Here is a 144,179-nt window from a genome sequence, read left to right on the forward strand (position 1 = left end):
AATTTGAGAATTTAATGTGAAATCCGAATGAAATTATGTGTTCGTGGAAAAAAAAATTTTTTTCGTTTTTTTTTTTTTTTGAAAAATATAAATGCATAATGGTTAAAAAAGCTCCAATGCTTAATAAAACATATAAATTGAAACGAAAAATTCATGGATGATTAGGAAAAAAGACGATTGTTTATTCATATGCGTTGATTTGAAATTTAAAAACAATCTTCTTTTTTCCTGATTTTCAATTTATATTTTATATTTACTCAAAAACAAATAGAAAAACAAAAATATTGTTTATGCCAAAGCGCTTGAATAAAGAATAAAGAAATAAATAATATGAAAACCATATATTTTCTGTTCTAAACCATATTTATTCTATTTTAGTGTGCCCAGCGAAGGGGGCCGGGTTTGCTAGTGATAAAATAATACAAAAGGCATGCATAACTGTATACCTGTCGTATGCAAAGAGAGCTCATTGTAAAAATTATTAACAGTACAAATTCCTCAGACCAAAGCATGTAAATATGTGTTAGAAAGTATAGGAGAAATAATTTCCTTTAAGAAAATAAATGTTAAAATGATTTCAATATGAACCAATTGTTAAAGAAGGAGCATTGAAACTAATCCAGTAAACCAAATTGGCTGTGGCTATGGCCCAAGGTAATACAGCGCAAGCAAGCCAAGCTTAATTAATAATGAAATATGTTATTGAAAAGAAATTTGATACACAAAGATCTAATTTCACTCGATAATTACACATTTTTTTGACTTTCTAGTTTGCCCATTAATATCATAATTTCTAGTCAAAGTAGTGCATTGGCACACGAAAGCTTAATGCAATTACACACCCTCGTGTAACACCACCACCAAGTCTCTTTCTGAAAGCAAGGCGCCACACCAGTCCGCCTAATAATGAGACCAAAATTGTGCATAGTCAACGCACATAAATGAATTCGAGAAAATCCTTGACCTTTGACCGAAGCAATGCATGTAAACGCCAAGCAAAGCAATGGTGCGAATGGAAACGAAATGCCGAACGTAACGAGCGAGTACTCGAAAGAACATTCACAAGCAAATTGGCGTTTATCAAGTACAATATGGCAACAACAACTAATATACGAGCAATGAACTACAAACTAATAGAAAGCACAAAAGCAACAATAAATAAAAACCACAGTAACAACAGAAGCAATCAAAGATCCAAGTTAATAACTTGAAATTTGCAAAGTAAATAAAACGTGATACTTCGACGGCAAGGGGACGGTAGTAAAAAGAGAAGGGGCAGGAAGTACAGATTGAAATGGTAGTGAATGAAGGCAATAACCTTGAGGCAGGTTTACAACTTCACATGCCACGCGAATTGAGCTAACGTACGTAGACTAAATGAGGTTGTAAAAGGCGCACCAGAGGCAGCCGCAGTGGCACAATGACATTGCCACATGTTGCAAACTATAGCAGAGCTATGGGGGCGCAAAGAGCAAAATGTGGGAATTTGATGAAAAGAAATAGCGTGCGTCCATTTGTGTGTGTGTGCATTTGGCACAGGCGCGTGTGTGTAAACAATTGGGTGAAGTAAAAACAAGTAAAATAAAAAATGGCAACTATAAAATCACGAAAAAATACCTACACACATACGTACATATGTACGTAGAGAGCTTGCCAAGTGAAATGCCAAGAAAAGGAAAACAAAAAACTCATTCAAGGTGCGCTTAAAACATGGCCAGGCAGGTGATACAGCTGTACATGTGCTCGCTTATATGTAAACGCGTATATGGGAGAAGGTGGTTCGTAGGCAGTGCAATGAAATTAATTTCACCGCAGAGACAAAAGTAAAATGTAGTGATAGATACTGACTGTGTTGCTGCTGGACCACGAGGAAAATACAAATAAATTTACTTTTCAAGCCTCCTGCTAAACCACCCACCTAACAACATTTTAACGACGAACACATCTGCTTCACCGTCTAAATGTAGCTGCTATAGCTCAATTTTGTGCAGAGAATTCCAATTTTGTGCAGGCCTCTCCATATAAGGAGGAAGTGATGCAAGCCAATGAACAATAAAACGCACCTACGATATTTCTGACAAAATGCCAAAACTGTATTTCGACGTTTCTGTTTGACTTTGTTGATTTTCATTTTCTCTATTGTCGTGATGGCTGTAACAGCCGTTGGCTTCTCGATTTGTTATTGGCGATAGCCTATTTTCCTCAGGCTTTATTTTATTTTTTATTTTGCGCGCTAAAAAATCATTGAAAAACTATGCTTACGAGCTCTAGCTACGCAGAGTTGCCATCACTATATTTTAAATTGAAGTACTGAAATCATCCTTACTAAGGCCTATGGCCACGCGCAAACTAATAAGCGAAAACAACATTATCCAAGAGGCCAATGGGTCATGGAGAGATGAAGGCACATACGTACAGCTAGACAACTGTGGCCGCAAATAAATAAGAAAAATACAAAGGAAAGGCTAGGCAATTCAAGAGAGGATAACTCAAAGGTCGTGGCTTGTATAACCGATCATTGGCTATTTTACAGGCATTCCTTGAGATTAGGGGTTTTCTGCCAGGAATATTGTATAAGTTGTATAGATGAGGAAGAGGAAGAAACAGTTGAGCGGTTCTCTGCAATTGTCCTGCCTTAGCTAAAATCAGAGCAGGTTTTCTACGTAGATATTTTTCTATTATCTTAAGGAATTGTCCGGCGTAGGGATTGGATCAATCCTGCGCTTCATTAGAGCCACAAATGGTTTTATGAAGATAAATATTGTTCACTGATAACCTTCAGCTGTGCCTCTGATGTCACCTCACCTTTCTCTATTACGCTTCTTGTAAACTTATAGGCCTACAATCTCTTAAAAACAGAAGATCAGTCCTTTCTATTTCCCAGATATTTGCGTTCGCATTTACCTTACGAGCGGAGAAGCGGTCATGGTTAAATCGACACCTACCTAAATTTTGAATATTTTGGTACATACTTAAATGTATCTATACATTATATATATAGACGACTTCTAGACGGCAAAATGTTTTTACGAGAAAAGAAGTCGCTCTGCCTATGATTGGAATGTGTGTGTGTTTGTAAGCTCATCAAAAGAATTAATAATCGTAAAACGGCTATCAACAGCATATCACAGCGACCGTACATGCAATTGTCAATATTTGTAAGATGATTGGATTGTAATAACTTGAATAAGGTGCAGCGGGGGTACTCAAATGGACACGAGACGTTTAATGGATGCCTGACAGCAGTTCGAATGTGCGAAATTACTTGTATTTGATGATTCATAAAATCGATGAATGGACTTACGTAATGCACATTAAGCCTATATTGATGCACGAGACTTAATAGAGACGAGAGCAGATCTGCGAATATTTATGATTAAATATATTTGCCAAAAAAGTTGCGGAATTTGTAAACTTTGAAAAAGGTTTGGAAATACTCCATATTCTCACGTCTTTTAGACATTTTTCATTCCCACTTCCCAGTCAATGGGCCTACTTTTGTACTTTAGCTCACACTTAATTTTCTGAGTAAAATGTGCGTTCTTCGTATTTAAAATTAAAGTAAGACTGCCACTCAAAACTGTTCAAATATGTTTACAGTATTAACATGAATGCCTTTTTTCGATTTCAATTAAAAATGGTTTGGTTAATATTATAATAGAAAACCAGGAAATAACTTTCGGCACGTTTAACCACTGAAAAAATGCAGATCTGCCGACCGAAACTTAGTGGTATTTCTTTAAGATATTGCATACTTATGTACAAATAACTGGGATCTAATCTAAACATTCAATTCGTTGAAAGCAAAAGTATTTAGTTCGGGAGAAAATAGGTCGCGATCGCACCTATCAGCAGGAAATTTCCCCTACTATTCTTCAAGTAAATTTGTATTTTCTAAGGTTTTATTTCTAAACAATAAGGCGTAATAAGATTATAGATACATTTAAATAATATAAATTAAAATATTTTCTAATTATAATGTACCTACTTTTTTTTCTTCTACGCATAAGGGATCACTCACCTGAAATAAAAAGAACAAATAAGCATTTTATTTTTTGTCGAAAGTGATATTTTGTATTTTTTTTAATAGAGTAAGAAAATAAGAAAAAAGTAAGAATAATAAAGTAAGAAAAAAAACGGAAGAAATAAAAACATTTGCACGTAAATAAAAAAACCAAGCACTATCTAAGTGAGATCAAAAAAGGTACAAAGTGCAAAGAAATCAAGCAATTTCCCCTTTGGAGTTTAGTATGGTACGGTACATTTGTCATTCTCTTCATCAGTTTTGAATACTTCTCTGTAAGAAATTCGATCATCATCATTCATCTGAAGTCGTCATCAACTAAATTCCATTGTTTAACTCGAGAAGCGAGCGTTTCAGATTGTCTTCCCGATAGAAGTAAATCACGAGGAAGATCCTGAAAATCTGAATTTGATACAATGTTTCGTTCTGAAGACTTAGAACCAGACGGAAAGTACTCTTCATCATCAGGTTTATTGTTATCAGTTTGATCATCATCAGCAATGAGTTGACAATAACGCATCAAAACACGGCCTTATTCCCATTTAGCGTAAGTTATACCTACTTATCAAATTAGTAAAAAAAAAAAAAAAAAATCTTTAAACTCACACAACTCTATTAATTTTAATTCAGTTACAGTCAAATATAGCTCATTCGACGCAAAATTAAATTTACTATAACAGTAGTGTACTAAAAAAAATCCTCAATATCGGATAATATCGTAAAAATTATGTCAAAGTTGAAAAATTAGAGAAACAATAAAAAAAATTCCAAATACTTCCGCCTACAGTCTCGTCAGTTGTCATTTCAGAAAAATTGTCAACACACTATCAATAAGGCTTGTTTTTGTTCTTTCGAACTAAAAAAAACAAATTCGAAATCGGATGGAAATTGGCGAAGTTTAGGAGTGATTCTTCACATCAACCTACTGAAAAACGGTTTTATGGCCATAAAACGAGATTTTGGGGGTGCATTGGAAATTTCTCCTATACCATTTTTCTTAGTTTTACTATACCTACAAGTTGTACTAGGTCTCCATAAAAGTATAAAATCACTGTCGCACAGTGTCATTTGAAGTTTCCAATCTCTTAAAATGCACCCAGTATATTTGGAAAATAATATTTGTATGATAATCACATGTCCTCGTGTTTTTCAATAAATAAAAACATTGACAAGTATTGTTAAAGTAGAAGTCGGTATAGAAATTCTATGTAAAGCATGAGCAAAGAAAAATGTATAATCTTTTTGTACGTCCCGAGTGTCGTTGGTATTCACAGCACCAAACAACAACTACAGACACATCAACAAATCGGTCGATTCACTTGATGCGCGTGTAGTCTCGCTAAGTGTTGATGAGCAGGTATTGAATTGCGACGGAGGTCACTGGAGTTCTTAGAAACTGACTCCCAGCCCTTCATCCCGTATCCTGACTGATTTCATGCTGTTGGCTGATAAAAAATATATTATATAATGACCTTGCGCTGAAATTTGCAATATAAATATTACTCACTTGCTTCGTTGCATAAACTCGGCTTCTCTTTTATTCGTTTTGTTTATTTATGGTGTTGACGCGTTTTGATGTTTTTCGATTTTTGCACAGCGAAACATTTCTTCGATTGTTTACATTGCATGCGCGTCAATGTTTTATAAACGCGAGTGAAAAATAACAACAGCCTGCACTCGGCTGGGTCTGTGCATATGTAAATGTATGTATGCATGCAGACAAGTGAAAAGGTAAGTGAAAAGCGAATGGCAAAGTAAGCAGGCAGCGAAGTTTTGTTTTACAAAATTTGCCATTGTTCAATTCTTGTTCATTTATGACTTTCTGATTAATTGCTTAACCCTTAAAGGAAAACGTTATTTAAAATACATTAAAGGTTATCTTCTTTGCATCGACGTAGTTCGGAGCGAAAGTACTTTTTCCCCAATGGTAAGTCGGGGTAAACAGAAAATGGTAAACAGAAAATTCATTTTCGACAATCGTTCGCAGTTTTGCGGTGAATTCGCTGGAGATTCGCATCTGACAATTCGACTGCTAAATTCAACTATATTTTATTTCGCTTCGCAAGTGGCAATGCCAGCCTATATGAATTAAACAAAAACAATCAAAACTTCGCTTGATAACACTCGGCGCAAAATGACCGAGATAGAGCTCTAATAAACGACATCTGTAAGCAACGGGGAACATTAGGAAATTATATTTTATCAATCACATTTTGTAAACCCTCCACTACATAGTACGCCAACAAACAGATAATGAATTCCGCAGCAAAAATGTTCTCTATATTTTTGTTTTCTTTTTCTTCTCTTCACTATTTTACTTTAAACTTACAGAAAGCCAAATAAGGTCCATGTGTGAGTGCGGTGCTACAATGAAATGAAAATGAAAAATAAAAAACTCTGTCTAGATAAGCTAGTCAACAAACAGAGAGTGCAAATTTGCTATTTTAATAAACGCGCAATTACACCTCATCGATGCGTGGAACGTACATATTTGCGATGACACCGTGGACTGGCTATGTAACAATAGGTGGCAAAAATGATTATGTGCCTAGCGCACGCGTGCTTAGGTATGCATATTTTTACATACTTTAAACGAGCAATTCTAGTTGTACAGTCCCAACGATTTCGATGCAATTTTATGTGAATTAATGTTTTACTTCAAGTTTATCGTGACGGGTGTAATGCCCGAGATTTTTCATATAAAGCACCTCAAAAGGTGCCTTTTAAATTATTTCTGAAGTAACTTAAATATCATAATTGGGGTGTAATGCTAACAAAGTAGGCAGTGGGCGAAAAAAGTTGGGCGGAGCAGTCAACCGTAGCGAGAACACCCAAGTCGCGATTGAAATGACTGGTTTTATTATTAACCCCTTGGGTACGGATTTACGGACAAAATATTTGCCTGTAGAACATATTTAATTTTCGGCTGCTTGGAGAGTATGTAAAAGCAGTACACGTAAGAATTCATTTATTTTAAAATATTAGTGACATGTAGTGTTAAGATGGCTTCAGGTAATTCTAATTGCAAAACACAAACACGTCATCCGCTTCTAAGACAAACAAGTGCATGACGTGTCTCAGATGTCAAAGGGACCCAAGGGGTTAATTTATGTATTATTATATTCTTATTAAACATTAATTAGTCCGGGTATTACTGACGAATTCTTAGAACTCAATTGCTACAACTCGCTTACTTCCAAGCCGCAGTTGTTTAATACATTGCCCAAACCAAAAATTAAAACCCCATGCCTCACATTCTAAGCATGTCGGTTTTCTGCGCTTTATTCAGCTATGTACATAGTTTGTACGACTGCAAAAGCAGAATCTATGCTTTGTCTCTGGTTAGGCGGCAAAAATTGAGCAATCAAATAGATTGATTTAACTTTCTTCACAAACAAATTTTAGATGCGATAAGGTTTGGTTGTGAAATTCATAGTAATAAAATGTAGAAATACTAAACATAATTTTGTCCTTTTTCAGAAATTTCCCATACCTATTTATCTCTAATACTGATTTCATACTGGTTCGCAGACTATCTAGAACCGCATTTTATTGCCCACTTGAATGCACAAATACATAGATATGTATAAGTGAATAAATATTCGTAGTACACCCTTCAACGCTATGGTTTTCACGACTGTAACTATCGTAGATGTTTTTTGATGTTTGTATTCCTTGTTTTCTTGCCAGTTAGTAGATTTGTGTACCTAGCGGGTTTATTTAGATATTTGATTAGGTTTATTGTTGTATTTATTTAGCGATTTACTAAATTTATTTATGCTTTTAGTAGAGTTTTTATATATTAGGCTTCTTCTATTCGCCATTTCCCCGCTCACTCTCTCTATACTCGATTAACTTGCATGCGAACGCAACAACAAAGTTATCGAGTAAGATTCGCTGCTAGCGAGTATGGCTATAGCTCATTACCAGCACATGTATCTAATTTAAGGCAGCTCTCTTCCCGCGTTGCCGACATATGTTCATTTGCTTCATCTATTCGCCAATAGCTAAATCTTGGCGAAAACAAGAGGCCAATATTGTGATTAGTAGAGCAAAGTTACACTAATGCTCGCAGCTCGGTCAATTTTAGATTTTCCGATATCCTTTCCACTATTCCATAATAAAAACACTTTTTGCTTGTGATCAGCACATTGAATTCGTATGCTTTTGGACGTTCACCATTCTAGGAGGGAAAGTTCGGTCGAAATATCTGTAAGTCGTGTATATTATATTTTACTTTGTATAAAACAAAATCAAATGGGTGAAAATAGTGACAATAAAATTTCATAGTTTTTTACTAAATCTCGATTGCCACAGCCCAAATCCAAGGTCGAAAAATTGGAATAGACTTAAGTTGAAAAACTCTCGAAAAGACAGAAATTGTAAGATAAGCAAATAAAAGCTCATAAAAACATTAAATACGCTTATAAAAAATAACAACTAAATATAAAAACACTCATATGTGCACACCGCGCTTCTCCTCTACTTATCCAACCGCAAGAGAAATTCCAACTACACATTCCAAAGCGGCTTTCGGCAAACGCAAACGAGGCCATTAACGAGACAAAAACGACAACAACGACGACGCGGCCGCCGATACACAAATGAGAAATGAACGAAGAAATGAGTGCCGAATTAAGAGTGCATGAGAGGGCGGGGCGTAAAGAAGCGTGTGACTTTCGATTTGCGTGTGGAGATAGACAGCAAACCTATGTTAAGACTTACAAGCATAGTCAAGAAGCGATAACGAGCAATGAAAATACGCTTTTGAAAAGAACAGCTAAGAAATCTAAATAAGTATAAATCTATTCTAAGGCAAATTTTATTAAATTCCATTTTATGTGTAAAAGAAAAAAAGAAATTTCAAATAGCCGGCCAGTGAAGAGGAAAAAGCGAATGGACGGTGGAAACGGACTGAGGAAACCTTGACAATAATTAACCAAACAGTAAGCAACGGCGAGCATGCACAAAACTGCTACGTTAATCAATCATTATAGACAAAAGCACAACAACAAATAGAGTAGATCTAGAAAACAAGCCAACTTCAGTGAAGGCAGACATTAATTTAACGGCACTATTTTAGTAATCATGCCATTCATAGATTCCAAAACACGCAACCACAAAAACACAAGGGAAACTAAATTGGATACAAATCTATGTATGTCACACCACCGCAAAACACCAGATTAAAAAGTAAATTTGTGGTATAAATGATAATAAGGGTAAAAAAATTGAAAACAGAGAATGACAACTGGTGTCAACTGGAATACTATATGGCTACGCCACGATGCAGAGAACCATCCTTGCAACTATGCGCTATATAGGAACTGATAAAACGAATGAAAGAGAGGTTACAATTGTAGACGGTGGTAGGCTGTATATACCAGAATGCTGCTTCTATCTACATACAGGCGAAGTTTAAAAAAAAACGAAAAAAAGTTGACAGCTACTACAAACAAAGAAAATAAGTAATTCATCATTTTAACAAATGACATACCCGAAGAAGGCGAATGTTAATGAAAGTATTAGTGATGAGAAAATGAAAAAAATTTAAGCCAAAGAACCAAAGCAAAGTGTGCCGACTTAGCACGTGTGAGTGTAATCTGGCAGTTCAAGGAAATAAATGACGTCTCACTACTTTTTGCCCCAATATAGGTAACAGAATATGACCATAAGAAACCACAGAATGTGCGGTAATATTATATTTTCATCCGCAAAAAAGGTTCTTGACTATCATTCCTTGCTTGGGATAAGGAGAGTATTACCCATGTACTCATATATCCTGGACTATAGTTTTTGAAAGCAGATAATGCGACAAAAATAACTTTTTTTTAGTAAAGTGAACCTTAAAACAAATTCAGTTACATATATTGAAATTAGCCTTCTCCCCTTCCCAAAGAAATGAAGACCTTAATGCCCTTCGTGGTAAATCAAAGAAAATGTACGTTTTGCCAAAATAGTTTTCCGCATATTTGGCAATCGCTAAAGGAGACAAACAAGAAAATGTCTGCCATTTTACAAGTAATTATTTGACCAGAAAAAACCAAAAATCAAAATACGGGCATGAATCACCAAAAGCTCACTCAGCCAAAACAAAAACCAAAAGCATCTCATACTTTTTTACTAATCAACAATGAAAACTGAATCAATCGAATTTCACACACTTTTCCTCACACAGAACCCACATTTGCGCTTCTGAAAAGCATGCGCATATTTTTCAGCTCAATGTTTTGTTTATTTTTAATAATGACAGAAGAAATTTGCATATTTTTAAGAATCTTTATTGCGTTCAGTTGAATCGCCCACGCTCCCATAACATTATACGGTAGTTTTACCGCTCCCAAAAATTCTGACTTTGAAGCGAGCGTACGTACTCGCACACATACATACAAACATATGTACATACATGCACACACACACACTTCCATTTGATAATTATTGCATTCAGCTGGAACAGGACGGCGTAGCACTGAATATGAATGAAAATTAATTGCAAATTGCATTGAAATGCAAATTAAAAATTGAACAAATACACTTGCAAGTAAATACATAAGCATGTATGTGTGCACATGTCTATTCACGTAGATTACGTGAAATGAAAATGTTTGATAATCGTATAAATACATAGTACATATGTATGTGCGTGTGCATGTAAGACTCTGAGGAGATGACACTTCATACGTTCTGCGAGTTACAATTGAGTTTAGAATAGAAAAAATTAAATAACATGCGTTGCGAAACGTGACTAAAATGAATTCATTTAAGGCAAAGCATGAACAATAATTATAAAGCGAAAATTACAATTATAAATTATTGATTCCTACAACCCAAACTAGACGAATGGCAAGATCATTGCCAAAGTGTGCACGCAATGCGCAATACCAAAATTATGCCTCTCTGTGCTTATGGTCCACAGTAAAGCTGCATTTAGTGATGCCGTACCTTAGCCATAACCGTAACCATTGCAATCAGCTGTTCTGATCAAACAGGGGGGCATCACTGCAAACGATTATCACCCGCACCATAACGCCATAACCATAACCGTAAGCAGCTGTGAAATATTTCAATATAGAAATGACCGACGAAAAATTAATTGAATTAGTAGAAAATTATCCGAGTTTTTAGGACAAAATGCAAATGTTGTCATTAATTCTACTTCAATATCCGCCGTTTATGGTTACGGCGTGACTAATCAACAAATGCTGTAATGCTGCGGCTGTGATTATGGGTACGACTATTGCGTTATGGCTACGTCACCAATAATTACAGCTTAATATTACAATAGCTTATGACTAATTTTTATTCCACGCCGTTCGTTTGCTGAAAGAATAAGTCCATACGAGTATATGTGAGTGTGCGGAAATTATCACCGGCTCTTATGATGTATAACAATTCAGGACGATATCTATTTAGATGAAAGGTTTTCTTCACTTTTACTCAGAGAGGCATAGTATAATAAATTTAAAGTTTTAAAATTTTCCATTAATCAACGAAACTTGATGATTTGAATACCAAAAGTAGCAATTCCTCTAAAACAGCGGGAAGTAATCGGTGCTATAGAGTCCGCGATCTACTTTATGTAGCTTTCTTGAAGGCAGAAATGCTTACTGGATGCAAATGTTAAAAAAAACCTCTTCTGTGATATTCGCATTATTCACTGCTCAAACATTTATAAATCCTCCCGAGAATCTTGCATTCGAGCACTTTGAGGCGCCATCTTCAGATTAAGTAAAAATTCATACTTCTGTGTACGCTCAACAGAGAAGTTATAAACAAATGTCTTTACTACTTCAGTATTATAGCAGTCACCAGTAACGTGAATGTTGGCTACTACGTATTTGCCTCTTTCGTCTTTAGACTCGCTCGCTTTGGTTCCTTGACTGGTTTAAAATTAAAAAGCTGGTTTAATTCTCCGGCCCGAATATTATTTTCTATCATCAGATCGAAAGCGATAGGGTGTCGTTCTGTCTGAAACCTCGTTTGAAGGCGTTGAAGTCCTTGCTAATTCTGACGGAGCTGCTGGTATTGCTTAAAATTTCTAACAGACTTTGTTCGTTTTGCGGAAAATAGATAGCTTCTTCTTTACTCTCAAGGCATCATTCATGAATCAAGAAAACTTGTCCTTAATCAGGAGAAATTAAAAAAAGAGGGCACGTACGAAAGAGTGGAATGGAAGTCACACTGGAAGTGATGAAAATGACACTTGCCAAGTCGGTTATAAAAGTAGACAACACATGGCATGTGTGCCAGCAGGACATCAGCATTAGAGCATCATGTAAATACCTACAAAGTAATCGCTTTTATACCTATACATGTACATCTCATTTCCAAACCTCGTATCTGTGTTATTGCTGAACGGCAATACGTCTAGAAGCAGCGAAGTGAAATCGTAAGAAAAATTGAAGCGAAGCAATATGGCAAATTTCTACGTGATGATAGCAGCAAGACCAGCGGGTATAGAGCAGAGCATAGAGTAAGGGTCATAACAAAGCAGGAATGAAACTATTGTAAGAATTTTAAAATATATGTACGTATGTATATGAAAGAGCTGAGAAGCAAACATAGAAATAACCGCAGCAAGAATGTGCTTGCTGGAAGTGAGATGTAGGATAAGGCTAGAGAATGCCATGCTTTAAATACGAACACACATATGTGTATGTACATATATGCGAAGAGGAGTAGACGGCCGTAAGGACCTCAAGCTGTATGTTATATAAGATACTATACAAGACGAGCTGTAAGGAAAAGGGATGCGTTCCACTGCATTGACTTGACTAGAGTTGAGTTGAGCTAAGCGAAATGCTCGAAAGGCAGCAGTGAAACGCGTGATGGCAAAAGAAACAAACAGGCGGGTGCAACAAGCATGCAGCAACTCAATGGCATGCAAACAATGCAATTGCTCTATGTACACTGCAGCATGAGAAATTGTGCGTCCGCTGGATAGCTGAGGTAGAGTTACCATGTTATTTGCCCTCCTTTGCCACTATTAATGTATCCATATGGGCAGTCAAAGCCAGTGTTGAGTAAGCCAACGAGTGTGCGAAACATTGGCGGTCGAATATTTATGCTGTATATTCAAATACATACAAACGTGCGCTATAAATTTACGAGCGTCATACAGTAAAAAGTTTAATGGATAACTCAGAAATTGCATGAATACCCAAGTGTGTGCAGATAAGGGATTTGTAACCGACCACTTTGACTGTCGGACAAATCAACACAATACTATAAAGTACCTAAAGATGTAAAAAAGGCGGATTAGAAGCTTGCACAAGAGGAAAAGAGAGCAAATGCGCTTGATGGAGGTGTGTTGCAATGTTTAGGTAGGTTATAAGAGGGAAAAAAGTGGCAATACAAACATATCGATGTAGTTTCGCATGTGAATTATATGCGGAGTGACTTATACACGAATGTGCATTGTTTAAGGGTGAAAGGAAAAAGTACTGACGAAATGCAAGTAATGCTAATTTTATATTTTTCTGAATTGCAGGCTGAAACAAATTCTAAGAATATTTTATGAATTCTAAGATGAATTTAGTTTGCTCTAATGAAAATATTTTATGATGTTTTCGTTTCTACGAACAAATGTTGCCCTTCAGCGGTGTACCAGTTGCTCGATTGGTGCATTCTTTTGCCTTCGACATGCAAAAAGAACACCCGAAATCAGACACATTTTACATTTACTTACAGTTGCTCACTTTGTTTCGTTTTACGTGTGTATCCAGGAGTTGGGTTCCTCGCTTTGTTCAAGGCGAACCTATACAAGGTGAAAGCAGTAGCACAAACAAATTCGCATGCTTTCTTTTTTGCACGTACATATTTTACTTTTGCAATTCGGTGGTTTGGACATCAAAAATTCAATCAAAATGGGAACAAACAAGTGAAACAATAACAAAAAAAGTTGATGGCTTTGTCATTGAAACCTCGAAATCGCAAGAAAAAAAAACAAATCAGCTATTTTACTTCGGTCACCTTGTACAGATGCGCCTCGGTTTTATGTGTGTGTCCTGCAGTTGTACGTTTAGCTGCAATTTCCTAAGCACTTTCCCAATGGTAAGCACATTCACAATAATATCTACTAATCAGGTCGCATATAGTTGCGCTTCCAACTCAACCCGGTCAACTCAAGTATCATATTTTGTGTTGCTTTGCACGTAATTCCCGAAATTTCCTAGTTTTCTCTTACAGATAGGATGCAAAAAGAATACAGCTAATGTTGCACTCAACTCTGTAAGACCTGCTTTTTGCTTACCCAGTAAAGAGAAAGAGCACGAAACACTGCGAGTATGTGTCTATCTTTGTCTGGACACGCATTTTCTAATATTAACGTTTTAAGTTGTCAGCGAATTTTAAGGGAAACAAATTCCCCTGGCAAAGCTTCACTTGGGAGAAAACTTGCCTCCTTAGCTTTTGTTCCATTTTAGAATCGAACACAAAACATTTAGAGGGCAATAAAAAGGCCAAACTTTTGGGCGAAATAAAACCTCCATAAGTTATAAATATGTTTCATTCCAGACAGATTTAATATCACGAGAAGGCTTATTCAATGATAATACAGAAAAGTTATCATCAGTCAAAAAGAGAAACCCAAACTCAAAAGAGTTCTACGCAGAAATACCGTAGGTAATGAATTCGGAGTTATCTTGTAGACGATGCTTATTTCTTATTTATTCAATTGAGGCTTTTTCGTTCAAGCTCTACCCCTCTTACTAACCTTTTTTCGAAGAAAATTCATTTAATTAACTTTTCCATAATTCAATGCAGAAGTATTTGTAATCTGCAATAATACTTTGTGGCAACTCTGCTACCCTACGAACCATACAAATAGCAAACTTGTAAAGTGATAACGTAACCGTGAGGAAAAAGTAGGAAAAGTTTTGCATTTAATATATGTATGTAAGTACAATTTATTTATAACAGCGGCTCGCATATACCGTTAAAAATTCAGAGAAACACATAAGCAGCGGCATCAGTTTAAAGGTGAATAAGGCAAGAGTTCCGGCACAGCTATACAATGAAGCAGCGGAAGGCACAAGGGGAGCAAAATGGGGGAAACGCATAGAGGTATGAAGAATCCTGTGGGAAAGGCAGCCGAACGCTGAAGAGGAGATCGGAGCGAGCGGGTATTAATAACAGAGTAGAGTAAAGGACACAGTGAACAAGGCGTGTGCAGTTGTCACGCAGCTCTTATGCGCGAGTATGTATGTGTGCTTCAACAGTTGCATCCAAAGAGTAGAGGTAAAGGAGCGAAGGATGGCATACAAAATGTCAAAGTGGCAGACACCGCAGTGAAACTTCGCCGCGCCTTAGTTGCTCGTACTACTATTACGGGCAGCTGCATTTGTGCAAGTCGATGCAGTTTTTGTTGTACTTGTGTATGTATGTATGTATGTATATAAAGTTACAGGGAAGTAATTTTTTCTCCTATAGATGTGTATATTTGTCATTTGTAAGTGCATTAGTGTGCACGTATTTGTTTTCTATTAAATTACGTGTTTCGTCTAACTTTGTTACACTTGAAGGCAAAACAGACTGACAGCCAGGCAAGGGCGCTCCAGCCGGGCAACGTAAAGAGCACGTGTAGTGCAGAATATAGAGGACTACACACATCCAAGCAAACGTGCACACAATACACCTGCATCGCAGTGAAGGATTACACGGTACGTGACTGCCACTCTCGCTAGAAAAGTATACAATCTGAGAGTCAGTCAGTTAGTCGGGCAAATGATATTGAGTAAATTTACGGCGAATCCTTGGCATATACCTAAGGCTGTATTTGTGAAGTATTTTGAAATGTGTGGAAAAGTTCAGGTGTCACACACACTACTACAAACATTTAGGCACACTAACTTGCCTCAGCGCAAAACTTCCGAGCGAACATTTGGAATGAAAGTTCACTAAATGAGAAAGAAAAGGCGATTGGAGCAGCTCATCCTCAAATTGCTTGCCAAAAAATTGCTTTAGTTTGACAAAATAGTTGTAGCATAGTTTTAGGCGAATAGCAATATAAAATAAACATAAAAGGTAGCGAGTTTTGATATACTCGCACAGTAATTGAATTGAAGCATCAATAAATAATTTACTTAACGTGATCGAAAGGCTATCAAGGATATTTGAAAACTTTACAAGTTTTATTAGGGAAACTGCGAAAATGTGATGAATTGATCTAAATTTAAATGTTAGGAATCACGGCACAATATACATACAAATAAATCGAGTTAGTGAATTGATCCCAATTAGTTACCTTAGCAGAAAGCTTTTTAGTTTTAAATTACGTCAGGTGCTTACCTGTAAAGAAAAGAGAAAACAAAGAAATTTTTAAGGATGCTAATTTTTGGAAGTGTATTTCGAGGTCTTATAAATTAAAAGATACACAACAAGTTTTCCCAGCAGAAAACTTCCAAGCCCGAATACTCGAAAATTTCTTATGGGCGGGTAAGTCACATAAATCGAAAAATTTGTTTTTGAATGGGTTTTCTTGTAATTTGTCATTGCAATCCAGGCACACCAGTAAGAACTTAGGATGTTTCAGCAGCCCTTTAAAATCTATGAGGTTCAGTATTTGCTCGACTTAAAGCTGCGATTAGCGGTGCCGTACTTTAGCCATAACTGTAACCATAGCAATGAGCTGTTCTGATCAAACATGGGGGCATCACTGTACACGATTGCAGGTGCCGCACGATAGCGCCATAACCGTAACCGTAACCGTATGTATCGTAAGTAGCTGTGAAATATTATTTGAATATTAGAAACGAACGACGAAAAATTAATTAACTTAGTGGAAAATTGTACGTGGTTTTATGACACAATGCAAATGTTGTCATTAATTCTACTTCAATATCCGCTGTATATGGTTACGGCATGACTAATCAACAAATGCTGTAATGTTGCGGCTGCGGTTATGGTTACGGCTAGGGCGTTGTGGCTACGTCACCACTAATTGCAGCTTTAACTACATCTGTGGGAATCTTGTGAAAAGCAAGACAATAGCAGGTACTGCACCAGCTATGGCAGCAGAGGCAACCAGGGTTACCACGTTAGAGAACTGTTGAATTTTTGCGTATGTATCATTTTATTTGGTTTAAAATAACAAAAAGTTTACATTCCACTCTAAAGAAATTTATATTTTCTAGGTATTAATAAACAAATTAAGGCATCTGTTTATGTACAATATTATAATTTTAAATTAATATACAGATACACTTTTCCGCAAATAAAACGTTGCATGCACGATAATTTTTTTTTCCTTCATTTTCTTTAAATGGCCATTGGTGTATGAATTTATCAGGCGAATAGAGAATAGCAATTCAGTAGGTAACGATGCACTTTGGGATTTTTTTTAATCGATGACCGTAATTAGACTACTTGTACGCTATGTATTTGCTACATTTAACATTGCAAGTTGTAAGTAAGGTATTGTTTATGAAATAAAATAGCATTTTATGGAAAACGGCACCCGAGTACCCTCGATGAAAAAATTACCACTTTTGGTACTAAAGTAATAAGTGCGACAACCGTGGCTACGACTGGTGGGTTGTACATGTTCAAAATTTGTTTTTGGCTTTCATATATAGAGACCTACAAATTGAAATAGTTATTAATGCCTGCAAAACACATGCAACTAAAAATACTCAACGGCATCAGATCGACACAAGCTACGCATACATATGCATATGTACACACAAGATCGCAGGATCTCGTATACTTCAGTAGGCAAGCGAGCAAGTAATTGACCTTTGTTACGACGCTGCGACACATCGAAGAGTGGCTGGATCCCTATCGCAGTCGAGCCCACAAGCACGAGCGTGAAAAACTGTACATATGACCGAGTCAAAGAGAAGAAATGTGTGCGGAAATACTCATACGAAAGCAATATTGCGCTGCACCACTTATTAGCTCGTCTACGGCAAGTCTACGGTAGTGGTATTAATAACAAAACGGCGCGCGCATGAAAGCAAGCCGTAGTGGAAAACAGCCTAACAAAATTGAGGTAGTAAAAATAAAAACAAATATTTGACAGTGGCGAAAGTAGGGAACGCTATACTCGTATATGAATGTATATGACTAGACGTGGCTTTGAGAGTACGAAAGTGCGCATACACAAGTATAGGCCTGTGACTACTAGTCATCAAAGCGGTTTGCATAAAAGATGCACTGGTGCACAGGTACATACATAGAAAAGAGGGGCGTGGCAAAAGTACTAAACTGAATAGCCGTAATTTCAGTTGAAAGACGGGCTATTGTAGCAAAACATGAAAAACGCCAACTAGTCGGTAACGCAAAACGTCAGGTGGGACTTTGGAACTACTTGTGGTAGTACATAATTTTCGAGTGTAGAAAGCGCAAAGTGGCAGTTAGGAGTTCATAATATGGAGCGAGGTGTGGCTGGCGGTAGCAGCCACATTCTACGGGCTGCAATAAATTGAAATATTAATGAACAGCTGGTTGGATACTATGAGCCTTGTGCCTGATTATATTTGCGTATGTGTGGAGTGCAGTTTGTGTATGCATAAATGTGTGTGTATCCCTCAGATTAAAAGAGTTTCTACTAACTTTTTGCCAGTCAAACTTAGATGAATTTGTGCAAGGAATAACTATTTCAGCCTCCAGCATTATAAAGTTTTACAGGCAGAAAGAATGTGTTACTAGGTAGGGTAAACATTTTGATAAAATAGGGCGAAAAATAGAATGTAAAAGCAGGCTGAATGCATAAATACATATGGATGTATATGTTTCATGGTCGTCAAAAGCCATTTATAATTCACTTGTAAAATCTTCTTGACAACAATACGACTTTAGGTTAACACTTTATCGACCGGTTGTGGTTGAGGCTGCCACTCAGTAAGTACCGGCTAAATTTTCACTATGCATTATGTTGTGCTTATTCCTTTTGTTTTAAAGTAATGGAATTTTATTGATATTTACACTTTATTTTGTATTTGTTTTATACAAGGAGAGGTCAGTACAAAGCTGCAAATAATTAACGACGTTGGCGCTGCGTAGTTATAAAAAGAGCAACCCACTGACAAAAACCGTCGATAACCAAAAACCGATTAATAGGCTACCGGTCAATAAGCGCTGGCAATCGAAAAGCCTATAAATAGGCTACCGGTCGATAAAGTGTTAAGTTAAATTAAACGAGCTGTCGATCGCAGGCCAAAAATGAGAAGAATGCACAGCAGTCACGTAAGCCGAGGTCCTTACGTAAAATTTTCCACGAGTGTTTTTTTTTTTTTTTAAGTAAATTTCCACGATTTGGAAGCGTTGTTCTGGAGTTAAACGATTCATGATAGCTTGATATATTGTATATTCGTATATATATAATTGGCGCTTGCACTCTTTATTGGCTATTTGGCCCAGCTCCTCCTCTTTATGCTTGGGTTGGCTAGTTCTTCTAAATATCTTCGCAGCTGATGCTTGCTAGTAAATTTTATTCATCAAAACTGCATTCAAATTGGCGGTAAACACAAATAAACGGCCAAATCCTTTTTTGGAGAAACAGCCCCAAACATGAACCTTAACAGTCCGTTGAAGTTGTCGGCTATCAGCAGTACACCAGGACCGACTTATGCAACTATTCGCCCAAACCGAAGATTCATCCGTAAAAATTACCTTTGTTCAATTCCCTTCTGAAGTTGCCTTAACCCATCGAAGTATTTTTCAATGTGCTCCAGAATTCGAGGTCTTCTGCACGTAAACGTCCTCAAATCGTGTGTTTCGAAATATTAACTCCACTCTTTCATAAAACTGCTTCAGCTTCACCCAACGAAAGGTCGGCTTTGTCACAAACAAATCAATGATCTTCTTGGGTATCATCGGTGAAAGTCGTCGTATTAAAAAAAAGATACGCCTACTCAGCAGCATTTAATTTTTTTTTATAACGAAACTCTAAGCTTGAATTTGCCGGTCACGCATCTAAAGGGTTTTCCAATAACAGGTGTTATTTTGATTTTCAAAGAAAAATGCTATTTTTTAATATAAATGATGTTATTTCATTATAAAGAGCAAGGTATGCCGTTAACACGACCACGCTTATAGGACAATATCCTTTTCATGAAATTTTCCATAACCGAATTGCAAAGTGGCTGCCCTATGTCCTCGATAGCCACACAAATACCATCTTTGAGGTCTTGAATCGACCCTGGGCTGTTGGCGTAGACGTTCACTTTCACGTGGCCCCAAAGAAAAAAGTCACAAGGTGTTAGATCACAAGATCTCGGTGGCCAATTGTGATCACCTCTTCGAGAGATAACACGGCCCGGAAACTTTTCCCGTAAAAGATCATGGTTTCGTTGCTTGTGTGGCATGTAGCGCCGTCCTGTTGAAAATAAACGTTGTCCAGATCAATACCATCCAATTCAGGCCATAAAAAATTGTTAATCATCTCTCGATAGCCTTTTATATATTTAATAACACCTGTTATTGGAAAGCCCTTTATTAGACATAGTCACGTAATGTCGTATGCAAGAATGATCGGTGAGGGATTTAAACGAAGAGCTTGTTCGTATTCAAATAGCGCTTAAGTAAAGAGATAGGAGATTGCTCTGTGGTGAAGATTAGGAAAATATGATTAGTCAGAAACGAAATCAACACATCCGAATATTCAGGAGTGGAGAATTCTGTGTGCGCAAATGTTTAATACCAAGGCACAAGAGTAATAACCCAATTGAAGTGCTTTTCTAATGATCTAATGCTCACCTCTAAATAACCATAGAATTACCTACCACCTAAATGTCAAGCTACAAAGCAAGCAATGTTCTTCCTGCCAGCCCCTTACCCTTAGTGAAAAACTGTTCAACGAACCAATGAAATGCACACATTTGAGCGTCAACAGCGGAAATCATTAGAAATAAACTTAAACTGCAAATAATAGCTGAATGAGCAGAGTATCATTTATAGCGCTTAAATGAAACGGAGATAACTTGCAATTGCTGATTGCTGATGCCGATGCCGATGCCAACGCTGATACTGGTGCTCTTGCATATAAAACCACTAAAACAGAAAGGGAAACACAATAGTAACAACACAAAAGCAAAGTAGGAAAAATAACAAATTAGCACAATAATGAAAGCAGTCAAGTAGTTGTAGCAATAATCAAGAGTGAAAATACAGTTATAGCATATGCGATTATGTGGCATTGACTATATCAGCGAGATTACCATGCGACGAACGTGTCGATGTCAGCTACATGCCAGTGTGTGCATGTGTGTGTGTGCGCCAATTTAAATTATACTGCAATGTGAAGCGAGTGCTTAGGGAAAAATGGTAAAATCAAATTAAAAACAAGGCAAAAGCGGATGAAAACTAATAATAAAAATTGTGTTTATGCGAGTAATAAAAATGCATGGCTGTAAGTGATTCAATCTCGGTGGCGCAGTGCTAGTGCGGTGAACAATGAGTACTCAGCAATAACATTCCGTGGTAATGAACTACAACAAAACTCGTAAAACAATATTAACTCGGTAAATGTCTAAGTTCGGACCAAACCGAGTTTTACAACCTGCGTGGTACAAGAAGCATTGGGTTGATAGTCCGGCTTGTAATGCTACCAAAATAATTGGGCCAAAACGGGACGGTAGGCGCTCCAAGACGCTACTTAATCGGTCAAGGAAAAACGGCCTATGTTAGTTGCTTTGAGCACAGGCCACTGTCTCCTCGGTCGACATGCTCAAAGATTGAACGTACCTCAATTCGGCTATTGCAGAAGCTGTAGGAATGAGGAAGAGGAATACTCCTTCAGACTATTCTCCGTTACTGCCAAGCATTTAGATACTTTGACTCTACGTGCTTGAATGTTACTGAAGGATATAAGTGTCAGCCAGACTAATGAGTTTGCACCTAAAACAAAATAGTTCATCGGCGAGTAGCAGAGAATCACAAGGATCGGAAACGGTCTAAGTGAGTATATTTAGAGATCGACTGCCACTTCTAAAGGGGACCCAGTTCAAATATTTTTCAACGAGTTCATGCAAGTGACTGTCTTGGCTGGCTCTGCAGTAGCCCATCCCTCTTAACTTAATTCGGCAACCCATTTTCAGTGGTCCCGGAGGTCTTTTCAATAAAAACACTTGCCAATTTTTGACTTTTCTTGACAAATTTACACACAAAAGTAGTGGTACATATCTTCACACTTTTCTACAAAACTGCATCCACTGTTTAAGCGTAAAGCGATCCATTTTATGCCGCAGAGCTGATGATCTGGGTCAGTGTCAAAGTAACATGTGATTAAAATCGAACCAGCTCTAGGCCCCCCACCCTGTTTATTAAAATCTATAAAAAGTTTAAAATATAAATAAATGTATATATGAAAAATATACAAAAAATGATTAAGAGCAATCTTTATATTACAATACGAGTACATATTACAGCCTTTCAATCGAAGCTGCAAGCGGCGAGTAGCCGCAGAAACATAGCTGCCAGCTGCACGAGCAAAATACTGACAACTATTGTAAATCAACGGAGCAAATATTTCCACACTCTTTATCACTCACACACAACCTTTCGCACGCTATTGGAGAAGCCTCAGCAACGGCAACTAACCTAACATTACTGTCGGCATATTAGTACAATAACACAACTCTGCACACTCGCAATTACCATGTTCATAAACATATGCGCAACATGAGTGTGGCAATGTTGCAGCCATGACAACACAGCACCAACACCAGCAGCAACAACGTAGCTGTAGTGACATTATCGTCATGGTCAGCAGAAAGTCGCGTAATGTGACAATGTGTGCCACAAAGGTTTAGTAAAATGTTTTCCTGTAAAGCTGTGTAATGGCTGGTTCAGTTTGGTTCGGTTAAGTGAGTGCTGCAATATCCACGTTGATGCCAGACAAACACAAGCGCTCAACACAACGCAGCACAAATGAAAAAATTACTTAAAAACTCGCGCGCTCGCATAAATACGAGGGTCGTTTGAAAAGTCCGTGCGATGTCAGAAAGATGGCACTACTGGTGCGTACTGAGGTTGTGATTAGTTAGTAGCATCTCTTGGAAGAACACACACCAAGTTTCAGCCAGATCATTCTATTTTTTTGTGTTGGCATTCGTTCGAATCGAGGAAGTCGTGTGATTTTCAAAAAATGGTCCTTTTCCACCACGACAACGAACCAACTCACGTTGCAACTCTCTTCACATCCGCCCTATTCTCCAAACTTGACCGCCTTGGATCCCGCGGGCTACTATTTGTCCCCCAATTTGAAGAATAGGCTGGCGAGAAAAAGTTATTTTTTAAACGAGGAGGTAATTACAGAAATGAATGGCTAGTTTTCAGACTTTGACAAATTCTATTATTCGGAAGGGGTCAACAAACTAGCACGAAGTGTATAAGCCTAAGGAGACTATGTTGAAAAATAAAAAAGGTGGACCCCAAGCAATTAAGTAGTATTTAAGTGCACAGATTGATACAGTATCTGTTCATTGAACTACGAACGCAAAGAAAATACACGGTTTCAACTTCAACCAGCAATATTTCGAGAGAAATCAATAAAACGTGACTTTATTTCAGATACTTATTTCTAATAATTCTTACTTCGATAACGAACGCAAAGCTGCAAGCGTTTATAAACAGGTGTCTGCGTAATATACTACAGATATGCTGGCCAAGAGTTATAATAAACGAGGAACTCTGGAGAATTACACACCAAAATTGCACCAACAGTGAAATAAAGAAAAGAAAATGTGGATGAATAGAGCATACTCTGCGAAAGCTTTATGAGGAAATGCCGCATGTCGCCTTGACTTGGAACCCGTAAGGAGCGAGAAGAAGAGGCAAACCATTGATGACGTGGCAAAGGACTATTCGCAATGAAACTGCAAAATCGGTTAAATAACTAAGATTTATGTATAGAAATAGAAATGTTTGGAAAACTTTTGCTGAATCTTTAAGCTCCTAAAGGAATATGGAATAATAATAATAATAATTTCTAATATTAGCTGCATTCGTTTTGCATCCGACCTGTCAGAGAGCACTAGGAGATTTGCGAATTATGCGGAAAGCTGCAACACAAAATATCGTAAGTGAGTTGATATAAAGATGCTATTGTAGATGGTGCCAGGAAAGTATTTAGGAAGTTCCAGCTAAACGTCGAACAGCTGGATACACTCATAATACCGAGGCGCATCAATACAATATCTGAAGTAGAATAGATTATTTGTGACGAAATACGTGACAAGAAGAAAACTTGCGTATTTTGTTGTTGTACTACCTTGAATTAATCGGATCGTCTAACCGCAGGATACATACACAAGACGAAACAAACTAGGACAACTGTAAGTAAATGTGAATATAACCGATTTCGGGTGTGTTTTTACATGTCAAATGCAAAAGAAATTCTACATAAGATATCTCTAACAAAATTTAAGGGATACTGTTACGATTTTAAGCAGCAAACATATTTTACTTTGGGTATTTCAATACATATATAGCACCTTTAATCCGGATTTTCTCGAAAGCTTTCATATCTGGGGCTACTCGTATTCGAATTTAGTTCTGGGTTTAAAAGTTTTGTGAGACTTTGTTATTCTGCAAAATAATGTTTTATGTCTTTTTTGGGTTTGAAGTTAGAGGGGGTTAAGTTTAAAAATAGTCACCGGATTAAATAAGCTGATACCCACTCACTGCATAATCGCGAATTTATACGCTTTGATTAACATATAAGCAAATATCCATGGGCCACCAGCCTCAGCCAGCCGTGTTTCTGTTTCATTACCCTCATTTCACACCTCACTCTACCTCTGACGCGAAAAACTGCTACGCATACCAACCATAATAAATATGCGGTGCCTTAATGTTAGTAGGCACGTATAATTTTTACTGCTGTTGCTGTAATTGTTTAACGTTTCTGTTGTGGTGCAATCATTGAATTCAGTTCAAGAGAGAGAAAGAGAGAACAGAATTTAATGTAGCCCCCATCCATGCGCGTAACCAATGGGGGTTTCGGGGTTCAAACAAATCAATCATCAGTTTATTTATTAAAAAAAAAGATATACTGCTTGACTATAATAAGTAAAATATTTTGCAGAATGAAATACGAAGAAAAGTCAATAAAGAGTTTTCGAAAACATTGCACTGCGCCAAAAGATACACTTGAATATATAAAATATTGTATTCTAGCAACACTTCGCATAATAACTTGCGAGAATGAGAAATTCTTTTCATTACTTCGTCAACTCAAAACATATTTACGAAGTACAATGTCACAAGAGTGGTTGAAATTTTTCCACCGAGGAAGTTAAGAGGAGTAAAAATTTAGAAAAATGTGCCGAAAACAAGCGAACACTGAACGTGTTTTTCATTTCATTTTGTGTGCCGATATGTAATTGTGTGCCTGTACATAAAATATGTCTATTTTAGAAATTTTCCCACTTTTCATAAATCAAATATTGTAAGTAAACCAATAAATACTTACTTATTTTTTATATTTGCATTTAAGGTTTTTTAACAGAAACCTCCCCCCGAAAAAAATCGAGGTTGCGGGCCTGGTAGTAGTTAATATTACAACAGAAAAGAATAAGCCAATGCTAACAAGTACAAATACTCGGTATAACGAATTCAATGTAATTTTCCTTACTAAATACTTGCACATACAAGAAATATTGTGTTGTCTCAGTTGCATCACTCATTAATATAAATGCATACATACGCACATTCTCCAAACAAAAGACCGATTTTTGTGACTTCAATGCGCAAATTTATTGCAGTAATTATTAATACAAGTATATAATCAATACTTTTGTTTCGATACCTTCGCACTCCGATACGCCAAGGTCATCCCCAGCATTGAAATATTTTAGAAGTATAGTACAATTTATTGAAATAGCTGTCAGTCCAGTTGCTTTGGACATTTCTATTTAATAGGCCCGTGAAATGTCAACAACAACAACACTTCAACCATTATGTACAAAGACTTATTAAATCACGGATGTTCGATTGACATCGTGCGATAAGCGAACGCCTCGTTTGAACATTTTTAAAGTTTCTGCATCCTCCTTTTCTCGTTCCTACAAAGGGTTTTTCTTACACCGAAAAAATCAAGTAAAGAAAGTCTCAGTGAAAGCTACTAGCCGAAATGAATTTCTTTAAAGTGGACAACAAAACTTTTCATACTTGTTTTTCGTTCGCAAGCTTTTTTCAGGCTAATACAACAATAAGAAAATATATTGGAAAGTATGCGGAATTGCTTGGCTGAAATTTCATTACAGGTGTTTGCGGTTGGTGTTGAGTAGGTTGGCTGATTTCAAGCGAGTGGTAATTCAATTTTGGCCAGTAATTTAAGCTGTGTCAAGCGAATGATACGAGTACATTGTTGGAAAGGCGGAAACTCATGTATCGGTGGCCCTTAATTTTCCTCAATCATAATTTCACTTTCAACAGGAAGAACAGTACAATAATTTCTTTTAAAAGTTACAATGAATACAAACATCTCTGTGAGTTAAAAACAATTATTCGGAAAGGTCGCATAAACTTTTAAATGCTTTTTGCAGATATTTGATGCTTTTTTTTTAAATCCACTTATGTCAAAAACCACTACATTTAAGTATTATCAATAAATTTTAGCTATATAGATACATACTTGTGCATATGTATGTGTATATAATATGTATTTTTCCAATTTAATTTACACTATGTACTATAATTTACACAAAAGGTCGTCAACGTGGTCTAAAGACGGCAAAATAACGCGATTCAGACTTACGTCGACTAGAACTGATTTTTTTCTTTGTTATTTTTTAGCTTCTGTTGCAAAACTTTTATTTGTATATGCATCATCTTTGTGCAAATTCAGACGCTAATAAAACGGCAAAAAGGAGACGTCAGTTCATTTATCAGTATTTGTGTGCATGCCATCATAGCCCACCAACTAACGGTGTCGCAAAAGACTTAGGGTCAATCTCACCTTAATCAAATTTGTATTTAATTAACTTTGAATTTAACTGCACTTGGGCATTTTCACCATCCAACACTTAGCTAGTATTTAATCGAATCATCACAGCTCCAAAAATTAAAACAAATTTAAAAAAATTCTCATTAATGCTTTCCCAAATCTCAAATAATAAGGGATAGGATGAAAGCGACGCTGACGATGAAATGCTATGTGAATGGCGTCGTCCCAGAGTTCAGCGAAAACGAAACAATTTTTTACATATTACGAAGGAGAAGATTTCCGATTAAAATATTTTTGTTGCCAGGAGAGCGGGTTGGATTATATTGGAACATAGACATAGGTACATATCATTTTTGTTTGATTCAGTAAAAAAGTTATTCGGCTTTTACTTTCATATTCCTCAAACTTATGCATCACTTACTCCGATACCGAGCGATTTAGAAGAAGCTAACTCGTTCACAAAATTCTTAGGCCTTCGATTTTTCATCTTCCAAACTTGGTTTTAAACTACCTCTCAAAGAATACCTAAGTAACTCTTAGCTGTTAGACGTACCGTAATTCTAATTTCAAAATCTGTAGGAAATGCTAGATTAGGTAGGTCGGTGAAACGTTTGAAGTACCACCCTGGCACTCCCCAAGTAGCACTAAAGCGCCTTTTTGATACCATTATGAGACATCAAACACGCAGATATCTACAACCAGCCAGAACTGTTGATGTAATGGAGGAGACTGATGGGATTTAGGTTGGCGCATTCCCCAGGCTGTCGAAGAAGGGAGCACCCAGCGACCTTAATCGTCTAGCTGCCAAGACATTCACAGAGAAATTGCTCAACTGTCTCCTTCTCTGAAAGGTCCCCCCAGCTTCTGCAATGGGAGTTAAATGGAAGACCTAGCTTTTCCGCGTGTATGCCTATCGTCCAATGACAGCATTTGCTCAGAATATTCAAAATTGGATCAGAAATATTTCATTCTACATTTCTTGGCATTAAAAGTTGATCAATGACACCAACACCAACAAACAAAAAAAGTCTAAACCCAAAGATTTCAATTTCTACACTACGAAATCCCACAACTCTTCTAATTAATTATAATCAAGAAATCAACCACATTACAATATAGAAATCTAAGAAATCAGAAAATATTAATCAAGAATGTGTTGGAAAAGATTGAAAATAGCAAGCGGAACGCATTCAAAGACATAAGGAATTCATGTTAATACCATTTTAATTGCTGACAAAATGATGGGAAAACCGACAACACATCGACTTAAAAGTAGAACAAAAAAGAAGCGACGAAGTGACAGTAAACAAAGAAAAACAAGCAACCATCAGCAGACAAATTGCTAAAAGGCTGAACACTCAACCGGAGAGCGTAGAAGGACGCATAACTCGTACAACTATACACACAGGTAAGAAAAAAATACTTACAACCTACAAACAGTTGCATGTGGCAGAGATACATTTGAAGTGGTTAAAGTGCAACAAACGCCATAAAATGAAAAAACTAGCAACAACTGCGATCTGCAAATATGGAAGAGTTAAACCTTATACACATGACCATCGCTACTTGTGCGGTTGTCAATTGGGGTTGCCTCAGTCTACTGTACCGCACGCCAGCAAGGAGTAATGGACAAGTGCCAAGTGCATATGAAGAAGTAGTCACCTCCTACTCACCACTAAAATATCCAAACGGGCTAGTTAGTGGGTGTTCGTGAGTTCCTGCGTGTGTACGTGTAGGTTGCGCACAAGTGCAACAGTGGTGGTGCGGATGTGGGCTTAGAGAGTGTTGACGATGCCAACTAAAAGCAACAGCCACATTCTAAGTAACAGCAACGGTTGGCCAACTTTCGAGGACTTGCATTAAAAATTTAACATTTTTGCAGGCGCATTAAAAATTAAAAATGAAAAATGCCAAGATGTTCGAAAAACAAACAAAAACATCGGATAGGTGGAAAAGGATATATGCATTGCGGTTGAGTTATGGACAAACAAATTCACTAGTGACAGTTTTGGCACGTTTTGGTAGAAAATAAATACACAAATATGAAGCAGATCTTAGAGGAGAGGTGTTACAACAAATGAAAATTAATAGATTTGACAGGCGACTCTAGAGGAAACAAAATAGGAACCAGAGAGATGCTAAGGGTTTGACGACTTTGGTAATATATTAAAAATGGTAGTGCTATGTATGAGTGGAAAGAGCAGTGCTGGTGTTGTGTCAAATTGACGTTGTCAATTTATTTCGTTGCGTTAATCAATAAACGATTTTTCATTAATCTCAAGAGAATGAGAAACTCAAATGTATGTAATGCTTGGACGAATAAACATTTTCCCACCAATTTTTATTTAGACTATTTGAAGTTAGCCAAATTTATTCAATTTTTACAACTATTTGCATTTTTAATTGCTTCCTACTCAAGTTTTTTGATGTACAACAAGCCAAAAATTTACTCTTAATGACAAAATTTATAATTTAATAATAATTAAAAATATTTAAAATTACTATACTTCTCAATTAAAATCTATTTCCAATGCGTTTAGGTTAGATACTTTTAAAACACTAAAAATAAAATTTTATCCAAATGATTTGAGAGCAGAAATGCCAGTACAATAAAAACCAGATCTCCCCTATTTGTGTAACATTTATACGATAACAACTGTATCGGCTTTACGTTACAAGTTGTTATACAGTTAAGTGAACAAAAATCCTGAAGGATATTTCCTTCCTTAGCTTACCAACATCAGGCTATTTATCTCGTATCCTTAAATGTCAACTTTCGTATCCACTGCAAAAGCACAAAGGACAAATGTAGCTATAGTTTATTTGCACGTGAAACACTGTTACTTAAGTGCGAATAAAGGGTGCAAGGATAAAAAACAAAACAAAGGCCGTCAGAAAAGTTAAATTTACAAGTGGGCAAAGCGAAGTATGAGTATTTATACGCATGCACAAGGGCACACATAACTAAGAAGGTAAACAAACACGAAGCGCAAATCAAATGAAAAGAATGGGCAAACTAAGGATGAAACAAAGATTAAATGGGGGAATGAGCGATTCAGTAATTTTCAGTTTTCCTGCTCAGAAAATAAAAAAACGAAGGGCGTTCCACAAACGACGAGAAGGAAATATATTGAAGGTTGAAGTAATAAAACATATAAACACGCAGCGAGAAAAACGGCATCACGATATTAGCGAAATGACCTTTAGTATCAACTGCTCTGGGTCACTTTTGGGGAGACGGAACGGCCTTACGCGGAAGTGGTGTTAATGCAAAGTGCCAACCAGGCTTGGCACAAAAGCGTGACATGTCCTCAATCGGAAAGATACGGAACAAGCAAGCAAACAATAAAGGTCTGGAAACAAAAATTTGAAGGACTAGAAAAGTAGTGCGGCAGTGGTCAAATCAAAGATGTATGTCCAGCAGACAAAGAAACAATTAAAGGCTATAAAGCAGAGCATTTAACACACGTTGATGTAAATTGAAGCTCTAGCCTGCCACCCATTGTTGACGCCTGCAGATAGCCAACAGCTTGTCGTAGTCAAGAAGTAGCGCAACAGTTAATTATTTCCAACATAGCGCGACCGAGATGCTTGCGTAAATACGAACCCACCTATAATAGACGTGGCACCATGCGACGTACTCGTACATGACCATGGAAATCTCACTCCCACTATCGCACTAAGCACCGCAAACATTCCTACCGCGAGCTGAGTTTGCTAGCCTTCAGCAGTAATGCACGAACACTGGCCGGAAGTGTTCAACCAGTGCCGATGACAAGACACTACATGTGTGTGAGTGCGAGAATACCAATTCCTAACTATATACATATGTACAAAGAAGGCTGAATCTTATAAATAGGTCAGTCAGCACCAAAGCCAGCCCACTTTACAAGAAACTTGCAGCCACTCATAAACACTTCTACAAACGCAATTGGAAGAGTGTGAAGGTAGTACCTTAGCATGGCGCTAATATGATGTTTCCTGTTCCTGGCCACAAGGATTGCTCGACTGGCTGGAGCGTTGGAGATTATTACAATGTCTGGAGAATGGCGTTGTAAAGGCGTCGCTTCCTGCAAATATCAAACCGTTGAGTTCCACGAAATGGTGAACGGTGGTGAACGAGTAAATGAAACATTTAAAGCTGTAAAAGAACATCGTCATCATTTCACTTGCGTCTTTGACTTTCGAATAAAAAGTTCTAAATTTCTAAAGGTTGATTCACACCCCTTCCAGGATGCCTTTATTAATTTATATCGGTCAGCTTTTACTTATTTTATTGATTTTAACTTTAAAGTTAAAAAAAAAAAAAAATTGGACGTGCTACAACAGCAAATCGCCATAAAGTATTTATTTTCAGATTCTTTTTGATTTTCTCTTCTGTACAAACCCTCGCCCGGCGGTGTAGTATATAATTCAGCTAAAAAAAACTGTATTACCCGGTTTTTATTCTGTTAACTCCGGATTTGCTTCGAAATATACTACTGTGGGCAAAAAGTAAGGGGAATTTATTTGTCAAACTTCGCGGGATTAAAATTTCGCTCTAGTTATTTTTTCATGAGTTGGCAGCACTGTTAATAACATCTGGGCCAACTTTCATGTGAATGTCATTATCAGCAATGTATTTACACTTGTGTTTACCAAACGACCAAGAGTGCATTTTTCCATTTTTACAATGTCTGATTTGATTGAGCAGAGAAGTGCCATCAAATTTTGTTTGCGGAATGAAATTTCGGCTGCGGAAACGTTAAGCATGTTGCAGAAGGCATTTGGTGATTCGACCATGTCGCAGAAAAATTTTTATAAGTGGTACAAAGACTTCAAAGAGGGTCGAGAACGTGTTGATGACTTGGAGCGCTCCGGACGACCATCGACGTCAACAGATGACTAACACGTCAATAAAGTGAAGGAGTTAGTGCTCAAAAATCGTCGGTTGACTGTTAAAGACCTTACTGATATGATCGGAATATCAGAAGGATCTGTGAAAACCATTTTGAAAGACCATTTGGGCCTACGAAAAGTCAAATCTGGTTTGGTACCGAAAACTCTCAATTTCTTGGAAAAAAGTCGTCGTGTTGATGGGTGAAACAATGCTTTCAGACTATCAGGACAAGCTCAAATGCATCATTACGGGAGATGAGACTTGGATTTATGCTGCGACCCTGAGACAACCGACAAATCAAGCGAATATCGTGCTAAAGGCCAGACCGAAAAGAGCACGTCAAAGTCGTTCAAAAATAAAGGTCATGATGACAGTTTTTTTCGATTTTTGTGGTGTGGTGCACTATGAATTCCTTCCACCTGGCCAAACTGTTAATAAGGAATATTATTTGAGCGTTATGCATCGCTTACGTGAAGCAATTCGTCTAAAAAGACCAGAATTATGGGCCAACAACTCTTGGTTTTTGCATCACGATAATGCACCGTCTCACACTGCACTCGTTCTTCGTGACCATTTCGCCAAAAATTCCACGCATATCGTTCCGCAACCACCGTATTCGCCTGATTGGGCTCCGTGTGACTTCTGGCTATTCCCAAAACTCAAGAGACCCCTTCGCGGAACGCGTTTCGAGTCGATTGAGGAGATAAAAGCTGAATCGAAGAAGGTGCTGACGGCTATACCGGAAATGGACTATTTGGTATGTTTCGGGGATTAGAAAAATCGTTCGCATAAGTGTATTTCATCAAGAGGAGATTATTTTGAAGGGAATGAAATTGATTTACAAGAATAAATAAAGATATTTCATTTTATAACCAAATTCACCCTACCTTTTTCCCACACGGTAGTATTGTAACATATTTTCATGCACTGAAGCTTAGTTTTTTTCAAGAATCGTTTTTTAAACGTGAATATCATTTGAGTAAATTTTTTATTTGCAGGCCTCCAATAATGAAACCCCATTCAAATAGGCGGACCACTCAATCTTTAACTGTTATGAAGTTATTAATGATTTAGTTGACTGTCCAACACTTCTTGAGTCGATAAGCTTCAACATTCCTAACAGGGTGCTAAGTTTCTATTATCCTTTTCGTGTTGTATTTAAATATAATTACTTAGATTGTGCCCTTTTTACTGAAGCACTTGTTGAGATTAATAAAATTGAAGAGTTCTTTTGATCTCGATTTTGCTATGTCGAGATGTCTGTTTGTGTCTAAGTTTAAATCTATCTATCACTTGCAATTAGTCAGTAAGTTATTAAAATTAAGCTATTCTGTACTTCTAGTATGTAAAATTTTGTAATTATAGATCTAATAATACCGAAGGGATACAACTCTGGAGAATAACGTTGCATTCCATACGCATATAGGAACATGAAATTATAAATATTTTTTTACGAACATATTCACGCGTTGCACAACCCCAACAAATTGGGCATATATGCCTATGTTCGCAATAAGGCAGGGCGGCATATTGAAAAGTTTTGACTATTTATTTTTCATTTAATATTTTTTATTAGAAATTCTTACTTAATTAAAATTAAAAAGTTCGAAGTTTTTATGAAAACTTGTAGCATATTTTTAATCTTTTATACAAAGTTTGAAACTTTAAGTTATATGATTTTTGTTGTAGCAGAAGACAATATTTATGTGACAAAATAAAAAAAAAATAATTAAACATAAATAAATAGGAAAAACTTGGCAATATGTTGCGCTGCTCTTATTGTGAACACAGGGATATGTACAGCCCTACGAATAGAAGCAAAGGTGTAGCGTCTAAAAAAGCCCAAGCGCATTTATCTACATCGGCAATACCTGCCTGCCTACATGCAACAGCTTCCTCTGCTGCAAAGCCTGCAGTGATTTTTCCGTTGGTCCTAGACGATGTGGCACACAGTGTTGCCACATTTTTACATTTTCACACGCTCACTCATCTACATATCTGTATTCATATATAGAACTTCAAGCAACGCAAAACAAGCCATTTTGTATGCTGCCGTTCTCCTTTTTTCACACATTGGTGTGCGCTCTTTTCGACTCGCACTCATTCTCGACGGCAGCGCAAATGTTTAAATTGCTTTTTGCAAATCGCATAAATTTTATAAGGTTTGAATTTTACTCCATGTTTAAAAGCTCATCGACATTCAAAATCAAATATGTATGGGGTATGTGTACGTTAGTGGATGTGCTGCTATGGCAGTGAGTTTTTCCATGCGGGCACGAGAATGTGATTTGAGTGCCGTTTTTATTTGTGACCATACATTGGAGCATATTTCACCAACGGCCATAGAAAAACACATGCAGCATTGAGAGCTATGAAAATGAAATAATTTGCCTACACAAACATACACGCACGCTTTTCCATGAATACTATAAATGCGTGCGGCTGTGTGAACTGTTAAACTAATATATGCAGTGCACAAAGCATACTTTTCGGAGCATAGAATTTCAATCAATTTTCGTTTACGTAAATATCCTGTGCGACCTGGTTTAATGAGACAGATGGGCTGCGATACTGCGGCATGGCGTTGTAAAAATGTTACCTTTCCTAATATTAATGCTAATGACGACGTAAACGGCAGCTCCAACACATGAAAGGAACAAACAACCGTCTTGCCAACATACATCAAAGAACAGGTTGGAAATATGCTGCAGACTACCTCAAACATTATGAATTTTAAATATAACTAACTTTAATTTTAATTATGGTACACCACCGTCTGTTTCACTTGCCACTTTTCACTTTAAATATATCTCATTTGGTACATTTTCGTCACTAGGCATTCACGATTTTCTCAACATTTCATGGATATTTTTTAGCATTTAAAACATTCGTATCAGAAAACTTTTTAGGTCGCCCTGTGACATTTCTTCGCTCATTTAATTTATTCTTATTCGTTAAGTTATCGTTTTTGCCTCCATTGATTTTGTGTCTGCATGTTTAAATATTCACATACGCACAAGTTGAACGGGATCGACATAGCTCGCCGATATCCGTTTTCAAATGTAAAGCCTCAAGGTAGGGAAAACGTTTGTATTACATTTAAAACTTGTTGGCAGGCAACACAATTTTAAAACAACAAACAAAACAGTGTAAAGTTATCCAGGTTAACATTCAAGTTAACCAGAGGTTTGTACCAACGAAGCACACATTACGATGTTTATTTAATTTTTATTAACATGAGGAAGGTGAACTGCTCACGCCGAACCACTTTATGATAGCGACCACAGAAGTGCAAAGAAAGCGATGGCAGCAATGATAATTCACCCGAAGATTTTAAGATTTGGTCGGCCAAACTACAGCAGTTTCTGCTAATCTCCGAGCAAAAGCCAGAACAGATCGTTCATGTTCGTTCATAGTGCGCAACGTAGGAACCTTTCTGAGGTGAGCAAAATGTCACCAGCATCTAGCAAATGTTTGCCTGCTAGAACAAATGGAATTCAAACTACCGCAATATAAGCAGTTTGGCTGGACAAAACATTCAGTAACCATTCAGCCGTACGCCACAATAAAAGGCTTAAGAAGCTGAAGGAGCGCACAGCAGTAATGCATCATGTTAATGTTAACCCTCGCCGAGTTGTGCTTATCCATGCAGAAAGAGCGGGGAAACATCAAAATGTCTTCGTTGCAGCGGTGATCATTCGATCCTAATGCAAAGTATACACGCTGCTACTGTGGTATCAACATGTCCTTGTTGGATAAACAATTGGTCAATCGATTTCCATGTTGGTGCAACGGTTGCATGAAAATATGAAGTTGAAACGTGTATACGCACTTTGTACAATCAACTGTTTACATTTTTCTTTTTAGCTATTTACACACAAAAAATTTAAACAAAATAAAAAAAATACTTTCTTAAACTAAAACAAATTTAAATAAAAAAAATTTAATTAAAAACGAGTCTTTAACTAAAAAAAATTTTAATATAAAAAAATTAAAAAAAAAAATTTTATTTAAAAAAAAAATTTTATTAAAAAAAAAAATTGTAATTAAAAAAAAACTAAATAACAAATAATAACTGAAATAAAATTTCATCAATTATTATTATTGTTATCAGAAAAGAAGTAAATTTTTCCCCCTTGTGACCACAACCGTGTCGTCCTACTCAAAGGATATTGACCTCTCAATACAAAGCAGCCAAATGCGAGCTCGAAATATTCGCGTTTCCCTTTTTATTTTTTTATGCATCATAACCTAGACGGACATGGACATGGGAAATTAGTTTTACTACCTGATGAAATATTGAAAAAAAGACATAGTACATACATATTTTCACTTACCGTGCTTTTGGTATTTTTTTCATGTCCATCTCATTGGGTTTAGTAAACTTTTTACTAAATTCGCGCATGCCAAATTAAGACATTGTTGCTTGCTGAATTTCCTTTGGATTTTCGCTGAATATACTGGCTTGCAGCTGCTGTTGGCTGGTGTTGCTGCACAGGAAGTGGCGCTGATAATGTTGGTCAACTGGATTTCTCGCAGTACACTCTTTCACACTTTTTGATTTTGTGATTCCTTGTTTTCAAACTAGTTTCTAATGAGTTCGTATGCACACAAAATGTGTTTGGTGTTTGTTAAAAAGATTCCGAAGGAAAATTAAAACAAAATTACATATTGAAAATATGCCCGCAGATCTGGAGTACTTTTTAGTTGATTTTCTTTTCGTTCCAATAGCTGCACATAGCGCTACATAGCTGTAAGCAATGATTTGAAAAAGTTTGTTAGCTGCCGCACGCCCCACTGTGTACGTTGTGTTTCTGTGTTCATTGGAGAATAATCGACGTTTTGTGGTAATTGTTATAACGATTGGTGTTTCCACGGAGATAAACTCTTTGTATTCGTTTAGAATTTTTCGCAAAGGTCCTTCTGTTTTCTTCAATATAACTTTCAATTCATAAGTGGGAATTCATTTGGTCAAATTCCATAAGCATTCTCACAGTGTTAAATATATTGAATGAATTTACTTTACTTACTAAGTGGTATTATTAGGTTTCGCGTATATAATAATGTGTATATAAAGTAACATATGTATGTATGTACTTGATTAATATTAAAGAGATTATGCAATTAATTTAGTGTTTGCTGTTATAGTTCTTGTATCTATAATACAATTACGATTTAGTTAATTAATTACTTAATTCATTTACAAATTGATTAGATTATCACATTTTCCTGCCTCCGCTCTATTCGTTTATAATAATTTATAATATTATTTATATATGTAAGTAATTACTTTTATTTTTGATAATTGATTCTTTTGTTTTTAATTTATAGCTTGTTGTTTTTGTCTCGCCTACGCTAACACAGCCACGAACATTTTAATTACACCGCGCGCGCGAACGAGAACGAGAATATGCGGAACGGGAAAAGTCCTAGAGGACACACGAAGGGGCTTCACGAGTACCGTCTGTGTTTAGCGCCGAGTTGTATTGTTTATTTATTCTTTTATGCTTTCTTTGTCCTATTTTAATTATATTTACATTTAAACTTAGTTTTTTCCTTTTTGTTTTTGGTGTTTTAAGTTTGAGAATTTTACTTACGTAATTGTATTGGTTGCTTCTTGTTGTTGGGTTTTTGAAGTTTGTTTGTTGTTTTTATTGCTTTAAGTTATATGGTAATTTTGTTGTAACTTTGTTGGTTGCTTTTATTTATATTGCAATGCTTCGGCTTCAACGTTAATTTTAACATCCGTACTTTCTATACGAACATACGTCACTGGAGCCGTAAATTAAGGGAATAACTTTATCTGTGCTGTTGTAGTCTTTATTACTCTTTCAAGGAAGTGGGGTATTTTTCTGCAAAGAGATCAAGATGTGTTTGTTTGTTAATAGTCGGTTTTTATACATACATACATACATAATTATAATAAAATATAAGCAATTAAAATAATCAGAGTGTACGTTACTAAAAATTCAAACATATATATTTAGAGAATATAATTTATACCGTGGCATTGACACCCGTTGTATAATATATTTGGAATAAATCAACTATTTCGAGTCTGCTGAATTAGCAGAAATAGAAAAATAATGGTCGAGAAAACTGTTTGTATGCACAGTTTCAATGTGACAAAGTGTGCAGTTGTTGTGAAAGCATGCACCCAAGTATTTTGCACCATATCGATTTAACGCCATGTTAAAATGAGAAACTCCCATCGTGGTGAAAATTGAAATTGAAATTTGAAAAAGGCGAACCAAGAAGCTCCCGTTGTATTGAAAGCTCTGGAAAGTAAAAGGCCTGCAAAAGAACGTTTGAACTCTGTATAATTTACAAATAAATACAAGCACATTTAGTTAGTTCAGAACACTGGTGTCATCTGTCTGGTCAGTTTGTGAAATTTGCAAACGAAAAACAATAAACAAAAATATTTAACAAAAAAAAAAAAATGATGTAACTCCGAAAATTCTTTGGAAAATGAAATTAATATATTTCTAAATTAAAGCTGCCATAATCAGTGCGCCCTTAAGTATTTGATTTGATTTGTACTATAAAATGCGACCTTGTGTGTATGTCCTTCTATCGCCGTTATTAGAGCTTCTCGTGTCAAGTTGCGTGCGCTAGACTTTTTTTATTTCGTTCGCGGAGTGGGGCATATTGCAAGTATTTGTAGATGTAATATATGAAACTTCTTTCCGTCGGCCAGGTAGGTCAACCTAACCTAATATATGAAATTTAATATGTAGCACTTTTGATTTGAGCGCACTTATCGAAAGCATGCCGGTCAACTTCGAATATTTCTGGGATTTTATCGGCATTACAAAATTACACGTAATTAGCTGTTACCGTATCGGAACCTTGAACACCATGCACAATTTCTGAGACCTAGCTAGCATTTTCGCCTTTATCAAAGAAAAACTATTAACTGTACCGAATCTATGGTATATATTTGAAATATTGAAATATTGAAGAAAACTAAAAGGTACTGTAACTAGATCATTTGGAATTTGAAACAAAACACTTAAAATGTTGAAATCAGAAATCAGCCCCTTTGAAAAATCATATCGCACTTGTTACGTTAAAGCGTAACAACTCAAAATCTGAACATTTTCAGTAGAGACGAAAAACTGTTTCCGTAAATATTAATAATATAGGTATTACAAGGGAAAAAATATGTAATTGCACGAAAATATCATTAAAAACAATATAACGGTTGTTTCATTCTTATTTGTTTAGTAGTTGCGCTAAAATAACAAATTTTTGAGTTGTTACTCTTTTCCTTTTCTTTTTGAGTTGTTACGCTTTAACGTAACAAGTGCGATATACTATCCCATTTAATTTTTTGAAAAATATACAAGAATCGTACATAAAAATACCACAAAAGGCTCAACATAGTTAAGAGGGAACACCACTGTGATTTTTCAAAAAAATTGATTTCTTTTTTTTGCATTTTCTTAAAGTAGATATATTCAAAAATATGTAGAAAAAATTTTAACTGACGAAGTTATACCCAATACATACATTAAGTCCAGGCAACGGCCAATGAAAACTTTAAAAGCGTTTTTATCAAAACGCCTTTTTTGAACACGGTGGCCTCGATTTCTCGAAGACTTATGAACCGTTTTAAATTTTTTTTTTACTTTTTCTACATGTATTGGCTACAGTTGTACATAGCCGTTTTTAAAAATTAATATTTTTTTAAGCCTTTCGAAACAAAAAAGGGTAAAAACACCAACTCATTTTTCAAACCTGCTCCATTTTCTCAAAAAAAAAAAAAAATAATAATAAAAACAACCGCCACGTACAACGATTGATGTATATATTAAGATTTTTTTTGGTTTTTTCTTTCAGATGATTTTTCACCGCTGTATCGTGGCCACTAGGGTGCATCAGTTTTTTATGACGTCATTGCATTAATATTAATAACAATTGTAATTTTTAATATTTTTTAATAACAGTTTGAGTCAGTATAGTTGAATATATGTTAAATAAATTATAATTTGTACGATCCTCAAATAACCATCCCTACTTATAAAAAGAAATTATGAAAATCACTTAATTTTCACGCGTTCACAGTGGTGTTCCCCCTTAAACTGGATAAAAGTCCAGTTTGCCTCCAAGCAGTCTGAGCCATAGCATCAAAGTAATTAATGTTTTTTTAATACTTTTATAGTCCATCAACTGCATATACCTATATGTACATACATATATGTGTATACCTACATACATATGTATGTGGATATGAAAAAGTTATGGGGTTGATTACGCGATTTGACAAAGACCTTAATAAATAAATTTATCTCAACACTGCAATTTAATCTCAACCAACAGTAAACTGTTTAGAGCATCATTTCACGAAATCCTCCTATACTAGTGTGTGGCAACCAGTCCGCACTGCAGATAATGCTTCACACACCCATATCCGCAGCTAATCCCGAATGAACTTTCTATTAAAGACCCCGCACCCTTAAACGCTATTATCTTCGTAATTAACCAAAAAGTCATAGGCCCGTATGCACTGTGTGTAAACAAATCAGATATATTGAACAACAAAATGTCAAAGCAAATAAAGTAAGCCGCGGGAAAACTTAGATGGAAAACAGCAAACCACCACTTTATCACTCACAAGAGTTCAATTGTTCAACACTTACAAGTAACATCAAACGAAATACGATTGGCTTCATATACACGCATACATAAATGGATTTGTATGCATTTGTGTATTTGCTTTGATGTGTATGTACCTGTCGTGCAGGAAAAACCTCAACTGGTGAAACACATTTCTGAATCAGATGTAGTACGATTTCGTCAATCGTCAACCAGCTCGTTCCTCATGTCGAGAGTAGCGACATCTGTCTGTAGAGAGTGAGTCTCAAAGCCGAAAATTACCCCAAACAGACCGTTTCCTTACGCATTACGGCCGTGGCATTGTATGATAACAACGCCGCTTGTAGCAGAATGTTTGAGAATGAGTCTGGCTGGAAGGTTGGGTAGTCTTATCGATTTCAATAAATTTAGGTTATTTGGTCACATTTGACTTTCAATAAATTTTCAATTTGAATAAAACCGATAGGAAAAAATAAATCAAAACTAAAAATTGTTTTGTCTGTCCCCAGAATCCCAAAAATCTATGAAAATCTGAATGATATACCAATGTACTTCCCGATTAAAAGGACAGCGACTGAAATGGAAGTTAGATTAGTTTCGCACCAGTGCAAAATGAGTGGATTTTCCTATAGGACATTACAAGACTTTGAGAGTGGTGAATACAAATGTATCGCACAGAAACCTATACACATATGTATATATGTAAATATGTATGTATATACATATAGAATCGCACAGAAACCTATACACATATGTATATATGTAAATATGTATGTATATACATATAGAATGCATTTAATACGCGGGTGTATGTGCATGTGTCAGCTGCAGGATCATGACAGCTTTTGTAAGGATTTGCTGAATAAAGGTATGTTTTTCTGAGTAAATTGATTGTGGTTTAAGGATGTTATGGCTGATTGTAGCTATAAGAGTTATTCATGTAAATATGTCGCATGTCGCGCCAACGATTTTTCCACTCACAGTATAAAATGGTGAATGGTGAACGGCTTAGGGTGTATTTGAACCTATAGGGTAGATAGATTCTAGGGTTTCATTTGTTTTCCACCCTCAAACAAAACAACAAGTCACTTGTTGAACTTGTGTTTGGCACCACTAAATTGTTTTGCTTATAATTGAAAAAATAATGGTAAAAAACTCGGTGAGAGCAAGAAAACTTCAATAAATAAAATATATATAGAAAGTATAAAATAATGTGGAAGTATTAATTGGGTTTAAGAGACAACCGCCAAATTTCATGCCCGTCCGAAGAAGGATTTTTCAGTGGGCGACTGCACACCTCTTCCAACAAAACTTCATTTATATTCATTTTTAAGACTCAAATATATCTTTAAAATTGATAGTAGCCCTTTACTCTACAGAACTTAGAAATATTAATATGGAATAATGGACGCAAAACTTACCAAACCCAAAAAGGTGCACAAGCGAGGTAAATAAATTGTAATATAAAAAACAGTTCGTTATGGCGTTCACATTTTCATTGCCCCCAGATAGCAACATTTCTCTTCTTTCAAACATTTCTAACACATTTTGTTTTAAATAAAATTGTTCAGATAAATTAGGCGACAACGGCAATTTGCAGTTTTGCGCCCTGAAGTCGCGCTGTCGTCAAAAGAATTACTTTCATGAAAATGTATGAATTTTAGTATTTGATAGATTAATACTATTCCGATCCCATCATTCCCAAGGCCAACAGTCGCTTGTTGAACATAAATAGGCTTCTTTACGAAATCATGGTAATCCCCTCTCCACACCGCCTGTACTGAGAATGTCAAACTCCACATTCTAAAACTCGACAGTTGCAACAGCTGGTGATAGACGAACGCGCGGTGGCGACTGATGATCAGTTGCGGTATTCGTACAAACAGAAGGCTCGCAGCCACACCGGTGGTTATCTTTGCAGTTGTGCAATTATGTTGCAAAATTCACTTGAAACTACAAGGTGAGGCAAAAATACAATAGCTTCCAATTTTCTTTTTTGTACCTCCAAAATAATTGAAAAATGTTATTTATTTAACGGCTTATGTTTATTTTAAGCAGTATATTTAATTTTTTCGTATAAGGAAAATGATACTGCATAGATGGCGGTCTGCGCAGTTGGTGCATATTTCAACTCTTCAGATCGTCGTTTTTTGGCAAGGGGAAGAATATTGCAGGCCTTTTGATTAACACAGAAAGTAGTATGTGGCCGTCAGATCAGGCGATCTTGGCGACCTACCAATAACTTTAATCGAGAAATTAGTTTGAAATACAATCGATTTCGTAACTGTTACCAATCAAAAGTAAAAAGGCAATTATATTAATGAAAAGGTTTTAACGTCTTCGACTAGGGCATAAACGCACCCAAACAAACATTTCGAATTAAAGTGAATTTGATGTATTTCTCAAATGTCCAAAATATATCCCCAACAGTAAATATTTCAAATGCAGAATATAGAAAATCTTTGAAATATTTCATTCATAAATTACAGGCCGTCTACCGCATATCTACAGACATAAGTTAATAAACATGTAACGAATTAACATTTAAAATATAATACTTTCTGAATTTGAATTTAAAATGGAAACGCAAACTTAAAGGACCCTGTACCTTGTTGGTATTCTGTGTGCAGCTCTATGATCCTTATAGAATCATTACCACCGCTGCTACCATTGATTGTTTTGCGTGACCGCTGAAAACACCAGGTGCTAAATAAATTTTTAAACAATACGACAACCGAACAGTTAGCCACCGAACGAGTATCTGTATCGCACAAAATAACAACTGGGGCTGCTCTTTCCAAAGTATTAAGAAAAGTTGACGAAGAATGAGCCACAGTTAAAACAACTTAATGTAAATTCATGGCAAACAGTATTGGAATACAGCAGCATAAATAAAAGCAACAAATTTATATATACATACATATGTACATACATATACTCGTATAAGAGCAGCCACAACACAATTCACCAGTGGACGACGACAACGATCACACCAGCGAGTTATGAACAACGGCGACGATGTAAAATGAATTGTTTTCCATTATTGATACTTAAAAGGGCAATGCACGCAACACCCAGCTGGCAAAGCGGACACCACACAGCCGCCCATAAACAAGTAGGATAACGACAAGAGCATGTTAATGTGAGTGTGCTCGCATGTGTGTGCCTGTGAGTGAACTAAGCAGCTGTGCCTGCTGACAGGATGCGAGTTGACTTTTACACTCCGCACACTCGAACGCCCGCACGCTTGGAGTCCATCATAGGCACGGAAAGTCTGAGCTAAGTTAAGGATAGTACCCAGAGACAACATCAACCCGAAGTCAATAATTACACTGTGCTCAGATTTTCAAAATTTGTTTGGGTAGACATTTTAATAGTTCATTGAAGTTAACTGATACCTTTTCAGTTCACTGCCCTCCCCCGTTTTGACAGATTTGCTCCATTTATCGAGATAACAGTATCTGAAAATTTCTTTGAGGACCGCTGAGAGCTCATTTAGGAAATACCTAACTACAAAAATAAACTTCTCGCAAAACGGAAGACACTATCGAATTTAGAAAGGCCCAATGACACCCGTTGACAGCTAATTAGAAACACGATATTTTTACCATTTTTGATTACTTTTCTTTTATTGTCCTTTTTAATGTTTATTGACTTTTTATAAAAAACAAACATAGTTCATTCTACGACAAATACACTTTATAAAAATTAGAAAAATTTGCATCGAAATTTCAAACTTTTTATTCAGAATTAAAAAAAAAAACTGTACACAATAGTTTTATGGGCCATGAAATTTGAGTAAAATAAAGCGCAAGTTTGAAGTGATTCGAAATTATCTTCAATTTTTGATAATTTTTCCCGCTGACGGTCAGCGAACATTTGTTATATGGAGAAAATGTGCAACAACGTCAGGTAAAAAAATTTATAAAAATTTGTCGAATTTTTATAAATCTTCTACTTTGATTTACAGTTATGTGCGATAAACCAATTGCAGTTTAATAATCACTTCGTATATTTATACTGTACAGGTATTTTTGAATTCAAAGAAATTGATTGAGAACACAATCACAAAAAAACAGAAACCAGAGAGAAAACTAAAAAATAAGTACCGGTTTGCTAAGGCGAATCCGGCGTCACGTAAAAAATATCCTTTTGTGCCCATTTCCGCTCTTAAAAAACATTATTCTGTGAACGTAGACACTTCAATGAGTCGAACAAGATTAGTAAGAACAGACTGGAGGCAAAAGCTGGTCGAAGGGTATCGTTCCTGATCAAAGTAAATGTAAGAAAACGATTAGACGCATGGAAGAAAATACCTACTGCTAAATACCAGATCCTAGTGGATTTGATCCCCACCCACGATTCATTGTAATTAAATTTCTTCATTTTCTGTATCTATTTCTTCCAGAATTTCTTTGACAATAATCATTTATTTTTCGAGTGGATTAAAATCGTGAAATTGGGACAGCCAAGTCAAAACGACAATGTAGTTAGGTGCGCTTTTACCGAACTATTTTTCAGATTATTGCGCTGTGCCATCGTTTGCATGTTAAGAGCAACTCCCACTCTGTAAAAGGATCTATAACACCCTCAAGCATGCTGACGTAAAAGATCACGCCCATGGTGTCCTTCACCCAAAACAGAAAAACATCCCAATACTATAGAGCTGACTCATCCAACACTATAAGGCCCTCATCTCTGCGAAATTCCCCAAAATGACCACTCACACCATTTAAGCTTTTGATTTAAATTTAAATTATTTTGTTTACTATTGTCATATGTCAATGACGTTGATAAGAAGATGCAAGTTTGAAGTGGCCCAAAAATCGCGTTGATTTCTGACAATTTCTTTCTTTTTTGTTGACGGTCTTGTGCATTCTCTCCATAAAACGAATGCTCAAATTTTTTGCAATGGGGAAAAGCATGCATTTTCTTGACAATTTCTGTGGTATAGTTTTTAAACGAACTGTAGTTAACGAAGTGAGCATTCCCTTTTATAAATATGAAGTGCCTGATACTTATGGTCAAGGCTATACCATACATTCATCCAAAGGTTCAAAAGGAGAATTTATGGGGTATGTGAGTTGGAAAAATGTATTTTACGAACAGATACTCATAGTTGCCAGTTTCGGCAGTGACAACGTAATTATATTTCCGATGTCAGGCCAGCAGTATTCTCCAAACATTTATGTTTATGCTAACAACGTGCCAGGCCCCCCGTTTGTCATCACATTATCGATTTAGCTTCTTAAACTTCCATGCTGCCAATATCGGATGTTCCCATCGAAAACTTAATAATCTTTCCTTGACTGTTATAGCCATGAAGTCCCGTTAAGGAAATAAGTTATCATGTCAAAGCGTTGGGGGCTTTATCGCAGAACCTTTGAAGTCAAATACAGAACACTTTAAATACAATTAATTATGTGTATATATATAACTGTAGCAGACTCTCCCACTTCAGACTATTTGTTTTTTGCAACTAATTATTGTGTATGTGTTTTTTGACACGCATATTGTTACTTCATTATTGTTTTATTTCTCTGTTATAGCATTTTATTTGTTGCATTTTACTTATTGAATATATGCTATTTTAGATTGTCTGTCCCGTGCGTCCTTACACCCGTCTGTATGTGGGCTCATTCGTTGCGTTCGTGCACCTTCGGTATCGTCGACAACAACTACAATTACGCAGACCATTATCATTCTCTCGGCGCGCAACCGACAACTGCGTGAATTGTGTTGTTTCTTCAATCGCTCTGTATTGCCGTAGCAGTTATAGTATTGTTATTGTGTTTCTTATTGTTGTTATTATGTGTATATAAGGAGCAGAGCCGGTGGGCAAAAGTATTGGTAGTGGTAGTGGTGGCGACATTTAATCGCCAACCGAGTATATTTGGCTAGCTACATTTTGTGCCTGTTGTTCCTATTGTTATTGTTGTCTACTTATACGGAGTAATTTACCCCGCCGCACATGCAAGATTTGTCGATTTGTCGTAATTCAGCGATGTAGCTCGTCGTATGTCGTGGGTCAGTCTTTCGTTCGTTTGTTGCGCCATAGCTGTCTTATCGCCGTAGTAGTCACCGTGGTTGGCACTGCCTAAACCGATTACTACCACTTCTACTTTTGCCCACTGAGTAGTCGCAGCCGCCCCCATCGTGTAACTTTTAGTTCAACACATGCGCTCATCTTCTTTCATTTGTCTTTGAGTTCGTTTTGTATTGTTGCTCGAAATGTTACTAATGTACCACCGCCATACCCACCAACCCCTACCAGAGCACCTTTACGTTATTTTACAAGCATGAAAAACAGCAAATTTTATTGTTGCTTTTGCTGTTGCTGTTGCTGCAGTCAAATGACGACGCATACCGCACACTTTTCACTCATTACAGCCCATCGCCGCCCACTTACGTTATTCACACATTCACATATGTATCTCGCTTCATTCTCGGTTTTTTTATATATGTACATTATGTTGTTAAAATAGCGAAAGAGAAATTTTTTAACAGCTCCTCACGAATGGATGCCTGATATTTTGCAATAAATTTTTCTTCTTTAACTTCTTTCTTACTTCCACACACACATGCACATTCTTTGAATTTGTCATCACACCTTTTCATTTCAATTTTTTTCTCGTTTGTTGCTTACCCCTTTTCCTCACCCTTCTTGCAATTCTCTTTTACACATTTTATACTTTAATGAGCTTGTATTTGTAATATTTTCACTTTATCACTTGGCAATTGCCAATCATTTTCCACCTTATTATGGGTTTTTTAAGTATCTTCAAATTTTCTCACAATTTCACACACGCCTGTTATTTTAACAATTTATCCATATTTTTGCGACAATTTTTTCACCTATTTCAACATTAATTTAACAAAATTCACGCAGACGAAAACGCAGCGACTACTTCACACGGCTGAAGTCTATCGGAAATTTCTTCTCCGTTTTGATTTTTTCTTCATCGTTTTCTGCATCTCATTTCCCTCTCTTTTGTTCCTTTCATCTTTCGACTGATTTTGTTCTTCTAACCTTTTTGACATAAGTGCTTTTCTACGCCTGTGTTAGCAGTATCATCTATCTATCTCACTCATTTTTCACTTTGTTGTTATTTTTTCTGCTAAAAACTGTCATTTTTATGGCAAGTATTACGATAATATTATCGATACGGAAAACAAATTGTATTGGAATTTAAATATACCTAATATAATATACGGAAAGTAAAATTATTAGAATTGAAAAATCGACGGGGCAGAGGCTTTTATAATTCGAAAATTTTGAACTATTAGACAAAAATTCCTTAAATTATTAAAAAAACTAAAAAAAAAGTATCAGGGAAATGCCCCTCATTTACTCGCGTATTAAATATTAAAAAATGCACTTTGAATTAGTCTGTGCATTGGAATTCTTTAAAATATAAACTTGTTATGGGATAAATTTCAATGGACCATTGGATTAAAAACCTGTCTTTCCTAACCGATCTTGGATGTTGTGTTGACGGTTTAATATTTTGATAGCGAAAATAACCTGACTCCACCACAACCTAATATTGAATCTATGAATCGGACAAAAACTTTAATATTCTATATGCGATTAATTGTCAGTTAAACAGAATGCGCGTTAGGTTCGATTTTTTCGACTTTATTGACAGTTTAATTTAGACAGAGTTCGACTAAATTATGTTCTACGTAATGCGTAATCACTTTTTTACAAAATTAATCCGATAAATGTTTTTATAATTGTTTTAGAATTGAGCACTTAAAAATATGTTATTTGTAGATTTTAAAAATCTAAAAATAAAATTCAACTGGTCAGTTTTTTTGTTTTTTTTTTTGTATTGATATATTAGCCCATAGAGGCTCCAATTTTTAGTTATATCGAGTTGAGAGGGTATCTATTCAACACAACTTTCGTTTACGCAGTTCTAATACATATTAAATTTCATGAATGCCAAGGATGAACGGGTATTTAGGAATACATCGGTATTGGTCTAAATTATCTTATTTTTTCTATACTTTGGCGGTTTTTTCTTCAATACTCGAATAGGAAGAACGTATGCCCATATTTCATAAAGCAAAATAAATACATATATGTATAAATAAATGTGACATCACAAACATGTTTCATATCAGATACTATCGATTTTCAAAACTTTACATATACGCCATGACATTTTTGGGCCCTTGCTTGAAAGCAAATCTGCAAAGAAATTTCCGAAACGTCAAATTGACGGCTGGCTACGAAAACATATGTATACATATCTCTTTTCAGCACAGACAAAGCAGTCGATCCTCCAATAAATTCAACAATGGACAAGACAAGACATAGAACGAAGGAGATAGCTATTGAATGGTTATTAATCATTCTCGCTTTCTCGCACGCAGACTGGTTTCACACATTTGACACAATTTAGCAAAGAAAATTTCGCAAAAAAGGAGGATGTACGAGTGATAAAAGGTACACAAAAGAATCGGAAAAATACTATGAAATAGAGAATCGTTGATAAAGTATGAGCGAAGGTGTTAATATAGAAAAAAATCATACACAGCGTAATGAACTTACATTGGTATTTAGCCCGTTAGCTCCACTTGCCTCTTTACTGGTCCACTTCCAATGAAATTGCTTTGATGAATTATTACTATTGATTGTGTGGAAATTATTTGAAAACATTTAGCTACTATTAGTCACAAAGTTATTACACATAATTTAGCATTTAGGCACCCGAAGGACTTAGATTGTCAAGTTTTTTGGCAGCTTTACTTGCAATTTGTTGTTAGTTTGTCTTGTTCTCACTATAAATGACGCACGTACTGATTTCCCACCGAAATTTATTCACTTGTCGAACACTACACGACCTATCATTTAGCTTTTATGAAAGATCTCTTAAGTGAAACATAGACATTTTGCATTGTTATTAAGTTTCTGCAATTGTAGCAGCAAACATAAAATAAGTCCACGGAAGGGAAATAAGTATATCCGACTTGCTGATTGCCTGCCTTGTCAAAATGGTGTTGCTTTCCTTTGCTGCCTGCCTTCGGCAACACTCATTGGCCAGACATCACTTTCTTTTTTAAACTTGAAAAACACTTCTCGCTTTTAATTTCACATACGCATGTTGCTTCCTTGGTAGCTGGAGGATTCTTTGCCGTTTTTATCTTCAATTTGGCAGTATTTCCGCTTCGATTTTAACAGAAACTTAACGTGAAATTCGGAAAATGAAAATCAAAGTTCGCCATTTTCTATTTTTTGTACGTCGCTTTTGTGCTGCTATTCGTTCGTTGGTCTACTCGTTCGTTCCAAAGAACGTAAATATACGTTATTTGTCAAATCTAATATTAAGGTTATTCAGTTTACTGCAGAAATAGGAAAACATTACGAATTGATAGAATCCTCACGAAGTAACCAAATGAAATATTTATATTTGCCAAATTCAATACCTAATACTTTAAGTGAAGAATATAAATTGTTACAGAAAATTAAAGAAATTTTATAATAAAGGGGCGTTGGAGCCAAGGTAGTTGCAAAAATCGTTTGGTGTTTTTTTTTCTGGTAAAAATGTTGCCTTTATTATGCCCTATGCCACGGTTGTCAAAATAGTCAGGCGAAAATTTTGAATGGTACCAATTTTATTTTGGAAAGGTTTAAATTTGTATTGTTGCTTTCTCATATGCAATATGAAACAGTATGAAAGTTTTTTCCAAGAAAAGAAAAGAATATAATATTAATAGGGGTTACCACTCCGAGCTCGTTATTTGCTTTTAAATATATAAGACTTGGTGTTTGTGGACATGCAACCAAGGCGAATTGAGTATCTTGACGTGCAACCAAATTTTATATACATATATGTATATATAAGCAGTTTCGGCTGTTATTGCAGGATAACCTTTTTTAAATGCGAAGTTATCTCCTTGAGCTAAAAACGAGATACATAATATATTCATCCCGACGGACTATCGACCCCCTTCACATGTTTACTTAAACCTTTTAATTTAACAACCCGTAGTGCCTAGACCCGTTGTTGTTGTTGTTGTAGCAGTAACTTTGCCTAGTCAGTGAAGTGTAATCACCGGTCGTCTTCGTCTAGCTCATCTAACGGCAGGCCCAGGAAAAGTGGTTAGTGTCATGAGGGGTGCCTTCACATGCCGAACATATGTTTAGTATGTCGGGGTCAATTCTGGATAAGTAGGAGTTTAACCTGCTACAGTATCCAGAACGTAATTATGCCAAGGTTACGCGGGACTCTCAGGGAAGTTGGAGCTCTTCATCTGCGATTGGTGGTGGTTGGACTCCGATAACGGCATTCGGGGGTCGGGAGCTAAAGAAGGTGGTAATGGTCTCCCGATGAATGTCGTTTATGGTCTGTCTGTACACTGTTCGATCCAGTAGCTGTCTGTCTGTTTTGTCTTGGATCTCGTCCGCGTATTTGAGGAAATGCATCCTGCCGTGCCTAGGAGGTGGCTCAGGCTCAAGCAGGTGTCTCCATGGGTAAGGTCTGCGGTAACACCCTAGTAGAAACTGCTTGCTAAGCAGTTTGTTATGCTCTTTCACAGGCAGCATGTGGGCCTCGTTGTGTAGGTGTTGTATCGGGGACATCATGAGGCCTCCTGTCGCGGTCCTGTTGCAGTGCTTTGACAGGTCGAAAGCTGCGAATCACTGGTTCCAGGCTACAAGACCGGCGCAGCATAGTTTAGAACCGGTCGGCCTATTGCTTTGAAAGTCGACAGCAACACTTCCTTGTCTTTGCCCCAAGTGCTGCCGGCAAGAGACTTGAGGACCTTGTTGCGATTCTGTACTTTAGTTGCAATAGCGGTTGTATGCGCTGAGAAAGAGAGCAAACTGTCAAAGATAACTCCCAATATTTTGGGGTTGTTAACTATCGGAATTGGTGTGTCGTCGACTTTTACCTTAAGTTGCAGCTTGACCTCCTTTGTCCAGGGGGTGAAGAGGGCCGCCGTGGATTTAGTGGAGGAAAGTTGTAAGTTCCTCGCAGTGAAGAAGCGAGAAATGCAGGCGAGGTAGTCGTTTACCTTGCCTAGACCCGTCGATTCCTGTGCCTATGACTGCGAATTCATTAATACCGTCAACAACATTCGCTCATAAGTTCGTACCTGGAGAGCAGCCATCATCCATAATTGATGCAGAGTTCGAATTAGGCGCCGATATTCCCTATGCCCTTGGGCCCATCTATGCGGATGGGTTGTTATCTGGGTCTGTCATTGGATGACATCAATTAGTGACAAATAATAGAACTGTATTTTAAACTCTCTGCTAATGTTTTAATTCTTCTCAATGTTGTTGTTGACTATAAACAAAAAGCAAGCGCAATTGCATGCAACGGAGTCGCCCTGTGCGAACATTACGGACAACACCAAAAGAGAATTCGCAAAGTTAAAGCAACAAACAAATGGCCCTCTGTGAACACGACCTTTAGGATATATCAAAACGGAGTATCATAAACAAATATTGAATTGGTATGCTATGGCAATTCGAACTGATTGTGTAGCAATAGACTCTTACGACACAGCGAATTCGGAAGGCGCAATCTATTTCTCTATCATTATTGATGCTGTGCTTCCCACTGCACGCAGTTCATGACTTACCCTGTTTCCACGGCTTTGCTTGTTCTATTATTACGAGTACTTACTGTGAATATCGGTGATGGAGAAAACAAAGATTTTACTTTATTTTATAGCGAAGGTTGTATTAATTTACTCCTACTAATTTCCAGTAATAAGACAAAGTGCCAGCAAATGGCAGTAGACAAGCGAAAATAACTTTGTTTGCTTTTTATTCAAATTTGTCTGGCTTTTATTCAACGCTTTATGAATGGGAGGGCGAATTATATGCCCTGGGAACATAGCATTACGCAGAATCAAAAAGAAACACCCATATTGTATCACCCCATAGATATCGAATACGGATATATCTGGTATCGAAACAAAAGTATCGATTATATTAGTGTTATCGCTGCATCACTAATAGAGCTTGATTGTTTAGAGTATGCAAGATCGTTATGAGTTATGCTGTGGGATATAGGCAAAATAGATATTAATTACTATTCATTTTAATCATCTTATGCCCACTTTGCTTTGATTGCACTTAAAAAATCTTCCTTAAACTAACTTCAGCTATGCTATCCAGAGTATTTTTGCTCAGACGGCATTCCCGCTCCGCTTAGGCTCGAACACTCGAATAATACAGGGTTTGCTCAAGGCTTGCAATAAACGTGGCAGTGTTGCAGTACTTACAAAATTCTGCGACCCTGCCGTAAATGCTGATAGAGATGAGAACATAAGAAAAGTTGGACATTTATTTGCATAGACAACGTAAATAAAAGCAATGCCCTTTGTATAAATATTTTCCTTGATAATTTCAGTATTGACGGTAATTTGCTATTAGAAATGAAAAGGAAAGTTAGAACACTGAACTTTGGGCAAAGTTACCAGACTTTCAAATCGAAGGTTAAATTACAAAAATCGTGCAACATAACGGTGGTGATTGCGATTCGAACAAATCCACACTTTTACGGACAAAATAATAGAATTTCGATATTTTGACTCCTTTTTTGTTTCTTATTTTTTTATAAAAACTCACCCATAACAAATATTACATGAAACAAAGTTCGGCTGGAATTTAGAACAATGCCGATCTTGGAATTTCTGGCAAACTATAATGTTTTTTTTAATGAAACTTGGTGGAGATATTAGTGAGGTGTTAAGGAACACTCTTTATAACTTTAAATTAATCGGGAAATAATAATTTTTTAATTATTTACATTCAAAATGCCCTTGGGAACATCAGTATAATTTGCCACATTACACTCTATATTTTTTAACATTTCACTATAAATCACCAAATATACACTCACACGCGTGTTTGTACCGATTTTTATGCTAATATTCTAATTATATCTATTAAAATTAAATGCAAATTCATTTGCCTATGCAATCACATTCCAATTTTAAGCGCGAACAAGAAGAAGATTGGAATTACAACAGTATGGTGTTGCCGGATGCCTGCAAATGAAAACAAAAATTAAGTACTTGAGTTTAGTGTTAATGATGGGAATGGGGGTTATTGTGCCTGCTTACTACATACACGCATATGACGTTTTAATTTTGGGTTCAATGGTTTTAACGCGGAAAGGAGTTCTACGCAAAAATACTGTGGATTGCGTAGCCGGAGTTGGACTGATGAGGGTTATTTTTTTGAAGTGCGGCCGAAGGCCGCCCACGCGAAAAGGAGTTCTACGCAAAAATACTGTGGATTGCGTAGCCGGAGTAGGACTGATGAGGGTTATTTTTATGAAGCGCGACCGAAGGCCGCCTACGCGATAAAGAGTTCCACGCAAAAATACTGTGTTAATTAATTTAATTTAATTTTAATTACTTTATTATTTTTTGTGATACGCTTAATATCATTGTTTTTAAGTTTAAATGAGTTGTATGTTTTTATTTTCAAATTCATTTCTCAACTTTAAATTACAGCAAAAAATACTGGAGTTTTACAATGAACCTTCCACTGAACATCCCTGCGTGCGAACTTCGTTTTCATTTCAGGTGTATGGCAACACCAACTTTTCGCTAAATTATAGAACTTTAACATTAAATTACTTAAAAACTATAAGCCTCCGGCAGGTTCTGTTTTCAGTTTTAAGATGGGGATACACCCCTTTATCACCCCCTTTTTACCGTTTTTTCCAAAGCGATCGGCATTATACTAAATTCTAGCCCAAAGTTCTAAACTTTGTATCAGATTTATAAAACTCGACAAACATTCATACAAATTTTAAACTTTGTGATCAGAATTTAGAAAAAATAGGGTACACAGTTTTATAGCCATTACATTTTTGTATAATAAATTCTTGAAGTGACTCAAAATTCACGTTTACAGTCGAAAGCAGATTAGACATGTGGTAGTTGAAAGGTACTTGAATATACTTTTTAATGAAATTATATCTAATTTATGTGGACTGTTTTATGCAACTTTTTCCGTATTTTTTATATACATTTTATTTTTTCAACAACAGTTGTTCACATTCGTTTTCATGTCACTTGTAATTTGCCCGATATAAGCTATTTGTCTTCTGTTGATGTCTGTAATTATTGTAATTTCAAACGCGTTAGTGCAAACTACCATTGCATCCAGTTTTTCTTGTTCTTCTGTAATTTTTCGGCATTTGCCATGGAAAATTCCCCTAATGCACTTAAATTTGAGAATTTAGTCTTGTTGCCGATCTGCATTAGTTGAACTTAATTCCCGAGATAATTCTGAATTAAGTCGTTCATCGCTCTCAACGCCTCCTGTCTGCTTAGGCCACAAAATCACATTCGTAGGGAAATAATTCGCTTTGCCGAGTACTTTAATTGTGATACCATTCGCGGCGTAATTCTTTCATTCTAATGTCGTGCTTGTTCCTAAATGCTGTATTATAGTTCACCAACAACATATTGACTGCACTGGTCTCAGAAATCGTTAATTTCTATAATACTGCGTTTACGAACACTTCTTAGATGACTTGTACTTGCCTCTCAAAATCCTGGAGCACAATTTATTAATAAAATTACCAACCTATATAACAGCGAAATTTATTTATAGTAAATACATATAACTTCATAGAAATTTTCGTATATTAAATTAAAATTAACCAAAACTTTCTCAAGCCAGGTAGTTTGCCACATAAGACATTTATACTATCAAAAGCCAGCGTTTTGCTGAGAAATAAATATGTATATGCACTTGAGCCAAATTATCTCGTCACTACTGTATCTTAATGTCCGGATAAAATACTTGTTGAAATAATAAAAAAGTAACATAAAACATTACTTTAACATAAAAAAATTAACGCACTCGTTGCACTGCTTTTAAAAGAATATTACAACATAAGGCAGTCCGATTTGACAAATTATTTATGAGAAAAAAGGCTACCAAAACTGCTTATTTTCAATATTTTACTACGCCTTTAGTGCTACTCGTACATATTTACTCCTCAACATCGTAAACGTCTCTTTTAATGTACACACCGCTGCAATCGCGGCCATTGCGGCAGCCGTGCGCTACTCAAACTAGTTGTTGGACTTGCATCTTTGCACTGTTAACCGCCGGAGTGCACTTCGGAAGTTGCTACAGGGAAAGCGTTTTGAGGCAAGCATCCAACATAGTTTGGTTGTAATGCGGCAATTGTTTGGTTAGATGACAATTGGCAGTAATTAGTAAGTTACGTTATTGGTTAGTCATAAAGAATATAGCCCAAATTTGTAAGGATCACAAGCACATACAAATCAAAAAAAGTAAAAGAAAAAAAATTATAAATTAAGGGGGAAGTCTACTGTGACAAGGGAAAAAACAGGCTTATTTTCCGGATTTTATTTCTAACAAAATATTGCTCGTACATAAAATCTATTTAAACTCTTATCTTTATTATATATTTAAGTTTTTGAAAAAAAAAATTTTAAGTCAAAATATTCAAAATGGCCGCTGTGGCACTTCTGCAAGCGCAGGTCCGCTTTTCTTAGGTGCCTAAACGGTGTACATGAAATCTTACGTTTCGGTGATCTAAAACAAAAAAACAAAATATTGCTATCATATACATAGTATTGACTCTCGTCTGACGTAGGATTATGTCGATAAAAAATTTTGGCGTTGAAAAAAAATTCTTGAAATTTTTTTCTTTTTTTTTGCCTAAAATTGATGTTACTATTGTTTATAACAATTTAACAAATAACGATATCAAAAAAATCCTATGTCAGACGAGAGACACTATTACAGAGAATATATAATTAAATTTTTAAGCTATCGTGTACACCGTATACAAAAACTTAGTTTCGAGAAAAATGCGTTTAAAGTTTCAGTTTTCAGCGTTTAAAGCTTTGGAGCGCTTCGGGAAAAGGTCGAAATTTCAACGAAGAAAAATTTAGCCAGCTGTAACACATATTGTACCTTATTTAAGAGGGTTCAAAGTATTTTTTAAGCTAATAAAAAAAAAGCGATTTTTTGAAAAATTCACAGTAGACTTCCCCCTTAAACGGAAAAGCATAGGTTAAAGGTTAAGAAAATCAGAGTCAGTAGCAACTTGTTCTGACACCATGATTTTTTGGACGTGTGGTTGTGTGTGCATTAGTTCAAATAATTGTGCAAAAGTATGTATATAAATAAGTAAAGGCTAAGTGACAGGGCCGGGAAGTGTTAGTTGATATTTAGGGTTTAATACACCAAGCCTAACATTTCCAACAGAACAGTTACCACAGGATAGTAACAATGCCAAGTAAATAAATAAAAACCCGTAAGTCTGTCGAAAGTACAAAATTTAACTTAGTTTATTGTAATAAAAGCCGCTTATGGCGTTCCTGTTTTAATAATCTTAATTCAGATTGATTAGAAGAGAAAGACCAGTGCACTTTTTTTTCGTATTGCGGTTTCCTTCTAAACAAAAAAATTGGTCAATGCATTTCTTTGGTCTAAGGCCATTACATTTTTTCCATTCCATTTAAAATTATAATGACCAGAATTTCTTTAAACGAACATTATTTCCCAACCCTGTTCATTACACAATTTATTTCTTACTATTTTTGTAGTTTTTTTTGTCCTTTTATTTATTTATATATATAAAAACAAATATATAAATGATTTGAAAAATGCGCCATGCGATATAATTTTTTCCATTTATGTATGCGCACATTTACACATTTGTTACATTTTCCACCTCACTGTGCTCTCCATTACACTTTTTAATTGTTATTATTTTCTCATTTCTTTATATTGTTAAACCTTATCATTTAATATATATAATTATATAAATGTTAAACACGTGCATTTCATTTCCTCCTCCGATTTCGTCTACTACTCATTAGTGTAAGTTTATATATTTTCAATGCACTTTCGTCGCTCTCACTTTCATCAGTCATCAGTCAGTAGTCAGTACTCCTGTTGTTACTTTTGTATGTATGGTCTATTTTGACTGCTTTATGCCTGTGCTGACCCCGATACCAATATCGTTTGCTGCTTACTTGGTTTTATTGCAATAAGTGTTTGCATAATTTTTTTAGGTGGCGCATAAATCATAAAACTTAATTCCCGTTTGTCTCTTATTTTGAAAATATTGCTGTTTGCCTTGGTCGTGGTTATTGGAAATTGGTATAGTAGGGATTGTTCGGAAATGCCTAAACACAGAGCATCAGCCCCAATATTTTCAAACCATAGCAGCAGATAGCCTCCGCAATGCGCAACCACGATGGCATGCATCTTAAATACAACTTAGTTGCGCATAGTGGATTTTTTTTATCTGCTATGGTTAAGAAATGAAGGGATTTAGCGCCCTGCATTAATGCACTTGATACGTCACCCATGTCGTCGTTTTGGTTTATTGAATGTGTGTGGGTGTCAAACTCTTATTGCGAATATTAGATAATCATTTAAAATGTTGCTGTATTAACTAAATGTTAAAATCTGGATCTTACAAATACGGCACTTGAATCGTGTTCGCTGTAACCAAGCCGTTTTGTGTGCTTAAAGACCTCATTTGTGATTGCGGTCACAGGCATCGATTGGTCCAAATTTTCCGCCATGCTTAGCACAAGGCGCAGATCCTTTTGCATATGACTCAGCGGCTGTTGGGGGTTGAAGTCTCCCTTCGCCATTTCTGTAGATGTGTAGAAAAGAAATGTATATTAAATTCGTATACAAAGTAGAGTAATATCCATTTTAAAAGCATGTTTTTACGTACCTTTGCCTTTAGCTAATAGTAATTGGGATTTCATTGATGTCAATTCAAATATGTCAATAATGTCTTTTAATGAAATTGAAAAACGGTCGGCTACAAGAAACAAAATATTTTGGATATTAATATATTATATGTATTTAGTCGGGTTGATAGCTGTAAAGCAAAAATAAAACTCACCCAATGCTAAGGCCTCAGCTAGTCCAACCAAACTCACTCCCACTATCGTTTGCAGTATTAAATTTACTTTGCAAGCATTCCCAACTTCTGCTAAAATTGGGTGAAGGCATTTTAGGAAACATATAGACAAAGATAAAGTTGCACATTAAAATAAAAACAAGTGCGGAATTATTACGCTACAATATTGCATAGTAGAAAATGATCATAATTCAAATGCCAGAATGAATGGGTTAATTGTAAGCATTGAAAACAAGTGTATGGAACTTACCGCCCAAAAAGAATGTGTTTTTAGCAATGGTTTTGAAGCAGGAATGACAATCTTCAAACACTGAACGGTCACCACCGGCAAGAATGATAAGCATACCATCTTCCGCCTCCTGCCGTGTGCCGTGGATCTGCAAGGGAACACGAAAAATGTTTGTTATACTTCCTTGACACAGTATTCAAAATTACGTCTTACTTGCACTTCCAAATAGCGCCCGCCTGCTGATTGTATGCCCTCAGCGATATCTTGCGAGGTTTCGGGATCTATTGTGGACATTTCGACGTATGCCTTGCCATTCATGTCCTTCACGCCCAATACGCCACAGTTGCCAAATACAAGCTGTAATAAGAGCAAATTTTCCGATTAGAATTTTAAAATACTTACCAAAACTTTTTACTTTAAAAAACAACTTACATCCTTTGATGCTTTAGGATCCGAGACACAACAGAAGATCACGTCTGAGACTTCAACAACGTCCATGGGTGTACCTTTGACATCGGCTCCAGCTTCGGCAAATGGAGTACACTGGAACAATCAAATTAAGCGCCTGATTTACAAATAATTTGGGATACATTGCAACATAAATTTCAATTAATACAGATATAATTTTTAGTTTCCAGATCGAGATTTTCCTACTAATATACTTTCCAGAAAAAATCGTTACAATGGGCTTCCTCTTAATGTAAGGAACTCTTTTTGTTCAAACTTCGTAATTTGCAAAGCGTTTTATTGGAAATATCTGTTGTTCCAGCTTACAAAACAAATATACGATTCTCTAAATGCTGAGTTCTTTGTAAGGAAAACAAGCTTGTCACCATATTAAAGATGGGTCTAATCCAATTCGCATGAGAAACTTTGCTTCCTGAATGAAAAGATTTTCAGCATATCAAAATCTGTAAGAATTAATTATGCCTTCAAATTCCACAATTTTTTTCCCTCTAAATATCTACTGAACATTACGCACTTTTCACAAAAGGCTTATGGCCCTAATATTAGTCGGCGTAAAGCTGAAATTTGAGTGTCTATTTCTATAAATGGGGATGCAGCGGTTATGATCATCGTTAGGTAACGGTAATTGGATTTACAAACGAATGTTAAGTATTTGAGAACCAGAAGGAGAGCCACACTTACCTTCGACATTGTGCGATTCCATACGACCACTTTATGACCAGTACATAGCAGATCTTTGACGATGGTCGAGCCCATTATACCCAGACCGAGGAAGCCGAATGTCAGTTGAGATGGTGTTATGTCGCGTTCGGCTAGCGTTTGAGAGCGCGCATTCATATCGATTGCTTGCGCTTCGGGACGCGAAACCACCGGCCGATCGAGCAGAGCAATCGAGTTGATATTTCGTCGCGATGTGCTACCAATGTGCGCTAAAGCATCGGTATTTATTTTGCGACGCGACGGTGGAGTTGTCGTCGACTTCCGGTTTATGTAATCATTTAGATCCTCCAATGCACCAACAGAAGAATTGCGTTTACGTTTGGCGCTACTATTTGCCGTCTGTGAGGAGCGGCGACGCTTTGTGGATGACTTTGTGGCTACCCCACCAGCCGATGATTTTGCTTTGACTGCAACCACAGCGCTTGATTTGGCTTTTGGTGTGCGCTTGACAGGTGTCTTATATGGTGGTGGTACTTCTTCTAAATCGACCGCAACATCACCGGTTATAGTTTCTACACCGTTGTCCGCATCATCGGCGCCGCGCATGTCGTTTGTTGTGTCATCATCAGTTAGACCGTCCCGTATTTTGTCGAAGTCCGCTTCGGTGGAATGATTACTGATCGTGTTTTTGCTAACCTCCGCATCGACTTCTGTGGGATCTTCAATGTAGGCATTTATATCAGCCATCGCATGACGGAACGAGTTCGGTTTATTAACCTTTGCCAATTCGGGTTTCCATGGACCTTCGAACGGTTTGATATTGTTGGTTTCGATCCAAGCGCTGGGGGAGTAGTCCCAAAATGTTCATTAACATTAAAAAAAAAATGTTTTATTATAGTAAACCAATACTAATATCTTATATTTAAATAAAAATCTTTTTACTTTCTAATGCAAATAAATTACAGTGGAATCTTTCTAGTCCGTAAGTTTGACATCGAGCAATTATTAGTAGTGAATGACAAAAACAAAATCCCACCAACTCGTATACAAAAACAAATATATACTTGGTCACTTCAATGAAGATTTTTTTCATTTAATTTTAGTATCCGGCACAATCGATTTCTTAATTATTAATGTGAACCAATAAATTAGTTTGTTCGGTGTATTTTTCACGCATGAAATGTAGAATTTTTTCTATGAAAAGTCGATTGGGAGTTGTTGGGATTATACTGCATTTTACTTGGGTTAGTTTTTAAATCAAACTTACCGATCTTAGGCTTATTTTGCCACTACAAACTATTCTAATCGATGGTAAAAATACTCACAAGTTTCGTGTTCCAAAGAAAAATACACTTTTTGTATTAGCTTTGCGCGGCTGATTTAGCAGATCAATGGACGGTTCAACAATCTACAGGAAGGAATTCGAATTATATATATATTACAATATTATAAATACATTTTTTATTTCTGGTTATTACTTTCAAATTTTGTATGTAACCGTTCATAAGAACGTGCGAAAGAAAAATAAGTCGAAAAGACCAATTTTTATCGTCATTATTAATTGACATTCATTATAATGTCTTGAAGTAAATAACGGCTTACATAGAAGTCACGCATTAAAGTATTTCTAATGACACAGGAAAAACGTTTATTCCTGCAAAAGTAGTTATTTTTAGGCATTTCCATAACATTTAATTCTGCATATTACAGCAGTTTCCATGCCATGTAACACTCCTAATAAATGTTGCAGTTCCGTAACCTTGTTTGCTATGCATTCTTTTGATGAATATACTTTGCTGCTTTAATATGCTGATTACTTTCACGTTAAATCCTGTCTGGGCCTGGGACCGAAAGTTCTGCCAGTAAGGTTAATTGATAAGATTGCAGGCGTTGCTGACAACGCTCTAGAGCCCTAGTAGCAATTGCAGCAGAAACTTAAAACACCAAGCATGAGACATATGGTATATATGACGAAGCAACACAAGCAAACACAGCGGAAAAACAGCTTTGGCAGCTACGAAACAATCGGCCAGCCACTTAGTGCGGTAAGGCAAAAGTACAGTCAAAATAAAACTCAATATGATTGCACTGTGCTGGGGTGGTGCTATGATTCTGATCCAAAGGCAGGTTCAGAAACTTGTACTTACCATTGCTGGCCATGGAGTGAAGCCTTTCATTTTTGCCCTGAAATCGAAAAAAAAACACGATAAATATGTTAAATCAATAAATAAAACTATTAAGGAAGATTTAATAATTATTAAGCACCGATATGCAAGTCACCGATTTCCACTACTTGTATCTTGCCGACATAGGAAAAAATGCGCGGGAAAATTTTATGTACTATATATATCTCACTTGCCTTCGCCTCTTGGTGGAAGGTCGTGGCGGAACGGTGACAAGCGAAGTATAATAAAGCTATCTATGCCCCCCGAGTAGCACCAGACCGCAAGGATGTGACAACGTAAGCAATCCTAAGCATTGGATGCTTGAAGAAGCAATTCCTAATGGCTTGCATGCTTCTAACAGCCTTGTAGTAATCTACTAGCAGGTATATTTTTAATAACTTCGCTCAAGTACTTAGGATTGACAAGAGTAGGCCGATGTTTTGAATTTTCTCATATGCGATGCCATTCACGGGAATTTGTTCTCAATTATTTCCGAGTTTTCAATTAGTTTTCTAGGTTATGTGCGCTATTTCTTACTTCTCCCTACTCATTCTCCAATAATACTCGGCTGCCAATTGGAATTTGTGTAATTTGCTTTAAAATTTTCTTTCTCCCCCAACAATTTCAATTTTACACTTACCAAATCAAGTCCTTCGGCTTGTAATTGAAAAATTCTGTTGAATCATTGCTAGGCAATGATAATTTTTTGGCTTTCGACATTTCAACAATGTTATCGATTCTGAATTGGAAACTTATTTTGCCGCCGTTTGAGAGTTATTTTTTACTACACCGAAAAATAGTAATCCACACGTAATACTCCACAATATACTAATTTTTTGCACGATTGACGTGCTGGAATACACACAAAATATAGTTAACGCCTTATCACAATTAGAATCCACCAAGCGATCTCTATTTGGACTAAAAATTGCAAGGTTAAAATGTGAAGAAAACTATGAGAAAAAATTAACGCAACCACGACGATGCGTTTCACTATGGTCGGCCGTTGAATTTCGTTACTTCTTTCCTTCTTTTTCGCCGTCAAATTTGTGAAAACAAAAATGGCGTCGAAAACAACAATTCAGCTAAATGCTGAATTGCTGACAGTGCGCGACTATGGCGACATCTACAAGAAGGCATAATGAAAGTGGTGATTGACTGGACTAAAGTTCCTACAGAGGGCGACATGTTTTCAACAATTCCCGGTAGTATTCATATAAGGACAATTTTTCGTCTTATTTAAATTTATTGGAACTTCTGTATAAATACATGTATAAATACAAATAAATGCATGAATAAAGCCGTATTTCACGCGCATATGCGTCTGAGCTTAAAATTTGTATAAAGCAATAAGCGCACAGTTTTATATGCGTTTATGAAATAGTTGCGGATGGCATCGGTGCTTCCAAGTTTGTTATGTATTTTTCGGCTTAGTCCATCATGGAATTTAAGGCGGAAAAAACGTTAACTATAATTAAAATATTATTTTATATGAAAAAAAAGCATATCTTCCGAATAAATAAACTCGTATTTATAGATAAAAACCCCCAGATAAATAACAAATCGAAATACAGACGCAACAAAAAAAAGCGTATGTTGGTACCCACTATGTATATATTGACTAATTTTGATAAATTTTGGCACTCGAGCTGTAAACCAGATAATTACAAAAAGAACAATCATCGTAACCTTTTTTTTGCATGCCATTGTATAATTCCACAAATGTTATTATACTCATATTATTATTAAGAAAAAATAATTTCTTCAAAATATAATTACAGTAGAAACTCGAATCTTGTACACCTCGATACTCGCGACGCAATTTTTTGTCACTGCGTACTCAGTACCTGCTACATTAGAAAATTTTTACCTCGATACTTCCAACCTTTTTTTGTTCTATTTTTCTCTTTGCTCTTTTTACGTTGTATTTTTTAGAATAAACTTAGGGGAAGTACCGTCTAATTCAAATGCTGATGAAATGACGGTTTTGCGTTAAGTTTTGCATGATGTGCTCTCACAATGGCAAAGACAAAATTTACGTAACATGGTTTCGTTAACCATTGAACCATTTACTATAAAATGTAACCAAGTTAGCGATCATTTAGCACCTCTTTTTCATGTATTTATTTATTTTTATCACCATTTTCATTCATTTACAGATATTTTTACATACACACATACATATGTACATATAAATGCACATTTTAATTTTCATTGAAATAATAATTCGTTACACAAACTTTCTAAATTTAATGGAATCTCGCTAACTAAAAACTAATTAAAATTAATTGGAACTTTTCTTTCTGTAGTTTTGGAGTTTCAGAAGATATTCGGAGTGTCTCGACAAATGCTCGTACAAAATATTCACGTCCAGTTCATTTTCCTTTGGGCCGCCATACTGCAGATAACGGAATAAATAAAAGAGAGAAAGATCGAGAACATCGAATTAAAGATAAGTACATACATGAAGAAATTTCAATATTTACGTAATTGCTTAATTTTATTAAAACCACAGGGTGGGCCAAATAAGAGCTACTAATGTGAAGCACAAATAACTTTTTTATTTTTTGACATATTTATTTTTCTCTTTTTGTAGGTTATATTTGAATTGTTGGAAATTTATTATGGAACCCTACCGCAAGACCACCAACAACGACTACAATACGCTATTCCTTTTACACAATTAGCCACACAAATTGATTTTTTAAATAATGTTTTGATGTCGGATGAAATCCAAGGGCAACACACCAATATCAGTTGCACCCATCTAAATGTACTGTTTGGTGCGGTGTTATGGCCACTAGAGTTATCGGTCCATATTTCTCCGAAAATGAGGATGAAACGCCGGAATCGATTTCAGGAGCTTCTCATACTGCCAGTAGCAGTAGTAGTAGCATTAGTAGGTCTTATTTGGCCCACCCTGTATATACAGTGCACTTTCTCTGAAGCGGACACCTCGGACTGAAAAATGTGCGTCCTTATGGGAAGTGTCCGCTTATGAGAAAAGTGTAAAAAAGGCTAATAAAGTTATGGGAGAGATGTCCGCTGAAGGGGAAAAAAATTAAAAAAAATTCCTAAGGATTTGTGGTACTGAAAAAAGTGTCCGCTTATGGGAGGTGTCCGTTAGGAGAGCGTACACTGTACCTAAATATGTATATATAAATAATAAATGAGTCCAATATCTTAAGATGTCGCACTTAATGGCCTATTTACTGTAGTACGTTCATTTTCCAAAATTTTTTAAGAACGAATTTTTTTAAATTAGGTGAATACTATTAGGCTTAGAAATATGTCTTATTTTGTATTTTCCGAAGTATAATGAAGTGGCAGAGCCTTTCTAGTCCTTCTTGGGCGCGTGTCCAGCACAGTGTAGAACGGATTTCAGATTTCGTGGAAATACCAGAAAGCTATTAGCAGACAGAGTAAAATCCGCAATAAAACGCTCCCTCTAACCCATCACTTTTTAAAGTTTATGGGAGGTCCATTAGCGGACACATTTTTCAGTCGCTTAGTGTCAAATCACAATAATGGTATTTTATGGCTACTTGAAAGCGCGCCATTTTTACGTACCTCAGCAGGCAAATTCTCGTAACCCACCATATTGCGCAGCTTATCGAAATTCTTGCCATCGTGGATGTGTATCTGTATGTGAGTAAATTAATTAAAGGGGTATTGAATAAAATTAGAAAAACTAAGTAGTAACAAGCCATAATTCGGCCTTAACTTACTCGTTCTTTGAACTCTTTGCTGGCGAAGGACATCATCAAATTGGTGGTGGCATTCAAAATCATGCCCCTCTGCATGACATGAACGATGCGTGACACGAATGGCATTACATCATTTTTGGCATTTACCATTTTGGCCATGGCAGGTGAGGCAAATCGCAAAAAACGTTTATTGGTGCTAATTAAATAAAAGTTGAACCCCATAATTAAACATATAAATTTATTGGTATGCAAAATTGGTGGCAAAATTTAAAGTAGTCAACACACTTTTTAAGCTAAAATGGGAAATTATTGGAGAATTCGAAAACGAAAGTCTCTTTCGTTTTTGTTTCTAAGCACTAAAATATGGAAATGTATTTTTTCTAGAGATTTGAAGTTCTGTCTTAACATACACACATTTGTTAGGTTTTATCAAAATACAGTGCACTCGCGGTAACTCGAATAGCCGCTAAGTCGAACGACGTGCTAACTCGAACACATTTTTTTCCCTATTGACTAGTTTGTAACTCGAACAATATTAAAGCGCTATAACTCGAACAAAAAAACAAATTTATTTGTACACACATTCTTTTCAAACATGTACATTTTGTACATACATACATATGTAATAGTATATGTATATAAATTATATGTATACTAGTGTATTGTCCATATGAATATTTCGACGTTAATATCCCGTTAGTTTTCTGGGAACAACATCTTGCATTGACCAAATTGCTTTAAATTTGTCATTTGTAGTGTATCAGTGCATGTGAGTAATGGATCGTAAAAGGTTGAAGTGTTTAACATTAAAAGAGAGGGCTGAAGTCCTTAACAAAATTAAACGTGGATGTAGTGTTACTTCTCTAGCGAAGGAATATGGGGTAGCCAAGTCCACCATAAGTCTTACAAAAAAGAAAGACAAGGCAATTTTAAAAGCAGTAAACAACACGTTTTTGGGTCCTGGGAAGAGGAGAACTTTAAAAGCTTCTGAGTTTCCTACAATGAAAGCCGCTTTATACAAATGGTTTCTGTCCCAAAGAAAAAAGAATTACCCAATAAGTGGACTCATCTTGAAAAACATAATTTACAGGTCGAATTTACGCTTTATGATGTTAACAAATGGAATGATGGTGCCGAATTTACCGACACAGAAGTAATAATTGAATCTAGTGATTCTGAGTCTGAGTTAAACAACACAACTGAGACATGTGAGCGGATATCATCTGAGGAGGCAGTTAGCTCTTTCAATAAGGTAATTCAGTGGGCCACAACTGAACAAGTAAGCCCCGCAAAGGTTAACACTCTTCAATTGCTGCGTGAAAAAGTCATATTCAACATTGCTGCAGGCAAGAAAAGACAAACACACATTACAACTTTCTTTTCGGCCTAACTTTTCTGTTAAAGCTGACTTTTTTTGTGTAACTGACACAAAGACTGCCAAATATTTGTTGAAAAATATTGAAACGAATTAATTATTTTAAACATATTCATGTTCATATCCATATGTAAATAAATAAATAAATTTAATTGAAAAAAATCGATATCGATGACTGTTTTTTTAACATAGCACACTCAATTGATAAGTCGAACAAATTCGCCTGTTTTAATTAGTTCGAGTTATCGCGAGTGCACTGTATATATAAACTTATACGCACATCCGATAGCCGAAACAATATATGTCAATAGCTCCAAAACTACTGTCGTGAATTAAATTATATTAAACATTGAGTTTGTTGAGATTTTATTGCAAAGAAGTTCTTGTGTGTGAACTCATGAGCGTTCTAATGAAAAATACTTCACATTCGGAAGTCAATATTGCCACTTTTGGCATCATTACTGTATGTAGCCTGTCTCCAATAGAATTTGCCAGCTTTTCAGTCATGGCAGAAGTAATATTTGTCAAAGTTTATATACGAGAGCTTCTGCTGGTGGTACCCTTCTCATAAATGTTCCATGAGATTGAGATCTGAAGTTTGGGGAGGGTGAGGAATTGTATGTTTCACAGTAGGGAGCAGCAGTTCTTTCACCAAAAGGATGTTTGTACATATTGTACTTACACATCTTTTGCGTTCATTTTCTCAGCAAAAGTAAAGGCTCTTCAGCTGCGGAGAGCAAATTATTTCTGTAAATATCTGAAATTGCATTTTACTCAACTTTTCATCCAAAAACCCTATTTTTCGGTATTCCGGAAGCTTTTTTATATAACATCTGGCACATTTCAATCCAGAGAACTGTGGTAGTATTTGCATCCGAGTGCTTATAATTCTTTCACAAGGTTAAAAAAAAATGTTAAGATTTTGGTTTCTTTTGACATCACATTTTTTTCATTTCCCGACAATATTTACATACATACACATGTTTGTACCAGTACATGCAACATACCCACTCAAATCGCTTATGATTGTGATTCCATATTTCTGCGCCTGCGGTAGAAGTAAAATAGATTCGAGAATCAAATCATCCATTTCGATAATATCGTAGATGTAATTGGGGAATGTCTTAAAGGCATCGACTGCAAACAGCATAGATGAAATTTTATTTTAAATTAAATATATTGGAAAATTTTAAAATATGTTTACCTGTTTTCGACACAAAGATCACACGCCCATCCTTGTCCGGCTTGGGCATTATGTATTTGCTGAGCGTCTGATAGATATGGTCTCGAAAATAAAGCACCGGGTGATGTGCCAGCCAATCGGGATTGTGCTGCTTAAAATCATAATACCGAATAATTGCGTCATAGGCGCGTTTTGCTTCCCAACCGCCGAAACTGAGGAATTTCGAGAGAAACACATCATCGGTGCCGATCTCGAGTTCATTTGAGGCTAGATTGGAGTTGTAGGAAGGAAGTAATAGAAAAGGGCTGTAAGAACTCGTTAAGTAATGAAATAACAAACAAAATCAAAGGGTCGTCTAGATATTTATCTGCTGTACTTATACAAAAGGAATCGATATTTTTGTAGATGTTTTTACGTTTTCTGGCATTCTTTGCTTATTTTTAGGCCTTCCAAACACAATTTATTAGTTGCTATTTTCCTTTATTGTGTTTTAAGTGTTGATACTTTGCGAAGAAGATCTCACCGCATCTGCGCGCATGCGAGATTTGTTGTTCGGTTTTTCTCAGAGTTATTTTATGCTTTCAAAAAATATTTATTAGAGGGTTCGCCGTCTTATTTGCGTATTTTCTGACGCCGTTTTTTATCGCTTTAAATATCATAGTTTTAACCAAGTTTTTTTAATGATATCGCTGGCATAGAACGTTATTCTTCTTTTAATTTCAAATTCTTAAATTAATCTTAAATTTCAGTGCTTTCGAATATTTTATTCTATGCCATTCACTTAGACATTATCATTTACAACCAGGCTGTCTCAGAATATTCACATTGTCCTATTTGCTTATTTTTTGTTTTTTGTTTCTTTTACTTCACTCACTTTCCACTAAGTCGCGCAGTTGCTGTATTTTCTCCAACTGCTCAGCAGTGTGTTCAAATTTTGTTGACAATAATATTTGCATTTTACTTGGAAAAACTTTATAGTGCACGCACGCGCCTTCCCCAGAAGCTGTCTGAGTAATAAGTTAACTTGATTTCTTAATTTCTGTTTTATGTTTAGTACACCTGCCGCTCGTTGTCGTCCGGCGACGCTCGTCGATGTTTTAGCTGTCAATTAAATGTGTCTCATAAGCGCGTTTGTTTATAAAATGTAGCTCCGTCGTAAAATGGCCACAGGTGTGGCGCTACAAGGAAAAGTGTGGGTTGTGTTGCGGTGAGATGTAGCAATTGGAGCGAAAAGTGGATGAATACACCAGACATTTTTCTAACATTTAAGCGAAAATTCAAAATTATTTAAACGTTTGGTTCATTTCCTTTACTTTCCATGAAATTACAAGCAAAAATAGGTTTCCCTCATACAAGTATTATAATATTTAAATTAAAATAAGCCAGCGAAGCTTTACAACATTGTTTTGCACGCGGAGGTTTGCCCTCGGCCCCCTCGACGGTCACACGCTTACAATTACTTATATTTTTTTATTATTTTCTTTTCAATGTAAAAGTTCTTAGTATATTTTCATACTAATTCATTGGTTAATTATTCCTCTTGTCAAAAAATGACTGATCGTAGCGTGAAAATATCAAATTCACTTTGACCTTCATTTTAAAAATTTTGCACATTCTGATACGAGTTAATGTGCGCTTAATTGTTCTAATATGAATTTTTAAGTACATCTTTTTAGCTATTGCGTCAAATCATAAATTTGTAGTTGCGTATTTCGCAGGTGCAAACTTTGGAAATGGTGATTAAAGGGGACTCACGGACTTTCTTAGACTTTGGCCACTGTCTCAACTTTGACTGCCGCGCTAAAGAGACAAATTAGAGGAGCACGTGAATAGAATAGACATTTGGAAGCAATAAACTTGCAGTGACAGCTATAAATTTTATATTAAGGGGGAAGATACCTGTAAACGGCCATTATTTCCCTGATTTCCATTAAAATTATTTAAAATGAAGAAGTCAGTATATCATTTTTCAAAATTGGCATTCAGTTTATTTGTACATTAAAATAATATGCATTTTCTTGTTTTTATTTTAATCATTTAAAATGGCGGTTGTACACTCAATTCTGCAGGGAAGGTCGCAGCGGGTCTTCTCAATCGGCGGGCAATGTAGCATCGGCTTCAGCGACCTGAATACAAAAAACCAAATATTTTTTCGTTTATTAGTGTCATAATTTCTATATGAATTAACAATAAATGGAAAAAAATCGCTGAATAAAATGTTTCAACAAAAAAAAATGAATTTTGGGGCGAATTTCCCTACTATTTTTGCTTAGAGAAAATTATTTTTTCGAAAAATGTTTGAAATATAAAATCACATAGAAAGTAATATCATAAAAATGTGTGCAAAATTTCGGGGAGATCGGTCAATAAATTTTTGAGTTCTTGTGTGCAGCAATTCGAAAAATATAGTTTTGAGAAAAACGCGTCTAAAGTTTGAATACAACGTAACTATACCTCTCCCAGCGCTCGAACGCAAAGAATAGAGTCGTCACGGTTGACAATCTATAATATAAGAAATACTTAAACTTACGCTCCAAAAATTTTTTTCACATATTCTTAAAGGATTATATTAACATTTTATGAAAAAAAAATTTTTTTTCGAAATTTTACAGGTATCTGCCCCCTTAAATATATAAAATATCAACTTTTTGTTTTCAAATAAACATTCTTTGGTCTCCTGAATAATTAGCCGAAGGCCCTGGCAGTCAGTGCTTATTTCGTAAATGTAATAGTTATTAATAATTGTTACTCTTTTAAATAAATAAATAAATAAATATGTATACAAATCTGCGCATTACATATATTCTATTTGGTTTGGATGCCGAGACATGCATTTCCCAAAACAAAATTAACATATTCTAAAATGTTACTTTCAATGGCATAGTTTACGAGTCTAAGTGAGCCACTGCATTAGCATACAAAACACGAAATTTGGAAGACTCTACGTTTTGTGGCTAAAAAGCCTCAACCGTTATTGAATGTTATTTTGTTTATACAGCAAAACATGCCGCCGAATAAATAAATAACAGCAGCAATCAAAAAAGTAAAACTAACAACAACAACCTTGCTAACAGTAATATGTGCTGGGCAAAAGAGAATACTAATATTTGCCTGGCTAATTAATTTGCACGACACGTTGAGGCGACAAATCATCGCCGGCACCCTCGCGGCATCCCTAGCAGTCACCGTCACTGGCGCAATCGCGAACGTCATTTGTGTGTATTTAGCATGCTGAGGCTCAGGTCAGGGTTTGAAATCCATATTAATGTTTTTTTTTTTTTAATATTTTTGTTGTGTTTTTGCATTTACAGCTCTTTTAATTACAATGGAATACAATGATGCGTATGTATGTATGTATGTTTGTTTACTAAATGTCTACACGAATATGAATCATTTCTGCTTTACAAAATTAAAGCATTTTTGTTTTCGCTTTGCACGCCATATATTTAATATGTTGCGAATGTGTAAATATACATGTGTTTGTAAATATTTACGTATGTGTGCAAATGGGGAAGAGTTGCTGCGGTCTGTTGGTTGATTTGAGCGCAATGTTTAAATATAGAACCGATGAGTGAGTTTTTTATTTACTTGTTTTCTTTCAAATAGTTATTTTTTACATTTGTTGTTTTTTTTTATTCTGTTCAATTACAACTTGTCAGGGGACATGCTTAGCATTTTGCCAGATTTTTTGTGGGCGATTGTCCGAAGGAAAGGGGCCTGCACCCTTCAACTAACTATGTGACCATTTGGAAAAAGTGAAGCATATCGTCCGCGCAAAAACACTAGATCGTTATGAGTTTTAAGTTAATTGATGTTATACTCAAGCGCAATTTTTAAATTACCGCTATATTATCAGTAAAAACATTAATACTTTTAAATTCGTAGTTCACACATGTTTCTTGTGAGTTAAAAAGTCTAACTTCAAAGATTTATAAATATTCCTATATTTTCTAGAAAAAGTATACATACATAGTTTTAAGGTGTGCAGGAATAGAGCCAAGAATAAGAAAAAGAAAAAAGGAAATTGTTTCTATTTCCATATGGTATTTCAATGATTCGTATGACTTTAGCCTTAAATAAATCGTGTGGAAGTGCAATTGACTCATGACAAATTTTTCCGTTGTGTACCACTTACATGGAGAGTCCTTTGGTAGAGAAAAATTAGCAGTTAATAAGGACTTTATTTGGGCATTATGACACGGTTACGCTAAAAACGAAATCAACAACTGAAATAAAAACATTATTAAAACAACACCAAGATAAAAAGCTTGAAAATTACATACATATATAACTTGGAGGCCACGGCAGTTAATATTTATTCTCTATGGAAAGCACTTAGAAACTTAGTCAAAGCAGTTCCACATAAACCTCCCATCAAATTCGAACACGGAGCTTGGGCAAAGACCAATAAAGAGAAGGTAAACTCACTAGCTGAACACTTTAAAACAATATACTCGAACGAAAAAGACAATCAGAATATTGAACAAAATTTAAATACGAGTAACTCAGAAAAGAAAATGAAAATAACAACCTCAGCAGAAATCAGATATCATTTGAAAAATCTGAACAGAAAAAACCACCGGACTACGATCTGATAAATGGTAAAATACTAAAAGAACTACCTGATGTAGCAATTATATACGAGTATACGACAAATATTCAACAGCGTATTAAGGACACAATGCTCCTCACGCCTCTGGGAAGTTGCACAAATAACGGCAATCCCCAAACCAGAGGGGGTGTGTTCAAAAGTGTTTGAAAAAATATTCCTTGTCAGATTAGACGAAATTGTGATAGAAAAAAATATAATACCAAGCCATCAATTTTGATTTAGACGACAGCATTCAACAGTGCAAAAAGTCTACAGAGTTATAAACAAAATACTAGATGATATTAAAAGGTTCTGCATAGCTGTCTAGATAGATATTGCAAAAGCTTTTGACAGGGTGTAACATAAAGGACTACTGCACAAGCTAAGCGAAATATTACCGCGGAATCACTTCACCATTCTCGAAAGTTACCTGGAAAACCGACATTTTTTTATAAAGTTTGAAAACGAATGCTCAAGCATGATCCAAATGGCAGCAGGTGTACCCCAACGTAGTGTCCTAGGCCCTCTATTGTACCTGATATTTACAGCAGATATACCGATCCCAACAACAAAAAATTGCCAGATAATCACATTCGCAGATGACACGGTTTTAATGGCATCAGAATAGAAAAAAAGCCACTGAGATTCTTCAACAAACAATAAATGAGACTGTGTCATGGCTAGATAAATGGGGAATAGAAGTCAACAAAGATAAAACGGTGCAAGTAATATATACAAACAGAAAGCCTAAGAAACACAAAGTAAAAATAAAAAACAATGAAATAAAAATCCTTCCTCGTGAAAAGTACCTTGGCATAACTATAGATGAAAAACTAAATGGGAAACGACATATAGAAAACAAGCGAAATGAAATCAAAAACAAGTTCAGACAACTATATTGGCATATGCCTAAAAATCCAAAACTAAGCCTTAACAACAAAGTAGTGATATATAAATCTATAATCTCACCCAATTGGAAATATGGCATAAAAATCCGGGGTACAGCAAAAAAAATGAACCAATATCAAAATAATTCAAAGGACGCAATCTAAAATACTTCGAACAATAACAAAAGCAGGCTGGTATATACCAAACGACGAGATCCACAGCGACCTAAATATCGACACAATAGATGCAACAAATGCGCAAACTACCACAATCGGAAAAATTGGGAAAACGAAGATTCCAATAAAACGATTAACTCCAACAGAACTCACAATATAACAAAACAAAAAAAGAAGAAACAAAAAATAATAATAATTACAACACTGAGAAAATAATATAATGTAGCATAATCTGAAGCAAAATTGAATGTTTATCTAGCATTGGTTGGAGAACCAAAAATTCCAATACTAATATACTTTAAAAATAATTAATAATAGGTAAATTTAACAGATAGTAATTTAAAAAGGGAAATAATAAAAAAAATGAAAGATTTGTAGAAAAGTAACTCGTGGATTTTCCGTGAATTTTTGACCAAGAACAAAACGAATACCTTCTAACAGCCTTCCAATTCACCTGATATGGCTCCCTGAATTTTTTTCTGTTTGATCGAGTCAAAAACCCATTACGGAGGACGCGTTTTAACAGCCGAAAGGAAAAAATAGGAAAACTTGTAAACGGGGAGGAATGGAAAAAGTTGAGATGGGGAGTTCTTTGAAGGAGTTAATATCACTTTTGAGCAATGAAATTGTATTTTGAATTTTCTGAATGTATTCCGAGAACTTTTTGATCAAGGCGGTGAAAGTAGCATAAAAAGTGGTTGCATATATTTATTATTTCCAAATCATATTTAACGACAGGACGGGACAAATTTTTTTCTCATAAAATTTTATTTATTTTATTGAAAGAGAAATAATTATAATTAATAATTCCACTTATACAGATATAAAGGGCTGGCTGCCAGGGCCTTCGGCTTATTAGTGTGTATGTTCCCATTTGAGATTGAAATATTAAATAAGAAAAAAAAATTCCATATAAAAGTACGTCAGAATAGAAAAGTATTATTATTATTATTATTTTTACAATATTAAAATTAAGAAACAAAGCAAAAGTGTATGTTTTCATTCAGTCAATGTATAAGTCCTGTATTTCTTTTATTAAAAGAGCAAGATGTGCACACGTTTCCAATATATTAATATCAACTTGAAGTATTATCTTACACTTTTAGTATTTAATACGCACAGCTAAACAATTTTATATTGAAATGTAGCTAATCGGAATTTCAGCTTGCAAGCGGCATCATCTATCGGTATAGAGCTGATCTGCAGCATGAAAGGAGGAACAGACAAGTTTTTCTAACAAAAAATGTAGGCTTTCGGGGCAGTATTCAAAGAATGGTATAAATACTAAATTATAATCTGTATAAATATTGGGTTGGTTGGCGGCCGCCGTAGCCGAATAGGTTGGTGCGTGATTACCATTCGGAATTCACAGAGAAAACGTTGGTTCGAATCTCGGTGAAACCAAAATTAAGAAAAACATTTTTCTAATAGCGGTCGCCCCTCGGCAGGCAATGGCAAACCTCCGAGTGTATTTCTGCCATGAAAAAGCTCCTCATAAAAATATTTGCCGTTCGGAGTCGGCTTGAAACTGTAGGTCCTTCCATTTGTGGAACAACATTAAGACGCACACCACAAATAGGAGGAGGAGCTCGGCCAAACACCTAAAAAGGGTGTACGCGCCAATTATATATATATATAACTAAGTAATTGCCGATTTTACTCATAGATGGATTCAGTTGAATTTTTAGATTTGCAGACGTAGTACAAATGTAAAACACATTTTGTTATTTGATAGTTGGCAATTCAGCTGCCAATCAGTAAAAAAAGTTATCTGATCGGTTACGTAGTTTTCGTTTGGCGTTCGTTGAAAAATAGAAAATAAAAAGGAACATTTTCGTCATATTTTGCTTTTATTTATTTTCGCAAAGGGAAAATCGCATCGTAAGCTCATAAAAAGTTATGTGCTCTGTTTATGGTGACGAAGCCTTAAATAAACGGCAGTGTCAAAATTGGTTTGTCAAATTTCGTTCTGGTGATTTATCACTCAAAGATGAAAAACGCTCTGGTCGTCCAGTTGAAGTTGATGACACCCCAATCAATCGATCCAGATCGTCACCGTACAACACGTGAGATTGCAGAGATGCTTCATGTATCACATACATACATTGAAAATCACTTACAACAACTTGGCTATGTTCAAAAACTCGATACATGGATTCCTCACGAACTGAAAGAAACGCATTTAACGCAACGCATTAACAGCTACGACTTGCTAAAGAAACGTAATGAAAATGATCCATTTTTAAACGACTGATAACTGGCAATGAAAAATGGGTTATTTACAACAATATCAAGCGGAAAAGATCGTGGAGCAGGCCAGGTGAACCAGCTCAAACAACATCAGAAGCCGATATTCATCAAAAGAAGCTTTTGTTATCAGTTTTGTGGGATTACAAGTGAATTGTCTACTTTGAACTCTTACCACCCAACCGAAGAATAAATTCTAATGTCTACATTGAACAACTAACGAAATTAAACAATGCAGTTGCAGAAAAGCGGCCCGAATTGACAAATCGAAAAAGTATTGTATTCCATCCTGACAATGCAAGGCCACACACATCTTTGGCCACTCGGCAAAAATTATGATGATGTCAACTCGTACCTGATTCAGTTTTTTGCTAATAAAAACCAGAAATTTTATGAACGTGGGATTATGATGCTGCCTGAAAGATCAAAATAGGCAATACATCACAGAATAAAGTTATTTAGTTTTATGAAAAAATTGTCTTTAAGTTTCTAAAAAAATCCGCAATTACTTACTATTCCAACCCAATTTTTGAACAAACAAAAAAAAAAAATTAATTAAAGATATGCTCAGCCCAAGTTCTCCTTATTTGCGGAAATTGAACTGAATCCGAATTGAAATTCTATCGCCAAATACGAATTTCGGTTGCTCTCTAATACTGATTATCGGATAAATGAAAAGAAACAAGGTTTTTTAATTCAAGGCATATACCGGCCATTTTCTATTTATAAGGGAATACATTTTTTGCCGAATGCGATATTTCTTTTTTCTTTCTTGAACAAATTTTTGCCACTTTTCGCTGAATTTGCCATTTTCTTTGGATATTCACCCTTTTTTAGCATATTTTTTTCTATTTTTAGTTGTTCCTTTTTTCTTTCAATACTTCTCCCCACCACTTCGTGTTTTTGTATCCTCTTTTTTCCATCTGAATAGAAATTCAAGTTTCTAAACTCTTGACTTGCATCAATTATTCGCAATGTCGAAGGTGCCAAACTTTAAAATTTATGTAATTTTGGATAAGTCGAATTGAAACAAAATTGTTTATTTTTTTTATTAGTCCGAGGTTACTTGGAGAAGCTTGACTTTAAAGACCATTTTTTTGTTTTTGCCATTGTGTTAATGAAATTTGGGTACTCTACTCCTATTAACGACTCATAAAAAAGTGTTCAGGGATTTTAATTTTTGTTGATGTGGTTGATATTTTCATGGAAATCCCCATATAACGTACATAATTATATTTTATTTCATAGCGTCTTTCAAGAGATTCATAGCACATATGTAGTATATGAGTTTTTTAATCACCTAAGTTGTATCTTTCGTGTTATTTTGTTTAATAAAAAGAGTGTGACGTACTTGACTACCAAAGGTTAAGTAAGGGTGAGCTGAACCTCTAATTTAGTCGTGCGCCTTTTTAGCGCGAGATACGGCTTTACGCCGTGTTCGCAAGCGCGATTCGCAATAACTATACATTCCTGGCCACAAGCAATAATCGCCTAAGTTGAATTAAAAATGATTTTAGCTGTATTAGCTGCAGTGTTCTAGTAACAAAAGTAAGTAAGTTATTGGTAGAAACATATTAAACACATAATGTACATAAAGTGATTTTAATCGAAAGTATGATTTTCGACTTAGGCGGTTATTGATTGATCCGTTGGTATTTACTATTATCTTAGTATTATATTTTATGTTCAAAGATATTTGAACAGAAATTATTTTTACTCTCCATTATTCCATTATTCCACTTTTCCAATACTTCCATTTGGTTCCACCTGATTTCATTCAGTTTTTTGTAATTTCAATTGATACTTCGCAGCAACCTTGGCAACTCTACTCATATATAAAACACCCAAGTGTTGCTTAGCTATTTTCTAATAAAATTGCAATTCATAATATAAGAGCTATTGGCTGCTCACAAAATGGCTAAAACGATATGTTAAGAAAAAAAGACGAAGATATAAAGAAAGCTCTTCTCCAAAAAGTGTGTACATTCGAGCAATAAAGCAATGCGTACAAAGAACACACAGTTCGAAGTCGTTTATACGAAGACAATATCAAAATAATTCAGAAAAAATGAAATGTCGCAGAAATTGCAGTGTGGAGAGCAATAACCAATGGAGCAATGACAGTAGCTGACTGCCATCGGTAGCAACAACAAAAAATGCCACAAACAGCAACATGTGGATGCAAGTTTTTGTACGAGCTGGAGTACGTGACTTAATAATGCGATACTTATGAAACGAAAAAAAGCTCCTTCATTGTGAAGTTGAACTGTAGCAAATGAAAATGTTTCCATCATTGCAGTGCACATTCATGCGAGCATTGCTCATAGCAGCCCCCCCAACACAACAAGTAAGTGCCCACCCGCACTAACATACACAAACACACACTTCATAAGTAAATAAATAAATAAATAAATAAATTGTTGATTTTGTTGGTGCTTTACGAGTTATGAACCGCTAGAGTTATTTCATGCATTATTATCGTCATTTTTAATATCTTCAAGATAGTGCACAACAACAACATCCCATCGAAATTTGTTATTGCTATGGACTAAGAAGGATTTGAAGTTGCGAATTAAATTGGTAAATGAAAGAATTTTTGATTCTGGCATACCGATAAACGAAGTGCACAGAAGAGCTAGTACTCTCTGGTCATTACCAATTCTGCTTTCACTCTTGTCGAACAGCGCTGTTTGGTAAAAAAAAATTCTATTCGATGTTCTTTTGAATTACATAGTTTACACAATTACTTAACATTAAATCGCTTCAAACATTTTAATCATGTCTCTTACTCGTAAGGACATACACTGCCCATTTTTTGGTGCACCTAAACCACTGCTGTCATCGGTCCTTTCCACTAATACCGACATTATACAATGTTGGCAAGAAGTGAGGTACAAAATGACAGTAGAATCTTCTGCTGCCAGTTCTGGTCAGAAGTTAAGCTTCACAGTTTTAGCAGATACTGTAGCTAATCAGACTGAGTCCCTTTATTCCAAGGCTTCGATTCCAATAGTTTCCCACACAAGAGTTGTACAAAAGATCAAACATCTACATGATTGATACTATACTCCTCTTATTCAAGGGACAAAGACACACCTGAGAAACAAAAGAAGTGCAATGATTTTATTGAACAATCTTCAAGTACATTATTTGACATTTCGTCCTGCAAGTGCGAGATGACACCCAATTGCTTTTGTCAAAAAAGCTTTGACAAGTGTATTTGTCCCAGGCCGGTAACTATCAACTGCACATGCCCTAAAGATAGAAATATACCGCCATTAGAAATCAAATTTCTATATGCTCAAAGATATCTCGGACAAGGTAAGATTGGGACAGTAGATACCAAAGAAACTCAAAAGCTTACATTAAAGTTGCAGAGAAAAGCTAGTCACTTAAGTCAGACCAACTTACCTGGACCTTCTTGTAGTAGCATTGATTCTGAAACAGAGATAACTCCTGAAATTGACAATGATAAGAATGATCCCGATTTTCAGACCCCACGCTCTATTTCCTCTCAGTCAGCAAAGTTCAAAAATGCACAGGTGCGCTTATCACTTCCAGCAACGGTTTTAACAAGTGATCGTTTTGGAGTATCTGATAGAGCAGCAGCAGCTATTGTGTCTAGTGCACTTAAAGACGTTGGTCTTATAACGGACAAAGATACTTCTTTTGTTGTTGATCGAAGCAAAATTAGAAGAGAAAAAGAAAAATGTAGACTAAAACTTATCGAGTCGGGGAATGCAATAAAGCAATTAAACGACCCGATGTGTGTGTATTTTGATGGCAGGATGGATGACACTTAAGTTTTAGTTGAAAAAGGAAACAAACGTTATCAATCTATAAAAAATGAAGAGCACAAACATTCTTCTCTCGATGGTGATAGATGACAGAGAGCATGTCCGCGATCTTGGATTGAGGCGAGTTCTGAAAATAAAGGAAATCCCTTCAAAAGACAAAAATATTAGAAACTTTTTGGTTCCTAAACTAAACTTTGAAGCAAATAAATATTTTGAATTAATTAATTGGTCTGAAATGATACTTACCTGCCCCCCAATTTTAGATAGCTTTTCTTCGGAAGATATCTTGCAATTAATTTCTGATAAAGAAAAACCAAAATTAACCATAGATTTAACAAATATTCCATGCCATACGCAAGTTGTGGAGCGTTGCGTAAAACTAGTAACTCAAGCGACATCAAAAGTGTATGGGAACGAGGGACGTGATGGGTTTCTTTTCAAACTATGCGTGATGTTGTAATAGTCTACAAAAATGAACTTTATCTAGCATCATTTCCACCTCTTACAATTTTTCGAATATTTGTTCAATTTATTATAAAATTTGTAAATTTGAAATGCAATGCGCGAACGGAAAATATTAACCGATTTGAAATTTCTTTTTTTTCCTGAATTTGTATTGATACGTAGCAACTTTCCCCTGCTATTACGATATGTTTTGAAAAAATTTACGTATTTCACTCCGGTCTAATGCACATGCGAGTGCATATTTGCGTTAGGAAAGTTCATTAATTAAAAATTAAAAATTGTTAAATTTAACTAAACTTTTTTTAATTAGCTAACATTTGTCACTGCACTTTTTAGACCATTCAATACGATTACACATGAAGCGTGGGCCTCTAAATATAAATCCTAATTAAAATTCGAACCAGCAACTTTTCGTTGTGACTATGGCTGGGTATGCGTTAACTGAAAATTGTTAGAAGAAGAGGATATTTTTTCCCAGTGACCACAATTATTTGGGCGTGCCAAAAATTTAATGAGAAACCTATTGGAAATTTATTTTTCCGATTATCACTATTTTGTGGCATTTGAGTCTCATGGAGTATTAAAATTCTAAAGGGCAGCGCAGAACTCTCCATGTGGTAGTAACGAACTCATTGAGCTGTAAATATGTTGTCTGTGGCTGGCGGCCGTTTGAATCGCTTGGTTGGCCAGTGGCCACCAACAATAACGATCAATTGTATTAGTTGTATAATGTTTATTGCAATTGGCACTCGCAATTGCCAATTTAAATGACAACAACAACACCGAGAACAATGCAGCAACATTCATACTAAGTGCAACAATAAAAGCAGAGCTAATAACAACAAATTGCCGTAAAAACGTTTTTGTCTGTACCATAAAATTTGTTAATGAGTATAACTATTTTGCATAGAAATAAATTTTGTTGCATAATTACTTGGTAATAGCCCCTGGGGGGTAAGCAGGGAAATCTCTCTAAAACGTGCTATTAACGCCAAAGTACACTAAATATATACAGTAGCTGTATGTATGTGTGTAATCGCTTTAAAATCGTTTAACACACAATTTATGTTGAGAAGGTTTATGGCAAATAAGTAGAAATATCTACTGTAGCTTGTAGTTGAAATTGTTTATTTATTGAACACATATTTTTTGATATTATTGTTGCGAGGCATAGTGAGCAAAGTATTTAATTTTAGAGAATGGTGCAATTTGTTAATTAATAAAGTTGAGTTACGAGTCTTAATCTAGATCAAATTTCATTACCTGCGGAACATCGCACCAGACCACAGCAACAAAGTAGTTATTTCACATTATCCCATTTCACAACGCTTCCCACTTTAAATCACATCATGTCGTAGCACGTCACATGGAATGCCCTTGAGATATATTGTTAACAGCTCACACCATAGGAAATCACATCGCAACATATCACATCTCATTGTCCCACACCATATCCATTCCCAGCATTTTCCTGCTCGCTAAATATCATACATTTGCATAAATGTTTATCTCAATTCAATATCTTTACAAATTTAGAACTAATCTCATAATTTTAAATCATATAACCGTATGACGTTGCACCAGATCACATCAAACCATCATTACCCCGCATCACATCGCTCGCACATCATATCAAGAAATTCCTCTTCACATCACATCTCATATATCCGTCATATCATCAGATTATTTTATTTTAGATCATACAACCACTTTTACTTTGGTAGTTGGTATTTGACAGTGTTAAGTACAAAAACAACATTTTGAGATTATTAAAATATCTATAAAATCAATAACTGCATGAAGTGCGGAAACTTTTCGTGAGACGGATGAAAATTAATAGGCCCAGGCGCCACGATAATTTTGCTGTGGTACCTGGTCAGCTCAGAGCCTCAGGACGCGGCAAAAGGGGCGCGTTCTCAGGCCCATAAACACTGATATTATCACGACACAATATCTGCAAACTTGGCAATCTCACAAGGTAGGTGGAAATCCATAAGGATTGTGTATTATGGTTAGATTAAATATCCTTGGAAATCCTGTTCTAGAGAACAGTGGAAAATCTGAAAAACCTAAAGCTATAGTTGTTTAGACATAAGTTGAACTCTCAGGAGGGAAACTAGGGAGATGATTATAAATATAACTCTACTAACAATCGAATACTGTTGTGGTAGACACCTCGTACAAAATCCCCACAATATCCTTGACAACACAGCGTGTAAAGGGAAAACGTATACCTGTACATACTAAAAAACACTGCATATTTTATTTTGTTTATGCACACACATACATACGTATGAAAGAGTGTGCCTATCGTAAAATCATAATAAACCTGCAATTTCTTGTCAATTGATGTTTTTTTTCAAATAAGGTTCGGAAAATAAGAATAGCGGCATGCCATATCAAAGAAGTTTATTCGTAAAAATGGCAAAAAGTAAATTTATTGGAAAAATGTTCACTCTTCTACTTATTGAACCACATATATAAGGGAAATTGGAGAATTGAGGGTTGCACTTTTATTTTGCAAACCAATAATATTTTTTTTTTTACAAAACTACAAATTGTTATAAACTTCTAACCCTTTGTCTTTGATGCCGCCACAGTGGCGGCATTCGTAAGTCATCGTTAAAGTCGGTGTCACCAGTTTAGCGGCAAGATGTCATTAACAGGAAAGGAAAAATTTCCGAGATCAGTAGAGTTAAGATCAGCAGGTTAGGTTAGGTTGGACTTGGCTGATTCTGTAGATCGCACATAGACCAGAAATTGATACCAAGTGTAGCATACTTAAGATCAGTAGAAAGCTGTTCTATTAAACACAATAAATCAGTTTCAACAAATTCTGTGTTTTCGAATATTTATATATTTGCGTTAAATCACTAAGGGACAAGTAACTGCAAAAAGCTAAATTTGCTCCGATTAGCTGGTACTGCCATCGAAGAAATTTGCCGCTCGCAAAGCCCTAAAATGGATGTGATATGTGTGTGTAAACACTTTATTTTTCAAAAGGCTTCAAAAAACAAATTATGATGGAAAATGTTTATTGAAAGAAGTCTAAAACTAGTCCCAATTGCAAAATTTTATTTTAGTCAAATTAGGAGTTGCTCCGTCATCCTGTTTGATCTCTGGACTTAACCCCCATGGCTATTTTCTGTACAAATTAATGAGAGATTTGTGTCGAGTGTTGAGGCCGTCGACGAACTTTAAAAGGCTTAAAGGTTGCATTGTTTCGCTTTATTTAGAGGCCATCGAAAATACAGAGATTAAAAATAAATAAAACAATAAACAAAAAAAATTAATGTTCAGTAACTTATTGGTATGCACATTCTTTGCATGACAATCGAGCAATGTTTTGGCAGGGGCCACAAGTAGAATTTGTTTGAGTGGTTTTACAAAATCCGTTAAACCATTTTAACTCATTAGTCGAGTATGAAAAATTACCCATAATTAATTTGCATGCGTAATTGTTAATTTATTTGCTATGCTGCAACAACGCAATGGAGGCACGATTACGCGTAACTTCCCTTTAAAGCACTTCGTGCTTGATTGGGTCGCTCCCTTCAGTTACTGTACGTCATCTATTGTTGTTTGTTATGTGTTGTGCGCCGCGTGCAATTTCGTCAATTCTGCGCACATAATATTTTGTGCATAAAATTAGCATTTTTGTTTTTCCTTGTAGAAATTTTGTTATTGTGACTATCGTTGTTGCGCCATTAATTCTCACTCCCACAACAAAGCAGCGACGCTCTGTCATTGTTGTGCTTGTGGTCGGTTTATTCGTTAGAGCCGTTGCTGTTGGTGCTATTGCATATGTGAATGCAAATGTTTTGATTTCTGCTGATGCTGCTGACGTTGATGCTAGCTGCTTTAGCTGTTTTTACTGCTATTCGTTTTGCTTGTGTGCTCTACCCATTTCCCTCTCATTTGCTCTCGTACAATGTTCTTTTTTCGATTTTGACAGAGCTCACCGCCCGCTTCCATAGACATAATTAGTGTTGTTGTTGGCCGGTTGGTTGTTGGGTGTTACCGACATCATTTTTGCATGTGGCATTTTCGGGTAAACAAAAGACCACAACCGCTGCTGGTTTGTGGTTGTGCGCATTTTGCACATTTGCGGTTGATGCGGTTGCATTTCGTTGTTTTCACAATTGTTGTTATGTTTGCTGCCCGAATTTCTGATATTGACATTATCTTTTGTTGTTGTGTTAAATTCGATTTTACCCTCACTGCCTATACTACAAATGCAAAGCCTTGCAGAGTGGAGTTTAAATAAAACTTGAAATGTCACATCAATTGCGGTTTATTCTTTGTTGTATTCGACTGTTTTGGTTGCATGCGCATAAAAATCTATACTTTTTTGTTTCAGTTAAGTAGTTCATATGTATATGTAGGTGTGTACATATTCTGGAAGGTGGTAGGTAGTTTTAAAATAAACTTTTCCCAGTATTTGCTAATTTGCTCGCTTGTAGAAGTAAGATAGCAGGGCTTAGTCGTAATAAGTGTTTTAATCTGGGGAATGTACAAGTCATTAATGACTTTCCGCCTAGAAAATCTGGGCTAACATAAAAATGGAGAAAACCTCAGAATATTTGAGCCGTTCACAATAAAATTCAAATGGCCTGGTTTAATTTATAAATTACTTGTATTATGGCAAATATCGACATTTTATTCTTGTGTTGCCATAATATTTTGCCCATGCCATGTGGCGAAAATTTTCTCGAATATTCGAGTTTACGAAAATATGAAAACTTCATACTGAAACTTTCTTCTTACAGATTTCATAATCATTCAAGCCGATATACCGAAAGCGAACCGAAGTTGGAAGTTAACAACATTTAGAAAGCAAAATTAAAATATATATACTTTAAATCCATTTTGATAAAATAAAGTCTATCCATAAAATCACATATTTGTCTAAGCTGAGTTCAAGTCGGGATTTGGAGCATCAGCGGTGTTCACTGGCAACCAAATCTGAAGAAATTTCAAACATTGCATGAGTGACTTCTATTCTCGATGAAGGCACAACCATAGCCAAGTATTTTTCATCAAACTCGTAATTGCTTCAAAGCGATTTTAATGAGGAATGCTTTTGCTCTCACCCGTTCGCACCAGATGTTTCCATAAACATAGTTTCTCCCATATTTACCGTCTACCGCCTCATAAATGAGTTGCAGTACTGTGCGCAGTTCTTCTTTAACATTTTGGATGCGATATTTAAGGATTTCGCAAGTTTTGCTGGCTTTTAACTTATTTCCGCTGCATTCAGTTTTTTTATGGATGCATTCGCCGTCTACTTTTGGTGCTGGCAAACCGTTTTTAGGGCGAGGATTTTTTCCTGCAGATGAAATTAAGTTGTCATCACCCGACGTGGATTATCACTAACGTCAGAGTGCTTTTCATCAAGCCTGAAGCCTGAAGTTTTGATGCATGTAGCCAAGAAATCATCTCAATTATTGCTTATTGCAATACCAATGGTTTCTAATTGGCAGAGCTAAAAATAATACAAAATGTGGACAGAGAGCGTGCGTGTTTCGCTCTCATCAGCAAATAAATATATATGTCACAATAATCGCCAGTATTTGTTTCCTTAAAAAAGATGAAAAAAAACAACAGAAAATGATGCAAAACTAAAATTGAACAAATTCCTGACAAATTGGAATTTTCTATAGTTTTAAGCCGAAGCACCCTGCGCCACTCGGCACCTCCTGCAGCGTTTCATTTTACTTACACACTTTCTTTGTTGGCCTTTTCATTCGACTTTGCTGCTGCTGGTTTCGCCTTGCAATGCTTGATTTGCTCATTGTTCTTTTGTGTGTATTTTCCGCACACAAAATTGAAAAATGGAAGTTTACAACAATTGCAATTTGTTTCTGGCCACATGCGAGCAACAACGAATTTGGGGGCAGTAGGGAACAAGCAGTATTCTGTTGAGCCTTTGTGCCAATGAGGTGGCTGATCGCTGGAGTATGAGGGCATGGCTGCGGTTGCTGTCGCAACATGATTGAGGGCGGTTAGTGTGACTTTGCGAAAGTTTTTTACATACTGAACGAACCAACTTCGATATGCTGCCTTTGCCCATATGCCTGTGTGCGTTGGTCCCTTGCACTCGAAACAAAAAAGTTGGGTGTGATAATGTGCGTTGGCTTAGTCGTTGCCGGCACTTATGCATTCTGTTGCTATGTAATTGGTGTTGTTCTTGTTGTTATTACTGCGATGTTACAGAACTTCTATTGCTTGCTTTATTGGTTTTATTGTTGCTTTTGCTATGCTGTGGGTGTCATTCGACATGACCAGCAGACTGTTTGGGCGTTTTTGGTTAAAGCGTTGCTTTTTGTTGGCGGATATGCAGAGATCAACGTAGTTGCCATCCACCGGAAGGAAATGCTTAGTGTGAAACACAGGGTGGTCGTGCTAATGTGCTTACTCATATGGAATTGGTTTTGTTTGCGCTGCCCAATAGTGATTTATACTTCAGCAATGAATGATTGTTAAAAAAGGAGAGTGTTGGGAGAGAAAACTCGAGCCACATATTTATATGAGAAATGAAAAGTTTTCCAATACACGTATGTGAATTTGTTGTTGCAATATTCTTTATGACGCCTACTTTTTGGATGATGGCCTTGATAATTTGTGAGTGAGAAGATAAGCAACTGAAGTGTGGGTGAAAAGTAAGGCAGAATAATTAAATGCTGGAGTAGGCGCGTGCCGAAGTGTGCAGTGATGCGCATTGCTTCAAGGTCGCGAAAAGAATAGTCGTATAAAATATTAAAATAAAATGTTACGAACAGCCCAATCTACTAATTCAAGCCCGGCGGCTATTATCTGCCAAAAACTCCTCATGTAGAGGGAACTTGTATGAAACTAACGAAAATTGAGCGGCGTGACGCACATGAAGAAATTTTACACCGCGCGTTCAAAATCCCAACGCGTTTAATTTAAGTCGAGCTGTGAACCTGATTTTTCCTATTAAAGCGTTTGTTGTTTGTGTGGTTAGTAATATTCGTTTTCTTCAATTATTTTTAAAGTTAATATTCCAGCATTGGTAATCGCCTTATACAAGGTTCATGGACACTTCTATAACTGTGGGCATTTTTCGAAAGTCTGTATAGCTAAGGCATTTAAAGGATAATCTACCTCTACTCATGATAAAAAGAGTTCAGAAGGTGTGGCCAAAATAAAATCGTTAACCGGCACTGAGTGAATTTGAAAAAGTTAGCTGCTTGGCTGACGTCACCGAGGTCATGACAGCGGTTTTTTTACGAAAACTGAGATGGTGTTGGTGTTATAAACAATAAACAATATCAAGACGTTGGACTGCATCTTGCTTTGTTGCCGTCTGAGCAACAACCGATTGGACGAGTGTGTGAATATATGTGAAATTATCGTGCAGATTTCGGCTGGGGAATACCCCGTGACGTTGCAGCCAAAGTTCCTCTCACAATTTTTTTTTCACCATACATAGTTATTGGCCCAAGCTAGTAATCTATCATCCTTTCCCGGTGACTTACAGTTTTGTTTTTCACCACTAAACTTGGTAATCTATAATCCTTGATCTTTGGTCATTACTTTTGTCCTTCTCTCAGATAATGTATGGATTTAATGACTTAGAAAACATACTGGATTTTGAGGTAACCAATGAGAGAGCCAATCTTGTTTTTAATTTATTTAAATTATTTGAGGGGGGCAATGTTATTTTTAATCGGAAGTTAATTTTAATGTCTAGCCGTGCGTTGTCATCCTGGAATATCATTCGCTCGTGCCTAGTATTGGTCTTGGTCATGTTTACATGTCGAAGATACGGACTGACTCGGATAAGTGAGGTCTCCATATATTTTATAGTTCATTGTTTCCTTAGCAGTCTTCTACAAATGTATTTTAAATTAAATGCTACTAAAGCTTTTCTAAAAAGCTATACTCGTTTAGATAAATGGGTAGGTTTTAGTAATAGATGCATATATGGGGCCATCTAGGGTTCGTCTCTCTTAAAAATGCTGTATAGAATATTTTTCCACAATTTTTGCTTTATTACCTCTGCATGGTTATCTGCTTCCGATGTATGCACATACAATCGTCTTGCAAATATGTATTTAAAATATATCAGCACTGTAAAATGAAGAAAAATAGAATAAAGTGAAATAAGGCCAAAAATGGTTTTATGCAAACTTCTTGGTAGCTAAATTATGAGGCCGCTCAACTGTCACCAACTGCAATGCAATTATATGAAAAGTTTTCTTATGACGCTACCAAATATACTTACCATATTTTATACTCCCCTTAACTCATTTTTTCGCTTGCCTACTCTACTGTCTGGTTAGCATATTTTTAGGCACAGGAGAGGCCTTTCCATGTTAATTTGTCATTTGCAGTGCCATTTTCGAGGGTTATTAGTGCGAAACCTTGTTGTTATTTGTATGTATGATCTAGCAGCTAGTAGATACTTACCTAAATGGTTGCGGCACTGTGTTTGCACTTGCTGAGATACTTTAGCCCACCCAGTTTCACCATTCTTCCGTCCATTTCGTAGCCAATAGTTCAGCTGGCTGTGGCGCATTTTCAAGCGCCTGAAAAGTGGCTAAGTGTCACAAATGTGCTTTATGACCAAAAAATATTTGGAGGCAAATTGCAGAGACGGAGGCCATTTATGTGCATTTTTTCTAAAAGGGCGTTCGATGTCACAAATATATGTAAGTACATATGTGAGTATGTATGCGTAGAAATGTGTGCGGTATGCTGCTCCACAATGCGATACTTACTTGGCATATGTGGTGGTTAATAGTCGTATATGGTCATTTGTTGCAGCTGCCACAATTGCAATTTCGTTGCGGTGCAATTTCTTTGACCAACGTCCGAGCCTTCGATGACTTGGCCATGGCGCGTAGCCTTGCACTGTGTGTACTGCTGAGCCTGTGCTGTGATTTTACTATTTTATCTTCAGTTCCTTGTTTTTATCTTAAGCATTTTTGTATTTGCTTTGTTTTCCTTCTTCACTGCTACTCTCTGGAGATATTGACGCTTTCATTTTTGGTAGACGTTCTAATAGATGGTGCCCCTAGTACTGATTTTCCTCAACATCTGGTGTGCCCACATATATATGTAGGATTGATTGCTTACGGAGGTATGGAGGTGTGTAGGTGCTTTTCCATCTGCATATACGAGGGGCGAATGATAAAGTCCCGGCTTAAGATATTTAGCGAGGCCTCATCATCCCGGAGTACTGCGCTGTAATTAAATTTCTCGTTAAAAAGAAATAGACAGACAGAAATGCTCATAAAGTGACTATGCAATTAGTTATTTCGACAAGGAGTCCTGTGAGAAGGTGGTCCTTGTTCGGGCCACCCAGTGATAGGAGAGGTCGAAGAAAATGTCCGAAAAGTCAAAAAATAGTACTGGCCTATCGAAGAATAAACAATTAAAAATTAAGTGCGTTTGGACACGGCTAATGGAGAGTTGCAAAGCTTCTTTGGTGTTGTGTGATTTGGGCGAAATTTTCTACTGCATTGTGACCTATGGTGGGGATCCAAGCAAAAATCGATGGATTCGATAAGGATTATATGATATCTAAACGCACTACAATTAACGACCGCTACTACGTCAATTTACCGGGTTAGGCACGTGAGACAGCTGTACAAAAGACTCGTGGCAAGTTGGCGCGCGAATTGCGGTTTCTGTAAGTGACGCCGGTTAAGGAGTAAGCTTAAAAGCTACGGTATTCATGCGAATCGCTGATCCAGACTATAGAGGGTCTTGCTCTCAGTCGCTTTTTCTTTTTGTTAAATTAAAAAAAAAGGCGTTGCGGTAGAAGACTTTCGGACGAATGCGAGAAAAAGGCGGAAGTAGAAAAAACTTTTAATAGAAATCTACAGAATATTAACTCTGTGGCACTAGGAATTATATGCACCCTGTTAAAAGTGTACTATATTTCACTTGAGGGAAACTATTTTAGAAAAAAAGTTATTCTCATCCACTAAATACTTTAAGCCACGACTTATCAGCCGTCTCTCGCACATTGGAGAGTTATGAGAGAAAGAGATGTGTGAAGAGAAGCACCAGCATAGGAAGCAACGGAAAAGCTGGTCCGAAGAAGAATCGTTGTCGGGAATGTATGAGGCTGCGAATTGCATATTACATTTGTTATTCACGCTGCAGTTGGGGTTTTATCAGTTTTTCTTTCCTAACGAATCTTTTACAATTTTTCTCTCTATTTTCTCTTTTAATAGCTTAAATTTTTTCGAAAAAAATTTTACTAATGCATAAAATCCCAATTATTTAATTTTTGTGCAAGAATCTATATACAGGGTGCGTATGGTATTTGAGGACAGCTTGAGAGTAAAACGAGTTGCGTTGGTTTCGTTAATATGTTTTGATTTCTGACAGGGTAGGTAATTAGCCTGCCCCTACCAGTCCTAAGTAGTGGGAATGCCCACCTGCCGTTGCTTAGGAGCAAGGTCTTCTTACTGCTTGAAGCGCTATCTGTGTGTCACATTTTTCTGGCAGAAGGATCGCACAGATGGTTGAAGACTTCGCTAAATTTAGTGTGTCTGCGCTATTACCGCGATTGCTGGCGCCACTGTTGCAATGTGTAACTGTGTCTGTTTCTTTGTTTTTTTGTTTTTTGCTTATTTTTGCAGCCACAATGCAAGTAATGCGCTGACTATTGTGTGGGAGTAAGGATGGAAAAGATAAGTTTTTTGGGATGAGGAAAGGAATTGAAGGATGTTGTTTTGTTTTCTAGAAACAGGGAAAGTAGGTAAATTTGGAAAAGTGCGAGGTCCGTGCTCTACGTGGAGTCGAACCCACAACCGCTGGGATTGCAGGCTAGTGCACTTACGCTAGACTACCGAGGCCGTAATCTTATGTATCTATAAAATCATTCAATAGAATTTCCATTACCTGTAAAAACCTTCTCGGGTGGGGAAACGAATGCATGGTCGATCAAATGCTCCTCATTTATATTGACCAGAACGGTAATAAATACCGGTAATAGCCTTCAGAGAAGAAATGGCGTTATTGGTTTCACGCTCAGCTGTCAGAACAGATTCTGCCTCTCCGCCTGATGTTTCCAATTAAAGGCGAACTTAAGCGCACTTGAGGATATTCGAGAAAATAAAATTATAAGTAGAGATTTTAAAATCGGTGCGCTTTGCACATATAGCGGCGATAGCTCTTGTCTCATGTCTCTTCATTTCTTGAGTCTGAAAGGGAGCAAAAAGAAAAACAATGGTTTCGGGAAGTTTTAGACGTATTCGCATATGCATGTCCTCAAATATCGTATGTCCACTGCACTACACATGCGTACAAAAATATGTACACAATCGCATGAAAACAAGTATGTACCAGAAGAATGAGAATGATCACATCTGAAATGGCAACATAACGCAACTATTTCAAATCACGATCTGATTTTTCCCTTAACATGAACTCATGATTTTTTCCAAATTAAATTTTCCAGCTACGCATTAATGCAATCACCCCCGCTCTCATCGGTTGCTGTGCAGCGCGAAAATTCAATAAATCAGAACAGTTAACCAATAAAAAAATTGACACGATTTTTTATCACAGATTGGCACCACGACTTGAAATGCCTTTGCTGTTGGCTGACTTTGCTGGCGTTTGATTGATTCAATTGCCGACAATCAATGTCACAACAGCCGGCACAACGACAGTCAATTCACTACCAACAACGTTGAGGAGCATAAGTACACTTACCGTTATTCAAATAAATATGAAGCATGTGCGTTTTGCAAGACTACCCTCGCTAAGCTACTTTGGGATGTAAACGCTTAAATAAAATGTGAAAAATTTGCATTACATTTTTAGACGCGCATTCATAAGTATCTGCCTATTTGCCGAAGGCTGCCATCTAAGGTCTTTGGTTTTAAGGGAGTTTGCATGTAATCGCACATATTTATCTAATACACACATATACACCTATACATACATATGTATATGCACAAGTATGTCCTCATGTACATTGAACGTGACGCTCTTTGCTTGAAATTAGGTGAACTAAACTGTGGAAATCTTTTACAAGGGTTTATAGATACCTATTTCGCCTACATGCAGCTTTATTTCAAAGTGTAATGCTAATAAAGCGAAGCCAGTAACTTAACCTCACTTTTCTAGCAAAAAAGTGGATAGATTCAGACTTTCCCCACTTATTTTGTTCCACTATGTTAATGTTAATTTTTAGTTAAAAAAGAATGGAAGTCCCTACATTACCTTAGAATCTGTTGATATTTTATATATTTTTACGCCCTCGCAATGGAATTCACATACAATACAACTGAAGTATTCCTTCCTGCAAAAGTTTCTCGTACGAGTACAAGGTTCTGCTAATATGATATACGTAAATACATATAACACAATGTGATAAATTATTTATTTGGCAATTGATACCGGCAGTTTGCAATTGCAAGGCGAAAAGGGGGAACGAACTCAACAGACGTTGCCTGAATGGATTTGCTTGATAGAAAAAAATGAGAAAAATAATATTCTAAGAATAACGAAATTAAATGGACTCCGCAGGTAGTCCAACAGAACGAAATAACGATTCCAAACACTACCACCTGCTTAATTTAAATCATAAAAACAATTCAAGGAAAATAATAAGAATTTGTATCAGGAATAGTTCACAATAGTATCGGTGATGTCGAGCACGAATTATAATGAATAAAAAGCTTAAATTATTATGTTTTTTGTTTTAGCTACGTATTTTTAGAATTTTTCCCACTAGTTGAGCTCGCAATCCGCCTATGGGTTACTTCTTTAATTTAAGTATTCTACCTTTCTGGATAGCTAAAAGCAACGCAGAATAGTGTCGATACAAATTTATTTTTATGATTTGAAGTAGGAAACACTTAGCGGAAAATCATAAACTCAAAACTGTATCAAACAGCTGTTTTAAACTGTCAGAGCTTGGTTAAAATTTAATTGATGATTTTTATTAATTGGCATTCCCTTTAACTAAGTAACTTAAATGGGCATAGAGCAACAAGAAATAAATAAAGTTTTTTGGCTTAAAATAATTTTTGAAATCGGATGTCTCTAAAATGGTTAAGTTTTGGACAACATCCCATATAAACAAATTAATCAGAAATGACCTAAATAATAAAAACCTGAAGTATCGAGGACGATTTTGCCTGTATAATAGATAGATTTGTGGTTTGCACTTCGACCTCATGCCCTTTGTGCCATCTACTCATCATTGCTTATCATCCGGACCCAGTTCACTCATTAAACTTAAGATAGAGATGAGTTGGGGTGATCACATATGCCTTTCTTCTGGCTGCAATTTGCCGAGATGTCTTAATCTTCCGTACTATAGCACCGTATTCAAGGAGAAGATGTATTGGAGTCTCCCGGGATGGGTCGCAGAAACGTCAAGATTTAGTGGACCATATCTTAATCCTGTGCGGATGATTGCGCAATCTACAATGGTTTGTAAGAATGCCTGTGCTGGCTGCAGCAGCATGGAACATTTCCGCTTTTTTTGAACAGAATATTATTTGAGAATGTTTAAAAAATATATTCATATAGCTTCTTTTCAACTGGTAACTCGATCTAGAAATCTATAAGTTATCAATAGCGAATCATGTTCGACTTCAAACGCTCAGTTCGCTTTCAGTTCGGCTTCAGAAAAAAAGCTGAACTTTTATTTATTTATTTGTTTTTTTTTTTGTTATTTCAATCAAATTGTAAAAAAAAACTTTCAATAATTATTATTATAATAATTGTAAAAAAAAACTTCATAAAACTCTTTCTGCATAATATCCCTAAAAAAGGCATATAAAATACTTATATATATGTATTATATGCACAGCCTTACGTTTACACCCTGTTTTGGGTATTTGCCGAGCTCCTCCTCCTATTTATGGTAGTAGCCCGGTGTGACGGGTTCAAAAAATCGAATTTTTTTTTTACATTTTTCGGAAGAAAAACATATTAAAAATATACTGTAAAAACTTCAGACAGAAATTTTAATTATTTTTAAAGTTATAGCTAAAATAAGAGAGCGCGCCGTAGTGTGCATGAAAGCGTGTGACTCGCCAGCAGCAGCTGCTCTGACCGTCTTTAAACGCGTTTTTCTCAAAACCATGTTTTCGAAATTTCGGGAAATCACTGACACAAAACTATTCAACCGATTTGGCTAAAAATTTAACCCGTTATTCTAGACGCACATATCTAGATCCCGGACCTTTACAATATTTAATTTTTTAATAATAAACTATTTAATTTAAACAATTTATTAAGAACAAAAATTAGATTTTTAGAACTTTTTTTACAAGTCCGCCATTTTGTTTTTGTTTTTTTATTTGTATGTATATTTTAGGTTCGGGACCTAAAATAAAGTCTACAGAATAATAATGTCTCTGAGTTTTTTATTTCAGATGACTTTGGAAGACGGTGTGTTTCCCCGAACCAACTCATCTGTTTTTTAGGGACTCCACTTTGACGTCAAACATTTTTGACAAATTAATATAAAATTAACTTTAAAAAAATTTTTTTATATACTTCAAAATACCAATAAAAACATGTAAAAACTTTAAAACAATCGCATTTTATTTTCTTTTTAAAAAAGATTCCTGAAAAAACGTCGAAATTTCGGTCGTTACACCGGACTACTATCTTATGGCGGGTGTCTTGACAGACAAATATTCAATTAAAAGAATTTAGTATTGTATGTTTGAAAAATTCTTACTCGAAAAGGCTCAACAAATTATATAACTTAAATCCTTAAAATAACCGCACCGTCTTTTTATCATCAGTAGCATTATTTTACTTGGTTGTATTATTTTAAATGTCCTGCGCAAATTTTAAGCACAAAAATTGTTAATAAAATTGGGTAGCTCATAAATCAGCATAAAAGTAGGTAAAAATGTTATGACCAACTTAGACTACCAAATGTGATGTATGTATGTATGTATGTGTGTATGCACGTGCGACATAAAATAGACAACTGATTACTGCCAAACAGTAGTGCCTAGGAAAGCACAGTAAAAATAAAAATGGGCAAATTTCATATGAAGTCACATAAAAACTAAGTAATATAACCAGCAAATTTGTCAATTGGCAAAAAAAAGGAAAAAATGAAGCAAAAGCTGTTTACATGTGCAATCAACAAAAGAAAATGCTGCAGAGTGCTTAGCATAGCAATAAAAAATAAACCAATTCCAAGAGGTAATTTTCAGACTTACGCAAATCTATGAATGTGCATGAATATGCCTTTCTGTTGATATTTCGGATACTCCAGTGCTATGTACAGAGCATTACACATAATTCAACTATGCTCGATTTAGCCAAAGTAAATGGCGGAAAAAATGTGATTGCGCAAACGAAGACGAATCAGAATGCTAGGCAAAAGAGAAGCTGTGTATATAAATGTACACAAGATGAAGAAGCCGAAGAAGCTGGAGCTAGCAAAGGCCGCAATCCTGAAAGTATGCACACTAAATTCCGCTGAAATCGCGGTAATTTTTTCATCAATTATATGATGCGAAAAATATGAAGAGATTTACAATCTGCTCCATCCTTGCCTGAGTACTTGAGAGACGACTTGGCTGCCAAGCTGCCAGCTTGCCGGTCTGGCTGCGTGCCGATGCGTCCGTGCGCCTGTAAGTGTGCTATATTCATATGCTGTGCGCTATTACATTTGCCAAAGCGTATTTACTACTAAATCCATTACAAAGTACTAAAAGTACACATAAATGCAGATAAATACATGAACGAACAAAATATGAGTACTGCTTCATATGAACACACTTACCCATTGCATGCCGCCAGTTTAGTATTTGGAGGTGGATAAATGGATTTGAGGCGCAGTGAAGTAGAGTGTATAAAGAGCAAAAAAGGTAGTAATAAAATAAAATTAAAATAGATATAGATATTTGTGCCCAGCAAATGCAGGAACATGCAACGACAGCAGCAGCGACTAAAGTTTGAGGTTAAATGTGTAGAAAATCAGCAAATCTCTGTAATAAGAAAGAAAAAATGTGAGATTATAGGAATGTATGCCAATTGTACACTCTGTTGCAATGTTATAAAACCGCTTAAATAATGGCGCCCACTGCTAGGCAGTCAGTATTTTGTTGAACTTTCCTCCAATGAACCAATGAAAGTATTGGCCATTCTATTTCCATCCAAATAACATTGGTGACTCAACAGGAAACTATAAAAAGTGAAAAACAAAATTGTTTCAAAATTTTTTGGCTTAACTTGAATATAGAGAAATATCTATTATTTTTATTTCAATTAATCATTTACACTATTTTACCTTTAATAAATTCCTAAGTTAATTGTGCTAGGCCTATATTATATATATCCCCTACAAATAATAGTTATAATAATTCAAAAGCATCTCCTATGCTGCTATCCGAATCTCTCGAAAACTAGACTTCAAAGATTTGAAAATATCCCCGAATTGGAGCTTGAGCGACTCTTGAAATTCGCTATAAATATTACTCTGATCTGGTATCGCTATGGACCAACGCAGAGATCTAATTCAAAAGTTCTTTTATTAAAATCAAGTGCTAAGTTTTTTTAGTAAATTGGGGTACATTCCTCGAGAATGGCGACTTGCAGTCCGTTCATTGCACTTTATTTGCGATTTTCTGAATTCCGATCATTTGGGCAAGTTGACTGAATTCGCTGTCATTCTGCCCTTTATTTCTCTACTTACACGAATAATCAATTGTCTTCGACGAGTAGAAATAGTCGCTATGCTGGTCTTACAATTTCGAAACGGAGTGTATGCTTGTATAAGCACATATACACTCGTGCGTAGCTATACCAGTGTATGCTCGTACTGGTAAATGGGTAAGAGCAATCGCCGGCTAAGAGGTTAAATATTATGCATGCATCCTTGCACTGCTAAAGGTTCTTAGTGGCACAAACCGGGCTAAAGGCAAATGCGCACTGAATCATCTTGAAAATTGTCTACTTATCAAGTTGAAGAGTAACAGACGGCAGTGTGCGATTTGCGCGATGTTTAGTGATAAGCGAAGCACACCCGGAGCAGAAGTGAGTGAAGAAAGGAGGGAAGAGCTTACTTCCAGCCTGATGGCTCATGATGAAGTGTTTTAGAACAATGCTTCCAAAGTAACGAAAAATGTACAGTTAAAATGTAGAAAATATTGAAATGATTAGAGGTCTAAAAAGGAGCGAGAGGTTTATGGGGGGAGCTTCTTGAGTAATGTTGACGGCATGATTATGACGTGACTGCGTTTTTCACTTTTTGCAGTGTTGTTTTTGGGGTTTCAAAGCTTTCAGCCAAATGAAAGCCAACAATTTTGTTTGTTTATTTTGCAGAGCGCACTGGGCTAACTGAGTTTTTGTGATAAAATGGAAATCAGATAAATAAAAGAATGGCTTCTTTGTAATTCTTCTTTGTAATTCACCTATACGCGGCGAAGTGCGTGTTGATTTCTTGAACTTTGATAAAGATTTATCATATATATTTTCTAATTTTGAATGCTGCATACTTCCAGGTGTAAAGGAATTGCTGAAAATGACTTTCTGCGCCAAATAAATTCTTGTCCTCAAATTACAATTGAAGTGCCTTGTAAATTAAATAACTCGTTCAAAATAAGTGGCTCATCTTTTTAATTAAAATCTATTAATTTTAAGGCTTTGTTTCATCTTACATATAGGCACTTTTTCAACACATTTTGGTGTACAATTTTCAATAATTGCATTCTTTCCTTACTTCGCCCACCCGTAGTTACTATTTAAGCTTTTAATGCGACCACTTTTATTGGGCAAATACAAAAAGATATTTCACCTACATTTGAGGTACAAAATATGTTCCGCAATTCTATGAGGAATGCTATGAATATATTCTTCTTCGGAGCCCATGAATGGTATATATATATATAATTGGCGTTTACACCCTTTTTGGGTGTTTGGCCGAGTTCCTCCTCCTATTTGTGGTGAGCGTCTTGATGTTGTTCCACAAATGGAGGGACCTACAGTTTCAAGCCGATTCCGAACGGTAGTATATTAGTTCCTGGAAATATGGGTCTTATTTATTTTTTAGGACTAAATTAGAGTTTGCTGGGTCTAAATATAATACAGAAATTTTGTCATGGATTTTTGGTGCATATTTCGCAGCCTTAGTAAAATGGGTTTGTGTGTGAGTAGGGCTTGGTAGGGCTCTGTCTGGCGTGAAACACCAAATCATAGAAAATAGTTTTTTTAATACTGACAAACTACTCAGGTATTGGTAAACCTTCTAAATGCTTCTTATAAAAAACCATCGAGCATTTGGAGGCGGTATAAAACTGTAGACCCCTCCAAGAGCCGTATAAAGCAGTTTGTAAGTTTATGGAGCAGAGAATTCAGATGGTGACGAATGAAGCTCAGAATAGAATACGATTTAGTAAGAATGAAGTTAATATGATCACTGAAAGAAATCTTAGCGTCGAATATAACTCCAAGATTTTTGAACTCTGTTACATTCAGTAATTCATGGCTAGCAATGGTATAGAATGTGTCAAAAATATTCTGACGCCGTTCGTTAAACGAAAATATTTCTTTAAAAAGTCTTTCAAAAGATGCACCTAGTTGTTGTTTTAAAGTAAAACATATAAAAAGGGTGGTCGAGAGTTCGAAAATTTAGGTTATTTTCAGGATTTTTTTTGAAAAACAATATTTACATTTTTCAGGCTTTTTATTTAACTAATTTTAAATACAAAAATGAAAAAAATATTTTTTTGTTTTTAATTTTAATAATTTAAAAAATGGCGCTGAAGTTGACCCTTCCGTGAAATTGGACCTGCACGGTGTTCTCCTTTTTCTATTTATCTGAAACACAAAAACCAAAAAAATTATTAATCAGTAAGACTATGTCCCGTAGAATAAAACTTTTTTTTGACAAAATGGCGCGGTTTTGAATTTGACACTCTTAAAATCGGAATTTTTTTCCAGTTTTTTAATAAAAAAAACGAAATATTTGAATTAATAATATGATTCTAGTACAAGCAATAGCCAACAACATATTAAAATTTCAGACGGTTTGGTAAATTTCTTTTTTTTTTGAGACAGCACCAGGTCGAAAAAAGTTGTTTCGAGATAAATGAGTTTAAAGTTCGAGGTACAGGAGCGCGCGAACCGCTCTCTACCTAGTTAATGGACTGTAGAAGCTGTGATGTTGGGAATTTTCGAATGAATATTTCACAGTATATTCTTAAGATACTTTCCAAATACCGAAAAAACAAAAATCGATTTTTGGAATTTCTAGACCACCCTTAATTGTTGAGAACGTCAAGATATCGATGTTGAAGGTTGTTCAGCAGCACTTTGCGCTACAGCGAGAGAGTACTGCTCAGCAGAATGTGCAGTTTTTAGTTGCCAGTCATTTATCTGCCCTCGACAGCAAAAGTTTCATGAAATTTTTTCACCAACCTTTGAATTGCCAATTCATTCGGATGATTATTTCCACAAAAAAATTATTAATCGCACGAGGAATACCTAAAGCAGTAATAAAATAGTTTGTTCGATAGATACGAGGTGTGCTCAAAAAGTATCGCGAATTTTGAATTTTCGCTGGTTAAGTATATTCGAATTTCGATTTTTTTGTGGCGATATGTTGGTACTCATGTCTCTCACTCATGCCGACGAGTTTGGCCATTTTGAATGTTCAGTGAATTGTTGACAGCTGCTGAGCTTGCTCGTGTTTCGGCTGGTCTTCGATTTTTACCTATTCAAAAAAATGGATTAAAGAACCTGTATAAAATTTTGTGTGAAAAACGAATTAAGTGCGCGGATGTATTCCGACTGTTGACTGTGTCGTACGGAGAAGCTACTTTGGACCAAAGCAACGTTGATCGGTGGCATAAAATGTTCTCAGAAGGCCGAGAAGATGTGAACGACGAAAAGCGTCCCGGACGCCCGACCACTTCCACAACAGACGAAAAATTGATGAAGTGAAGAAAATGGTATTGGCCAACTGTCGAATCATATCGATTGGCTCGTGCCACTCGATTTTTTTCAATGATGTGGGCATGAGACGGGTCGCCGTAAAATTCGTACCAAAACTGCTCAATTTCGACCAAAACCAGCATCGCATGAACGTTGCTAAAAAGATGTTGGACTCTGTTTGCGACGACCCAAATTTGCTCCAGAGGATCATAACTGGGGACGAATCGTGGGTTTATGGTTATGACGTGGAAACGAAAGCTCAATCATCTCAATGGAAGCTACCGCACGAACCAAGACCGAAAAAATCGCGCCAAGCTCGGTCGAATGTAAAAGTTTTTGCTTACCGTTTTCTGCGATTGCAGGGGCGTTGTGCATCATGAGTTCTTGCCACAAGGTAAAACGGTCAATACGGAATATTACCGGCAAGTTATGCGCAATTTGCGAGAAGCAATCCGATAGAAACGCCTTGATTTGTGGAAGAACAAAAATTGATCAACACACAGATCGTTGCTTGTGCGCGACTTTTTGACTAAAAACAGCACACTAATGATGCCACAGCCACCGCATTCCCCAGATCTGGCCCCCTGTGACTTTTTCTTGTTTCCGAAACTGAAGAGACCCATGAAAGGACGACGCTACGCTACACTTGACGGGATAAAGACGGCATCGAAGGAGGAGCTGAACAAGAAAAAAAAAAATGATTTTTTGAAGTGCTTCGAAGATTTGAAAAAACGTTGGCACAAGTGCACAATATCTCATGGGGATTACTTTGAAGGGGACAAAATAGATATTAATGAATAAATAAATAATTTTTGAAAAAACACAAAATTCGCGATACTTTTTGAACACACCTCGTACAACGCAACATCTTTCCTGACTTAATCCACTGCAGAAAGGTGGAGTGGCAGCTAAAGTCAGCTGACTTCTTTAATTAGAACTTTATGCGACATTTTGTCAATTGCCTTAGAGAAATCTGTATAAATGCAATCGATTTGAAGCCGCTTCAAGAACGATGACATGAAGAATTCACAGAGCAACCCGAGACAAACCCATTTTGTGTTAGATTTGTAAAAAGATTTGACCGCAAATCAAATATTGCCTTTTTGTGATGCAAACTGTCAAAGTTTGGAAATCGGTCTATAGTTGCGAACATCATTTTTGCACCCACTTTTGAAAAATTGTGACGTTTTAGCAACTTTCCATTCATTCAGTAAAATTTGTATGAAATTTTGCTTTGAATAGAATTTAAAATGTGCAAGCAATAAATTATTACTAATTTCTATTTTTCAGTTTCCGCACAAAAAAATTGTCAGTTGTCAACGAACTAACGAGCGCTAAAAAATTCCAAATGCTTCAGAAATACAATTTTCTATTTACAATATTCCAACTAAATATTTTATGAGTTTGATGACGGTGTGCGTTTTTATTTGTTTATGTAAATATAGTGCCCATGTTCAAGTACATATGAATGTGTGTGTGTGTGTGTACACAAGCGAATATCATTATTTTTCCTGATTGTTTTTTTGCTAGTTAACACAGTTGCCAATCGGTTTCGTATCATTCTAGCTGGTTGTTGTTGTTGTTTTTGATTTTTGATTTAGAAAAAATATGTATGTAATTGCACTTTATTCTGTTTTCATTTCCCCTTTAGCAAGCGACAACACAATTAAAAAACAACAACAACACCACTAACATGCCACCCTAAATCTGCGTTTTCCTGTTGCAGAATGGCAAATTACAACAATAACTGTTGCTGTTACTGTTGTCATTGCACATACTGACATTGTCATTATCGTGGCTGTAAATTGAACTGTCAGTTGCCAGGACATATTTGCTACAGATTTTTTTGTGGCCCATGGTACAATAATATAAAATGTTTTGTTGCTGTATCGTTCGATTTTGTTGGAAATTTTTATTTTTTTAATTGCTTTCGCTGTAACATAAAACAATTGTTGGCAATAATATTGTTTGGCCTACTAGTTGGTCAGTTGTTGTACGTCCATACACACTCGTACAAACATACACGCGTATGTGAGTGTATGCGATACAATTACAATGGGTGTTTTATCGTTTTCATAGATCAGATATTGGCCCTTATTTTACATATTTTAAATACGTACATATGTACATACATATATATTCACATACAACTAGACACAGATGCGTATTGGCAATGCCTAGTTTGGCTGCGTGTGCATTTGTGTGCGTTTTTATGGCTATGCAAATGGTTCAGACCGATTGTAACACCACCGGCGCACGGCAGACGACTGGCTTCCGCCACGGACAAGCACTTCCATTTGCATACACATGAAGGTACATACATACACATGCACATATGTACAAACAAACCTTCTCGCAATCGCATCCTCCAACACTTCGTTCTGCAGAGTTTTTGTTCCTGTTCAAATTAGCTTGATATTAAATTTTATTTTGTCACACTATCGTGGAATGCCAATCAAAGTTTCTGTAGTTGTTGCTGATGTGACTAAATTGCCCTTTTTGTTGCTGAAGTTTTCAGTCGAAAAAAGCGATTTGCATAAAATCGGAAATTTCGTGGTTTTGATTGAGTGAGGTTGGTTTTTTGGTTACACTATAAAAAACCTTTACCGGAATTCCCCCAAAATGGAGTAATTCAAATATTCAATCTTATTAACAATCTTTCCCTCAGCTGTGATAGGTATGGAAGGCTCCGTAAGCTCGCCAGAAAGCTTGAGGCTTTGTGAGGTTGTAGCTGCTTGCTCGAAAATGTCTTGGTAAGTTTATAGTTATGATTGGAAATTAGAGTGCCTTTTTCTTTTCTTTAAATCTTTCGCAAACGGCATTCCAGCGATTGGTTAACTCCCGGAGATTATACGAACTTAGCTTTGAGAGAACAGTGTATAAGTTGCAAATTGCCGCAATGGTAGGAAGCTGATACTAAAGATGAGAGAGATATTTACTACAATTTAGTCGGATCAACCAGCAAACCCTCACAGCCTTTTGATTATTAATTGTGCTGAATATTCAGTAAGTGTCACGCTTTTTGTAGAAGTTTTTTTTTATAAAAATCGCTTCGTAGAAATCCTTTGGTATATTTCTTGGCGATTCCTGCCATTATTTTTACATTTTGAACAACTAACTTTCTGGCCTGGAATGCGATGCGCTCCAATGGCAGTGCTGCGATATTTTTCTATTGGTTTTTAGCTGTTTTCATGATTGTGCGCAATTATTTCCGGTGTAAAATTGAATATACGTACTCATATGTGATTATTATCCATAATTGGATATTCGTATATGTGCAAACAGAACGAGTGAGGCCATCATTTAATCTTCTAGCGCCACGTTCGCGCCACAAAATGCGCCGTTTCCACACCTCTCACCTTTCACCTCTCAGCCTTCGGCTATCAATTCAACATTCTAACGGTGCTAATTTTCACTCAGCGCGCTGTTGCATTCAATATAACAGTTGATCGAAACTTTGCAGTAGGCAATGAATGAGGGACGCTAGGCTCTGAATAGATGCACACACATCCAAATACGTATATGCGGATGGAATCGGAAAGGCCACGCAATGATCAATTAATGCCGAAATTGTTTTGACAATTTGCGCGCAAAAGTGAATTGTTTTGTTTTAACGTTGGCCAGCGACAGGCGCAAACAAAGAAACAAAAACTATGGCAATTAGGTTATCGCATCGCAAATGGATGGAAATCTATGAAAACTGAAAAGCGGTGTGCGCGCATTGTTTGGTATTGCCCAACGTTATTTGTGTGAACAATAAATACCAAAAGTGGTCTAGAATTAGCAAAAATAACCGCACGAGGAGCAAGCGCATTAGGTCGACCAACAAACCAAGGCTGGTTTCTGTTTTTAATAGAAGGGGTGCGAATATTTATTGAATGCTGTCGTCACGGAATTTTTCTATATTAATGTCATAAATTATTAATGCCATTACGATCTACCGATTTGAATATAGGGACTACGGATTATAGATTGAAAAAGGAAAGCAACCGGTTAAGCTACCTTCTCTGAAGAAAGAGATAGTCCTTCTACACGGATTTTATTTAATTATTTATTGTCTTTAATGGATACATTCTTAAAGACTATATTAAGTTAATGTATTTACAATAGTTTAGGAGTTACTAAGAAAAGAAGATTTATGATGATTGACTAAGGTGCCATACGGCCATGTAAAATCAGCACCAGAAGAATTGAAAAACATATTTAAATCTGCACATGCCCTAGGAATCGGAGCATTCACCCCATAGTTGGTTCTCGAGAAGCCAATTTTAAAGGATTCGTACTGTCGGAGCCTCATATTGGGAATATTAAATTGAATTTTACTTAAAAGGGAAGGACAATCAATAGATCCAGAAATGATACGAATAATAAATGAGCACGATAGAATAGATCGTCTGCTATCAAGGGGTTTTAAGTCAATCAATAAACATCGAGAGCGGTACGATGGTACAGGTTCAGAAAAGTTTAAAGATCGGAGCGCAAAACGAAGAAAGACTTTCTGAACTCTCTCAATCCGATTAGACGGACCTATTTGGTACGGTCTCCAGATAACAGCGGCATAGTCTAATCTTGATCTAACAAAAGCACAATACAATGTTTTGAGAGTGTGTGGGTTGGTAAATGCAGAACAATTTCGGCGTACGAATGCTAGCATCGCATATGACCGTCTTATGACGTGGTTAACACGGCTAGTGAAATTCAGCTTAGAGTCGAAAATAACGCCTAAGTCTTTAATTTCCTCAACGGATTGCGAACGAAGGTAAGCCAGCAATACTATACGAAGTATGCAAAGTATAGTTTGATTTAGCATATTTTACATGAAAGTATTTAGTGACAAACGGTTTAAATAGCACCAGTTCCGGACATTGTGCAAGTCGGTTTGCAACTTTTCAAAGTCGGTTTGTAACTTTTCAGAGTCCCTAACACTGTTAGAACTAGATTTCAGATTCGAGACATCAACTGTGCAGATTTGAAAGAAATTTATAGTATTAGTAGAAAGGTCGCTCATGTTAAAGCGAGGCGGGTCATACTTTAAATACACTTTTTGAAAGAAATTTGAAAAAGATTACACGAATCCAACAAATCATCTGACACTTAACTGTCACATCCCAGGGTAGACGGAAGACCCATAGTTTCCCTTCTACAATTAATATATTACCAACATCCAGATGGATTAAATATATGTGTGTAGATATTACAAGCATCTTATTTCCGCAAAGAATAATAAGAAATCTGTCTTAATTACTCGAGCTGAGTTGTAACAAATACCGGAAAAGTCAATGAAGATGTGCCATAGGGTTAACTCAGCATTGTTAAAAAGGAAAGCCCTAACTGGCGTACTATGCGACAGAAGGATGCTACTGCATCTAAAAGGTAAAAACTATAAAACGGCTAATGCTGGTCTCTAAAAAAGCTATGCGAAAAAAACTTCAAACGGCAGAAATGCTGAGATTGGGTGGAGCTGAGAATTTAACATTGGAGAAACTAGAATTTCAAGCTTTGCAATAGTTTTAAGTATTGTAAAGCGCATCCATGAACAGTGGATTGAAGATGGATTTACTGTTATCCAAAGTCGGCCAAAAATTAGCGCAATTCGGCTATGGAGAACGGCAACTGGCGAAAATTTCAAAAATAATAAAAAGTATCTGTTTAACGTTCTGGAATTCATTTATTTAAATATGTACTTCCATAGAGTTCTGTTAGATATTTCCTTTTCGACTCTCCGGTTGTTGCTACCATTAACATTTTTTAATGTCTCTTTTCCAACGTTGCCATTATTAATTTGCACTTAATTGAAATGTTGTGAACGTAAAAAGCGAAATCGCCAACAAAGCCGATTGTGACGCAGTGGAAAGGGATAGCGATGGACGAGAGCAGTAGGAAACAAGAGAAAATTAATTAAATGCTTTCAAAAGGAGTTTGAGAAAAACCCTCGCAAACAAATTGCCAGAGTTAAAGGTAAAAACCTTTGGTTACCCACTTCGCATTACGCTGGTGGTGCTATGCGGCATTCGATGAGAAAAATCATATGAATCAGAAAAAATGACGAAAAAACGCGTTTGGCCAACGTGTTGACAACACAAATACAACAATTGCTATAAAATAAAATAAAAATACATAAAGGTGTGTGTAATACAAAAGTGGTTGAAGGATTAATTGAATTTAAAAATGCACTGGTACGCTGGGTTGTCGATGAGTTAACTGTAGGCTGTGTAAAAACGAGTTCAATGCGGTTTTCCAAAGTACTGGGCCACACTCAAATTCAAACACGCGATGCAAAATTGCTCTGCCTTAAACAAATTAACATAATATGTATGTATGTATATGTGTAAGTACATGTGTACACGGGCGATCCCTTTTCAGTGAACAAAGCTGTGAGCTAAGCAAAAATCTCGAAATTAATTAGACAGCTGGCAAATTGCCACCAGTGTCAATGAAAATGTCGTACCAACGCAGGTACGAGTACTAATGCCCAACAACACTGTAGCTGAAGATTTTTTACTAAGTGGCACTTGCACAGCGCGACTAAAAAAATTGGCAAACAATATAATTAATTAGTGGAATCAATTAACATAACAGTACATTTAGAAGGAGAACAGGCAGGAAAGTCGCACTGCAGGTTGATTAAATATGAAGTGCTTACCCGAAAGGTGTAAATTGAAATGCCAAGCAGAAAAAATAGAAGATAATGGCTTGGAGAGAGTCCATACAAATCCCCTCCAAACGGAATACGAAAGAAAGTCAGAGGTAAACGTTAATGAATTCGATGAATAATTATTTGGAAAAAACATTTGGTTGGTGTCGACACAAAGTATATATAAAAATTATCCCATATCTCGGTATAAGAGCATCGAAACAAAAGCAAAGCTATTCTTTAAACGAAATCGAAGGAAAATTTAATTTTATAATATATTACTTTTATGCACATTTAAAATGGCTTAAGGGGTCCCGGTGGTCTAGAGTTCGTAAATTTAGGGTACCTACTTTCAAGAATTTTTTTTTTACAATTTATACAAAATTTCAGACGATTGGGTTAAATAGTTTTTTTTTCTGACAACAACAAGTCGAAAAAGTAGTTTCGAGATAAATGAGTTTAAAGTTTGAAGTCCAGGAGCGCGCGAGCTGTAGAAGCTATAATATTGGGAATTTCCGCATGAAAATTTAAGAGTATACTTTTAAGATACTTTCGAAATATCGAAGAAACAAAAAAGGGATTTTTTTAAATTTCTAGCCCACCGGGCCCCCTTAAAGGCATATTATATAAATGATACTTGTATGTAAAAAATACTTTTATGGTAATAAATATGCTACAAAAATTAACTAAATGCTTTCTAAGCAATCTATTTTTCGATGCCGTCAGCTTTTGAAAAAGGCCTTACGCAAGGAATTGAAACGATCACCACTAATAAATGAAGCCTCGCATGCGGATTACTTCTAATGGAGCTGATAGTGTTGTTAAATGCTTGCGGACATACATAATTAGTTCTACTGATGTCTTGTTTCCTTCTTACTTCGGTAACAAATTCGCTATGATGCTGTTAAAAGCCGTATATAGGAGCTTTTTTCTGTTCATCCGAATCACCATAATTAAAATGCTCTCCAGTGTCGGCCTTTCTGGCCATACTAATAGCCACAATACTGATATTTTTGGAGGAGGTATTGAATAACTGATACTGAAAGATATAATTACTTCTAATTGGCTTTAGAGTGCCGAAACCAAAAATTAAAAGCGCGTGAAAGACATTGTAGTGAAAGATTATTGCAATGAAAGTAATGAGCATTCGTATTTGGGCTTAATTTTATAGGAACGTCCCTCTGCAAGCTTCTACCACAATACCTACTCAAGGGGAATCTTTAAGTTTGATGATAGTTTTTATGTTGCCTTGCTACTTCCGGCTAGCTTTTCGATTGTTTTGTTCGTCCTAACACTCAACATAATTTTGTTTTGTACTATTTCTTTATTTATTTATTAATCCACAAACAGGATCATTACACACTTTTATATAGATAGATACAAACAAACACCCCATGACAAGAGTCTTATAAGCAACGTTTTAGAAGTATTATTATTATTATTAGGCCTCTGTGCACTGCGACCAAAAGAGATCTATTGTGCAAAGTCTGCTGAGGTACCCTATATTTTAAGGCTATTTAAAAATTTTAGCACTTTCTGGGGTTTATTGTTCCATAATTTATGTGGAGGCACGGCAATACCGCCAAGGTGGTGTAGCCGTTTTCTGTCTAGTGCAGAACATTTCCAAAGGATGAGTTCTGAATTTTCAATATTCATTTCACAGAAACGATAGATGTTGGTCTCAGAGAGACCAATTTTCTTTAAATGGTATTTCTCTGCTGAGTGGAAGTAGCTTATCAGAAATTCGTCTGCCCGGCGTCGCCTCCCACCTCTGCTGAGAAGTTTGTTGATGTGCCCCTTTGTAAGTCCACAGAAAGACTCAGGATCAATTAGGGGCAAGTGTGTCGCTTTTTTAGCTAGATAGTCCGCTATTTCATTTCCCTCATTTACTAATAATAATGCGTTGAAGTTCGATAAACCCGCCTGACTATCCGCTCAGTTTTCTGCGGAGGCATCCCTCACACATATCTCAATCGCAATCTTACAAGTAGATTTAGAGTAAGAGAAATCAAAGCCAAAGAAGAAGAACAAGCGTCCTCTTAAAAGGAGCATTCATCCTATAAACAGTTTACTAAAACTTAAAATACCATAGCTAATAGACATAGTCTGACTTCATACCTTGTACTTTTAGTATTTTGTGCCGAAGGGTCTTCGTGAATATTAAATGTATATTTGATTTTGAAATACAATTTCCAGCCACTAAATACCCAAGGATTCCGCGTTACTACGTCTTGAAGAAAGAACCAAGTTCTGCGTTGCTTCGCCGTTAAGAGGCCTCGCCTATGTTAGAAAACGTAAGCTTTCAAAACTGAGGCCTTGGAAAGTAAACTACAGCAAAATGTTATGCAATGTACATATATATATTTATATATACCCTATGATCTTAAAGTACCGGGGATGTTTAAATAAAACAAAACAGAGTTAAATTTCAGGCACATTTATTTTATCACCTTCAAAATATGACCCGTCTGAAGCAACACACATGTGCCAACGTTTAACCCAGTCCTCCTTGCACCCCTGGTAGGCCGACGAAAGGATGGCCTTCAGCACCTTCCTCGCATTCTCTGTGATCTCCTCTATCGACTGAAATCTCCTTCCACGAAGTGGTAACTTCAACTTCGGAAACAAAAAGAAGTCGCACGGGGCTATATCAGGTGAATACGGTGCTTGCACGATGGTATTCACTTGGCGTTTGGTCAAATAATCCAGCACAATTTGTGGTCAGTGCGATGGCGTGTTATCATCATGCAAAATCCGAGAATTGTTTGCCCACATTTCCGGTGATCTGATGGCGCTAAAAAGTGACAGATGTGTTTCTTACAGTTCTACCAACATAAGAAAAAAAAAATGCACCGGTTCTCACGTGCGCGGTTTGTTTAAATTAAACATTCCCGGTACTTTCTGATCATATGGTATACCCAAAATCCTTTATAAAGAAGGATGTTAATCATGTGGGACCCTGTCGCACGTCCAATGTTTTTCAAATCAAAACCGTCTCCAATTTACATACCGAAAGCTTGCTTTTCCTTTCTCTTTTCCCGTTCCTTCTTGATCGGTTATTTTAATGGACCGAGCCATTCATGTAATCTCTTTCGGCTTCATTGACGTGATATGAAATGCAATCGAAGCTTTCACCTTAACCCATCAGCTCCCATATGCTTCCTATGACAATAGCCCTACCATTGACCCTTCCATACATACTTATACTCATATAAATGAACTCGCAAGGCATCAAGTTGTCATTCAAGTTGTTTTTGCTCACGAAGGGGTGTGAAAAAATTGAGTAATTTGGGCGTACAACATATTTTATTACACGTTGCATACACATGTAAGTACATGCATTCATTCGTAGGAGTATATTGGCCAACTTACCAGTACATACAGTTGATTGACAAGCCCGATTGTGTGCGTAAGTTTGACAAAACGACCGTTGTTGTATACCTATATAGACACAGTTGTAAGTAGATATGTAATATGTTGAACAGCAGGTCAGCATGGGGGCTGTGTGAATCGATGTCTACTATTTTTTATTACGAACTCAACGAAAAGATACAGATAGAAAAAGTGAAGGGGAGTAAAGCAGGAGTGGACAATGAAATGATGAAATGATGGTGGCAGAGCGTAATGGTTTGGCTGAATGAAAAATAAAACCAATTTGTCCACAATTTATTCGTCAATAGTCTTTATCTTGTTTTGCCATTGTGTAGCCCATTGACACTTTAGTTGCTTGAACGTACACTTGAGTCCGCCTAACTCCAATACATTTTTGTAACTTCGGATGAGTATAAACATTTCACTTATCCTAACCACGCAATAATTACGTTATCAGGATGGTAATAATAGGTCGCATTTTCCTCTCTAAATAATTTTGATTCCTAGCAGTTTGAAATAAAGTAACAAATTTGGGTGGGAAAATGGAACCAAAAATTTAACTTTGCTTCATTTTCAGGATTGTGCTTTTCAGTTGCAAGGCCTGCATATAAGCAAAGTACATAAATATATTTACATGTTTATCTGTGACACATGTGGCATCCACATCTTTGTCGTGCATGTAATTCTCTACCATGAATTGAGTGAGTGGACAACTAGACACGGAAAGACATATCATTGTTGCTCTGTTGACCAGCAACAACTACTTGTCGGTTATATTACCCAAAAACAGAGAAATTGCTGAGTTAGCTGATGTAAAAGAAGCATCTCATTGCGTACACAAACACATCCAGCTGCATTCGTGTGTATAGTCATTGCGTCCTTGCTTCTCGCCACCGCAACGTAATTTTCTCTGTTTGTAGTATTGGATTCCAATCGGTTTTTGTGGGTTTTTAATCAAGTTGTATACGCAATTGTTGTTCCCACTCACGCCACAATCGCTTAAGCACTTTATGAATCCTCAACTTCCCATCTTGCATTGTGTTTGTGCGTGTTCCGTGCAGTGGGAGGGAATGAAAAGGTACCTCAATGTTGTTACCCGAGGGATAAGAATTTCATCTCTGTGGCTGGGTGTGCTGGGAGCGCGAAAAATTGTTGCTTATAAATAAAAGCACATATTTACGCTACGAGGATGCCCCTTCATAAAAATGTACTACCACATACATACGAGGGCCGTTTGAAAAGTTTGTGCGCAGTCAAAGAGAGACTAATGGCGTATATTGAGGATTGAGTTTAGTTAGTAGCATTTCTTGGAAGAACACACACCAAGTTTCAGCCAGATCGGTGTATTTCTTTGTGCTTGGCATCCGTGTTAATTGAGGACGTCCAGTGATTTTCCTCTTCCACCATCTTACACTTCAGCAGTTTTGGTCGCAAAATTAATTGAAATAAAGTTTCAACTTATTTCACATCGCCCCCAATTTCCAGACTTGGCTCCCTCTGACTAATATTTCTTCCCCAATGGCTGGCGAGAAAAAGATTTTATGTAAACGAGCAGGTGATTGCAGAAACGAATGGCTATTTTTTAAATTGGACAAATCCCACTTTTGGAAGGGATCAACAAATTAGCATAGCGCTGAACGAAGTGTATAAGCCTAAAAGGATTTGTTTTTTAATTTTTTTTTAAAGAGACTCTGTGGAAAAATACAAAATGTTTACCCCAAACAATTAAGCAGCTTTTATTTTAGCACGTACTTTTCAAACGATCCTCGTACTTATGTATCCTCGAAAGCTCGTAATATTCGTTTGCTTTTTAGCAAACAAGCAGCCATTTACGAGTGCCGTCTGGTTGGAAAATTGGCAAATTTTGCAATTTTTATCAATGTAAATAAAAAACAAAAGAGCAATTCAGTACAAAAATGCTTCAATAATATAAATATTGTATATTATATGTAAATATGTCCTAGAAAACACATGCAAGCCCCAGTGCACATTCTTGTTTCTTGCTCCCTTTTGGCCCGTGAATGTTGGGGCGTTTCCCAATGCCGCTTGTGACATTTGATAATCTCGTGTAAAATAAATATTCCCAAATTTGTGTGAATTTATCAAATTTTATTGGCGCTTTTTTGATACTCATATAACCTCATATTTCTGCTACATACATACAAATATGTGAGTGTGGTATGTTTTTGCCTTTTGCTGGGGATAAGTGGCACACGCCAATATTTTCTAGATGTTGCGGACTTTTGTGAATTATTTGGAAAACCAACGAGATAAATAAGTGTGACAGATGTTTTAAGCTAATAAACGAGTAGGTATGGGTTTAAATTGTGTACATATAGAGGCGAGTACAAACTTTGATAATCTGGTAACATTTTTGACAGCCAAATATTTATGTTTTACTATTCCTTTGCATGAAGTTTACCATCCGTCCGTGATTTTTAATATCCCCAGAAGCTACACAGTTGGGAACTATGCTGCTTCTAAAAACTTCTTATTCAAGTTAGTCGTTCCACTGAAATAATCTAACGATGAGTGCTATTAGATATCTTGGTTTAGAAATTTTTTTCATTCCAGTTAGTAATATAAAGTTTTTGTATAGGAAATATCAGAAAGACTGATTGAGCCATTCTTAAAATACCGGCAGAGACACTTACCCAATGTTAATTAAATACAAAATTATATAAAGGCTAATATAATAAAGCTGGCCACTTCATACGCACGCATACTAAATTTATCTCTTCGACTTTCACGATATGCTTTCGCATAAACATTCGCGTAATCTATGGAGCAACGATCAGTGTTGCCAGAAGGCAATTTCGTTTGAAGCTAAGAACGGGGAAAACAGCTGGAACGAGCTACATTTGTCTTAAAACGAACTACAAATAAAGAACAAAAATTCACATTTTACATTTATTTCATATTTAAATTTATTAGATTTTATAATAAATAATTCATGAGTCTTGTTTGCACTTCGAAAAGTAATTCATACGGTTCGTGACAGCAAATCGATATTTTGAACTAGAAATTAATTGATATGAATCTTATTATGATTATTATGATTCATCACAAATATTGTACGTATATAAAGGGTGGTTAAGTTTCAAGGGCCGGTGTAGATTTTGAATAAAACACAATGCTTTTAGGAAATTATTCTTATTTCTCTTTACTATGATAATGTTAGTATGGCTAAATTACGTATGGAAAAAAATATCGGCCAAATTACCACCACGGCCTCGGCGGCACACCTCCATCCGATGGTCCAAATTTTCGATGACGCTGAGGCATAATTGAGGTTCTATGCCGTTAATGTGCCGAATTATCTCATACCTTTTCTTTCAAATAACCCCAAAGAAAAAAGTCCAACGGTGTCGTTGACGTTTAGGTGTGGTTCATATTCAACATCGGCCCTTGAAATTTAACCATTTTTGCTCCACGAGGACGCTTCGAGAGATCTCCAAGTTGACGCAACAGGACAGACTGGAAGTAATTCCAGATAAGACAGACTTAATACTCGACTAGATATCTAGCAAACTGTCATGGAGATTAAATGCGGAAGAAAGAGCAAAGAATTCCTCTAATGCCTTATATGCATATATAAGAATACTCGGTAAGACTTGGGGTTTATTTCACATATTGGTAACACATTGAGGACATTAGACCAATTATGCTCTATGGCTCGCTCGTATGGTGGACGAGGTGCGTTAATTGACTTACGTTAAGAGATAGGAAAGCGTGCAAAGGATTGCAGGAATATATGAATGTAACCGGCGCCATGAGCACAACTCCAATAGCGGCAATAGAAAGAATTCTCAAATGGCATCCAAACAAACTAGGACTATCAATCAGGAATATTTTCACAGAGGCCGTTTTGTCACAGCAACATTCTGGATTCAAACGGAGGGTCAGACTACGTTCCACGAGCCCAGCCCAGCCCAGCCCAAAAGCCCAGCGTCAATATAGAGCAGAAAGGTATAGAATCGCAATACCATTCATATAATTTCTTCACAGATGGGTCCAAAATGACGGAAGAAGTAGGAGTGGCTATCGTTTGTCAGCAATTTCATCTTCAAAACATCTTTCAAACTCCCTAAATACTATAGCATACTTATTTTGAGCTGAAATCTATGCCGCAACAAAAGCAGCTGAATTGGTTCTGGAAGTAACCTCTCTTAATAGCCGGAGAAACATTTTCGTTGATAGCCAAGCGTTGCAATTATGGCTCTTCGCACTAACTGGATACCAGGATACAGAGGAATAGAAGGAAATGAGAGAACCGATGAGCTCGCTAAGGCAGGTACTTGCTTGCCGAGATCGAGCACGTCTGAAATATACCCATTGCTCTCCTTTCTGAAAACGGAACTAAATGATAAACTAAATCTGGAAACGCAGTCGATATGGGAACACTCAACCTCGTTCAAAACTGCCTAGATTATGCTAAGAACTTGGAACACGAAAACTACAAACTTTACTTTATGACTTTCTAGAAAAGACTGCATAATATTGGTTGGAGTACTGACGGGGCACTGTCCCACATCACATCACGAATCCAAAGTGGAATTAGTCCATAGTGATGCGTGTAACACATGAAACGAAGCGAGTGCTACGGGTACCATGGAACACCTATTTTGCCACTGTTCACTGCCCTTTGCAGGACTCGATAAATGTGCCTAGGATCAGCACATTTTTCGTTCTCGAAGGATATTGCTGACAAAAGTTTGAACGGCTTGCTAAAACTCGCAAAACGGGCATCACAAATTATATGAAATAATAATTCGACTCCAAACACCTAGCACTGGTAGCATTGGTACTGGACCCTAGAGGGCTAAGTGAGATCCTTTTACAGATCTGCCAGCACTACCTAATCTACCTTAAAAATTAATTCTTAAATATAACATCTAGGTTTTCCATTTACATACGTAAAAATCCTATTTCTGTTAATTGAAAATCAAAATCTTAATACCTTTTAATTAAAGGTTTGCTCTGATTCTAAGTAAAATGTTAATAAAAATCTAAACCAGAAATTAAAGTGAATTAAAATTTTAAAACGCAAATTCTTCAATATAATCTCTACCTTTGACATTATTTATGTTGTGAGGCAATGATTAATCTAAGTTTCATAAAAAATAAAATAAATAAGAGTCTCATCAGTAAAATCCAAATTCATTCAAGTTATAAAATTCTGTAAGAATGTTAAGGTTTTAGTTGTTAGTTTGGTGATGCCGGTGCGACAGCTTCAGAAAAAAATTAAAATGAAAACTCAAAACTTAAAACTTTGTTCTTTATTGCAGCTGTATGGGATTAGAAATAAATACGAGTACGTGTGTTGTTTGAAGTATTCTCTGTGCTGGACTAAAATAAAATAGAAGTGCATTAGGAGGTTCTAACAGAATACGGAAAGTCTGGTGGTTGCTGCTTTCGCTACTGTTGGTGTGCCGGTTTGGCCGAGTATATTTGAGAATTTAAAAAAATTATCTTTTTCATTATAATGTGAAGCTCGAATTGGTTGACAAGTTTTCATCAGATACATGAGCGACATGTTCTCCTCATCCTCTCCTCGCTTAGCTAAATTTAAATATGTGATCGCGTAAGTTTTGGGTACTGTTGTAAAGTACATCTAATTAAGACTCGGTGGTAGTTGACGTTTAACTACAGTTAAAAATCTCGAATTCTGATACAATTGTTATTGTACCCAGGTTCTTTCTCAGAACAGAGCCAACTGAAAATTGCTAGTCCAACATGCGTGCGTGACTACCCTCTGTAGGCAATAGCGAACCTTCGAGAGTATTTGTGCCATGAAAATATTCCTCATAAAAGACCATCTGCCTTTTGGAGGCGATTTAAAACTTTAGATGCCTCTATTTGTGGAACGACATATGAAAGCCGCATATCTGAAATAGGAGGAGAAGCTCGGTCAAACACCCTATAAAGAGTGTAAGTGTTAATTATACATTTACATGGAGGTATGTATTAATTTTGCGGATATAATCAGCGAGAAATGCAGAGCAGTTTTCTGTTGTAAAAATCAGCTGTTTGAGTTGACTCTACTCATTAGCTCTATATTGTTGACCTTTCATTACTTTAGTCCTATCAGATTTAAAATCATCTCTTATCATGGCTGTGATCTGGCCTTTGGTGGATGCTTACGCCTTTTGTGTTTTCTCTCAATATAAAAATCACTAGAAAAGCAGGATCTTAAGCGACGGGAACTAGAGTCGCCTAACTTGTACAAAGTACCCATTTACAAAAGTGTGATACACTTTCCGTTGCCACTGACTATAGCCCATCAGACCCCAGTTCTGAGGGCACCGTTCCTTTTGTGTGCGGGGAAGTCTTTTATTTTAAATAATTTTTCAAATATGTATTTAAGTGCCTTTTTATGCTTTTAATCAATTGATTTCGCTGATTTCTTACAATTTGATGATTGACACCGAAGCATCACGAAGCAGTGAGAAATTGGAATTGCACAAAAATTTAATAGCAAAATAATGTGACATTGACAAATGTGCGAAACTAATGGGAAGTTTGTACTAAAGGATGCAACATTGTTGCACGTCGCAAGTCACTGACTTTCACCAGAGCGAAGTGAACAGCTGCCGTAGCAGTACAGCAACAACAATAACTGCAAGAGCAGATACAGGAGCATCAATCGTGTACGAAAAGCTGTTGCCTGCTTGTAGTGTGAACAAATTTATATATGTATAAAAAAATAAATAGCGAACAAAAAGCGAAAGAAAAACCAAACAAACAGTGAATCGGAATTTTTAGCTGCTAAAAATCAAAGTTGCTTTTGAAACATATTTTATTTGTTTTTGTTTATATTCGTTTTTTATACATATGTGTATGTATGTGTGTGTGCACATTTGCGTATACGTGTATGCTTAAGTATGTATAATGAAGCGGGAAGTGGAAGCCAAAGTTGAACAAATTGTCACTGCATGTCGACGCATTTTAGACCGCCGATGATGCGAGAAACCAGCATGACGAGCGAGAAGACAAAGCAGAGCGTGAAAGTTACCAGGAAGTGATGGCATCGCAGCGATACGAAAGTTTCCACAAATAAATGGCAACACTTCGGAAAGTTAAAAGTTACAGGCATATACACACACACTTAAGCACATATATAAGCTCACATATATACATACATACAAGCATTCGCAGATGTCTGAGCAAATGTGTAGTACTTGCCAAAATCTAGCCTAGCAAACAAATAAACAAACATCAGGCAACTATAAAAACAACATTAACAATAGTGACAACAACAATAGCAATTGCATGCCAATACAACTTTTTCAGACAACAAGCTTGAAAATAACAAGACACTACATGCCCCTCCACTTTTTGTTGTAATATCAACTTGTACATACTTGCACACATCCCCGTGCGATAGCTTGAAAACGATCAAAACAACAACCACAATTTAGACGTTTGTGCACAGCGGAAAGAAAAGTTTTTGGCAGTTTGGTTCTCTTGCGGAGGCCATAATTTGCGATGTTCGATGCTAAGAGTTGCTTTTTGGAGAAGTTTTAGTTTTTAGTTTAGTACTTTGGGCTTGCTTTTTATTACTCAGTTTGTATTTGCTTATATTTTCAACGGAGAATCATCTTCTTCTTCCTCAAAATGCTTAAAGCAAGCACCTAATCATTTTATTTCGGGGCCCTTTCCACGTGGGGAGGTATGTTTTGTACGCAGATGCGTATTTTTGAATTTAGTTCCCGTAGACTCTTTTGTTATTATACTTAGGATTTAAAGTTTCCTTTGTTTCAACTTTCCCTAAATAGGTTACTTCGGTTAAAGCCACATATCTCCGCGAGTTTTTCTCTGATTTCCTTAAAATTTCGACACACCATTAAGGAAGGTGGTGCTTTAGAAGGAAGCGAAAACCAAACCTGGATGCTTAAGAAATAAATCCATAAAACTCGTCTAAAGAAAGTATTTTACATAGTCCCACTTCCGAGGTAATTTCAGTATTGCCCAAAGTCCTAAGAGTTCATTCCATTATTAGATCGTTTCCCAGTATTGTTTTGTGATGGTGCATCAGTGCAAGGCTTTACTCAAGCATGTGTTTTGTAGTTTCGTTCTCTATTCTGCAGGTTACGAAAATTACTCACGAATAAATTCTCAGCTTAGCCCAATGCCCTGCCACAGTACCCGTGATTATTCTCAAGTTTTGCTTTAGGTGTGCTTTGGAGTGCTTCAAACTTTATAGATTGTATTAGTATAGATTTCTAAGAGCTACTTAATCTATAATGTATATATCTATAATATTTATAATATATGAAACTAGACTTCAATGTAGAAAATTACAAATAATAGGACTATGAATAAGTTCGTGCGGTTTTTTTCGAAATTTGAAACTTTATTGACGTAAAATGGTTACAAATTTAATATTCAAAATATTGTCCATCGCTTACTACTACTTTTTCCCATCTTTCTGGCAATTCACGGATTCCCTTTGTGAAAAATTCGGTCGGTTTAGCCGCAATCCACGAATCGATCCATTTTTTGACTTCATCGTAATTACGGAAGTGCTGGTCAGCCAGGCCATGTTGCATCGATCGGAAGAGATAGTAATCGGATGGCGCAAGGTCTGGACTATACGGCGGGTGGGGTAGGACATCCCATTTGAGCGTTTCTAAGTATGTTTTGACCACTTGTGCAACATGTGGCCGAGCATTGTCATGTTGCAAAATAACTTTGTCGTGTCTATCGGCGTATTGCGGCCGTTTTTCTCGCAGTGCTCGGCTCAAACGCATCAATTGTCGTCGGTAGACATCCCCCGTAATCGTTTCATTCGGTTTCAGTAGCTCATAATACACAACATCCAGCTGGTCCCACCAGATACACAGCATAACCTTCAGGCCATGAATATTCTGCGCCGACGTCGATGTTGAAGCATGGCCAGGGTATCCATACGTTGCCCGACGTTTTGGATTGTCGTAATGGACCCACTTTTCATCGCCAGTCACAATTCGATGCAAAAAACCCTTTCTTTTGTGCCGTTGAAGCAGTTGTTCGCATGCCATAAAACGGCGTTCAACGTCTCTTGGCTTCAATTCATACGGCACCCAATGGCCTACCTTTCGGATCATTCCCATGGCTTTTAAACGTTTGGAAATGGTTGATTGATCAACTCCCAAAGTTTTTGCAACCTCTTCTTGCGTTTGAGCCGGATCTTGATCGAGCAATTCCTCCAATTCGGTATCCATGAACTTTGGCGGCGCACCCTCGCGTTCTTCGTCTTCCAAGCCAAAATCACCACTTTTAAAGCGTGCAAACCACTTCTGGCACGTTCGCTCAGATAGAGCATGCTCACCAAAAACTTCCACCAAGATACGATGACTTTCGGCTGCTTTTTTCTTCATATTAAAATAATGAAGAAGAATTCCCCGCAAAAACACATTATTTGGCACGAAATTCGACATTTTCAAGTGTGGTAAAAATATTGTTGTTTACGCTTCAAATAAAAAACTTATACTGACGTTTGTGCCTTACGACAGTAGCTCTCCAATGAATGTTTGGAAATGTGGATCGATGGAATAATAATCAAGTTACGCCATCTGTTGTAAAACCGCACGAACTTATAAATAGACCTATTAGTTATAGTACTTAGACTTCTCCTGTACTTCCCTCTAGGCTGTAATAATTTTTATTATGTGTACATGACCCTGAAAATTTGTATTGACATCACTGGATCTTGAAGAACTTGTCCCACTGCTGCCCTTAATGTCGGTTTGCACTTACTTCCCACTGACTTTTTCGTTGTTTCCATCGCTGCTTAAAGTGGAAGTTAAAGAGGGTGTGGCCTCAGGCTATCTCTCAAGTGGCATGGTAGCATGTTTAGTTAACACCGCATTTCTCGGAACTTCTTATGGATTTCTCTATCCGCAAACTGGAGTTTGAGGGTCGTGCCAGGACTATCTTTCCAAGTAGGCAGGATTGGAACGAGGGGAAAATCTGTACCAATGCTGGCACTTCTGTCCTCACTGACGGTTCCAAGATGGAATCAGGAGACGGCCGAAATACCGAATACTGTTTATGTTTTTCATGGGACGCAGAAAGTTCTGGGAACTCCACGCCATTTAATTTCCAAACTCGTAGCAGAAAAGCTAGGGTTACAATTTAATCCCTATTGGGACTTTGCAGAGAAGAAGACCGTTGAGTATTTGCTCTGGCAGTGCTTCAACCCAAGAGCCATCAATCTTCTGTAACAGCTCTGGCTGGCTGTAGATATCTCCCTGTTGGAGGTCTCATCAAAAGGACGCTTTTGTGATACATGGGGAGCACTTCAACCATTTTATCTAACTCTATCTCAATTTGATCTATGGTAAAAAATGAGACGCCAATTATTTGGAAAAAACTATAAGTTTCTAATATAAATAACAAATCATTTAACCAATTTAAATAACTTCTAAAAACAACATAATAATGAACCATAAATTTTGTAATCCTAAAAGAAAAAAGGTATTGTATTTTGAGACTTTTTATGGTTCATATGAAAAAAAACATAGGGTATATTTAGGGGACATCTGGAAATAAATAAAATCGATTTGTAAACTAATTATACCAAACTTACGGAAAAGTGCATTTTTCAATGGTAATTCAATTCCAAAGGAATTCAAATCGTGCCCGTGCCATCGTGGAAATATTATATTACATTAAAAAATAAAATCACTGCTCTTTAATTGTTTTGGCCACCGAATAAAAGTAGGAGGAAGCATTGAGAAAAAAGTTTTTATATTATATGTTGGGAACAAACCAGTTTCTATCCACATATAAATCTGACGTCATAAGTGAAAATAGATCAGGCAAAAGTTGCGTAAATTGCTAGAGCATATCACAAGACCAGCGTTTGACTGGAACCCTTAAGGCGAAAGGTGATGCAGACGCGAAAAAAGAAGGCGGTTCCGTTTCCAACAAAAATGAGTTTATTTTCATTTATTGACAGGTTTTTTCTCCCGAAATATTTCAATTTATGGCGCTTTCTTTTCCTTTGAGAACCGATGATAGTATTTATCTACAGCTTCACTAACCGCATATCCTCACTTAAATATGCTTGCGACTTTAACGCACTGATACGCTTCTGATAGGACATTTCCGTTTAAGTCTGCTATGCAAATGCAGGCATGGCATTTAGAATTATGGTAAACGCTGATCTGAACCGATTGATTTCAGAGCACAAATATCAATTATTATTCCAGTGTTAATCTAATATTCGTTGCCATAGGCTTCATTTTAAAATAAATTCTCACTGCGAAATTTCTTAGTGGCTATAGCATTTTTTCGTTTCCATGAAGAAGTTTGCAGACACATAAACTAACGTTGCACTACTACCGTACGCAATCCAATTCTCGCTTATATATGTTTGTATGTGTGCCACTATGTTAAATTCAATACTCATAAAATATTTAACCAAACGATATTGAAACAAATCTAAAACCCTGGAATTGGTGAAAAAATCACGCGCGCACTAAACTTCGCTGCTATAAATTTCAATAAAGAAACATTTAGAATGGTATGTGTCCATTAGAGGCGCGAACTGAAAAGTGTTCGGAATGTGTGTGGGAGAAATACTCAAAGAAAAGTAACACAAAGAAAATAAATAAAATTGGTAAAGAACGTAAAGGGGTCAGCAAACTTGCAGTTCTAAGGTACAGCCTTGGGTTTGCGCTCTGAAATCGTCAGCTTGCAGAGGAAGAAAAGTAAGAGATTTTCAACGCTAGACTTGCAATTTTGTTCTACTCAGCGGTCCACTTGCACAACCATTCACGTAACTTTACATTAACTTTTGCTTTTTATGCTTATTTATAGTGTTGCTACATTACTTCAATAGAAATAACGAGTTTGCGGGTGGATTGAAATAAAGGAAATGAAATAAAAGTAACTAAATGAAATAAACAAATAAATCGCATAACAAATAAAAGGTGTGAGGCAGTAGCAAACAACAACAACCATTGCGGCGCAAGAAACAGAAGCAAAATGGCTACATGGCTTTGTTGCTGCCGCTTAATTTGTAATGGAATTCCAGCAAACATCACAAAAACATTCCTGCTCTCTAAATACCTCACACTCATGCACCCTCTTCCTCTCCGTGCCGCGCTCATAACAACACCGCCGCGCTAAAATCATCACCAATCGCGTGTCCAACATGCGCAGGTCCTCGGGGAAGAAAACCATTAACTGTTCAAGTAAATTGTAAAAAAGAGAAGAGAATCATTCACGAAGTAATGGTATGTAATGGTGGCGCCCACCGTGGCAGCAGCGGCAGAAGCGAGCGCTCCGTTGGCAGCGAAAAAGAAATTCGCAATAAATTTTATAAGTTGGAGTTTTGCAACTTTTTATTTTGCGTTCAGTTTTTTATTATACTGTTTACTTTTCTGGAACGCAAAAATTTTCAAATGTCGTACACATGTCCCTCCCTGGCATCCAACCCATAGTAGGAGACAATAGTAACCTTCGCAGAGAGTCAAAGTGTTTTTCGTTGGACATTTTCATTTTTTACTTCTTCGGAATTCGGACCGCTCCTCTGCAGTTGTTGTTATTGTGTATTGAATTCTTGAATATGGCAGAGTGAAGTGGCGTACCGCGAGCAGGACGAAGACAAGACAAACTACTTGGCAGCAGCGAGTGTGAATATACAAGTGGAAGTACATACTTACAGATGTGGGTGGGATGGTGTGGGGATCGACAAATGTGCAGCAAATGAAGTAACAGCACGAATAAGGAGAGGTGGAGAAGGAGTGAGGACGGTATGCGTGTGACACCAATAGCGCACGAAATGCCATAGACCCCTGGCAAAGCGTAAGAAACACAAAAACTGTTGGGGAAATTCGTGGCATTATACAATAAATTCGCTTCACTGACGCTGCTTCACACTTCAACGCTTGAGAGCGTCTTGTACGATTCCCTCGCACGAAGGAATTATTTTAACTACTACCGTTTTTATTTTTCCCACTGTGGGCCAGTTGTGATCGACATTGAAGTGCGAGTATTCTCACTCACACACGCGAATTCACATAGTTGTCGCAAATTGTAAAATTATTAGTGCAGAAATGCAATTTGATTGAATAAATTCCCACACGCACTGAATGCTGGAATACATGGAGGGCGCTGCGCAGCAATTTCAAGTGACATTTGAATAAAAAATGGAAAAAATTAAGCACATTTGTGCATGTCAGACACAAATAATTAAAAAACAATTCTATTCTTTACTGGCTGCGCAATTAACATTAATGGCATACAACTAGTTTTACTCTTTACTAGCATCTCTGTTGGAGGTGGCGATCGTTGGTAGACAAAATGAAATTTTATCGTTTGTTAACTTTATTTGTAGTGAATTCTCGTGAATATTAATATTCTTTATGTGCACTGTTCTTTTTCGCTAATTTGTCATGCTTTTGCTCTCTTTGACCCTGACTTTTTATCCAAACGATCAATTGATCAAAAATTGCGAAGAAGTTTAACAAAAAGGACTGCGCATTGAGCCTTTGGGTAGTCTCAAATCTTTCTCTAATAAAAAATTGCCGAAATTGAATCCTGAAACCCATTATCATGAGTGGAGTTGATTTCGACTTTGCATAGTTGCTAGTATGGGCCGGTGCGTGACTATCATTCGGCAATGCACGGGTCCGGATTTTTGAGCATGAAACACCAAATGATAAAACAAGTACATATGTTTTTCTAACAGCGGTCGTCCCTCGACAGGCCATGATAAGCTCTCGGGTGTATTCCTGCCATGAATAAGCTCCCCATAAAAAACCATTTTTAATAACTTCAACTTTGTTGCTAAGTTCCACATGCCCCAATCCTCTTTAAAGAGTTCCGTCTCCAAATACATAAATCCAAAGGAATCCACAGTTTATTGTCATAAATATTGTAAATAAAACACTGCTGAAGTTTATCAGAAAGAGGTTCACCACTGTAGTTTCATAAGGTTTTAATTGCATGTAAGTTAGGGGTTATTTTTTTCTATTAGGCAAGTATCCCTAAAGGTCAATATTTTGAGCTGCGATCGTTAAATTAAGTCAATGACCAAAAATATTATCGGTTAACAATGGTAAGCAGTCTTAAGATTTCCATTTGCATTACTTTGGCTGAATTCTCAAATGAAAATCAAACATTGTATCAAAGCAAGCAGCGACATAACGTACGGTAGCAATGTGTGGATGTATTTCAGTGGCACTGATTAACATAGAGCTGTGTGCGTACACAAATAAATGTAAATGGATAATTAAATGGTTACGTGCAACATTTCCGTGTCAAATCGTAGTGAGGCGAAAGGTGCCTACGAAGGTGTCGTCCGTATGCGTGCTCGAGTAAATACTTACAAATATATGTACGTATAAGTAAGCCTGTATGCATAAGCTTATATGTGACTGTTGTGGCGACAGGGCCACCAACTGCCTGATAAGTATTTTGGGGTGACAAAGGAGTACTTAGTTGTAGTAGAAATCACGTTAACAAATTGAATTTCAAACGCTGCTCTATACGCCTAAGCAGGAGCTGGAATAGTTAGATGTGCTTATAGCGCATACACACATACATACATACATACGCACATACATACACAGTATGCATAGGTATGAATGGCGTGCACGCTATCAACAAACACGCACACATCGTTCAGCTGGCGTCAATTAAAATGCAAGCAAGAGCGCCTGTATGCAGGAATATTCGTTGTTGTGGGAAGCGCTGTAGCAAATTGATAGGATCGGGCCATACTTGCACCCACTCACATATGTCGCCGCATATGTACTTATAAGTATTTCACTCGTGCTGGTGTGAACTTTCTTGTGTTTCAAACACGTAACGCAAGGTTTTAGGCAACATTGTTATCACTTCGGAAGTGCCTATGCCTATACTCGTATTTGCATGTATAAGTAGTATTTGCTTACATATGTGTGTGTGTGCTGGCATATGATTGACGCAGCGGCAGTGATTTGCGGTGGCTGTGCCACACATGTAAGTACATATCCATGCGTGCTAATGCGATTTTCATGCTATTCATGTAATTGAAATTAAAATTTGTGGTTCTGCGATTTCTAAAAGAGATTTGCATGCAGTTTCTAATGGAACCATGCCTTTTCTTAGCTAGTTTTATTGTGGTGCAAAAATTAGTTTCAAACTTGAATTAATGTAAAATTTTAACCAACAAAACATTCTCTGGCTCCTGGTTTAAAAATTAAAGAAAATTATGTAAAAAAGCAAGAAATGGTAACCACAAGTTTGTGATTTCTTGAAGCATAAATAAAAAGTATAAATAAAACAAACTAATTTTTCATCACATGGATAATTATTTTATTGCAATATTCGGCACTGAAATCAGTCATCGATTATTCCGTGATTGAAACTGCTGAGTTATTTGAATACCATAGGATTTAGGCTCTTAGACAACACAAAACAGAAAAAAAATCGCTAGGTACCGAAATTGCGAGACGCAAAGGTCAGCGTTATACTAATACATTTGCTGATTGGTGTTTAGTAGGTTGGCCAAAGTTTTTAGTAAGTAAGTGCAGCTACAATTATAAAATGGGAAATGGAAAAGTAAATACGACCTTTGCGAAACTTTGGACTAAGAAATTGCAAAAGCAAATGCAACATTTTTTTTTTATTTATATGAAAATGCAGAAAGGTTCCATAGGCCAAATAAAAAAAGCTCTAATTAACCTTTCCATTAAAGATAATATTGAAAGTGATAAGGCCCCTGAAGGTCTATAAGTAATTTTATGAGTTTTGCATATTCTAGCAGTATTTTATGTTTGTTTTAAGCATTCGTATCGTGGTAGACAAGCGAAATATTAAATGAAAGGAAGAAATTAGTTTTGTCTTATATTATTTTGTTGGAAGAATTCAGTTATAAGTGAACTGCAGTTATGATTGTGTAGCTATAAGCCCCATCGTTTATGAACTTTTCACACATTTGGCATAGATATATGGCAAGCACCTGCACTTATGAGCACTAGGGTGCGGCAATTTGTATGGAACTCAACTTTTAGACCTAAAGTTTCCCACATCGCCTTTGTCCGCTCTACCCCACTTTCACGGGTTTCTTTTGCTAAATGTTACCACAAAAAAAAAAAAATATACCATAAATTTTTTATAAAAGTTGGATTTCTTTTAGTAGAAGGGCCAGTAGATAGTATGCATCAGTCACGGGGACGAACTTAAACCTACTAAGCTTCCTCGAGTGCCCTTAGCTTAAATCAAACTTATAGCCCGAGCTTCTTAATCGGGCTACTTTCACAGAAAGGATGAAATACCGATTGAACTAAAATCTTTAGAAGATGTATGTGCGCTCTTGTAGGCCGTGGGTATGAAGGCAATCTTCATAGCTCTTTCAAGCCTGGGTCTGTAACTCCAGGGAGCGATAAGACAACTTTGCAAATTTCTGCAGTTGAATAAGCATGATGCTGCTAAGACTAAGCGACTTGAATCCCATCCGACCGTCTGAAGATATTGGGCTGTTTTGCTTATTGTTTTTTACATTTGAATATACCATTTAAGATCCAGAAAGTGAGGTAACCTTGATGGTCGACTGAATATCTATGTTGGTGCAGGGAGGTTCATGTTATGGGTGGTTTGCGTTCAGACTTAGATCGGATGCAAAGACGGAAGTCATCTTAATCGATGATCCATCAGGAGGATCATAATAAACTTTCAAATCCTTGCAAGTACACTCACACTAAGTCATAAATATTTCATTGTAATCAGATGAATGGATTTGCAATGCATGCCTGACATACATATTTTCATAACCGTTATATAAAGATAGATTAAGAATAGTGTTTTTTAATTCCAGCTTCTTTTGCTAATAAGTCAATACATATTTCGACTAATTTTTTTTACATTTTTTCCAGTTTTGATTATTTTTCTTAAATTTTTTGAACGTTCATTATTTTTATATTAAAGCATATCTCGAATATTGCGTAAAAATGAGAAAAATTCCACAAACTTCCACAAAATAGTAAAGACCTGTATCTGATATATGGAGAAAAAAATTATAAAAAGTCAGCGGAATTTTTCAGGAGGTTGAAACTTCTACTTTAGTGTTCTAAAATTATTCACAATAAATTTGATGTTATTAGATTGGCCACAACCAGACACGTCCAATATTTTGAAAATAAAAGTCAAAACTTATGAATTAGAAAATAGGTGCAGTTACACCAGTTCAGACTTTTGCTGTATTGGCAATTACGCAGACAAGCAAGAGCTTCTTCCTACAAATTAAAAAATAGAAAAAATTAAATATTTTCATCTGCTTCGTGCAGCTGCACCATGATGATGTTAGCAAATAAAAGAAAAAGATAAAGGATGTGACAAGACAATACACAGGGCAAAGAAAGGCATAAGCTGCAGGACAATCTATTATATGTGAAATTAAAAGGATACAATGAAAAGTACTCGTATATAGCACACAAGTCTCCGGAGAAGTTGAAGTAAGCAGCGCAAAGGGCAATGCCGAAGCAAGACCAGCAAAAAGAACTAGCAGAAGAAGCAACAGAGTATCGTCCAGAGCGTTTAATTGTTCGTTGCAATTACCCTCTTTTTGTTGCAGCTTTTATATGCAATTTTTCTGCTTTTACTTGTTGCTCTTACATACTTTTCTGCAAAGTTCATTTAGTAAATGCTGTCCAGTCTTTTCTTGTGTTAACTTTCTTTGTGTTGCGCTTTTAAGTTCCTTTTATTATAGAATTGAAAACTTGTTGTAACTGCTGCGCTTGATGGCTCTTTAGTTGTCTCCTTTGCCGATGATTACAATTGTCATTTACTTACAATTTGCCTTAAAGTGGTCAATTGATTTCCTGGAGTGATGTTGCTTTTCATTTGTTTGTTTTTAATTGATTTTCATCTTTGCCATAAATTCATGGAAATGAAACAACAAGAAATTTAACTGAAAGATCAGTGCATCATTGATGCGAGGATGCGAGGTTTTATTTACTCCAATTCAAATATACTTTTAATTATAGTAGTAAACGACTTGAGTGAGCCTATGTAAAAAATGAGATAAAACTCTATATACGAAAGTCATGGGTGAAGGGTGAAATAAAAAGATATAAAGGAAATCGCACCTGGTGTCGGCCTTTTTACGAGGTATAATTACAGACTTTTGAAAACTGATCTATTTCATACACCTGATAATACATGCATCATCAACATCAACATTTTTTCGCCAAACCTCCGCCATGGAAAACCTTTCGAGCTACTATTTATTTATTTAATCTAGAAAATTTAATAATTTTCGTACATACTTAGTTTTTGAATTAATACAATAATAAATTAAAAATTTCAAACACTAAGAGCTTAGACTTAAATTTTGATAAAATGAAATCTAATTATAAAGGATTAGGGAGCGAATTAAACTCTTTCAAAGCCTTAGAAATTGGATAATTAGATGCAGGCATTAGAGGATAGGCTTTCTATTGGGCAAAGACATACGGTTGGTTGACATGCACCCTGCACCTGGCATTACACGGAATTGGTTCCGTGAATAACAAAGAAAGGAGAACAAAACGTACAAAGATGTTTGGAATGCGCTCAAGTTGAATTATATGTCACTCAATTGGGTCTCCAAAGTTTGTGGCGTACCAGAGCTCTAAATAATAATTTTAAGGTATAGGGGTCTTCAAATTCTAAGCTATAACGTCGGATAAACGCAAGCTTTGAGGAAGATTTATGAGCTGATGAAACAAGAATTTATTATAAAAAATTATCTCAAAATCGCGTTTTTTTATCTAGGCTATTTAATTGAGAATTACCAAGCAGGGATAAGGAATCACGACTTGGGTAAGAATATATTAAACAGTGCTTTGTATATACATGTAGACGATTTAGGTTGCACCGGACAAGAATATTGTTAAGATCTGATTGAGGCTGGACGCATTTGTGATTGCCTTTTAGTCATTGACATAAAGGAAAAACTTAGAAAAATAAAAACAACTAGATATTTATTTTTAATTTAATTATTTAAAAGAGTAACAGTTATTAATAACTTTTCCACTTACGAAATAAGCACTGGCTGCCAAGATTAGGATGAATTGCATTTCTAGTCCGTTTCAATTCTGGGGTGTGAAGTCGTGTAGTCGTCTGAGTTGCAAAAAGGGCAGGCTGTTTTGACTGTGCCGTTTAGGATGTGAACATGGGTGGCTATAGTGTGAGCTATTCGAAGGCGTGTAAATATCTTGAGGTTCTTGGAAGACATGTGTGTAGGATATATGGGCTTGATGCCAGTAGGGTTGTATTTTTTGTAGTGGTGTTGATAGTTAAACCATTGGCTATTGTACGCATCCTGAAGAGATTTTAGTATAATTTTCCGAATATCTTTGGTAGTAAAATGTGCACTGAAGTGAAGGGGTTCTTGGGCAGCTTCTTTGGCTCTAGTATCAGCGCACTCGTTGCCTTGTATTCCGGCATGACCCGGAACCCACATGCTCCTTAAGGAATTTTTATTTGATACGATATTATTTCGGATATCAGTGATTATTGGAGTTTCGTTAGAATGGTTCAATATAGCGTCCATTAGGTGTTAGCATATGTTTCTTAACTTGGGATGCCGACGCAATTTTGAGGTCACGATGTAAGTCAGTGCTCCTCACCAACCAAGGAGCGTTTATTGTGCTTTTTAAAAATTTGAGGTGAAAAAATGATTTGTACTTGTCACACTGAACTTTTACTTAACTGCTATCAACATTTACCAAAAAAGTTAAATTTTTTTCTTTTTTCTGAGCTCTTTTCAAAAAATTATTTTGCTAGCAACTCATACAGCACTTTGCTCGATTGCTTCAAGCTTGTAAAGCCCAAGGATATGTACTAATGTCACATAATTTTATACGATCCCATAAGCTATATATTTAAAAATAAAAGTTAACCAAATGAAGCTATTACTCCAGCGAATTGTTATTTTTATAGAAGAAAAAGGTTCAAAACGTGACAGTTTAATTACACTGCATTCCATGCACATGAAATTCAAATTTCATATATGTCAAGTGCGCTTATGAATATCCGTAAACACATTTATTGGCTTCTGCAATCTATTTTGAGTATTTCTCATATTTGCGAAAGAATAATGTGCCAGAACTGTGGAAACGGTTGAGGACGAACTTTTATCGCTCGGGTAGAGCACGCATAATAAAAGGTCACGCACACGCCGCGTTGCATTTATTGCGGTTACAGCTTAAGAAGTTCATAAAACCACGATGCGAGCGTAAAATAAATTTTAAGTGCTTGAATTTCAAACATATATGAATAACTAACACCATCCGAAGAGTGAAAATAAAAATGGTGGTTGAGTGCGAAAGGATGTGCCACGTAAAAGGAAAGAATGTATATAAGTACAAGTAAGTAAATCTTCTACATACGTAAATATGACTGAAAAATCCCCGAAAAATTATTCACATATGTTTCGCGAATTTTTCATAAGAAAAAAAAAAATTCAGTACTGCGCTTTGAAAATTGCATAACCTAAAGGACAAATGAAAAATATTTTTTTTTTTAATTTCACTACTTCCCTTTCTTTACATACCACATAACTATTTAAGTTCCATTGCTTCCACTGCTTCTCGAATCAAAATGGAACACGAAATTGATTTTCTTTGAGAAGCTTTCTTTATAAACTTTCCAGCATAAGGATTTTGTAATTTCGACAGCGTGTTGCCACATGACGCGGTAAATGTGTTGTAGTGAATATTTACTGCTAAAATATTCGATATTCGATGAAATTTTATATACTTATTTGTATGTATGTATATAAACTCACATACAAATACTCCCTCTTGAGTGCCCACTTCAGAATATTATTAAGAACAGCGGGTGCATCCGCCTTAGCTGCTCACCCTGCGTCCACTCGCCGACACTCGTTGACAGATGATGCCGTTATGTGTAAGCAATGACAATTCAATTGGCATTTTTGTCATTCTTAATCTGCACATTACTGCCGAACTTTGCTTTTTACTAACAAATTTCTATGCTCGACTACATTCGTTTATATTCCACACACACAGATGTATATAAATTTCTATTAAATAGCTTCAATAATAAAATCACATAAATATTCGCACACACTAGTGCATATACACATAAGTATGTATTGGTATTCAACTGGAATTGTGCTATTGTCACAATATTGTCAAATCGTCGACATTTTCGGCAAATGTCGCATGCTACACTCATTCACATAAATATTCGCACAATGAAATTATTTCACATTGTGGTCATTTGTCCGCTGCTGATGCAGCTCATTGTGGCATTCATTACTGTCGCTCGCAACAAATTGTGATTGTCGTTGTAATTGTCAATATGCAGTATTTTTGTTGTTATTTGCTCTATTTAAACATAAATTTATTACATTTGGGTCAATATTTGTTTGGTGGATGCAATAAATTTTTGCTAACTCCCGCACGCTTTGTGCTGGGGCCATAGTGAGATGTGTGCACGCATACACATGCATTTAAGCCTATGTAACTGTATAACTCATTAGAAGTTTTGTTTGCATTTGTCATCAGCCAACACAATTTAATAGGCATTGCACCACTTGAATGCATCGCGCAGTTTTTGCACTTCTATTTTAATAACCAAAATTTTATTATATAAAATACTGCACAGTAAACTGAAGTGTGTAATTTTTCAGATTATTTTATCGGCCTCAATTATCAAGGAGAGTTAAATGAGAAGGATCACAGAGTGGTTAGAGTTAGGAGAGAGGCTATTTAACTGCATTCTTTGTGAGGATCGACTGCCGATCGTACAGGCCCTTCCTTTTATTTTGATAGTGCGATCTGCTGGGAGTAGCTCTGAACTGAAGTAGAGGTATGCAGGAGTTTTGGTATGATGTCAGAACAACTATCACTTTCTTCACTTTCACTTCAAGTTGCTCAAGGCCACTTGTATGCGAGCACCTCAATGCACTTAAAAAAGTGCGCTGTGGTAGCAGCTCTTGAAATGTGTGAAGAATAATAGCTTCATAGGTAAACTAGATATTTGGGTACAAGCCTACAGGTTTCTAAGGGCAAAAGAACTGTTGGAAGAAAAATTGCAGCGAATCGAATCAGTATTTAATAATGTATGCTTTTATTTATGGCAAGTATTTTAAAGCGCGTGTAGAACAAAGCACGGTTGAATACACACTGACTGTGTATAGTAGTTACAACACAATAGTATGAGTTGATGCTAAATCATTGCCAGACCTGTTACATTTTAAGCTTACCACTATAATTTTAACAAGTACTAAACATCCTGAGATCCAACAAACGAAGTTAGGATGCAAACTCCAGAAGAATCCTGCATGTCTGGCTATTTACGCGTTGTAGTATGGAAAATATGCATATAAGTACCAGACGTAAAATATGCATATAAGACCAGGCACGGGCGGTCTAAAAAACATGTGTGAGACCCTTTGTAGCGTATGGTGTGGAGGCACAAGCAGTTACGCTTATAAACGGCTACTTCAGAGTTGACCACCAGAGGAACGACGACATAAGAAGCATATGAGATATGGAGGACGTAACCAAATAGAGAAGAAATCGCCGGAAAGAATGGAACAAATACATTAAAAGAATGCCTAAAGAACGTCTCGTGAAATCAGCCAAGTTGGGAAGACCCACCACAACTAGACCTCTAGGAAGAGCTCCTAGAAGATGGCATGAAGGATTTCAAGATTCGAATAATAATATTGGCTACAATATAAAACCTATGCATTTTTTGAATTTATGTTTTTCAAATTTTATTTGTTGTAAGATGTATTTATAGTTAATCGTTTCTTGTTAAATGTTGTTTTTAAACAGGACAAGATGAAGAAGAAGAAACTGAGTAATGCTACTGAAAAAAATCTTCCAGGAGGCAAATCTAATTTCAAGCTGGTTCACACGATTCCAATATTTTTTGCATCTACGTACGCAATATACGCACACACATACACATGCACAGTTTACCACCACACTTCTACAAGAACAGCAATTTTAGTACTTATGACTTTTATTTTCCTTTGGTAGCAGCTCCATTTTCTGCTTCGCCTACGCGCAATCGAACAATGCAAATAATTGTCAAACATTTCCGATAACTGCTGTACGACAGCTACAAGGAAGTGAAAAGAAAACTAAAAATGGAAGGAAAAAATCAAAAGAAATACAAAGAAAAAAGACAAACTGAGTGGGTGAACAATGCGATGGCGGCAAGTTATGGTGGGGGCAAAGCCGTCTGCGATGGAGGCATTCCATGTACATTACGCCATTGTACAGGCAATAAAAACGCATGAACGTCAGTCAGAACGCCAATTGAACTGCAAAGAAGTGTGTGGTGCGCAGTGTGAGTTAAGTGGGAAAGAGGAAATATTTGCGCAACCCATTGTTCATAGGCTTCTCAGCAAATACTCCTGGTGAAAAAAAGGAATTAGGCATTTTGTCGTGCTGCCGCTGCATTTGAATGTGTCAATATGTGTAAGCGTTTGCGTGCTCACGTCTTGGTTGTGTGCATGTGTTTACGTAAGAGTGGATCTGTGTTTGTGCTTTGATAGCTGTCATTGTTATTGTCAAAATGGCAAAAATGATAGCCATACGCAGCGTAACGTTAATACTGAGCTGCAAAGTGCGGAAATTTTTCGCTTATCCTTTGCTGAACCCCATGTTTTTGGATCTGCTTTTATCATTCACGGGCCATTGTAATTCTGCTAATTTTTATTCTGCTGATTTGACATTTCTAAATAGTTTGAAAGTCAGTTGCTTCAATGCTTATTTCTCTTTTATCGCTTGTAACCCTTTGATGACCGGCTACTTTATATTTTTTCCTTCCGCGCATATAATGAAATGATTTTACTAATGGGAAAGGGGGATGACAAAATTTTCAAATTCCAAACGTTAATTTTAAAACTTGTTCATATCTCTGACTGACACTTTTTACTATTGACAGTTTAAACGGTAAAAACGTCATTTAGTAATTTGTAAAACGACATGGCAATCAAATTTCACTGTGTGACAAAAAAAAAAAAATTAAATATACTTTTATGGAGACCTAGCACAACTTGTGGCTATAGAAAAACTAAAAAAATGGTATATGAGAAATGTCCAATACACCCCCAAAATCTCATTTTATGGCCATAAAACCGTTTTTCAGTAGCTTGATGTGAACAATCACTCCCAACTTCGCCAATTTCCATCCGATTTCGAATTTGTTTTTTTAGTTCGAAAGAACAAAAACAAGCCTTTTCCACAGTGTGTTGACAATTTTTCTGGAATAACAACTGACGAGACTGTAGACGGAAGTATTTGGAATTTTTTTATTTTTTCTCTCAACTTTGACATAATTTTTACGATATTATCCGATATTGAGGATTTTTTTTCATACACTACTGTTATAGTAAATTTAATTTTGCGTCGAATGAGCTATATTTAACTGTAATTGAATTAAAATTAATAGAGTTGTGTGGGTTTTAAGATTTTATTTTTTTTTTAATAATTTGATAAGTAGGTATAACTTACGCTAAATGGGAATAAGGACGTGTTAAAAATGTTAAGTTAGGTTCCTCTCTAGTTATCAGATCTCGGCGCCTCCGAATGGCTTTTATGAGGAGCTTTTTCATTACGTAAATACACTCGGAAGTCGGAAAGCGACCGCTATTAGAAAAAAACATTTACTATACCATTGCAGTTCCGTGCCGACAGAGGATTTCGATGCCGGACATTACCGACCTATTCGGTTACGGCAGCAACGCTACAATAATTTACTTAAAAGCTGGCCGGATTTAATTTCTTCTTTATAGGTCCAGGTGCTAGATGAAAATAAAAGGCTATGGTACTCGAAATATATCAAGAACGTAGTTCCCAATTATATTTAAAATCGAATATAAGCTTAGAATTGTGAAGCAGCCAGCGTTGACGCCGAACACACGTTCTTTAGTTGCGACAGATGGCTCGTGGAAAGATATGCTCTGAGGGAGCAGATTGGCGACACCGCGCCGACCAATGTAATCAGCAAGATGCTTGAACGCGGGGATAGTGGGAATGCGATTAAAAATACGTTGAAGGCGTATTAGGGAGAAATACGTAATGCAGAAAGTCGTTCCGGGAAGGGAGTTTCCCCAGAAGAGGAGGAGGGGCTGTTTTAGTTGCCGTACCACTCAACGCAGTTAACGACGGTTGCTGTAAGTGACAAGGCATTTTGAACCCTCCCGCTGCCCAAAAAAAAACATTGTAGTACTAGTAACTATCAAGCCCTCTTCATTAAATATAGTATCTTCATGTCATATCAAATCCGAGTATAAAGTAAAATATTTTATTTTGTAATAATTAGGAATATTTTTCAAAGTTAGAATAGTGAAAAGTCTATTTTGGTTACTAAAAGTTACTAATTGTATTGTATTCTTTACTACCCAACAACACTTTCATAAGTATTATCTCGCAACAAGCGGCTGCAAGCAGTCTGTGTATTAGTTATCAAAATATTCCCTACTTTCTTGACGTTCACATGCAATGGGAATGTGCTTGTTGAAGCCCTACAGAACACTCCACATTACCGCATATGAACCGCAATCAGAGCTTTTAACGGAAGTGCACAATACCGTTAACCAATGATTTTATCAAGAGTTTACACCATTTTTCGTGCAAACCCAGCACAAGCCACAAAACAAAGTGGCGCGGTTAACCTCACCAACCAGAGAGTTGAGCAATCAACCGAGTTGAAATGCAAGTAGGTGAGCTACCTTAGTGCGCGTGCCGCAATGACAACCCCTACAACAGAGTAGTTGCGCAGCGATTTTACATGTTAGGCAGGCTGAGGTTAGCATTTGTGCTAATAAATTACACGCGATGATATCACAAAATATAATTAAGTGCTAAATTTCCACACGCCAGCCTAACAAGTCAACACAGAAAAAGTTTTGGTGGATGTACGAGTAGGTACCCTTTTTTGCCAGTTGTGACTGTTTGTAGGAATTACTTTATTACGTGTCAAAATAGTGAACTTAACCGCAAAGCATGAAAAGTCGTGTAGGTAGTCGCACAAGCAATTCTGCTGAGTCTACCTTTGCAATGCCCTACGCTGAAATTCCAGTGCACATCACAGGGAGAGAGAGTAGATGAAAAATCTGGTAAGCAAATTTGGTAAAAGTTGTGAACACTACACAAACAAATTAATAATTATTTTTGCAATGAGAGGCTCGATAGGGGCTGTGATAGAAACATTTGGAAATTGTCACTTACCCTAAAAAGTGTAAGTAGTAAATACCCCAATAACCCAAATCTAATAGTGTAGGGTGTGAAAAGTGGTTGCAAGCGAAATATGAAGCGTGAAAAAACTTTCGATGAAGATAAACCAAGCGTGTGCATCCATTTTTCAGTCGGTTTGCTTAGTGGCCGGCTGAGTGCTAGCTATAATTTTAACTGGACACGCGCGCACTACCACACTGTTGCTTAGCATAGCAAAGTGCTGAGTTTACTTTGCTGTGTACGTTGCTGAAGTGCAATGTTGTATCCAGAGTAGACGGAGGCTAGCGTGACATAAAAGGCTGTGTGCCTAGGCTCGTATAAAAGGCGTTACCGGCGTCAAGAGCCGGAAGGGAAGGTGAAGAAATTTGTGAAAATTTACGTGCAACACTGCACTACAAGTCAAACGGAAACGGAAGTGGCAGTGCCACTCTCAGACACGGCGTCACAGCAAAGGCAAGGAGCAAAAACATTGCAGCCCAGCCAAATGATACTAATACACATAAGCAAAATATAAAAGGTGGGCTTGTTTTGGCGCGGCACGTGCACAGCAGAGCTGTCCTGCAAACAGACAGATGTACAAACAGACAGACAATGCATTGTGCCATCACGTTAGGTGCTTTGTTGTTTAATCTAAACGGCCTGGTAGTAATGTGCAACTTTATGCAACGCGCTGCAAAAGTGAGGTCAGGGAAATGGAGTATGCAACAGCGTGTGGAGACAACAAAAGCGCGCACTCTCCCGGGACATTTTGAGGCTGCAGCTTAAAAATGAAGAGAGGCGGAGGAGGACGTGCCAGCTACCTTGCCACAAATGCACCATCTTTGTCGTAATTCACCGGTGCACGCGCCAGAAACAGTGGTGTGGTGGACACATCGTCAGTTATTGCCTGTCGCCAGCCGCCTTAACTGATGCCATTGCAAGTAAATTAGTACTGACGCGGTTGCTGGGGCGCATAGGCGTTGGCCAAGGGGCAACATAAATTCGTAAGTAACTGTGTATCTGCGTAATTTGCCGAATTTAAGCGAAATAAAATTCCAATTTCAGAAGTGTTATTTCACCAGTTAATGGGGAAAAAGACGAATGGTCTCAAGCAGCGTGCTGCCAACAAAGGAGAACCCAATAGTGCCAATGTTTTTGTTGTTTTTGTGTAGTGCAACATTATCACTTTGTTTGCTTGTACCACACTTGGAAGCTCTTTGCATATGCAACAATGAGGCAAAGAATGAAGTCTTACAAGCGGATATAAAAATGGAGAAATAAAAATAAAAATAATATGTGGCTTGCAACATTGCCCTAAAGCGTTGCTGGCATTATTTTATGCTCGTAATTTGAGTGCCCTTCCCTCCTGTTGCAAGCGGAGGCCAAATGCAGACGTCCATTGGCGTAAGCCCTAGCAGCGAGCCAAGTTAGTGCCGGAAACGGAAACCAAAAATTGCTACTTGTTATATGCGAGGCGGAGGTGATGAAGCATTCGAAAGCAGAGAGGCAATCGGAGGGGGTGGTGATAGTGATACCATCATATTGTCCTTAGTTTCTCTCTACTTCCTCAAGAGTTTCTATTATTTGCCAAACTCCCTCAAACGCCTTATTTGCCACACTCACCTACTGCGTTGTAGTTTTTGTTGGTGTCAGAGATAATATCCATTTTTGTGGGAAACGAAGTTATTACTTAGTTAAAGCGTTGCCACACCGCTTGGAAAAATGAATTACAGGAAGGATAGGATTTGAGAATATTTGGGAACTGAGAGCATATTTAAGGAACCCCTTCTGCACACGTCCAATTCTCTCCATTGCAAATTGGTGGCACGCCCATTAAGCCTTAGGACTTGACTTAATATTCTCCTAAATACTAAATATTTATATAGAAAATTATGAAAGTAGTTGAATTCTTTCAAGCATTGCTGCTATTTTATAAAGGCAGCTTGATTTTTAAAATTAGTTTATGAAGTTTATTCCTTTTGTTTTTAATCCAAAATTATTAGCATTTCGATGGCAACACTTATAGTAGCGGCAGAGTTGTCATTAGTCGGCATGATGTTGACGGCAAGATGATGGCGGGCGAGTAGCGACACTTACTTTGCTTTCGGTGTGCTTGTTTCCATTTACAGATGTCTTGAAGAAGGTATGCAGCTCTTTGATCGCAACAGTGAGAAGAGCACTCGCTTCATCTTTTTTAGCGAGAATTCGCAGCAAAGAGAACTTCATGCTTGCTATCCATTTTTCCTGCGGGTTTTTGTTATCACAGGGAAAATCAAATTAGTCAAGCGGGAGTTCTCAGCACGAAGATAATTGTTCTTTACAGCTCGTGTCAATTGGAGTTTCAGTAGAATTCACACGAGCCGGCGATTTTGCTTTCGTTGGAAGCAAGATATTGACTTGGCGGTGCTTGTGACTTCGAGAGAAAGTATGTCCTCCACAACAGCGGGTGGGTGAGGCGTGCGGATAGAGTTCCGATGAGCAGTGGCGCAGACTCAACGAAGAATCTCTAGCCAACAAGTGCCACTTTGGGCTAAGTAGGCAATTGAGTAGTAAAATCCTCTCTCGACGAACAAAACCAACACTCTACGAGGCTCTCATCATTCCAGTTCTAACGTATCGCGCAAAAGCTTGCACGATGTCAATATCTGATGAGGTGTCATTTGGAGTGTCTGAGAGAAAGATTCTACGGAAGATCCTTTGGACCTTTGCACGTTGGAGACGGTGAATATTGCAGGCGATGCAACGATGAGCTGTATGAGTTTTACGACGATGTAGACATACAGAGCAGCGAATAAAGATCTAGCGGCTACGTTGGCTGGGTCATGTCGTCCGAATGGATACAAATGCTCCGGCTTTGAAAGTATTCGATGCGGTACCAGCTGGTAGTAGCAGAGAAAGAGGAAGCCTCCTCTGCTTTGGAAAAATCGGAGGACTTGGCTTCACTTGGTGTGTCCAACTCGCGTCAGACTGACGCGTTTTGTTAAACTGGACCAAAATCGCATAAGCGGTCATCACGCTAATTAAGAAGAAGAGGAAATAGCGCAGACTTTGCAGGAAATTACTAATCACTAACTCAAAATCTTTTTGTTTGAATTATTGAAATAATAGCAAACAACTAAGAGAATGGTTTGAAAAAATATCGGAACCAATAAATAACATGACACCCCCCGCGAAAGTGTACAAAATACGAAATATACAAAAAATACAATATCCTGAAAGTGCTGTCCAGTGTCTGCTGCAGCTTTTTTCTAACGCCTGGTTATAACTGATTTTGAATTTGCTTTCCAAGCTTAAATTCGAATTTCTAGGAAAACGTAAAATTGATATATACGAGTAAATGTCTATATATTATCGCTCGAACCCAATCGCTCTACTCAGAAGTTAATACTTTTAACTCTTTTTAACTCAATTCTCTACATCTGGCAGCTCTTTCCTTCCTTGCTTCCATTCTTCTCAACACATTCGTATGTAGATGAAGCCACAACCCACTTCTCGTGTACTTGCCTATGCGTTCATGTATGCATACTTGGTACAGTTTTATTACTTTCAACGCCTCGAAAATAAAATGAGCTGGCGAATGTTGGCAACATCAGTTTTGAACTGGCTGCACAATTTTACTACTTTTTACTGCGTATTTGTTTGTTGTTTCCTTAATTCGTGGATTTACTTCTCTTTTATTCGAGTAAACGCAGTTTTTTATAGTTTTAAGTGAGGTTGTAAATTTTTAATGTGTTTTTATTTATGATTTTTGTGGTAACATTTCGCAAAGTTCCTATTAAAGTTTTTCTGCTACACTAATGGTGGAGCGGTGAGTTGGGTACAGCGGTAATTTTTATAGCAAAAGAAGAGTTATCATAATAATAAATCCTCCCTTGAATATTAAGAGATAGACAAACAATTTGTCAAGGTTTGTAATTTTCTCAACGAGTGAATTTGTTAAACTTGCATTGTTACGCTAGACGTTAGAATTAAGTACTTATATATAGTCAGCGTTTATGGCGCCATGCTGTCACCCAGCAGCCTTATATGGAGTTGAACCACAAATTAATTTTTTAATGTTTTCATAGTACAGGCTTGGTAAGCAAAGACCGAGGACCTGTAAAAGAAGACCTGTGTAAGCGCACAGGGCGGCTTTAATTGATATGTAAAAGCTAGCAATTAGAAATCTAAAATAATAGGCCGAGAGCCATCTAGTAATCGTATTAGACACTAAGCTTACACTAAGAGAGTTTACATTCCGAACTATATTTGAAAAAGGTTTTCCAGTTGAAACTTGGTATAGATCCTAAATCTGGTAAACATTCAATTATTGAAACTGTTCCAGATTCCTCTACACCTGCCGCCTGTGTTCTTGATGGTAAGACTTACAGAATAAGGGCGGTGAGAACTTGGCTTCTTTTGGATACATCAGGGGATATGACTTCAGACTGTCGTTCCCGTGATAGTTCCTGTTGCATTACCAGGCCAATCAGTACTGTTATTTCTTGATACTTATTATTTATTGGCTTATTCCGTAGCTTAGTTTGAGTTCTTTGGCAAATTCAAGTTTGAGAAATTCGCGCAAATTTGGAAACGACTGCATTCTCAAAACCTGGATAAACATTCATATGTATTTCTGAAATATTTACACAAACTTAGTTATTATTTTATTGGCTGTACAACTCATTAATTTGGTATTTTTTGTTAAAAAAACATTTATTTAAGTATAAAAGTGAAAAATTATTTTATTCAAAATATTGTCCATCGGAAGCGGCAACCTTTTCCCATCTTTCAGGCAATTTATTGATTCCGTCCCAAAAAAACTTCTCATCTTTTGCGCCGAGAAAGTCATCAAACCATTTTTTAATACCTTCAACATTGGTGAACCGTATTCCAGAAAGGTGATTCTGCATCGACCGAAACAAGTGGTAATCAGAAGCAGCTATGTCTGAGCTATAAGGCGGTTGAGGTAGAATTTCCCATCCGGAATTTTCCAAATACTTTTTGACCGGTACTGCAACATGTGACTGAGCATTGTCATGATGGAAAATCAATTTCTCGTGTCTGGTCGCCCATTCTGACCGTTTTTCGGCTATTGCTTGCTTCAAACGTATCAATTGTTGCTTGTATAGCTCTCCCGTGATCGTCTGGTCCGATTTTAACAGCTCATAGTACAGCACACCCTTCTGACCCCACCAAATACCCCACCTTCCAACCAAGAATATTCGGCTTTGGTGTCGATTTGGCTGGTTGGCCTGGCTTCACATATGATCTTTTACGCTTTGGGTTGTCGAAATGAATCCACTTTTCATCGCTAGTGGCAATACGATGCAAAAACGATTTCTTTTTGTGGCGATTAAGCAGCATTTCAGACATGCAAAATCATCTCTCAACGTCTCTTGGCTTCAATTCGTGTGGCACCCGATCTCCTTGTTTGTGAATGTATCCGGCTGCTTTTAAACGTTTAGAAATGGCTTGTTGAGTGGCTTCCAATGTTTTTCCAAGTTCTTCTTGAGTTTGACATAGATCTTGATTTAGTAATGCCCCCAATTCTTCGTCTTCAAACTTTTTTGATGGACCTGATCGCTCTTTGTCTTTTGTGTCAAAATCACCTTTTTTAAATCGTGCAAACCACTGCTGACATACTCTAATCTCTGGAGCATATTCAGGATAAGTTCTGAGAGTAAACGATGTGCTTCTGTCGCACTTTTCTTTAAATTGAAGAACAAAAGCAAACCTCCCCGCAAATGCTGTTTTGTTGGAACGTAATTGACATTTTGACTGTAATAAAAAAATTTGTGTTTTTACTAATATTCACTGTGACATATCAAATTTACTTGATTTTTTGGCGTGCTTTAACCTAGAATAGCTGTCACTGTCAAAATTTTGACTACATAAATATATATGAGAAATTAATTAGTTGTACACCCGAATTGTTTAGTTAAAATATTTAAATATTTCAGTTGAAATAAAACTGATAGAAGTTGAAGGCGAATTGGTAATTAGGAAAATTTCCCAGTGAAGACTCCTGCATCAGGTAACATAGAAGGCGAAGATAGCTCGTCAGCAATGAAAAATTACAAACTAAATTCCTATTCCACCCAAGGGCTTCTAAAAACTTCCAAAAACCAATAAAATTCCTCACTCAAAATGTTTGTGAGTTTGTGAGCGATAGAGTCAGATAGCTAATGGAAGGCGAGAGGCCGACGAAGAAATGAAGGCAAAATTAAGAAATAAACGAATTGTTTTATAAAACTAATAGAAAAAGTGAAGTAACAAGTTTAGATGAGCGAAAGTGTGATGAAAGTATCGTCAGCAAAGTGCAGCAAGGCAGAAAGGCGGAAAGGAGGGAACATGAAGTGGGCAGGGTGAGGATGATGGCTGCAAAAATATCAAAATTGAGCATTTAAGTACTAATGAAAAATTATTTTATTAAAAACTTTGCTAACTGCATAAGAATTTACTGGAAAATTATGCGAGTGCAGAACGGAGAAGTGTGGAAAAATTGCGAACCAAACAGCAAAAAAACAAAAACACATAGCAACGGAAAGCGACGAGGTCAGCAAGAAGTTGTGCGAAATGTGAAATATACCATAAAACAATTAAAGTGCCAGTGAGAAGAGCATTGAACAAGCGCTGACAACCTGAGTGGGTGGACAAAAGTAAAGTCGTGGGTACGAGTAAGTAGAAATTGCGAAGGGTGAAAACAATTTGGGAAGCGTGAAGAGCATGGAGTGGCCGTGCACAAGTTTGTTGGTAAGAGTGTGCACAAAATGGTCTAGTTCAAATGACAGTTAGTATCTCAAGCTTTCCAATTATAAATATTATTTTTCTCAATTCTGTTTTGGCTGTTTGTGATGTTATTGAAAAATTTCATAAGGTTATGTCAACTTTGGGACAATAAAAGAAAACGCTAGAAAAATTAATAAAAACAGAAAAATAACTCATTGAAGTGACGCAAAAAGCAGCAGAAGAATGCAGAGAGTAGAGGAACGTAAAGTTCAAAATTGTTTAAAAGTTTTTAATTGCAAAAATTTTGAATTACCCAAACAGAGACTGCTTTCGTTTTTGTCTTATTCTCACCCACACCATTGCGCTGATATAATTTTGCTGACAACCAAATAACAATTTTCACAAGTTCCAAAATATGGCGTAAAAGTTGATGAAAAAAAATGAAACTCTACTCAGTTCGAAATGATTGCAGAATGTGCGTACATTTTTCAAATTAATTGGCTGACTTGTCAAATACCACCCTGGATACCATTTAAATTACACACATACATACATATGAGTGCTTACGAATATGTATGCGCTTGGGCATATTTCAAAGTTTGGCAGGCACTGTAGTATGAAAATTAATTGGGATATTTACTTGGTATTTCAGTCTAAACGTTCTGTCAAAGTTGCAACAATGCATGAATAAAGTATTAGATGCTATTGTTGTTGCTTCCCTTAGCAGCACTTGGCATCGGCGCTGTCGTTGCCTATCAGTTATAAAATCCTTGCCAAATTGTTTTTGTGATTTTAATAGGCGGCCCTCTATCTTTGCTGTCATTGCGAAACTGGGCTGACTTATTACAAACAAAAACAAATCAGGATGAATTTTAGTATCGAGAGCGCACTGTCAAATTGATGTTCGGCATGCGCGCGAATGAGTCCCAGTGACTGGTTGAAGGTAATGACTCCGTTGTGTCGATTTTTCTTGAAATTTATTGCAAGTTTTTGTATTCATCTCCCATTCTTTCCAGATTTGCGTCGTCATGAATACATTTCTGCTAAACAGGCAGCTAGTGGGCTTTCAGGAGCGGCTTGTTGATGAGTTCCTGCACTACGACAACGCACCGACCTGCTTTTCGTTCCATG

At 36.5% G+C, this 144,179-nt stretch overlaps 2 protein-coding genes and 2 long non-coding RNA genes across 6 annotated transcripts; 1 reads left to right on the top strand and 3 right to left on the bottom strand.

The window, feature by feature from the left end:
• Positions 1-4,002: 4,002 nt before the first annotated feature.
• LOC128864005 (uncharacterized) lies at positions 4,003-49,764 on the bottom strand. 2 transcript variants are annotated; one of them, XR_008454642.1, is made up of 3 exons: positions 48,956-49,764; positions 36,132-37,646; positions 4,003-4,021 (listed from the first exon to the last, which is right to left on the bottom strand). It is a non-coding gene; the product is annotated as an uncharacterized LOC128864005 (long non-coding RNA). The 2 variants fall into 2 exon arrangements; XR_008454643.1 differs by lacking the exon at positions 4,003-4,021 and adding an exon at positions 16,294-16,312.
• A 7,248-nt stretch (positions 49,765-57,012) lies between these two features.
• LOC128863288 (cytokine-like nuclear factor N-PAC) lies at positions 57,013-62,881 on the bottom strand. 2 transcript variants are annotated; one of them, XM_054102392.1, is made up of 10 exons: positions 62,470-62,881; positions 61,812-61,848; positions 60,990-61,072; positions 59,686-60,505; positions 58,969-59,079; positions 58,750-58,893; positions 58,558-58,684; positions 58,290-58,376; positions 58,116-58,205; positions 57,013-58,031 (listed from the first exon to the last, which is right to left on the bottom strand). In XM_054102392.1, exons 1-10 carry the CDS (start codon positions 62,547-62,549, stop codon positions 57,832-57,834), a joined length of 1,779 nt encoding a protein of 592 aa, XP_053958367.1. In that variant the 5' UTR covers positions 62,550-62,881; the 3' UTR covers positions 57,013-57,831. The 2 variants fall into 2 exon arrangements, with proteins under 2 accessions (XP_053958367.1, XP_053958366.1); XM_054102391.1 differs by having other exon boundaries at positions 58,290-58,379.
• Positions 62,882-63,946: 1,065 nt separating this feature from the next.
• Positions 63,947-69,189, bottom strand: LOC128863284 (retinaldehyde-binding protein 1). The gene is made up of 6 exons (XM_054102386.1): positions 68,969-69,189; positions 68,116-68,361; positions 67,919-68,048; positions 65,558-65,732; positions 65,400-65,471; positions 63,947-64,227 (listed from the first exon to the last, which is right to left on the bottom strand). Exons 1-6 carry the CDS (start codon positions 69,048-69,050, stop codon positions 64,114-64,116), a joined length of 819 nt encoding a protein of 272 aa, XP_053958361.1. The 5' UTR covers positions 69,051-69,189; the 3' UTR covers positions 63,947-64,113.
• Positions 69,190-142,150: 72,961 nt separating this feature from the next.
• Positions 142,151-143,227, top strand: LOC128864921 (uncharacterized). Its single transcript, XR_008454721.1, has 3 exons — positions 142,151-142,353; positions 142,423-142,684; positions 142,774-143,227. It is a non-coding gene; the product is annotated as an uncharacterized LOC128864921 (long non-coding RNA).
• The last annotated feature ends 952 nt before the right edge of the window (positions 143,228-144,179 follow it).

Source organism: Anastrepha ludens, chromosome 5 (genome assembly GCF_028408465.1).
Source record: "Anastrepha ludens isolate Willacy chromosome 5, idAnaLude1.1, whole genome shotgun sequence".
NCBI lineage: Eukaryota > Metazoa > Arthropoda > Insecta > Diptera > Tephritidae > Anastrepha > Anastrepha ludens.

Bases quoted from the DNA above. Each gene is read 5' to 3' on its own strand.
- LOC128863284 (XM_054102386.1), bottom strand. From the start codon at position 69,050: ATGCAAATATTATTGTCAACAAAATTTGAACACACTGCTGAGCAGTTG. The intron at 68,362-68,968 runs GTGAGTGAAGTA...ACTCCAATCTAG, and splicing joins ACTGCGCGACTTAGTGGAAA to CCTCAAATGAACTCGAGATC. The intron at 64,228-65,399 runs GTACGTAAAAAT...CGTTATCTGCAG, and splicing joins ACGAGAATTTGCCTGCTGAG to TATGGCGGCCCAAAGGAAAA.
- LOC128863288 (XM_054102391.1), bottom strand. From the start codon at position 62,549: ATGTCGAAAGCCAAAAAATTATCATTGCCTAGCAATGATTCAACAGAA. The intron at 60,506-60,989 runs GTGAGTATTTTT...CTACTCCCCCAG, and splicing joins TTCTTTGGAACACGAAACTT to CGCTTGGATCGAAACCAACA. The intron at 59,080-59,685 runs GTAAGTGTGGCT...TGATTGTTCCAG, and splicing joins GGAATCGCACAATGTCGAAG to TGTACTCCATTTGCCGAAGC.